The sequence below is a fragment of the Triturus cristatus genome, chromosome 2_2 (genome assembly GCF_964204655.1).
Source record: "Triturus cristatus chromosome 2_2, aTriCri1.1, whole genome shotgun sequence".
In the NCBI taxonomy this organism is placed as follows: domain Eukaryota; kingdom Metazoa; phylum Chordata; class Amphibia; order Caudata; family Salamandridae; genus Triturus; species Triturus cristatus.
The window spans coordinates 501,883,270-502,027,448 of NC_140582.1; positions in this window are offsets into that span (position 1 = coordinate 501,883,270).

Sequence of the window (144,179 nt, forward strand, 5' to 3'; positions counted from 1 at the left end):
GAGTACCCCCTCCTCCACCGTCTTTCTGCTTGTCTGTCGCCAAGTTTTAACTGTTGCAGTTCAGCATTGTACCAAGGAGCGGAGGGTTTGCCTACTTTTTTAACCTGCTTTCGTAGAACAAGCTGGTCAAGTTGATCATTAATATCTAGACAAAAGGTTGCATAATTATCCTCCACCTGTTTTCCATGGGTCAAAAAATTCTTCCAGATGGAATACTGGGGCAACACTAGCTTTCCTCAGGAGACCTTTCCAGTCTCTACTAAGAAGACATCTAGTTTCCTTCATAGCAGGGCTGTTCTGCCTAATGTTAAACATATCAAATTGAATTAAATGATGATCGCTCCAACCAACTAGCAAAACATTCACCACTTCCATAGAGTCTTTCCCAGCGAAAATAAGGTCCAGAATATGTCCCCCGTATGTGTAGGTTCTACCAGCCATTGAAGAAGATGCAAATCCATACAGGATTGTAGGAGATTATTATACCCGGGGTCCATGCTCCCATTGGCCCACAGGTTAAAATCCCCTAATATAAGTAGTCTGGTGTGTGAAAGAGCCATATTACTAAAGACATCAATCAAGTTTTTCTGTTGAAGGAGGCTGGCCGTCCCTGGGGGCCTATAGCAAATAATACCAGTCAACACTTCGTTCCCATGATCTTTTAGAGCAAAGCCCAATAACTCAACCCCTTCAACCTCATCAATATCTATAGGGGGAAGATTCCATGCCTCCTTAAATATAATCCCAACCCCTCCACCTCTACCGCTAGGGCGTGGCTTATGAAAGGCTTTATAGCCCAGAGGACACGCCAAACCCAGCTCCAAATCAGATCCGGGGTGAGTCTAAGTCTCAGTCATCACCAAGGCATCTAAATCGTGAAACTCTAACAGCAGCTACATCTCAAAATAATGTTCACAGAGGGCCCTAACATTAAGAAAACCACACCTAAGAGAGTCCCTTTTAATGAAGTCAGCCACTGCCCCAGCCATATCTCTCAGTTTAAATTCCCCATGGACACCACCCTGCCCACCTATTGCCCGTAGTAAAGCAATCGAATACCTATAGGTAGTATCAGCAGGTAGATTTCTCCCAAAATCAGCAGGGTAGCTGGCGCTGTGCGTAGCTGGTGCGAGAACGGGCGCAGACGGGCCTGCCTTTGGCACGCCAGCGGCGCACCCGCTGCTCGGTCGCTCCAGCGTGATGATTTATAGGCCGTGGCGAGAGGACTAGCAACTAGAAGGCTGACCCCGTTAGATACTGCGGGCCCGCTCTAACAGACGGACACCGCTGGGGCGGGGCAAAAATAAAACCAATGTACACCAAATTGTGGGCAGTTAAAAACAGTGATTATTTCAATTTTTAAAACTAATCGCATATAATATTGAAGAGCGCGATTTACAGCAGTTAAAAAACAGTGACTATTTCAATATTTCATTTTTTTAAAAGCAGTTCACATAAAGTGCTAACAAAACGTGATTGCAGCAGCATACGCCAGCACCCACACACAAGCAGGAGATACCACATCCCTAGCGTTTACACGCTGCACGGTCGCTCAAGCGAGATGATTTATAGGTCGTGGCACGAGGACTAGCAACTACAAGGCTGACCCCATAAGATACAGCGGGCCCGCTCTAACAGGTGGTCACCGCTGGGGCGGGGCGAAAATAAACCCAACGTACACCAAATTATGGGCAGTTAAATACAGTGACTATTTCAATTTTTAAAACCAATCGCATATAATGTTGAAGAGCACGATTTACAGCAGTTAAAAAACAGTGACTATTTCAATATTTCATTTTTTTAAAAGCAGTTCAAATATAGTGAAAACAAAACGCGATTGAAGCAGCATACGCCAGCACCCACACACAAGCAGGAGATACCACATCTCAAGTGTTTACACGGTGCGCGGCGGCTCCAGCGTGATGATTTATAGGCCATGGCGCGAGGACTAGCAACTAGAAGGCTGTCCCCGTAAGATACAGCGGGCTCGCTCTAACAGGAGGGACACCGCTGGGGCGGGTCAAAAATAAAACCAACGTACACCAAATTGCGGGCAGTTAAAAACAGTGACTATTCCAATTTTTAAAACCAATCGCATATAATGTTGAAGAGCGCGATTTACAGCAGTTAAAAAACAGTGACTATTTCAATATTTCATTTTTTTTAAAGCAGTTCACATATAGTGCTAACAAAACGCGATTGCAGCAGCATACGCCAGCACCCACACACAAGCAGGAGATACCACATCTCAAGCTTTTAAACGCTGCGCGGTCACTCCAGCGCGATGATTTATAGGCCGTGGTGCGAGGACTAGCAACTAGAAGGCTGACCCCGTAAGCTACAGCGGGCCCGCTCTAACAGGCGGACACCGCTGGGGCGGGGCAAAAATAAAACCAACGTACACCAAATTGCGGGCAGTTAAAAACAGTGACTATTTCAATTTTTAAAACCAATCGCATATAATGTTGAAGAGCGCGATTTACAGCAGTTAAAAAAGAGTGACTATTTCAATATTTCATTTTTTTAAAAGCAGTTCAAATATAGTGCTAACAAAACGCGATTGCAGCAGCATACGCCAGCATCCACACACAAGCAGGAGATACCATGTCTCAAGTGTTTACACGCTGCGCGGTCGCTCAAGCGCGATGATTTATAAGCCGTGGCGCAAGGACTAGCAACTAGAAGGCTGACCCCGTAAGATACAGTGGGCCCGCTCTAACAGGCAGACACCGCTGGGGCAGGGCGAAAATAAAACCAACGTACACCAAATTGCGGGCAGTTAAAAACAGTGACTATTTCAATTTTTAAAACCAATCGCATATAATGTTGAAGAGCGCGATTTACAGCAGTTAAAAAACAGTGACTATTTCAATATTTCATTTTTTTAACATATAGTGCTAACAAAACGCGATTGCAGCAGCATACGCTAGCGCCCACACACAGGCAGGAGATACCACGTCTCAAGCGTTTACACGCTATTTAATTGTCATGATAGAAAACGACAGGCAGAGGTCAGTAAAATACCAGAATTGCTTTCTGCTGAGAGAATTTCTTCTTTTTTAAAATTCTGGCAACTGCCTCTATTTAACTTTCTTGATAGAAAACGACCAGCAGAGGTCAGTAAAATACCAGCATCACTTCAGTATTCTCTAGATTCCAGTCCATAGAACTTGTCTTCTACGAGCACCCGTAGACAATAATATTTTTTTCAAATCTTGTATTTTCACTAATATGACTACCGAAGGCCCTGATTTTATAATAAAAACAGAGCTTTGGACTATACCATTTCCCACTGAAAGGCCATATTTCATTCCATGTCTTCCCATACCTGACGTGTCACGCATGATAAAGAACAGTAGATGCCTCAGCACCCAGGCTAATGTGCGGCATAGCTAAATACATATAAGGTCCCAAACGCGAGACCGATTGCATTGCAAATGCTTGTTTGGGCTTGTGATGCATCCCCTGGCACTCCGAAGAGGATGCAGAAAACTTTGCATTGTGAGGTATTTAAGTACGATGTCAGTTTGTTCGAGAAAGATACAGTGCCATAGGCCAGAGTTAGTATTAGGTTTGCCTTCCCAATGCAAATCATCAGGTTCAATGTCGAATTTTCTGTTAGCCGTAAGTTCACGAAAGGCAAAAAGAAGCAAGGCAAGCTTAGGCTTCAGGGTATTCAAATGCAAAAGATGGGAGGCGCGAACCTGAAGCTAGATGCCCAGATATTTATACGAAACTAGTCCTCTTTACTTGCAAGAAACCCCGGTGCTATGAGCCCTGTTTAACAAGTCGTTCCCAAAAATGAAAATAGATTTATGAGCAACAGCAGCATGTTTCGCTTTCAGTGATAGAACAAGCGCAGAGCAAGCAGCACTGACAGAACAGACTGCCCCACACCCAGGGACAAGAAGGGGAGCAGCACACACAAAGTCACATAGACACAAAAACGCATGAGTGAGTAAAAAGGTCAAACAAATTTGTTGCTTGGGGAATCAGTGGGTACTCCACATTATGTGTGGTGGTACTGTTGTTTATCTTGGTTATCTACTGGTATTTAAGGCCGAAACAACTATTGCACTCTAATTGAATAATTGGTTTACTTTCTTTGGGCAATTAACTCTCCAAGATTAGTAATATTAAGCAGTCAAGTATAGGTGTTTTACTGAATGAAAGACATAGTGCAGTTAACATAAGCATGCTGTCACATTTCTGAACAGAAACTTAAGTACAAGACTGAGGGCTGATTTAGATCTTGGTGGACCTGCGTGTATTTTTCTGCAGTCTTTCCACCCGCTTACTAGGTCATCCGCCCACTCTATTTAGATGCTGACACTTCGACGGAGTGCCACTGACTCCGCCAGGTATGTTACCCTGCGTCGCCAACGCAATAGGCAAAAGTAGCTGTCAGAAGAGCTACCGCCGGTCTGTCCGCCAGACCAATCATGATGTGCCTTCCCGCCAACATGACTCTGGCGGTAAAACCTCCACATCTGAGTTGGCGGTTTGGAAGGGATATTAGGCCCGATTTTCTAAGTCCTTCCACTGCTGCTGCTTGATGAGACAAAAAAATCAAGACCATCGTGGAAGCAGTCGACGTTTAGCTCCACTTTTACCTGTTACCTTTTGACTTGTCTGTTAACATCTGCACTGGGCTCGTGCATTTTTAAATCTCTCTTACAAGCAATAGCATTCCAATGTTCAATGCATATGTCTGTAATGTTGATGTTTAAGAAATTTAAAGAAACACACCTGTATTATCCCTTTGTCTGTATACATTTGGTGCAAGCTGCCTACAAAAAAATAAACACTTGCACAAGAAAGGATATCAAATCAAAAATCCAAAAGTCACCATACAGATGTATTGAAATACATTCTGAAAAGAGTCACATTAAAAAAAATGCAACACACATCATTTGGATAAGTGCAATGAAATTGCACTAGACAAGGTGTAATGTTTACCTTATTAATTACCAATTAAATCAAAGTTAGTCCCAATTTTGAAGTATTCAACATATACATCCATGTAATATTTCCCCTTGTCTAGTTTAAGTCCTGTACTGTATCCAATTTCAATAGTCACAATATTTTATAAGGTGTAATGCATATGTGTTCTTACTGATCAGTAACCAAGGTGAAACAAACAGACCTGTAGTAACACATCCCCAAAAATTAGTAAACATCAATTAGTTGGTGCAAGTTGCCATTACTATGATGAATGCCTGCACCTACATCCAAATGACCATCACATACTATGTTAACCAGTGAATGCACTTACCAAAGTAGACATTAAAAAAATAATTTGTTGTATCACCTGCCATCATGGTAAAGAAAAATTTTAGTCAAAACATTGCTAGGAATGGTCAAATCAACAATATGGTTTAATTCCAATAAATGAGTTACGTCTCTCACATACTTTAAAAGCCAAATCGCAGTCCATAAAGTTCAAGTCCTGAGCACTGTTGTGTGGTAGCACAAACTTTGCATACTAATTCACTGCCAAAGGGAACCTCCTCATGAAGGGGCTTCTAGTGGGCACAGCAGGCACCTCAAAGATCTTACTTGGGAGGGGGGCTTTGGGTTTATGAGGGGTGCTCTTGGGTTTGTAAGGGGTGTGAGTTTGTGAAGGGTGCACTTTGGTTTGGGAGGGGGCTGTGTGTGTCGGAGAGGTACTTTTGGTTTTAATAGGGGTGGTTTCGTTTTTTGGAGGGATGGGTTGGGGGTGTGGAAGGGGTAGATTTGCATTTTGGAGGGGTGGTTTGGGCTTCAGAAGGGGTTAAGGAAAGGACAAACAAATTCTCATGCCGAAAATGGTTAGGATGTTCGGCAGGTAGTTGGGTTTGGGAGGTAGAAGGAGTGGCTTGCTGATGGGCATGTATCTGTTGAGGGTGCAGGTGCCTGTGGATCTGATGTATGTCATGCATGTTTTAGTGCGTCTTGCTTCCCAGGTGTCTGTTGTTTGGGTGAGTGTGGCCTTTTGTGTTTTTTGAGTGTGGATTCTAATGGGTGTGTGTGTGGATTGTGTACTGTGGAGGTGCTGGGTCTGGTTGTCGTGCATGTGGATGTGGTGGTGCATGTGGTGCAGTGGTGGGGGTGGTGCAGGTGGGTGTGGTGGTATATGTGGGTGTGGTGTCTGTGGATGTGGTGAGGTGGTGCATGTGTGTGTGGTGGCGGCTGCTGTGTCTGTGGGTGTGCTGGTGGTGATGCATGTGGGTGTGATGTCTGTGGGTGTGGGGTTGGTACATGTGGGTGTGCTGGTGGGCACAGTACATGTGGGGGTGTACGTGGGTATGGTGTCTGTATATTTGGTTGTTTGTCTGTGTTTTGTGTGGTGTTTGTGTTTCTGTGTGGGTGTGCTGCTTGTGTCTGTTTCAGTGGGTGTGTGCAAAGGTGTCAGTGTGCTTGGGACTGGTCTGGGAATTGGGAATTGGGATGGGTAAGGGGCAGGAGGGGGGCACAAGATTGGAATGGTTGGGAGGCTGTGGTCATTGAGGAGGTTAGACCTTGAAAAGACCTCTGTCAGTCAGACAAGCACTGTGAATGCCTTCAACGTTTGCTACCATTTGTCCCATTTGGCAGCTAAGCCCCTGGATGGCATTTAGTGCAGTATGGCCCACAGAGAAGTTCCAAAGGGGGGTCAATAGCCTTGTAGCAGAGGCAGTGTGGAAGGCGATGGTGAGAAACCCGGTGGCACCAGCAGTACGCGTTTGAGTGTCTCAGCCATTCTGGGCAAGCCACATTTTCTGCGGCTACAGGCACATAGGCTGTTGACTGACCCAGAAGTAGATGAGAGAGGCTAGATCAATGGATCACCAATGCTGGAGGAGAGAGGCGAGATCACAGGATCACCAATGCTAAAGGAGAGAGGCGAGATCACTGGATCAGCGACCCTGGAGGAGAGAGGCGAGTAGGTCGAGCCAAAATCGGACGAGAGCAGCAGAGACACCTACCGAGGTTGTGGGCAAAGCAAGGAGACTAAGCCGGAGCAGTTTTTCAGTTTCCAGGCCCAGTATAGGAGAAGAGCAACACTGGATGCTCAGAGACCCCGAGGAAAGGCGAGGTGGGCAAGGCAGCTGTGACTCCATTATTGGGTCACGGTGTCAGGCATGTGGCAGGAGAGAGTGGGTGCTATGTGAGCGGCTGATTTCTTGCAAGCGCTTACTGAACAGACTTGTAGGGGCTGTGTCTGAAGACACTTTAAAGACCCTTGGAGTAGCGTCTTTTGTCTGGCACTTTTCATTGGTTAGCTTGTTGTGGCTTGCATGACGTGCACTCTAGAAAGAGGGTTCTAGAAGCAAGGTTATTTCACCTGAGTTAGGCTATAGGCATATACGTAGTGGTAATCTGGTGACAGACGTAGGAGACTAAATATACCTGGATATTGATAGCCCTATGCCTTTGTTTCCCCCAGGGTACTCTGCCACAGTGGATAAGTAAACAAAAGACCTGGAAGACAATCCCGAAATTGACGCAACTCGAAGGATAGAAAAGGAGGAAGAGACCGTAAAAGGAAGACCATATTGCTTGGGATTTGAAGAGAATCAGATTGGAAATCAAATGAAAATCCCCTTGAATGAAACAGAGCGTGGTCTGATCTCTGGTCCTGTATCAAGTGATGTCAGAAGTGGGATAAGGGTCCTCTACAGGACAAGACGATGACTCAACCAATAACCCTGAATGATATGATTAAACAGCTTTCTGAAGGCCAGTGCCATCTCCAACTAGTGGTAGAAGGACAAACCACAGAGGCCCAAAAAGTGCAGGAAAACCTACAGAAAGCCCTGCAAGCACAGGCCGGAGCCATAGCAAACAATCAGATAGTGCATGATAACGGAATACAAAGACTAATAGACACCACTTATAGTAGCAGGGTACATCCAAAAGTACCTAGTTCTGTATTGCAGAAATATCAAACAGGGGATGACCCTGATTTCTCCTTTACAAACTTTGAGAGAGTTGCCAGTACAGCGATGTGACCAGTAGAACGATGGGGTCAATACAGCACCCCTCTTTTGTCGGGTGAATTACAGACTGCGTATCAAGCAGCAAACCTTGCTGGGACCACGCCATACAGAGAGATAAAAAGTATCATCTTAGAACCCCTCGGCTATGATAATGAGTACTACCGTCTGAAATTCTGTAAGGAGAACTGGATGCTTCAGGACAATCCTAGAGCGCTGTTTTATAGAGTACAGGATCCAGGCACTCTTTGGCTACAACCAAACACATCAACAATGGAGGAAGTGATGGATAAGATATTTCTGGAACAGTTTCTTGATGGTCTCTCTAATCCTACCCGAGTCTGGGTAAAAGAGCACCCGAACCTAATTGTATCAAGTGGCAATGATTTAGCTTATGCCTACCATAGAGTTTCTGATTTCAGGATTTCTCAGCCAAGGACCCCTACTCCGTTGGCACTGCATTGGAAACTTTCAGCCCCTAATCCTATCCCACCTCCTTCTAGGTCATCCTTTTAGCCTAGACTCACCATACGGTCCTCTAATCGGGAGACAGGGTAAGGGCCAGAATGCTAATACTGTGCTGACTGGGACCATATCGCACGTAATTGTCCCCAGATGTCTACCACAAGTGAGCCAATGGAAGTGGGGTATACACAAAATCAGTTTTTGTGGGCCGGCGGTAGCCTAGATCCCTACCATATGACAATCCAAGTGAACAATGAGACCACAAAAGTACTAGTGGATTCAGGGTGCTGCCATTCCGTCATTAGTAGCGACAGGGTGAAAGAACACTAGTGGCGACCTAGGGAGACAATAAAGATAACTAGTGTCCATGATGATTGTAAAACATACCCCGTTGCTGTAGTTGACATCGAATTGAATACATCAGAGTAGGAGGACTTCCCCTGCTGATAGAATAAATTATTGTAGGAACAGACTATAAGGAATTCCCTATGCTGCTAGCTACAGCGGTTAACAGAAAAGAAAGCAAGCATGGCCGCAGGAAGCTCCGTTTCTAACTGAGAATGTGACAGGCAGTAGGTATAAAGAAAGGAAAATGAGCAGAGAGAAACATATCAATAACAAACAAGTTGTTTTAAATGGTTTTTCTAACACACCCTCTACTAACGATGGGGAACAGGGAGTGCAACACAATTTCAGGGCAGCTCAAAGAGACAACCCCCAACCTAGAGAATGCATGGGCTAAGGTAGTGTTGGATGAGGATGCTCAGGTAGGACCTAATTTCCACATATTGAAAGGCTACTGTATAGAAAGATACAAAAACCAACAGAGACTTTCTCCCAATTTTGGGTGCCATTCCCTTTCAGGGAACGGGTCTTACAAACGGCTCATGGACAGGCTGGGGAGGGCATTATAGAAGGGAGAAAACAGAGGAGTACCTCCTATGACGTTTTAATTGGCCTGGGGTTTTTTCAGACTTTAGTTGGTATTTAGCAGCCTGTGTGCATTGTCAGTCAGTGAACACCCCTCATGTGTCCAGCCCCCCCCCTTACAACCATTGCCTATCGTAGATGTTCCTTTCTTCCGAGTCGGTATGGATCTGGTGGGACCTTTGGTTGTATCAGCCCGTGGGTATCAGTACTTATTTTTACTGGTTGATTATGCTACTTGATACCCTGAGGCGATACCTCTCACTAGTATGACGACTACTGCCGTTGTCCAGTCCATGATCGTTTTCTTTAGTAGGGTAGGTTTCCCCAGGGAGATCTTGACCGATCATGGTACCCCTATTATGTCAAGATTAATGGCCCAGATGTGTAAGGTGCTCTGGGGCCAGCAGATCCGCACCTCAGTCTATCACCCACAAACGGATGGTCTTGTGGAACAGTACAACTGTACAATCAAAACCATCCTCCAGACTCCGACAGGTATTGGAATAAACAACTACCTTTAGCACTGTTTGCCATTCGTACACATACCCAATCCTCAACAGGATATAGTCCCTTTGAGTTGGTTTTAGGAAGGAAACCTAGGACCCTTTTCGATATGGCAGCTGAGAGAAGGGTGGACGAGGAAAATGAGGGGTTGGATTTACACGACTATGCAGCAAGCTTGAAGAGAAGAGTAACCACTCTATGAGATGATGTGCGGCAGAACCTGGAAAAAGCTCAGATGAGGCAAAAGGGTAGTTATGACTGGAACTCTATATTGAGGGCCTTTCAGGTTGGTGACAGGGTCCTTATACTCCTCCCGTCCTCATTTAACAAGTTATTGGGTAAGTGGCAAGGGCCTTATGTGGTGCCAGCTCAGGTGACTCCAGTTACATATTTGGTAGCCGTACCCCATGACGAATAACAGGACAGGTTTATCATGTTAATCTTCTGAAAAAGTCGGTGGAATTGGAGGACCCTGTAGATGCGGCCTCTTCCGATTTACTAGTGACAGATTCCCAACCCTTGGCAATATCCTTTCCCTTGAAGGCTACAACGGGTAGGGTTGGCATAGTTCCGATGGGCCCCTGTCTTTCCATGTCACAACAGGAGATCCTAACAGGAGTAGTGAGGAAATATCAAGATGTGTTCTCGAAACGACCAGGGAGAACCCCACTACTTCAGCATGATATATAAACAGAGGGGGTTAGGGCAATTAGACTCTGACCCTATCGGATTCCCGAAGCCAGACATAGGGCAGTGGAAGGCGAAGTGGAGAAGATGTTGAAGGAAGGTATTATCGAGCCATCTCACAATGCCTGGTTATCTCCAGTGGTGCTGGTCTCAAAGCCTAATGGCTCTATCCGATTCTGCATCGATTTTAGACAATTGAATGTGGTATCCCATTTTGACACCTATCCGATGGCCAGAGTCGATGAGATGATTGAGAACCTGGGTACCACCCTCGACTTAACCACCTTAGACTGAACCAAAGACTACTGGCAGATTCCCCTAACCCCTAGTGCCTGAGAAAAAACTGCCTTTTCCACTCCTTCAGGGTTTTATCAGTTTAGGGTCTTACCCTTTGGCCCACATGGAGACCCGGCCTCCTGTCAATGATTGATGGACTTGGTCTTGAGGGAACATTAGGGGTATGCTGCAGGCTGGGGTATATAGTCGAACCTGGAAACAACATGTTATTCAATTGAAAGCGGTTTTAGAGAGTCTGAGAAAGGCATGCGTAAATGGCTAATCCTGAGAAATGTACCCTTGCCACAAATGCGATCCGGTATTTGGGTTATCACATACAGGATGGATTGATCTGTGCTCAAGTTGATAAGGTGGTGGCCATTAGTGAACTAAGCCACCCCACCAACAAAAAGGAGATCAGGGCATTTGTAGGTATGGTGGGTTACTACCGCCACTTTGTTCCCCATTTTTCTGAGGTGGCTGCTCTTTTGATGGACCTACTCACTATATCACAACCTACCTCTTTCATGGAGTGGTCACCCTACATCAGAGGAGTTTTGAATTGTTGAAAGAACTGTTATGTGGTGAACCTGTGTTGGCCTGTCCGGACTTTGTGAGACAGTTCACTCTACAGACGGACACATTGGATAGGGGGTTAGGGGCTGTCTTGTCTCAACCTGGGGATTCCGGGTTTCTGCACCCCGTGGCTTTCCTTAGCAGGGAAGTATTGCCCCGTGAATCCCGCTATTCTACAATTGAAAAAGAGTGTTTGGCAAGTAAGTGGGCCGTGCAGGCCTTTAAATACTGTCCTTTGGGCCGCTCCATTTTGCTGATCATGATCCCTTGGTGTGGATTCCAACGCTCGTATTTTGAGGTGGTTTCTTGCTTTTCAACCTTTCTCCTTCCAGGTGCGACATCTGCCGGAGAAGATGCAGGGAAAAGTGGATTTTTTGTCTCGTTCGGCTGTGGCTTCATAGCCTGATCGGCCATGCCTGGAAGGGAGGTACTATAGCAGAGGCAGTGTGTAGGCCGATGGCGGGAACCCTAGGGGCACCGGGAGTATGTGTTCGAGTGTCTCAGCCATTCGGGACAAACCCCCTTTTCTGCGGCTACAGGCATATAGGCTGGTGACTGACCCGGAAGGAGGCGAGAGAGTCGAGATCACGCGATCACTGATGCTGGAGGAGAAAGGCAAGATCACGGGATCACCGATGCTGGAGGAGATAGGCAAGATCACTGGTTCACCGATGCTGAAGGAGACAGGTGAGATCACTGGATCACCGACTCCGAGGGAGAGAGGTGAGAAGGTCGAGCCAAAATCGGACGATAGCAGTGGAGAGCTCGATGGAGGTTGCGGGCAGAGCAAGGAGGCTGAGCCAGAGTGGTTGCTCCAGTTTCCACAGTTTCTAGGCGCAGTGGAGGAGAAGAGCTAGACTGGAGGTCCAGAGACCCCGAGGGAAGGCGAGGCGGGAGAGGCAGACGTGACTCCGTTATCGGGTCATGGCTTCAGGCAAGTGGCACGAGAGAGTGCGCGTCATGTGAGCAGCTAGTTTCTTGCACGTACTTACTTAACAGGCTAGTAGTGTCTACGTCTGAAGGCATGTTAAACACCCTTAGAGTAGGTTCTTCTGTCGGGCACTTTTCGTTGGTTTGTTTGTTTTGGCTTGCATGACGTGCACTCTACTAAGATGGTTCTAGACAGTAGCGACTCCTGGAGGGAATGCTGTGGGGCGGTGGGGCGGGGCAGGGGAGGGGCAGGGTGGGGGTAGTAAACTCTGGCATATGGCCGATCGGAGTTAGGTCAGTTAGTCAGGCCCCTCCCCTGTCCCACCCCACCACCCTGCAGCACTCCCTCCAGGAGCCGCTACTGGTTCTAGAAGCAAGGTGCAATACCTTCCCAACACGGTGTATCCCAAGAGGTTATTTCCCCTGAGTTAGTCTATAGGCATACACGTAGTGGTGATCTGGTGGTGGGCGTAATAAACCATATATACCCGGATGTTAATTGCCCTATGTCTTTGTTTCCAAGGAGGGTACTCTGCCACAGAAGATAAGAGGGCAAAAGACCTGGAAGACAATCCCGAAAGTAGCACAACTCGAAGGATAGAAAAGGAGGAAGAGACAGGAAAAAGGAAGACCATAGTGCTTGGGATTTGAAGAGAATCAGATTGGAAATCAAATTTTAAAAAGCTTGAATCGAACAGAGTACGGTCTGATCCCTTGTCCTGTAACAAGCCTCCTCACTCAGTGCAGCTAAGGGGCAGGGGGTACGGTGCCTGCAGCGAAGGAGATACCACCCCTTTTAGGGGGACAGGTTTGGCCCACTGGGGGAAGAAAGGGAGGGTGGAGATGGCACTCTGATTCGGGGGACAGGGATGCAGCTGGTAGAGATCCTGTTGGGTCTGCCACCACGAGGGAATGCTCACTCATGGAGACCTCCAAAGAGGGTGTTTTGGAGCTCGTGGCCTCAGTTGCACTCCAATCACCCTCTGTGCCACTGGGTCACTCGATGTCGGGGGTGTCACACCCAAACCACGATGGCCAGCTGCTTCCCTGCCTCCATTGCCAATGTCTCCTCCGACTGCTCCTGATTACGCTGAAATGAAAAATTCAATAGTTTCATTGAATTGTGTAAACATAGCTGATCATTAACTTTGATCACAAAACAGTTTCCAAGGTTTCATATTTCACCTGCTACAAGGCTCCCAAACTTTGGTACTACATTAGCATAAGCTCAAGCATGTACGCAACATTTTCAGAACCCATTTGGTCATGGTTTTGTCATTCCCCATGATAGCTTCAATATTATATATTATTTTGCCTCTTATACATTTTGATGTCCCTCCAGGAAGGGTTTAACACCTCTGAATGATTGGGCTTTGTTGTTTAGAACAGTGAACCTATGTCACCAAAAAGGATATCAACCAATAATGCCCTACTACATTATGTTCACAAGACCCAAAACATCTGCATTATTTTCATTCTCAAAAAGTGAAATATAACTCAAATGTGTGTCACCAAATACTGCAATGTTTTACCAATATTTGTACAAACTGAAAGCCTGTTTCCTTTGTTTGGGCGTTTCACAAAGGTAACACTTGCTTCAAGTAACAAGTATATGTAAAATGTAAAAAACATTAAATAAATTCTGTACTGAAGTAGCTTATCAATGTATCTCGCACTATGTAGATAGCTATGCTGTTGAAGACATTAAGAACAATATTTTTGGGTGGATTGATAAGTTACTTCTACAGCATAAGTAAATACATGGGCCCAGGAACATTTCTAATCCACCGGAGTAAAGAGCAAAAACATGAATATACTGGCGTTCACTTTAGGCAAAAAAATTGGCACAACATCACAGTAATTATTACAGTCACTGATTCATATATAATTTTTACTTCCAAGATTCAAATGTAAATCAGAATATGCAGCATATTACACCCTGATGCATTTCTACATTTGCCTAATGAGTCATGAGATGGGCCTGATTTGGAGTTTTCCTGATGTGATACTCCTATATATATATGTGATGGAACGTTCCAAAATCTCTTTCAGTGTTCTATTTTTCTCCATCATTCATTTATCATCTGGACATAACAAAGGACATGGAGACATGGTTTTGCGTATCCGTGACTCTGTCACCAATGTGTACACATTTCTGTCCGTGTTTCAACTAAAATTGTATGCCTAGCACAGATATTTGTCCCAAAACAGACTGGCTTACACACACAAATGTGAAGGATTAAGACATCATGCAAATCTGTCACTTTTAACCCTTTCACTGCTAGTCCTCCCTCGCACTGTGCTAAGCCATTGTTTGGCTATTTGGAGTAGTTTGCGCTTAGGCCCTCATAACGTTTTGTCCAAATAAGGTATCCTCCCCACTTGGCTTCCTTTTTTTCCAACATCCTGGGCATTCTAAAGATACCCAGGGTTTGTGGACTCCTCTGGAGGGGACTGTGAAATTTGCCAAAATACAGCAAAACTTTGGGTGTTTTGGGAAAAATGGGGAAAAAGTGCTGCAGAATAAAGCATCTGTTTTTCCCCCTGCAAATAGCATCAACAAACAGTTTGCAGTGCTAAATTCACCATCTTCCCAGCTTTCAGGTACAGACAGACCTAAAATAAGGAAACCAATTTTTTTCAACACAGTTTTTGCATTTTACTCGGACAAAGCCCATTTTTCTTATTTTTTGTGCTTACAATCTCCTTCCACTTTGTAGTAGAAATGGGTGTAAAACCAATAGTGGATCCTGAAAAGGTATGCATTTCTTTATGGAAGTAGACACATTATTTAATTCAGCATGGGGTCATTTGTGTAGATCCTTCAAGATTATCCTATAGAAAGTAACAGTTGAAATAAAAGAAATATTGAAATTGAGTTGAACAAAACAGCCATTTGTGTCTACGTTTGAATCTGTAACTTCTTCTAATTATTGCAGATTTTCAAAAGCAGTATCTCTTTACGTCCGCTGGATCCATCTAGTTGTGGGGATATATAGGGCTTGTAGGTTCACCAAGAACCCGAGGTACCTAGAGCCAAACTGCTGCACCCTGCAATGGTTTTTCTTAGTGTACTGGGTATACAGAAATTCATAGGGTAAAATATAAAGAGTGAAAAATAGGTATTGTATTTGCGAAATTGGCAAAAGATAGGGAGTTTAGAAGCAGTGGCTATTTGCAGATATTTATATTTGTGGGTACCCATACTAGCATGTGAATTACAGGGCATTTCTCAAAATGGCTTCTTTCTTACACAGTGTCCTACATTTGAAAGGCAAGAATGCACAGAAAGACAATTGGTAATAACACATGCTCTACTATTCTGTGCTCCTCTAAGTTTCCCGATAAGAATGGTACCTCACTTGTGTAGGTAGACCTAGTGCCCTCAACAGGAAACAGCCCGAAATGCAATGTGGATGCATCACATTTTTCCACTGAAAACAGACCCTTTTTTGCAATGTTCCTAGCTGTTGATTTTAGGCTCTAGGTACCTAGGAAAACATACAAAACATGTAAGGTTTTAAAAACTAGACACCAAGGGGAATCCAAGATGAAGTGACTTGTGTGGTTCTCACCAGGGTCTGTTATCCCGAATCCCTTGCACATCTCAACATTTGTCTAAATAAACACGATTTACGCACATTTTTGTGAGTGAAAGTTCTGGAATCTGCGGGTAGCCACAAACTTCCCTCCACCCAGCATTTCCCCAAGTCTTCCAATTAAACTGTTACCTCACTTGTATGGGTAGCCCTACTGCCGGGACAGGAAACAGCCCAAAACGCAACATGGACTCATCAAATTTTTCCACCAAAAACTGAGCCTTTTTTCCAATGTGTGTAGCTCTAGATTCTGGACCCAAGCTCAGCTGGAACCTATGGAAACCTAGGCAATGTGTAAATATTTTAAAACTAGACACCTAGGTGTATCCAGGGTGGGCTGACTTGCATGGCTCTCACCACGTGTTTTTACCCAGAAACCCTTGCAAAACTCAAACTTTGACAAAAAACACATTTTCCATACATTTCTGTGATGGAAAGTTCTAGAATCTGTGGGGAGCCGCACACATGCATCTACTCTGCATTTTCACAAGTCTCCCAATAAAAATAAATGTTACCTCACTTGTATAGGTAGGCATAATGGCCACGACAGGACACGGCCTAAAACGCAACATGGACTCCTCACATTTTTTAATCGAAAACTGAGCCTTTTTTTCCAATGCAGGTGTGAGAAAGTGGGCGTACGGACCGGACTCTTACCTGAGAACTTGGAGCCCCGATCCAAACGCGCTGGTTTGCTACAAGTCCGCTGCCCACAGTTTGTCAATACGAAGGTGGGAACAAGGCAACGAAACACACCCACCTCTTCTATGTCCTTACAGAGGGATTTAAACGCGAGACCGGAAGTAGGAGGAGATAACCCCGGAAGTGATCCTCAACGCCCAATGAAAGAGGAGCGGAACGAAGGAGGCTGGTTTTTCCCCGACATTGGACTGGTGAACAGGACAATACGGAACGAAGAGCATCAGAGGAGTGAAGACGGCGACCCCGGGGAAGAGAAGCGGCGGGACGAGGACGTTGGTCGAGACGAAGAGGAACCGGAGGAGCAGTGGTGCGAGGAGTGGTGGTATCCGCTGGAGGAGGCTGGAGAGCGTCTGCAACTCAGGAGAGTTGCTGCGGAGCCGGTGAGTGACTACGGCATCGGGGATTGCGAGGGAGTGTACGGGGGAGGCGGCTAGACTATCCAAAAAGGGGGGGGTACCTCTTGAGCCACTTCCCTGACACACCTCCTAGTAGTGCGAGCACCTAGAACACACACCGGATAGGCTCGGTTTTGCTTCGTAAACTACCACACCACCTTCCTTTTCAACCCCCTTCCCCAAGTTGGTTTGGAGTATTGTCCACATTTAGGAACCATAGACCTAAGAAACTTCGTAACCCACCGGGTGTGGGGACGGGTATAAAGCACACTTTTCCCTCCTCACAGCAGCGACTGACGGCTGTTTTCTCTCCTCTCTTATGAGCCTCTGGAGTGATACTGACAGAACAGACGGGCCAGAACCAGCCACCAACAACCTCCATCCTAGCTCATCAAGAACGGACCAACCCGAGGAAGCAGAAAAACCCAGTGTCGCAACACCTACCAGTTCTGACAATAAAAAGAGCACCTTTGGAAAATATATTCAGCCTCCTCGTCTGTTTATCCGACCCGCCCTCCCACAGGTGGTGTCAGAAGTGGGATTGACAGGAGACATGGAGGCTGCACTTGCAAAAATGGCGGAGAATCAAGAACCATCAATCAAGAGGGCCCACCACTCTTCCTTCCGTTGTCCTGCAGAGATACGTGAGTGGGGAAGATCTCGATTATTTCTTCAATAGCTTTGAGAGAATGGCCACTGCAGCATCCTGGCTCGCTGACAAATGGGGTCAATATTTGGGACCCCTTCTGTCCAGCGACGTACAGGCCGCCTATCAGGCCGCAACAGCTCAAGGGGTGGTTCCATATTCTGATATAAAACGCTGTATAATGGAGCGGTTGGGTGTGGACGATGAGACATACCGGATGAAGTTGCGACAAATGAAAGAGGGACCGCAAGAGACGCCACGAGCCCTGTACTTTCGGGTGAAAGACATGGCTGATCGTTGATTGAAGCCAGCCACTACAAAGAAAGATGGAATCATGGCCAAAATATATCTGGAACAATATCTCACCTCACTTCATCCGCCCATCCAGAGATGGGTGCGCCAACAAGCTCAACTTACATTGGAAACGGCGGTCGAGATAGCCAGTGCAAATTGCCGGGCTCAAGAGATCCAAAAGGGCCGAGAAGAGACAGCAGGGAGATCAGGGGGAACAGGGCTACAAAGGCCACCCCGTCTGCATGTGGTGAAGAAGCCAGAACACGTCACCGTCATACCCGGGACACCGATTTTCCGACCCCCTCCTGCGGGGCCCCAATGCTTTCAGTGCGGAGGAATGTGTCACATTGCTCGATTCTGTCCTCAAAAGGAGGAGCCAATGGAAATCGGGGTAGCCCACAATTATTATTGTTCTCCCTCTGGGAAAAGACCACCGCCTTATTGCTGCAGAGTGACAGTGAATGGACACCCAGTCACCGCTTTAGCCGATACCAGTTGCCTACAAAGTGTAGTCCGTCCACAAGATATAGGACCAGGACTAGGGCCGGTTGAGGGGACCGTTGCCAGACGCTGTGTCCATGGGGATACGAAACCGTATCCCACAGCCCTGGTACGCATACAACACCCAAGTGACCCTGGAACCACTCTGAAGGTTGGACTGATACCCCATTCACCAGAACAAGTAATACTAGGGAACGATTATCCAAACCTGTCACGCATGTTGAGGGAAACAAGCACGGATGAAGAAAAATGGTGGGCCATGGCGCCCTTTTCACAAGAGGAGGATCAAGACTGGCCGCCAGCCAAGAACCGGAAAAGCAGAAAGCAAAAGAGGACAGAAAAATTGAAAAATCTGATGGTTCTACCTGTCCTTCAGGATGAAAATCCCTGGGAAACAGACAGAAACTTTTATGCGGCACAAAGAGAAGACCCAGTGCTACAAGAAGCTTGAAACAGAGCCTTACTGGGTGAAGATCCCCTCCATGTAGGTCCCTATTTTTTTACCCACAATGGATTGTTATATAGGAAGGGGAGTCCGATTCAAAAAGCCCAACTGATAATCCCCGGACCCTTTAGAGAAAAGGTATTATATCTAGCTCACAGCCACCTCCTAGGGGGACACTTTGGTGCAGAAAAGACCGAAAAACAAATTACGGAGCGCTTTTACTGGCCAGGTATATACCAACAAGTGAAGAAATACTGCAGAGAATGCCCCGTTTGTCAGAAAAACACCAGGTATCATCCTCCCCGAGTACCCCTTCGCCCTCTCCCTATTATAAGTGAGCCCTTTAGCTGAATAGGGATGGATATTATAGGTCCGTTGCTACCGTCCAGAAGCGGGTGCCGTTATTTTCTTGTTATGGTAGACTATGCCACCCGTTTCCCGTAAGCCATACCCTTGCATCGTCCGGATGCTCCTAACCTTGCAAAAGCTATGATCACTGTCTTTGCTAGGGTAGGATTCCCAAAAGAGATCCTGACAGATCAAGGGACCCCATTCGTATCCCGACTAATGAAGCAAGTATGTGTGCAGTTGGGAGTCAAGCAAATAAGGACTGCGGCTTATCATCCCCAGATGGATGGCCTGGTGGAACGGTATAATGCTACCATAAAGGCCACTCTAAAGAAACTCCTGGCTCTTGAGTCTAGGAAATGGGAAGACATGTTGCCACTAGCACTGTTCGTCATCAGGTGCAAGGAGCAGAAAAGCACAGGTTATTCCCCCTTTGAATTGTTATATGGGCATAAACCCCGTACCTTTTCAGAGATGGCTCAGGAGAAATGGGAAGTCGAACCTGATGAGTCAAAGCTGTTGGTTGAATATGTCGCCCATTTACGAACCCACTTAGGGCAAATCAGGACGATAGTCAGGAACAACTTAGAGGAAGCACAAATATCACAAAAAGGTCAATATGATAAAAAAGCAAAAGAAAGGTCCTTTGACGTAGGTGATGCCATATTGCTAATGATGGCTACATCAGATCACAAATTACTGGGGCAATGGCAGGGTCCCTATATGGTAGTCGAGAAAGTAACCCCTGTGACCTATCGCATCGAAACGGACCCGGTTAGACACACCTCCCAAGTATATCACATTAATCTGTTAAAGCGATGGGTGGGACCTATGCCGGTGTTTTTGAGTGGAGAAGAAACACCGAATCCCTTGTTCAGCCAATGTATAGACATTGACCTTCCTTCTAAATTAAGGCAGGAACTCGTAGAGACATTAAAACCCCTTCAGGAAAACTTTTCCACTACCCCAGGCAGAACCACATTACTTGAGCACGCCATAAAAACCCCTCCGGGAAAACAGATGCGTCTTCGACCCTGCCGGATCCCTGAAGCCAGACGACAAACCATTAAAGAGGAGGTGCAACAAATGCTACGGATGGACATCATCGAACCCTCCGTAAGCGAATGGAACTCTCCCATTGTCCTTGTACCAAAACCGGACGCTCAGTCCGATTTTGTATAGATTTTAGAGAGGCCAACAAAATTTCGGAGTTCGACACATATCCCCTTCCTAGGGTAGATGAAATGGTCGAAAGAATAGAGAGGGCCAAATATATCAGTACCCTAGATTTTTGTAAAGGGTATTGGCAAATTCCCTTACGAAAACAAGATAGAGAAAAAACAGAATTTTCTATGCCAGATGGCTTATACCAAATTAAAGTATTGCCTTTTGGGTTACATGGGGCCCCGGCTATGTTTCAGAGAGCCATGAATGTGATACTACGCCCCCATGAGGAGTATGCAGGGGCTTACATAGATTATATTGTCATCTACAGTGACTCATGGGAACAACACCTACTCCATCTGTCGCAAGTGGTACAGACCTTAGGACAATATGGACTTAAAATCTATCCCTCTAAAAGCCATTTAGCAGCGCAGACGGTCCGTTACCTCAGATACCTGTTAGGGGAAGGGGTCATAAGACCTCAAGAATCTAAACTGATGGCCATATCCCAAATTCCCTTACTCCGGACAAAGAAAGACCTACGTGCTTTTCTGGGTTTGCTGGGATATTACCGCCGCTATATCCCCCGGTTCTCACAACTAGCAGCCCCCCTTACCAATCTACTCCAGAAAAACGTGAAGACCGAAGAGGTATTAAAACATCCTTCTACCGATATTGTGCAAGCCTTTGAGACCCTAAAAACATCCCTCACATCTGATACAGTCCTAGCAAGTCCAGACTACTCTCTTCCTTTCATTCTTCAAACTGATGCATCGGATCAGGGGTTAGGGGCCGTATTGTCCCAAGTCACAAACCAGGGGGAGAAACCCGTACTATACATTAGTCGGAAGTTATTTCCCAGGGAGAGGAATTATGCCACCATAGAAAAAGAAGCTTTGGCAATCAAGTGGGATATAGATACCTTGCGATACTATCTTGAGGGGCGAGAATTCACTTTATATACAGATCATGCTCCCCTAGAATGGCTAGCCCAGAATAAAGGGAACAACAAAAGAGTTCTTCGATGGTTCCTATCACTACAGCCCTATCGGTTCCACACGAAACATAGAAAAGGAACAGAACAAGGGAACGTGGATTACCTGTCTAGGTTTCCTCAGAACCAAAACCCTAGTAGTAAGACAGCAAGGGAAAGGGGATGTGAGAAAGTGGGCGTACGGACTGGACTCTTACCTGAGAACTTGGAGCCCCGATCCAAACGCGCGGTTTGCTACAAGTCCGCTGTCCACAGTTTGTGAATACCAAGGTGGGAACAAGGCAACGAAACACACCCACCTCTTCTATGTCCTTACAGAGGGATTCAAACGCGAGAATGGAAGTAGGAGGAGATAACCCCGGAAGTGATCCTCAACGCCCAATGAAAGAGGAGCGGAACGAAGGAGGCTTTTTTTTCCCCGACATCGGACTGGTGAACAGGACAACACGGAACGAAGAGCATCAGAGGAGTGAAGACGGCGACCCCGGGGAAGAGAAGCGGCGGGACGAGGACGTTGGTCGAGACGAAGAGAAACCGGAGGAGCAGTGGAGCGAGGAGTGGTAGTATCCGCCGGAGGAGGCTGGAGAGCGGCCGCAACTCAGGAGAGTTGCGGCGGAGCCAGTGAGTGACTACGGCATGGGGGTTTGCGAGGGAGGGTACGGGGGAAGCGGGTAGACTATCCAAAAAGGGGGGGGTACCTCTTGAGCTACTTCCCTGACACACCTCCTAGTAGTGCGAGCACCTAGAACACACACCGGATAGGCTCGGTTTTGCTTCGTAAACTACCACACCACCTTCCTTTTCAACCCCCTTCCCCAAGTTGGTTTGGAGTATTGTCCGCATTTAGGAACCATAGACCTAAGAAACTTTGTAACCCACCGGGTGTGGTGACAGGTATAAAGCGCACTTTTCCCTCCTCACAGCAGTGACTGACGGCTGTTTTCTCTCCTCTCTTATGAGCCTCCGGGGTGATACTGGCAGAACAGACGGGCCGGAACCAGCCACCAACAACCTCCATCCTAGCTCATCAAGAACGGACCAACCCGAGGAAGCAGAAAAACCCAGTGCCGCAACACCTACCAGTTCTGACAATAAAAAGAGCACCTTTGGAAAATAGATTCAGCCTCCTCGTCTGTTTATCCGACCTGCCCTCCCACAGCAGGTTACTCTAGATTTTGGGTCCTAGCGCAGCCTGCACCTATGGAAACCTATCCAACATGTATATGTTTGAAAACTAGACACCTAAGAATATCCAGGGTGGGCTGACTTGTGTGACTCTCACCAAATGTTTTATCCAGAATCCCTTGCAAACCTCAAACTCTGACTAAAGCACACATTTTCCTCACTTCTAGAATCTGCAGGGATCCACAAACTTCCATTCACCCCAAATTTCCCCAAGTCTCCCGGTACAAATGGCACCTCACTTGTAGGGGTAGCCCTAATGGCCGCGACAGGAAACGCCCCAAAACACAACATGAATGCATCGCATTTTTCCACCGAAAACAGAGCCTTTTTTTCCAATGTGGTTAGCTCAAGATGTTGGACCCTAGCTCAGCCGGCACCTATGGAAACCTATCAAACCTGTACATTTCATAAAACTAGACCCCTAGGGGTATCCTGGGTGGCCTGACTTGTGTGGCTTTCAGCCAGAATCACTTGCAAAAATCAATCCTTTGCTAAAAAGCCCCTTTTCCTCACTTTTCTGTGATTGAAAGTTCTGAAATCTGTGGGGAGCCACAAACTTGCATCCACCCTGCATTCCCCCAAGTCTCCCGATAAAAATGGTACCTAACTTGTAAGGATAGGTCTGGTGCTTGTGACAGAAAATGGCCCAAAACGCAAAATGGACGCATCACATTTTTCCACCGAAAACTGAGCCTGATTTTTCCAATGCGGATAACTTTAGATTTTGGACCCTAACCAACCTGTACATTTTTTTAAACTAGACACCTATGGGTATCCTGGGTGGGCTGACTTGTGTGGCTCTCACCATGTTTGTTTACCCAGAATCACTTGCAAACCTCAAACGTTGACTAAAAAAACACATTTTCTTCACTTTTCAGTGATGGAAAGTTCTGTAATCTGTGGGAGCCACAAACTTGCATCCACCCTGCATTTCCCTATGTCTCCTGATATAAATTGTACCTAACTTGTATGGGTAGGCCTAGTGCCCGTGTCAGCAAATGGCCCAAAGAGCAACATGGACCCTTCACACTTTTCTACCAAAAACTGAGCCTGATTTTTCCAATGTGGATAGCTCTAGATTTTGGACCCTAGCTCAGTCAGCACCTATGGAAACGTATCCAGCCTGTAGATTTTTACAAAACTAAACACCTAGGAATATCCAGAGTGGGCTGACTGGTGTAACTGTCACAGCGTTTCTTTACCCAGAATCCCTTGCAAACCTCAAACTTTGACTAAAAACACATTTTCCTCACATTTCTGTGATGAAAAGTTTAAGAATCTGCTAGAAACCACAAACTTTCATTCACCCCACATTTCCCAAAGTCTCTTGATAAAAATCATACCTCACTTGTGTGGGGAGGCCTAGTGGCCACAACAGGAAACAGCCCAAAAGGGAACATGAACGTATCACATATTTTCCACCGAAAACTGAGCTTTTTTTTCAAATCAGAGTAGCTCTAGATTTTGGACGCTAGCTCAGCCGGGACCTATGGAAACTTTACCAACATGTACATTTTTAAAAGCTATACACCTAGGGGTATCCAGGGTGGGCTGACTTACGTGTCTCTCACCACTTTTTTTCAACCCAGAATCCATTCCAAATATCTACCTTTGACTAAAAAACACATGTTCCTCACATTTCTGTGATGAAAATGTATGGAATGTGCGGGGAGCCACAGACTTTCATCCACCCGCATTCCTCCAAATCTCCTGATAAAATGGTATCTCACTTTTGTGGCCACGACAGGAAATGGCCCAAAACGCAACATGGACACATTGCATTTTTCCACCGAAAACTGCACCTTTTTTCTAATCTGGGTAGGTCGAGATTTTGGACCCTAGCTCAGCCGGCACCTATGGAAGCCTAGCCAACCTATATGTTTTTGAAAACTAAACAACTCGGGGTATCCAGGGTGGGCTTACTTGCATGGCTCTCACCACATTTATTTACCCAGAATCCCTTGCAAACCTCAAACTTTGACTAAAAAAACACATTTTCCTCACATTTCTGTGATAGGAAGTTCTGCAATATGAAGAGAGCCACAGACTTCCATCCACTCCACATTTCCCCAAGTCTCCCGATAAAAATGTTACCTCGTTTGTGTGGGTAGGCCTAATGCCCGCGACAGGAAACAGCCCAAAACGCAACGTCGAATCATCAAACTTTCCCACAGAAAAACCATTTGGGTTTTGCAATGTGGGTAGCTGTGGATCAAACCAGCATATTTTTGAAAATTAGACACCCGGGCGAGTCCAGGGTGTGGTGACTTTCTTCTTCTCACCAGGTTTCTTTTACCCAGAATCCCCTGCAATGATCAACATTGCCTAAAAACACATTTTCCTTGCATTTCTGTCAGGAAAAGTCCTGGAATCTGCAGTCAGCTACAAATTTCCAAACACCCAGCGTTCCCTCATGTCTCCCGATAAAAATGCTACTTCACTTGTGTGGATTGGCCAAGTGGCTGTGACAGGGAAGTGCCCAAAACGTATTTCGGACACATCAATATTATCTATCACAAAATAACCTGTTTTTGCAAGGGAGGCTTCTGTATTTTCGGACCCGGCTCAGCGGCCATTTAAGGAAACTCATCAAACCCAGACTTTTCTCAAAACTAGACACCTGGAGGAGTCCAGGGAAGTGTGGCTTTTGTGGATCTCTCATCGGTTTCTTACCCAGAATCCCCTACAAACCTCAAATTTGGCTAACAAATATAACATTTTCCTCACATTTTTTCAGCATGGGAGGAATGTGACCAGGAAAGTGGCGATCTTTCAATCTAGCCACATTCTCCACCACTCCAACTCTAGGAACACATTTCTGTTCCACTTCAACAAGGCTACCTATCACAGACTGCTGAAACTAAACAAATGTCATTGTTGACTCTGGAGAAGAATCCTTGACTACAACAAAGCATTGAAGGTTGCTAAATGGATATATCAAATGTAAGCCTTACAAACTGCAGTGTACTGATTCAGCCTTTGCTTTACTCTATCTACACCACCCATGTGCTTATTGTAGTCTAAAATGCACACAGGTTTGTACACTTCAGCAGTCTGACCCCAAACAGTCACAGGTGAAGTACTTTCATCATGAATGGTAGACAGCATGTACACATCTTTCTTGTCTGAAAATTTCACAGCTAGAAGTTCATAAAAATGCAAGGCCCTGCACTGTCCCCTCTGAAGTTTGTTTTACAATCATACTCTTTGGGTTAACCTTTATGGTTACAGCAGATTGTACCACAAGCAACAGTGTCCACTTTGAACAATTCCCTGCACAGTTGCACACCAGCGTAGAAGTTATCTACGTATAAATGGTGCTCTTTGTTAAAACATGCTCTCCCAAGTTCCGAAACAATTTTCTCATTAACCTGAAAGTGGGTGGACAACCAGGGGGGTCAATAGTGGAATCCCTACCTGTGTACACCCTGAAATTTGAAACATAGCCAGTAGTACTCTCAGACAGCATATACATCTTAACTCCATAATGTGGCCTCTTGCTAGGAATGTACTGTATGAAAACCACATGGTACTTGAACAGGACCAAAGACTCATCCAGAGCAATTTTTTTCCCTGTGGCACAGATGGCTGAAAATCGATCCACAAAGTGATCAAGGACAGGCCAAATCTTAAAAAGACGGTCACAATCCGGGTGATCTCATGTCAATGCTGAAGCATTGGCAATAAAATGCAGCATCTGAAGAGGAAGAAAATACCGATCACGACCCATGGTTGAAGGGAATTTAGCCGTTGCCATCAAGGGACTAGTAGACCAATGTTTTTTGCCCAGAATCCCTGCAAACATTAAACAGTAATGGCTTCCTTATCAAGCCCAATAAAAAAGTTAATCTCAGGAACTTCTTCCACTCATCCAGATCTGTAACTCTAGAGTGGGGCTTAAGTCTGGCACTGTAGTCTCTAAAATACTGTTTAGCATAGAAATTAGTCTGGTCAACAATCTCATTCAAAAATACATCGTCTATAAACAACTGAAAGAAATTATAGGCAAAAAGCTTTCATTATTCACTCTACACCCTGTGAAACCACTAAAGGCTGGCAACACCGGCTGCACCATGTTTGGGACAACCCAGTGTTCAGCTCTTCCAAAGGGAATCCTTTCAGCCCCAAACTGCAATCCAGATGCCTCCTGCTGCACTACAATCGCATCAGTGTCCTCCTCTAAAGGAGGCACTTCCTCACACTGACAGTGACTTCATCATCAGATGATTCCTCTCTGACAGAAAATTGGCTGACAGAATCATGGACTTCCTCTTCTGCCTCAGATGCAGAGTCAGTCTCATAATTATAGTCAGAGGAAGATTCGAAAAGCATACTAACAACATGCTGAGCAGTAATCCTGTAGTTAGCCATAATACTTACTAATAAAAGTAACTTGATAAATAAGTCAACAATAACCAACACTTTATAAAATAAGTAATCAGTGCTTAATTTGTGCTGGTGCTTTCCGGTGCTCAGCACCGGCACTTTTTTGTCAGGGCCGGGGCTATAAATTCTTTTCAGGAGGCAGTGGTGGAGGACGTAATTTTTCAAACAAAATGCAAAGTGAGACAGCTTTACTTTTCCCACTTCGTCTGTGCTGCTCAGCCGCTCACTCTCACCCATTCATCAACACATGCACTCCTGGCAGGCTGGTCACTGAATTTCAAGCTTTCAATAATAAAAAATAAAAAAGCAATCAGGCTCTCCAAGAGCTGGCTTTACTTCTGCGGTTCTCATGCCATGTAGCATGCCCTTCCCCCTCCCTCAGAGCAAGTTAGAGAGCCCCTGGGTGAGCAGAAGTAGGCTGGAATATTCACATCTGTTACCTCTCACGTAAGCCTTCAGCGGCAGCTTGCTATTGGTTACTGAAGGTCAAGGGAGTTGCTTAGCAGTAACGATTCTCTAATCAAACACGTTTTTTCTTTGATGGGGTATCCTACGGCCAAAATTAGTTCATTCTTACACGCAAGCTGCAACTTCAGGCCGAGGTGAGTCATGGGGGTTCTTCACAGCCCCTATTCCGTACCCAGAATTACTGGAAGTTGAATCAACGCTGAGGCTCGTTGTTAAATCCCATCTAGTGCAGTGCCTGTGATCAGTTTAGTAAAAGCGTCCTAATTTCAAACAAATATCTCTGCACAGCTACTCGGCATTGCACGGCTCAGGCACATAGGAGCTGGTTGAAGACCCACAATTTTGCATTCTGTAATAACGTTAACCAGACATGAAACCATCTCTCTCTTCAGATCGTGTCCAGTTACATTACCCACAGAAACATTCATTATTTTTGTTTGGTAGGCACGGGGAGATTAAGTGATTTGCCCAGAATCACCGGGTGTTGAAGCGAAGCTGAGGCTCGTTGTTAATTCCCATCTAGTTCCTGTGATCTGTTTATTGAAAGCGCGCTAAATTCAAATAAATTAATCTGTGCACAGCTCCTCGGCATTGCAGGGCTCAGGCACTTAGAAGCTGGCTAAGCACCCAAAATGTTGCGCTCTATAAATAATGTTAACCGTCTCTCTTTCAGATCGTGTGCTTTCAAGTACAGAGTGATTCTTATGCTTAGCGGGATTTTCTGACTTTTTTAATGTTCATCTGTTTAGTCCAACATTTAACGGCATGCTTTACATTTGTCAGGATGCGTGCAAGCTTTGTCAATAATTAGCTCCTCTGTTGGGTTGGGTCAATTGGCCTTTGAGGGAGGACAGACATTCCTTTCTTTAAATGCTTACAAACTTTTTTAGCCGTGGTCTGACCTGCCTGGAGCCCCTCCACTTGCTTATCCACATCCACATCCTTTAATGCGCTGCCCTAGTCTTCAAGGTTCTATATCTATCATGTCCACATCATTGTATCGCACAATTCCAATTCCCAATGCTCTGTTGACTTCAAGCCTCTGCCCATTTCTCTGTACCCAGCCCGATGCCTGGGTCGCCATTGTCACTGTTCCTTTCTATTTTGAAGAGCAACGCAGACAGAATGCACTTTGGCCACAGATGCTGTGGGTTGAATTAATTTTCTTAAGTGTAAGACAAATTTGTGTGTTTTTTTAATTCTATTTAAAATGTAAAGAAAAGACGAATACCAATATAAAGGCTCAGTGTGATTTTCCTATGTTTTCCAGTTGCAAGGTTATGGTTTGATTGTTACAAAATGTATTGATTCATTAAATGTTTTAAGTGTTAAAATGACAGAATGCAAAACGTGTTCTCAGATCCGGCAGAGCGTATTTGGCTGTTTCATGTGTCCTGTGCATTTGTAATATTGTGTGTAGTGAAGAAATATGTTCTATTCCATGAATTATTTTCAGCTTTGCCTTAAAGAAACAGTTACGTTACACAAGGACACATTCATTATTTGGTAGGCACGGGGAGATTAAGTGGTTTGCCCAGAATCAACCATGTGCTCGCTGCATCGTGGGCTTTGTAGTTTGGCCTTTTAACAGTTTCATCATGGGCTCAAAAATAAATTTGTCTTTCTTACGTTTCTTAGCACACAGGATAGTATGCTGCACAGCCAAAAACCTATAGGGTCCCAAAGGCGAGAACGATATGTGTGTGTGCAAGACATTACTGGCTGCAAGCATGGAAGTGGACGTTCTGCAAGATGTTTCTAGTGCAGCATGTTGCCAATTAGCTGTCAACTAGCACTTTAGTAGTGGCATTCAGTCAGAAGGGTTTGATGAAGTGTGACTGGGATCAGGCTGCACACATGCAGGTTTAAAGGCATGGCAGTTAGATTCCTGTTGGGAGAACTACATTACCAGAGGGCTGACTTTTGTGCTGTGGAGGGTTTAATGAAAACAGGATTGCTTTATGTGCGGAAGAGTTGTGTGTGTTTTTGTAGCCGTTTGGGTACATGTGCCATGCTTGTTTAATGGTCTTATGTGACAGTTTTGCGGTAGGTTCATGTGCCCATGAAAAATCTGCTGTGGCTGTATTGAATGCTTTTAGACTGGCAATCCGAATGATCATTGGCAATGTGTTGGCTGCATAAGAGTGCGGCATTGGTGTGTCTATGCATTCTGTTGGATAGATGAGTGGTGAGCCATTGGGCAAGTGAGTTTACATTCTGTCCATGATTATTGTTGCCAATGTTTGATGCAGATTTGCTATGGGTGTTGAAGCTTTTAGGGAGGATTGGAGCTTACACGAAAACGTTACTCCGCTCTATAACACTATACTCCACTCTACAACGCTCCACTCTACACCATTGCACCATATACAACTGCAATATACTTTACACCACTATACTCTATTCAACCGCACTCTATACTACTCTACCTCACTGCACAAAAACACCAATGCACTCTTCACCGCTTTTCTCAAAACAAATGCTCTCCACACCACTGTACTCTGTCAATATACTCTGCACCACTGTACTTTAAGCTACCTAACTCTAAGTCACACTACTACACTTTATACTACACTACACTGTACAACACTACACACTACAATACTAAGCTCTATAATACTATACTTCATTAGAATATACTCCAATAACACTCTAATCCACTATATACCAGTCCACCCCGCAGCATTATACTCCACTATCTGCCATTCTATAACACTATTCCACTCTAATCCACCATTTTCTTTTTCCAGAGTTTTATATAGCGGGAACTTGACCCGTAGGCATTAGAGCGCTTTACATGAGCACCAGTTGCGTTACAGATGGACATATTCCTTTTTGTGGGGCACGGGAGATTCCGTGATTTGCCCAGAATCTCAGGATGTTGAGTCCCTGCTAAGACTCAAACTCGTTTTCCCAGCTTCAGGGTCGACCGCACTAGCCATAAGGCCACATCCTCTCCCCCACTATACAACACACTACGCAACTCCATCTATACACTACATAGCACTTTACTCCACTATATTCTAATACACTATACTCCTGCACTATATAACCAGTGGCGGTTCCTCCATATGGGTGTTTGGGCGTCGCCCCACTGATTTATTTTGCCGTGTTTTAGTGTGCTTACTTTTACTCTTAAATAAAAATGTCATTTCAGCCCGCGGCAGCAGTCTGAGTCAGCTGTCTCAGCCGCGGGTCTTGATGGTGACGTCACTTCAGTCTACCTGCCTCCACGGCAAGCTTAGGGAGGTGGCAGGTGGGTGGGTGCAGCTAGGAGCAAGGAGTAGCAGCAATGCGCATGTCGGGTTGGCCGGGTGCCTTCCCCTGCCCAGCCCGACATGCGCAATGTTAACAGCCTCTGCTGTAAAATGAAGGAGCTTGGGGAATTGAAGCCGCAACCCCCCCCCCCGGTCTCCTAAGGAGCGGCGAGTTGCCCTACCCCAGGCCAATCCAAGCGCAGCCTGCTTTAGAAATGCCTGGATTGGATTGGCTGCTTCAGTTCAGTGTCTCTCAGCCATCTCTAGGCAGATAGCAGTTGCAGAGCCTGTGACTGTGGGGCACCATTTGCTACGGTCTGGAGCATGGTGGAGCATATTCACCAATCACTGCATGGCTTTATTGTAAAGCCCTGCAGCGATTGGTCATTTGATTTGCTCCCCTAGCTCAGCCTCTCTCTCCCCCCTCCCCTCTGCGTGCGCACGCCATTATTGCCTGATTCTTAATGCGCACACAAGGGAGAGGTCCGTGGAGAGAGAGAGAGAGAGTTATGACTCGAGAGCTCCGCTGCAGCTCTTGACCTGTTTGCCCCGGTAGGCCCGAGGCCTCGGCTTGAGCACACACATTCTACTTCAGAGTGAGCCTGCTGCCAGCCTGCCGCCTTGAACCCTATCTGGCTGAGCACTGCTGAGTCAGACCGGATGGAGGATTCCTCATAGTCGTCACAAAGTGAGTTTAGTTTATTATTTTGCAGGCACAGAGGCACAGAAACAACTACTAGTGGTCTCCATTCGACGATAAAATCTTGAGCCAGCCCAGAGCCATCGCTCAACATCCTGTGATACTGGGGACTGGGGAAAAGAACATCCTTAATCTCCCGTGCCTAACAAAAAAGAATGCAGTTCTTCTTTCCAGTCCTTGTGTAGTTCGTTCCATCATGGACTTTGGAAACTCACTATTAACACTGTTAGTGAGTTCACAAAGTCCATGATGGAACGAACTACACAGTACTGGAACACACTCTTTGAAGTGCTAAAAGTGTTAATGTTTTTTATATAGCGTGAAAGCGACCCGAAGGTATGTTTTGGCGCGGCTGGCTTTACATGAGCGCACCAGTCAGTGCTTGACTTTTTGTGAATGAGGACTGGAGGGAGGACACAGTGAGTGTGCAGATGTCACTGCACAGCGTAGGCTACTTCTAACTAGTCTCACTCTCCAATCAAAGTCGGTAGCGGAACTGTGCTCTGGCCATTACGGCCATGAGCCCTGCTGCTGCACAGCCTGTGACGTCGACGATAAAATATTGAGCCTCAGCCAGAGCCACCGACGCCGAGACTCACGCTGAGTCTCGGCGTTGATGGCTCTGGCTCAACATTTTATCGCTGACGTCACAAAGTGTGCAGCAGCAGGGTTCAACTCAGGCCTGGGCTGGTTAACAACAAGCCTTACCTGGCTGGCTGACTACAAAATCAAGGCACGCCCACGGGCTTCAAGGCGCTGAGCTGTGAACCATGGCCTTGACCATGAAGCACTCAGCGGGATGAAAACAAAGTAAAAAGGAATTAAGACACTGAATATGGAGCGCTCTGAAGAAAATGGATGATAATAGCATGACATGGAAATAAGGGTCACACCAACATGCATGTCCCTAAATATACAAAATGAAATGTACATTCATTTGAAATACTCAAATAAATTATACATATCTATAGCGACGCTGCGACAGAGGAAACCATTTTGAGCACAGTTAAACCAAAGCTGTTGACAACAACTTCATTTCTATACAGTGCTTCACGTGGCAGTTTTATATGTGCTGTAAATACTATTCTAATACTGAGTTGAACGGTCCTGAGAATCTAACTCTCCTCCTTCAATTCTTTGAGAGAAGTCGCAGTTAACGGTAATTTGATGTGTAATTTTACCAAAATCATGGGCTAACAACAGATTTTCAACATTTTTAGGACTGTGTGGTGTGTCGACCTGCATTTGTAAAGTGTGTTTTTAATGCGAACAAATAATTGCATCGTGTCTGTGCATGATTCAAAGGCATGACATGATTGCATATGGGTTTTGCAGCGACCTTTCAAATCTGTGAGGTTCTCAACATTGTATCTTGAAGTCTGTTATGAAGCTCTGTGGTTACACTAAATAAGCAGCTACCATGCTGTTGTTACATGACATCTCTTTAGTAATGTAATAACTGCACTTTCACAATTGCTTTATTAACCTTCTTGCTTCTGAAATTTTCTTGAAAATGCACCCACTCTTTTTTCAAAATATTCTCGGGGGTCAAGCCCTCCAAACCCCCCTTTAATTGTTCGGGCTAGCTTGCTGCGCTCACTCGCCAGGGTGCTCTCCCACAAACTTTACCACTTTCAAATGTCACCAGCCACCACTGCAATATACTGCACTCAACATCACTGTACTCTACAACACTCTACACAACAGCCTCTACACTACCACTTTGCACTGTGTACCACTACACAACACTATAAAAGACTCCACTCTACGACACTATGCTCAATTCTAATGCTATACTCCACTCTACAACACTATACTACCTACCACACTACTTTTCACTCCTATCCAAGCCACTAAACTCCACTATACGGCGAGACCTATTGGCATTGCCAACGCTTATTACTTTTACTTCACACAAATCATAATAGTTGGAATAGCCAGGAATACAAAAGGCTGGATTTTACTTTACTAATGACACTTAAGGAGCTGAAGCTCCCCTCCCTCACCCCCCACAAATACATGGAAGCTGATTTGGCCACTAAGAAGTTTTAGAACTCTGCTCTAACACAGCACTGTTCCTATCTATTTTGAAGAGCAATGCAGACAGAATGCACTTTGGGTTTCATTAATTTTCTTAAGTGTAAGAAAAATGTGTGTGTTTTTTTTAGTTCGATTTAAAATGTAAAAAAAAGACAAATACCAATATAAAGGCTTAGTTTGATTTTTCTATGTTTTTCAGTTGCAAGGTTATAGTTTGACTGTTACAAAATGTATTGATTCATTAAACGTTTTAAGTGTTGAAATGACAGAATGCAAAACGTGTTCTCATATCCGGAGGAGCGTATTTGGCTGTTTCAAGTGTCCTGTGCATTTGTAATATTGTGTGTAGTGCATTTTGTACAGTTGTGCTTATTAACCTTCAAATGTCGTGTTTGCTATACATGAAAACGAAACAGGGTGGTATCAACATTCAAATTATTTCGGGCCCTAGTCTCTTCTTCTATGCACACTTTAACTTCTTCTGTGCCCATGACGAGATAGTCTCGTCATGGAGCACGGTTGCGCTGTGCCCATGACGAGACTATCTCGTCATGAACCCCACCCACTAATACAACGCCCGGCACAGGAGGGGGAAAGGGCGTGGCACTGAAGGGGTTAAAACATAGACGTCTTTATAGTCTGTTGTCAATTGTATTCTGTGCTGGTTGGGGTTTGACAGCTTCATCATTGTGTATTACTTTCATGTTAGGGAGAAAAAGGCACTGTTGTATGTTGGGAACATTATTTTAAGGGCTGCCAATTGGGTAAGAAATGTTCGGTTTATGCCCATTTACAATGCACTTGTGAGAGTAAATCCGTTTCTAGAGACTTGTCCCTCCTCCATCTCTCCTTTTACCAACCCCAAGCCTCATCTTACCTGTGGAGGAGTGTGGCTCAATGGTTAGAGCGGCAGACCCTGAAGCAGAGTTCTGGCCAGGGACCAGGGTTCGATTCCCGCCTAGGCGGGGCTCGGGCTCAATTTCCTCGGACCTGTCTATTCTCGCTTCGGTGCCTATTCTAATCACGGGCCCCACGCTGCAACTCTGGGCAATAGCTTGCTTAGCCTCCACACCGGCCCCAACAGCGCTAAGGATGCCTGGCTTCACCCTGGGGGTGCCCAGGAGTGGACATTTCACAGGGAAAGCCAGGAGGGGTTCCACAGCGGTATGAGTATCAGCGCCAGGAAACCGCAAAGGCGACACCGCAAGGTGGCCGTCTGGTGACAGTGCGCTCTATAAGTACCTTGACATTTACATTTACTATGATCTCCCTAATAACCCTTTCTGGATTTTTCCCTCCTCTATCCCTCCCTCAACCCATCCCAAACCTCATTTTACTACGATTTCCTAATTAACACTTTCTAGACGCTTCCCTCTTCTATCCCTCCATTAACCCATTCAATGCAACTAACAGACTCACATGTCCATTGCTCAAATTAACATATATTTCTCTTTATTAACCTACCACTAATCCTTTTTGGGTTCCGGAGTAGCATGCTACTCACCGAATAGTGCTTTGATGCCTCGTCTGGGGTGGAAGCGCTATATAAATACAATTACAATATTGGGCATATTATACGACTGAATGATGTGCATAAATCAGTTACAGGTTGTGCATATGCCAGTGAGGTGCATATTGTGCCTCTTGCAGAGTCCAATATATTCCTCATGCGATAGATGCCTTCATAGTGGGCTTGTACCTCTGAGCTCTATGATGTCATATATCATACTGTCTTTTAGTAATAGACTGGTCTGTGGCAGTTTAGGGTCAAGCCTGGGGAGACTTAAAATACAATAGAAGTAGCTAGTCATATCAGAATTAGTTTGAAGTCAGACCTTTAATGGTCAAAAAAAGATCCTTATCTTTGGTTCCAAAAGTCATGACATCCAGTCTCTTTTGCGGCTTTGCCTTGATTTTTATTAAGATATACTTTCCAAGGAGCTTGAAAACCAACAAGTATCAAGTCAATCATCATATTACCAAGGTAGGAATTCAGATCGGGCGGGTATTACATGTGGCTTTCAGCTGTGCCAGTTGAGGATGTGGGTGGAGCCAATAGAGTAAGTGGGTGGAGTTAGTGAAGGAAGTGGGTGGAGCCAGTGGGTGTGGCCTCCTTCAAAAACTTGAGCACCTCGACTTCATATTTTACCAATTGAGCACTGTAAGTAATAAACAAAGTGTGGCTTTATCAAACAAAAGTAAAGCTACTGGTATATAGCAATTCCAAGGTAAAGTCAAACAATACAAAGTGCACAAGACCTATATAAAGTAAAATGACACCACTCACTTGCCAGAAAAATCTAGACTTACCAGCGCCTACTCTTCACTGGCACAGCAAGCACCAACGATATCCCTCTAGAAAGGAAAAACAAAAGCAAACTACACACAAGAAAACACAATACATATTGGTCACATATCCAAGGAGAATTTCACACACAATCAAACAGAAGCTAAATATGCTGCTATTATTACAGCATTGACAAAAAAATTGCATCCATGCAGGGCAATGACTCCCACTTGTAATAAACAGTACAAAACGCTTTTTCTTACCAAACCCATACAACTACACAAACTGCAGATCTCCCAGTGCCGAACCCGCAAGCAGGAGTAGCAGCAAAGGAAAGCAAAAGGTTTGCACTAGAATAAAAGGGAAAAATAAAACATTACGTTTACAACTGATGACAAGAAATAAAACTGTTAACATTATAAAACACTATGAAGTCTGCCCATCAGCCAAATGCCAGTTCATAATCACCGCCAGCCAAATACCAGCTCACAACCAATAACAGCCAAGCGCCAGTCCAAGCACTCTGCCAGACAAACACCAGTTCATGCACACTGACAGACAAGTGCCACTTCACATACACTGCCACCAAGCGCCACTTCATGCACACCACCAGGCACCCACGAGTCTACACATACTACCAGCCAGGCACTAGCCCACACACCATGCAGACCTTCAGCCGAACTCCAGTTCACACACAGACATACAGAAATTGTCCCTGGTGTCTAGTGCTTTTCCGCCCCCCAGGGAGGCAGATGGGCCTAAAAATATGGCCGATCTGCAATTAAGGGGGTAGAAATGGCCAAAATATATACCCCAAAAAAGGTGAGCGACCCTTGCAAAAGGGGCTGTTCCCCAAAACATAAATAAATAAAATTCCTGGTGACTAGTGGCTTTCTGGGGGCAGATGGGCATAAAAATATGGCTGATCAGTACCCAGGGTTTTTTTGAACCACTGCATACATGTACAGGAAGTGCGCGATCTTCATTTAAGACTAACAAAGCCATTAGACTTTGTACTTTGCTTTCACACACGTTAGCCCATGGCTGTGTCCGTCATGGAGTTAAACACCCACTACGCGGTCAGCTTCTGCCTCAGACGCCTATTTACCAATGTCCTAACGGCGAGGTCAGGCGCTCGCCATTTTAGGTCAAATAGTGTGTTTGTGATTGTTAACCACAACCTCAAGTGGAACCTCTCAAAAGTACACACACAGATTCAATTTCTAGTCTTGAGGAAGACCCCACACAGACGATTACATATTCGCAATATTTTTCAGGGGTCGAAACGTCGACGTATAATATTAAGTGTTAATGATCACCCGGAACAACTAAGAGAATTGGATGAATTTCTTGCTGAGCAGAATCATATCTAAAATACTTTGCACTGCTTCTAAATGTTTGTCGTAAAATGTATATGTTATGTACAGATTGTGGTGTGATATGTAAATAGTTTCTTGTAGGTCCACTTCACATCACTAGTCTACATGTAAATGTGTAGTCCATATCTGTGTGTGTGTATTTATATGTGTTATAATCAAATGTATATAAATACACGATTTAATTCAATACACTAAAAATCGTATACTGATTGATAAGTATATGAGTTCCTTTTTTGTTTGGACTTTCCTCTTTCATTTATGATTAGTCCCATCTGGACAGAGGGACTGATATATTTATAAATAAGTTCCTACGTTTCGAAAGCGATTAGATGGCAGAACCACTGTTCCCTTAATGTACTAATCCCCAGGTTCTGCATGTAACTGGGCTACCCCATTATCCTATACTGCCTCTTGTGACAGGGTCTCACTTTCTGTGTCTGAGGCAGATGTATTAGGGCTAGATGGAGTTGGGCCACAGAAAGGAGAAGATGGTGCAGGAAAAGCCCTGTGTAAATGTCTTGCAGCACCCCAGTCAGGGAACCCAAACTGGAGTTCAGATTTTCTATTTGTACATTGTGCTCCCTCTGCAACTGCTCCATGTCCTGGAGCTCTGGAAGGAGCTGGCCCAACACGTCTTGGGACTGATAGAGGGCTCCCAAGACTTGGTTGATAGTGGCCTGGGTGACAGTGACCCCAGTGGCTTCACTATGCTGGCTTACAGGATCCCTCCCAAAGCTCCTAATCACACTAACCTGCGACCTTGAACCAGTGCCCCCCATACCACTGGGTCCTGGCTGAACTGCAGGTGGTGGTGGGGTTTTCTCACCACCAGCCGGGACTTTGGGGCACAAGATGGGTGTTATGTAGTCTTGGACACGGTAAGTGAAGGTATTTGTCTGAGGAGGAGTTGCATCAGCTAGGGTGAGAGGTGTGGATGTGGGCTGAGAGAGACTCACTGGATCCATCTGCACAGACAACCAGATGGACCAGACGGCTCCTCTTCACCCAGACTTTCAGGAGTAAAGTCCTCCCTGGAGACTTGATTCTAGGCTGGGGTGGAGGTGTCCTGAGACCCAGATATTTGACCACATGTTCTGGCTGTTGTACCTATAATGAATGTAACAAAATAATATTTTGTAAAAGTGTGGATTACACATCCAATGAGTTTTAAACAAATATAATGTAGAAACCTACAAGGGAAAATGAATTGAATATCATGATTACCCCTTTCAGTGGAAATGTAATTGACTGCACAAACAATTTATGTTTCAAACAAAACTACTTTAAAGAAACAGGTAAGAAGGTGTTCTGAAATTAAAAAATATAAATTAGTAAGTATGCATGAAATGTACCAACCATTCAACACAACAGAGTAGAGAGGTGAAATGTGAAATTTACCATTCCAAGGCATAGCAGGTTAAAAACAGACATTTACAAAACGTAGAGAGATGTTTAGCATTAGTCATCATATAAACAATGATAGCATCCAGACCAAGTTTCTTATCAGCTATCGATGCAAAGCAGGGCATCTCAGAGGGACCTGACCCTTGAAGAACAGCCCAAATCTATAAACACACAAAAAACACCCATACACAGAACAGGTGCAATATAGGTGCTAGTCATGAAAGCCTCAAGCAGAACTGATAAAGCACAGACCCCCAAGCTTATTGCAATTTCCTAAATTGACAACATTTCAGCAAAATTATCTGAGCAACCTGGTGCCAGAGATAATCACAGGCTAGCTGTGAGAAAAGAAGAGACAACACCTCTGCAACATATCATATAATAATTATTATGCTTCTATGAAAAAAAACGCAGCCGAAGACTTACTGTGCTAAACTCTATTTCTTCATTTCAACTAAATTCAAATATGCAGCATCAGTATTCTGACACAATTATAGGCAAGATGTGGGTGTGGCTAGGCAAGCCAAAATTGTGATGCATAAGCAAGCCACTCCACTGCACTAGCCCATAATCCACTCACTAGTAGCACCATCCATTAATGAATTCTTCTCCCCTGCACAGCAAAATCTAGGGACATCACAGCAGACCCTTCTGAGCTCTAGGTGTGAGAGCATGAGGCCCCTGATTGAAGTGAATGGCAGCCTTCCCCAGGAGCACCAGAGTGGCTAGACCCACTCGCCAACTGAGCTGATGGCATGCTCTCTCTACATGTACACTGGTTGCCCTGCTGGAGCCATTAACAAGGGTCCCCACTGTCTATGTGTTTGCCAGAGATCTAAGTGAGAGGTCCAAGTAGCAGTCGTGCTGCCTGTATTGCCCCATTGGCAGTGCCCCTCAAACCCAGCTTAGAGTACGGAGGGCACCACCTGCTGCGAGGCCTGTGTGATACAAACAGTGGTCTGATCGGAGGAGAGCAAAAAGGGAGAGGAGAGCTGATTATATCATTATTGAAACCCCTCGAAATTAATCAACAAATGTGGGATCAGGCACATTTGTTTTCATTGGTACTGCAGCCTACTGATCACTGGAAATCGTGCTCACCATACTATGCGGAAGGTGCGATCTGGGCCAATGGGCCCCCACCTAAACAACCTTAGCAACACAGGAGCTCTCATCATGGGAGGTGAGCCTGAGCCCCTACCTACCACAGACACGCCTGCAAAATTAGACTCCATCTTGGCAGAATGCAAAGAATCAGATGTCTCATTGGAGGCAAAAACTGATACCATAATGCCTGAAATGGCCCTTATCCATGATGAGCATAGGAAACTCACCGACCAAGTGTTACAGGCGTCACGCATAATGCAGGAGCTCCATCTACAAACAGACAAGATGCAGAAATGCATATTGGACTTAACTGACCGAGTGCGTCACCTGGAGGAAAGGGTGGATGATGTGGAGGGCTGGACCTGTCGGAGAAACCACCGGATTGTTGGTCTGGTGAAGGTGTTGAAGGGAACTGACACGGTGTCCTACTTGGAAACCTGGATAAAATCCTTTATGCGAACAGATGCCTTGATCCCTGTCTTCTCAATACAGAGAGCACACAGAGTCCCGGATCTCCTTCCTCCGCCGGCATAGAGAGGACTGCTCTAGACTGGATTGTGTCCTACCTTCAAAACAGAACTAATGTCATCCATACCCCGCCTTTCTCGTCCAAACCATACTCCACAAAAGCAGGGCTCCCTCAAGGCTCTATCATCTTGCCCATGCTTTTTAACATCTACATGAAGTCATTACTGGTACTTATCAATCAATTTGACCTCACGCGCTATGACTATACAGATGACACACAAATACTCCTCAACTGGAATGCCCCAAAAACATTGAAAACTCTTCAATTTTCAGTTGTCTCAGAACCGTGGATCAATGGATGACATGGAGTCATCTCAAATTGAATGCTTCCAAAATGGAAATACTCACGTGTGGCGATTAGAAACATTATGACCCACTTGCTGCCAGCCTGATGAACTGGGATCACCATCTTCAATATCGAAAGAAGTAAGAAACGCTGCTATCAGGGTGCCTCCGCAGTTATCCTGTTAAATGGCATGTTAACAACAAGTTTCAATATAACAAGGGGAACAAGGCAGGGTTGTCCTATCTCGCCCTTATTGTTCAATATATATATAGAGCCTTTTGCTCAAGCTCTAAGACTGGATGAATTAATTACTCCTTTTAGCATCCATCAATATAGCAGTAAGTTAGCCCTATATGCGGATGACTTACTGCTGTATACTAACAACCCAGTGGAGGTACTCCCAAGGGTGGAAGTCCTCTTGGAGGAATTTGGTTTATATTCAGGTTATCTGGCCAATTCCTCTAAGACAGAGGTAATGTGCTGGAACATCAACAACTGGGCTGGCAGAATAAGTAAGGAATTTAGATACCTAGGGATAATCATAGCTAAAGATCTGGAAGATGTCCCTCAAATACCCTGAAGAAGGTATCTAAAGAAATAGACCACCTCTTTTTTAAGATGGAAGAATCTACCACTGTCCATTTACAGCTGGGTTAATCTGGTAAAGATGGGCATTTTCCCGAAATTGACATACTTGTTCAGCACCATCCCCCTTGATTTCCCCAGTAAGGCTTTGAGTAAAATCCAAGGCAAAATAGGCAGATTCATCTGGTCTGATAAAAGTGCCAGGCTATCCTGGAAGACGTAAGCTCCTAAAGGGTGGTCTTGCTCTCCCGGATTTGATTTGGTATTCTTTTGCTTTTCAGTTTAAAAATATACGGATGCTGCTCACTATTACTGGCAAAACTAATTGGGGGAAGATATTGAGAGAGATGGTCACGTTCGAAGGGGGGGCGAGGGTTTTTTATACAAGTTTGGGGCTACAAGGTTCTTTAAAAAGGTTTGTTTGAAAGTTTTAAAGAACAGCTCTTAAAGTGTGGTATAGGTTTAGAAGTAACTTGGGGATCGACTATTATTCTGAATTTGCTCCCATTTGGGATTCCCCTGGGTTACCCACATGTCTGGAGGATAGTCTTGCGTTGCCTATTAAAAAGGCTGGCATCGCAATTTGGTCTGATCTTATATCATCAGACTGAGTCCACCCATGGGAGGTATTAAGATCAAAAATAGGAAGCTCTTTTTAAAAATTTAAATATTTACAACTGTCCTCCTGGTATACAGCTGAGAAAGAGTCTATAGGTGGAAATTGGGAAATTGAGCTTCGTCTTCAAAATGCAAAACCCATAAAAAAGGAGGTTGGGTATTGGTATAAGAACCTATTGGATGCAGACGTCACAGATTTCCCTCCACAGTATTCTGTATGGAACCTGTCAGCCTTGGATATTATAGCTGTTGATTTGTATGGTCTATCTCTTCAAACACTATATAAGTATGTTAAACCGGCATCCCTTAAAAATAATCATTTTTATGTTATCAACAGACTATATTATACCCCCATGAAAATAGCAAGATTTGCCCCTCTCTCCTCCCCGAAGTGCCCAAGATGTGACTTCCCCGCGGCGTACGATATACATATATTTTTTGAGTGCGCTAACCTAAGTGGATTTTGGCAGAATGTGGAGCGTGCTCTTGGAGCAATTTTTAAAGTTAAGCTCAATCTGAATCTCTCTATAGTTATATTTGGTATTGATAGCGAACTGATGAATTTGTTGTTGGCAATTCAAAAAGGCCTGTTATTGTATTTGATCCTTATTGCCCGGAGGGAGATTTGTAAACTGTGGAAAGACCCAAGACCCCCACTATATGAGAACTGGCTGAGTGCTGCATTTGGTACGGCTCGTTTAGACCAGGGACACTTGAATGATAATAATTTTAACATCTGGTCATCACTATTAATATGGGGTAAAGAAATGAGACTGGTTCAATGCCCCTTGGTCCAATGATTACACCAAGCTCCATACAAAGAAGCTGGCCTGTTCAGGCCTAAAGCCAATGCAGTAGCAGAAGCCCGGGGTGCCCAGGATGGAAGGATGGTTTCTTGCTTGTTTTGCAGACGCTATATGGTGAGATGAGGACAAAAAAAAAAAATGAAAGAAGTTAGAAACCTTGGAATGACCATGGACTCCAAGCTATTGATGAATGCCCCAGTGGACAAACTAGCAAGATCAAGTTTTGACACTATAAAAACTCTGCAATGAATCTTCCCATATTTGGGATTTCTACACAAGGTCCAAGCTACCATCTCCCTTGTTCTGTCTAAACTCGATTACGCCAATAGCCTCTACCACGGATCACCTTTAACGACCATGAAAAGACTACAACGGATTCACAACTCGGCTGCCAGACTACTCTTGCATATCAAACCGTGAGACCACATCTCACCTTCCTTGAAAGCCCTGCATTGGTTAACAGGTGGCAGAAGATCCACGTTCAAGCTGCTTTGAATCCCCACAAAGCAATACGTGGAATGGGACCGCTCTTCATCAGGAATAAAATCACCAAACGCATCCAACAAAGGAACCTCCGCTCTAGAGTGGCACCTCGCCTCAAAATTCCAAGAAAAAAAACGTGGGTGGCACATCCTTCTCTGTTCAAGCAGCCAAACTATGGAACTCTTTACCCCTCAACATAAGATCCACAGACAACCACCTAACCTTCAGAAAACTACTCAAGAATTGTCTCTTCCCACATGAGCACCATACTCAAAAATAAATATACAACATATCCCTCTATATTGAAGCATTTATTTGTACTATAGATATGTACTTATCTTTGTGCATTGCTTTGCATAAACATGTAAAATAATTATGTTGTTAAAAAATAATAAAATGTATTTTAAAGTACAAAAACCCTTGAATACCAGAGTTTATCTAATGCATCTTTAATCTACATATACTTCCTTCCTTTATGCATCTATATACCTTCCATGTACTTGGATTTGTGTATTTATTACTTTTCTCCTAAAAAAGCATATTCAATGCACTACCCTATTTCTCATCCTATACCTCTATCAATAACTTTAATCTACACATACTTGCCTCCTTTATGCATCTATATACTTTCCATGTTCTTATGGATCTACATATTTATTACTTTTCTAATTCAGCATATCCAATTCACCACCCTGTTTCTCACCCTATACCTCTCTCAATATATCTTCTTCCCTAATTTTCTGACTCATCTAAAACTTCTTTCTACTATTCTTTCCAATGCACTACCCTATTTCTCACCCTATACCTCTCTCAATATATCTTCTACATCTACTCTCATTTATCCCAAACCCCATACCACTACTATGATCCCCAAAATTGCCCTTTCTAGACTCTCCCCTACTCTACCCCTCCTTACATCATCTGACACCTCTTTTACTATACTGAGCCCCCAAAACAAGTCTTTCTAAACTCTTCCCTCTGACTCTTCCCCTCCACATCCCATTTTACTCATCCCTAGCCTCCTCCTACTGTTATGACCTCCAAAACAAGCAAACAAGCAAAAATTATAAATCCTTCACTCATCCATCCCTCCAAATTTCATATTTCACTATACTAATTCATCACTAATCCTTTATGGGTTCCAGAGTATCGTGCTACCCACCAAAAAAGTGTGTTAACCCCCATCAGGGGAACAAAGAGCTATATAAATGCAAACCTTTTTTTCTCTTCTATCCCTCCCCTACCCTTCTCAATCCAAATAACTGACTAACATATCCACCACTCAAATTACTTTCATATTTCACTATACTAATACAACACTAATCCTTTGTGGGTTCCACAGTAGCGTGCTACTCACCAATAAAAGTGCTTCAACACCCCATCAGGGGTAGCAAGCGCTATATAAATGCAAACCTCTTTCCCTCTTCTGTCCTTCCACTAGCTTTCTGAATACAAATAACTGACTAACCTATCCACCACTCAAATTACTTTCATATTTCACTATACTAATTCAACACTAATCCTTTAAAGGGTTCCGGAGTAGCGTGCTACTAGCCGAAAAAGCACATTGACGCCTCATCAGGGGTAGTAAGCGCTATATAAATCCAATTGCAATACAATACAATAAATCTCTGGGCATATACAGTGTACACACATTGAGAGGCGGACAAGCCCAGCACCCTACAGGCCTGGCTGGTACAGCAGGAATAAACCCAACAGCCCATCCCTTCCATCAGAACAGGGCCAGAATCGCTTCTCACAAATCAAGACATACACTCAGCCCTCACAGAAACATTACCGAAGACTCTACGCATCAACCATATCTCCAATAATACATTCAGTCACCCGCTACATAGACACAATGCCCCTACCGCATATTACACTAGAACATCAACAGGCCCTAATTATACCTTTCACCATGGACAAGATCAAAGAAGTTATACACTCACTGGCCATATGCAAAACCCCTGGCCCCATATTAAACACAATAAGATATTAAGCCAGTGCCTGACAGATGGAATTGCCCCACTCTTGCCTCACTTGATCCACGCTGATCAAAACCATTTTGTACCATTGTGAATATACGCTATTTGTTTCGGATCTAGGAATTCACCACCTATATTCACCGCAGGGCATCATGCCTGGTACTAGGCCCGGAGAAAGCATTTGACTCGTTGGGCTAGATGTATCTCTTCGCTCTCCCCCACTGCATTGATTTTGGGAACCACCTGTTTTGGGTTGTGTGCCTACTTCACATGTGCCCAGTGCTTCTGGAAGGTCTCAAAGCCACAAACTATTGGCACCTGGAGACAGAGTCTTATTTCATGGGTGGAAGCAGATAGCGCCTTACTCCATCGAAAAAAAACTAGAGGACTCCGCAAATACCCATTGTCAATGAGATGGGATACCGTCCTGTAGGCAATTCGCAATCAACGCAATGATCAATGATGCACTCCCACCATAAACCACCACGCAGGTAGAACTGCCTAACATGGCAAAAACTACTGACATCTTCCGTAACTGGATCCTGTTTTCTTACTTTGCATTGAGGGAGATAATGAATTAAAAAGTGAATGTAATAAATAACAACTATATGTGCAATGATTAACATGCAATTAAAAATGAAATGATAAGCAGTTTAAATGTGCAGAAATGCACTAACCTGACATAGCTATTAGAACATGCCTCAGAAATGCATAAAAGCAAGGCTTCATTTCACTAGAAACAGAATCGAGATGCTGAAATGTGCACAATAGAATAAAAAGCTTGACCTTATTCTGACATGTTTAGAAATATTTGCCAAATCTGCAGTATGTTCCAAATAAAACAAAAATAGTGACTGCTTTGCTAAAGAAAGATTTAATTGTGATAACAAGACTTCCTATTTCTCATGCACCGCAAGTAATGCTCTGAAAAGAAGAGCTGTTCATATTAAAACATTATTTCTTGTTTGTATTAATGAAATGTATTGCTAAACAATATATTGCAAGCTAATGTTTCTTCTTTTACGTAGTTTATTGTTTACACAATGAAAGTTTAAATACATTAGAAGGCTAGAATGTGATCATTGCCTATGGGAAAGGAGGTTTATGAATCAAAGAACTCATATGTGGAACATCTGAAACAGCCTTCATGATAAAAATGAGCAAGCTTCATGTCATTTTGTGGCAAAGGAAGAGCTGAACGAACTCTCAGACGAATGCTGCTGACTGGTTCTGAAGAGGAGAAGCATCCTACATATTTGCACCTTTCTTTTTGCCTTTTTATATTAGGTCCTATCTGTTAGAACCGGAGTCTCTAGTTGGCAGAGGCATGCACCCTAGTCCAAGTAGGGACCACCGCATCCAACAGGGTAGCTTGGCGCAGAGCAGGAAGGCGTAACTTAAGAGGCGATGTGTAAAGTACTTGTGCAACATACAGCGGCAGTGACACAGTAAAACCACTCATAAAAGGACACCACACCAGATTTTATATGAAAGTAAGGAGAATGTCTTTATCCAAAAATTATGCAAGATCCAAAAAAGCGACAAGAACGTTCCACGTATGGTGAAAAGGTTGCCAATAAGTAATGACTTCGAGGAGATTACCACCACTACCTTGTAGTAGCTGTCTCTTAGGCGGGAAATTCTGGGACAAACAAGAACAGTTCCCAAATGCAGAAGATTATGCAATGTTCAGAGGAGTTATGAGCAAGAGACGCTTTATATTTAGGGTAGAACAGTTCCTCAAGTGGCATTGTTGAAACACGATCAGTCTCTATCACCCCGTGTCACTTTCACTCTGTTCGTATGGCTGGTGATACATTTTTAATCTATTTGGGGGAAGAGTATCAGGTTTAGAAGGACTCGACACAGCGCCTCTCTCCCATGCGGATGCAGGCCAGGACAATTACTGTGGAGAGAGGGAGGAGGGGGAAAAATGCCTGAGCAGTCCCCGGCAGCCCGCTCTTAAATAAAGGCACCCTCTGTACTCCACTCAGACTCCAGAGCTTAGGGAAACAATGCACCCAGGCCCCTGCAGTCCTGCTATTGGCCATGCTACCGATCCTCTCCCTGCACGCCCACACAGCTCCCGTATCCCACCCAGGACAGTAGCAGGCGTGGGAGGCTCTGTGCACACATGGGGCTTTACCTGGGAGACGGACGGGGCCGGTAGCAGTTCAGGTCTCCTCCAGTCTTCAGGGGTGCCTGCCTGGGACGGAAAAGTGGCCAGTCGTCACAGCGCTTCTCCTCGGCTCACTAGCGCTGCACAGTTGTGAGCGGGCAGCCTTTCCGCAATCCCGACACGGCCTCGCTTCGGGACGAGCTCCTCGTTGCTGGGCAACACTCCCGGAGCTGCACCAATCCCAACGCGACCCTGCCCTGACGTCAGTGGAGCAGCACACAGGTTTCCCGGGTCTCCCGGGTCTCCCGGGCCAACGGCAGTGATTCTTATGCCAATTTTGGGTGTGCCTGGACCCGGGCCTGCAGCGGTGATCTCTAGCCAGACAGCACTTCAGTTCACAGCGCTTTACCGTTCAGCAAAGGTCCTGGGCGGCGGTGGTGATTACGGGAGCAGTTTCCAAGTCCAGCTGGTGGCAGAGTACAGACATCTGAGCACAGCACTGCGGGGGCGATTCCGGTAGCGTGCTCCCCTCAGGGGATTACAGGCATGCCACACTCTCTGACCACAGCGCTCCTCTGCTACAGCACTTCCCAGCGCACAGCGATTTACAGTTCAGGTAGGGTCCTCAAACAGCGGCAGTGATTTAGGGGTGTAAGAAGTAGTCTCTCACACCCAGTGCTGCAGAGGCAGTTCAGGCAGTAAAGAAACTTGGTGATCCTTATGAATCCCCCACCAGGCAGGGGGATAGACAGCAGATTGTGGTGGAGACACTCTAGAGATGGTATTCCTGGTTCCCCTCTGGCAGGGCAAAATCAGCAGGCAGGCAGGGCAGCTCAGCTAACTTGGGGCAGCAGTTCCTAGGAGCAGTCAGCCTCAGTAGTGTAGCAGTCCTCTCAACACAGCAGTCTTCACTCCAGCAGAGAGTCTCCAGGTCCAGTAGTATAACAGGGATGTGTGGCCAGAACCCTCCCTAATATACCCTAATGTCAGGTGACCGGGAGGGGTGGCACCTTCTGGAAGAATCCAGGGATTGGAAGACACTGGAAAAATCCAGGAGGCTCTGGGGGTGTTCCCTTCCCTTCCTATCTGTCTGTCACTGGGGACAAAAGGCTACAGTAGCAAAAAGTCCCAGAACATGCAGACTACCCGTATGCAAATGAAGGGTAGGCCTCACTGCAGTAGCAGGGCCTGTAGCTGATACTCTAGGGTCATCATGATTTTAAAGGAGAGCACCTGCACCTCAGCACTGTTTAGCAGTGGTAAGGGGCCCAGAGTCCTAATGTCCAACAAAAATATGGGTCTAGTAGGAGACAAAGAGGGCACAAAATGTAGGGGAAGACCACCCGGATCCCTGTCCGATCTGGCATTTGCTGGCCTTGATGGTCAGGCCTACCTGCTGCAGAGCTTGAAGCACCTTCCAAAGGTGACACAAATGTTCTTCCCAGCTGCCACTGAAGACGGCTATGTCGTCCAGGTAGGCAGCAGAAAAGGCCTCTAGACCGGAGGGTACCCAGCTGCTGGAATGTGGCAGGAGCATTTTTGTGTCCAAAGGGCATCACCCGGAACTGGTAGTGGCCTTCCGGGGTGGAAAAAGCCGACTTCTCCTTGGCTCCATCCGTCAGGGCGATGTGCCAGTACCCTGACATAAGGTCAAAGGTACTCAAATATCTGGCAGCTCCCAGCCCGTCAAGGAGCTCGTCCGCCCTAGGGATGGGATGTGCATCCGTCTTGGTCACGGAATTTAGGCCTCTGTAGTCCACACAGAACCTAAATTCAGGTGTGATGCCCGGTGGGACCACCTTGGGCACCAGAACCACCGGACTGGACCAGGGGCTGTTGGAGGGCTCTATCACCCCCAACTCCCGCATCTTGGTGACCTCACTCCGGATGCTGGCCTTCACCTTATCCGACAGCCGGTAAGACTTGGTTTTGACAGGGGGCTGTCCCCTGTGTCCACATCATGGGTACACAGGTGGGTAATCCCAGGAATAAGGGAAAACAACGAGGAGTACTGCTCTAAGACTTGGCGGCAGTCCCTCTGTTGCTCCGGCATCAAGGATGGTGAGAGGACCACCCCCTCCACAGATCCGTCCTTCTCTTGGAAGGCAAAGAGGTCAGGAAGAGGCTTGCTTTCCTCTTCCTCTGCCCCATCAGTCACTTACCTTTCCTCTCAAGGACTTCGTAAGGGCCAGTCCAACTGTCCTTCAGGGCACTAAGCTCTCCGGGCTCCATGACCCACACCTTCTCTCCAGGTTCCAACTCCACAGGGTGGGAATTCTGGTCATACCATTCCTTCATGACCGCCTGGCTAGCCTCTCAATTGTCAGAGGCCTGTTTCCACAGCTTAGCCATCTGGCTGCGGAAAGCCAACATGTAGCTCACTACATCTTGGGGGAGCACTACATCGTGTACCTCCCTGTAGGAAAACAATAGGCAGGGCAAGAGGACATCCTACTTTTTCCTCAGGCCCTCAGGCAGACTCCTCATCATGCCTTTCAGGGTCTTGTTAAATCTTTCAACAAGCCCGTTGGTCTGGGGGTGGTAAGGGGTGGAGAACTTGTAAGTCACCCCACACTCCTTACACATGGCCTGCATATAGGCAGACATGAAGTTGGTGCCCCTGTCCGACACCACTTCCTTGGGGAAGCCCACACGGGTAATTATCCCCATCAGGGCCCGAGCCACCGCAGGTGCAGTGATGGTCCTCAGAGGGATACACTCTGGGTACCGGGTGGCCTGGTCCACCAGAACCAGGATAAACCGATGACCAGAAGAGGTCGGCGGATCCATCGGGCCGACAATGTCGATACCCACCCTTGCCAATGACTGGTAGTGGTTCCAGGGGAGCCTTCAATTTGGTCCCTGTTTTCCCACTAGCTTGGCAGGACACACAAGACTTGCAAAATGTATCAGAGGAAATCCTCATCCTGGGCCAATAGAAATGTGGGACTAGTCTCGCAAAAGTTTTGTCTTGGCCCAAGTGTCCTGCCAAGGGGATCTCATGAGTCAACTGCAACAGGAAGGCCCTGTAGCATTGGGTGACCACTAAGGCCGTAGATGACCCATGCACAGGAGCCTTGGGCTCACTGTAGAGGAGGCCATCCTCCCAGTAAATGTGGTAATTTCCAGAGACACTTCCTGCTGCCTGGGCTTCGGCCTGTCGCCGCATGCCCTCAAGAGTGGGGCACTCATTCTGTGCCCGAAAAAACTCCTCCCGGGTAGGCCCTCCTTCCACCTGCCACTCTGCAGTGGTTGGCAAGTCTCCCAAGGGAGCAACGTCACCCTCTGTGGACTCCGGTACGCCCTCCTCAGGTGCCCCATCCATCTCACGGGGTGACCACCCCGGGTCGGGCTTCCCACGCCTTCGGGCTCTTCCCTTTTCAGCAGCTGGCTGTGCCATTGTTCCAGGCTCCAGCCCTGGTTGACTCCATTCCCGGGCAGCCATGGACCGCGTGGTAGCACAGGTCCACTCTGGTAACCCCAGCATCTCTGCATGTGCTTTGAGCTCTACCTCCCTCCAGGCAGTATGCTCCAGATCATTCACCAGTAGACAGTCGACGGGCATGGCAGGGCTCACGGCAACTCTCAGAAGACCTGAAACCCCTCCCCACTCAAAGGGAACCTGAGCCACCGGATAGTGGCCCTCTCTGTTGTCAGCCATCACAACTGGGTGGAATGTATTGGGCACCACTTGCTCCGGGGACACCAGCTGACTCCTTACCATAGTTGTTAGAAATGAGGGGGCTCTGGTTGGCGCAGGTGTGTACCCACAACAAGCAGGGACCCTTTACTTCTTGTCAGGGCGAAGGATGACTCCCCAGAATAACCCCTGCTCACCCTCTAGGTGCGTGGCGCGAGCAGTCTAGGCTAAGTCTCAGGCGTACACGGTTAAGCAAATGCAATTACACATACAGTAAACCCCTTGCATGCACCACAAACGGACACCAATCAGGAAGTATATAAAAATAAGCTTTTATGTAGGTTCAGCAGATTCAAATACAAGGCCCAGTAACGTTAAACTGATGGGGCCACAACTCTTGGAAATACGGTAAAGTCTCTTTGTTGCGGAAAGTTCTTTATGCGGGCACAAGGTAACTGTGGGCCTCAGCGCACTTCGTGCTGAGGCGGCGCCCGGGGAGCACACGGCAGATGACAGGGAAATCAGAACGTTGCGGACCCTGGATCCGATGCGAGCTCGCGGTCGAGTTCGTAAGTACAGTACCTTGTTTCTTGACGCGAAGGCGGGTGCGGGATTTCAGCGGCTCTTCACCAGAAGGGCGAGGCGGCGTCCGGGGCTCCCACACTTCACGATGGGGGTCTGATCTTCAGGCTCACGACAAGATCGGGGTGTTGCAGGTGGCGGGTGAACAAAGCGGGGCAGCCGGGCACGCAGATTACGTCCGGGCCGTCCGAGGCTTGGAGATGCTCACACCGCCGATTCCGGCGGGAGGGTGAAGGTGCACAGTGAGCCTCCAGCGAGCGAGGTGACAGGGGCAGCCCAGCACAGCGTAGGGGGAGCGGCTCCGATCGAGCGAGGCACTTCCCAAGGCGGGGGCGGCTAAGCAGTCCTGGTCACGGCTCGGAGGGACTGGGGCACGAGGGTCACAGCTCCGGCGAGGGAAAGGACACCACAGTCCAGCGGCAGGCGAGTGAAGATCAGGTAGAGCCCAATGGTCCTGGGGCTCAGTTCAGGGGGCAAGCTCAGTTCCAAGCCCTTGGAGATCGTTTTGAAAAGCACAAGTCTTGAAAGTAAAAATAAAGCAAAGTCTTCAGCAACAGTTTCTCTTCTCCCCTTTGGCAGCAAGGTCACCACTGCAGGCCAATCCCCCAGGATAGGGACAGTCTTCCTCCTACAGCTTTCCCGGTGCCTCCTCCTCAGGCAGAGATTCTTCTTGGTCAAAAGCGGATCTAGTTTCTTAGGGGCAGGGCTCCTACATTTATACAGCAAATCTTTTGTTCTCCCAGGCCAGGGGGGCCCTGACCTAGTCCAGTCTGGTTTCTTGAGCACTTTGTTTACGCAATGCAGGCTTCTTCTTTCAGAGTGCAGGGCAGAGTCATCAGACGCTCCACAGGGGGCGGAGCCGGCATTGAGGTGGCAGAGCACTGTCCGATTCAGAGCCTAGGAGTACTCCTCCCCCCCATCTACCTGTCAATCGTCCTATTCACCACCAGGCTACCTAGCCCTGCCCATCTGGGTTCCCCCAGCCCTGTCACTCACACCAGCCAGACATCAGATACACATCACGCAGAGGCGGGCTGAAATGTTTAGGCAAGCAAAGGCCAGCTTTCTAAAAGCGGCATTTGCAAACGCGGAATATTAAAATAAACCTTGGAAAAAGATGTACCTTATTATTCCGAGTTCAGGCATACTAAACTCGATCTTCTACCATGTTCCCTGGGTCGGTTAGGATCATAGGATGTAACAATCCTAGCCGCCCATACTGGCCTATGAGAACAGGGTAGCCTTGCAGTAGTGAACAACAAGATGGCGGTAATTCACTACTAGGACAGGCCACGCATCTAGGCTTGTCCTACCTTATGCTTACAACGCTCCCTGCCCGTGGGCCTACCAGAGGGGTGACTAACATGAAGTTAAGGGAAGGTTTAGGGACCGGCAAGTGTGGGCACTTGCCAGTCAGCATGTCAGTACCAGACTGCACGCAGGTTCTGCGGTGGCAGACCTTAGACATATTTTACCGGCCACTTCTGTGGGTGGCACAACCAGTGCTGCAAGCCCACCAGCGGTGTTTGCATTTACATGCCCTGGCGCTCCTGGCGCACTTTACTGGGGTCTGACAGTAAACCAAACGATCCAATCATGGAATCCAACCAACATATACAATTTACAAGGGAGCACTCGCACCGCGGCACTGGTTGGCAGTGGCACAGCGCGCTGAGCGGCCAACACCATAAAAACACATGAGGCACAGCGACAAAAAGAGGAAGGGAGACTCACGCCAAGGTGCCAGGTCTAACACGTGTCCCCTCCAGCTGAATAGTGGGGAGAACTACCCTACCCCAGGGAGTTCCTCATCACTAAGGCGGAAAAATCTTGCCAGACCGTCAGCATTGGCGTGGTCTGTACCCTATAGGGAAATGGACCACCTCAACAGCTTCGGATTCTCACCCCTCATATGCATCAACCATCTGAGGGGCCTGTGGTCCGTTTGAACCCGGAAGTGAGACCCAAACAGGTAGGGTCTTAGCTTCTTATACAAGACGGTTAGACACCGGAGGGTCAGAGGGAGCAAGTTTAGAGACCACGCAGGATTGGTTCCCCCATCGAAGTACATATAACACAGAGAAATCCTGAGGTCTAATGGTAAAGAGAAAAGGTGGTATGTAAGGTGAGGAAGAGAGGCCTAATGTACGTAGTAGAAGGGAAAAACTCAAAAACTATGGTCATACAATCACCGTGGGTACCTAACCCCATCACATGGGATTTTCATCCCAAAGATAATCTCAGAATCTCAAGGGGCAGCAGGGCCCTTTGGCGAGAAGTGAGAGCTTTGTACTGTAGGTATTATGCACCAAAAAGGGAATGAATCCACAAATGGACATGAGGTGAGTGGGGGTTGCAGTGCTGGTATGATAGTAGTGAAAAAAAAGGGGAGTGTGTTAAAACTAGTGACGGGACGGCCAGGAGACTTCTGTTGAACAATGCCGTACCGATGCTAGATTAAAAGAAGTGGAGGCGACACTAGTCTGGTTTGATCAGTGAAGCAACATATGAGAAAGTGGTCGACATGTTTCAGCCGTGGCGCCTAACTAGGCTCGGCTTTCATCAGGACCTGAAAGCTACTGCAAAAAACAACGTGACAAAGGATATAGTGGGCACCCACAACTTGCTTGTAGGGTGCACGTCTCCTCAAAAATACACACACCACCCGTACAAACTGGGTGGAAAATGGACCTCCACCTGGCAACCGCTCAGGAAGGAACACCGCTCTGTCCGTCGGGGAACCAGGCTGGATTGAGCCTGCAGCCGGAGGGTCTTAGCTTCTTCAGCGCCCAGACCACAGCAAATGCCTCACGCTCAATAGCACTCCACCTCTGTTCCCGTGGAAGTAACCTCCTGCTAAGAAAGGCTACGGGTTGATCTAGGCCCTCCTCATTAATCTGTGAAAGAACAGCCCCCACACCATGCTCTGAAGCGTCTGTCTGAACGATAAACTCTTTGGAGAAGTTGGGAGCCAAGAGCACGGGCGCCGTGCACATAGCAGTTTTCAAGGCCTCAAAAGCTTTCTGACAGGTGTCAGTCCAAATCACTTTCCTGGGCTGCTTCTTCGAAGTCAGCGCTGTCAAGGGGGCAACCATGTTGCCCCCTTGACAAACCTCCTGTAGTACCCGGTGAGACCTAGGAAGGCTCTCACCTCTGTCTGGGTTTTGGGCGACTCCCAATTCAGGATGGTTTCTATCTTGGGCTGAAGGGGTGCCACCTGGCCACTCCCAACTTGGTGTCCCAAGTACACCACGGAACCCTGCCCGATCTGGCACTTACTCGCCTTGATCGTGAGGCCTGCCTTGCGCAGCACCATCAACACGTCCCAGAGGTGTCGCAGGTGTTCTTCCCAAGTGGAGCTGAACACCGCGATGTCATCCAGGTAGGCTGCACTGAACGAATCCAGCCCAGCTAACACCTGTTTGACCAATCTCTGGAAGGTGGCAGGGGCATTCTTCATCCCAAATGGCATAACCCGGAACTGGTAGTGCCCATCTGGGGTGGAAAATGCTGACCTCTCTTTGGCCCCCTCGGTCAAGGCGATCTGCCAATACCCGGACGTTTAATCAAACGTGCTGAGGTAGTTGGCAGCCCCTAGCCGATCGATGAGCTCATCAGCTCTGGGGATGGGGTGTGCGTCAGTCCTAGTGACTGAATTGAGTCCTCTGTAGTCCACACAGAACCGGAGTTCGGGTGTGGCTCCCGGCGCTGCAGCCTTTGGGACCAAGACCACGGGGCTGGCCCAAGGACTGCTAGAAGACTCAATTACCCCGAGTGCAAACATCTTGGAGACCTCCTCCTTGATGCATGTCCTCACCCTGTCAGTCACCCTGTAGGCCTTGTGCCGCACAGGTGTACTATCCCCAGTGTCCACATCATGGACGCACCAATCAGTGACACCAGGGACCAGGGAAAACAGATCAGAAAATTGTCCCAGCAACTGGCGACAATCATTCTGTTGCTCAGGGGTCAGGGTGGAAGAGAGGATGACACCATCCACTGACCCATCTTGCTCCTTGGCTGACAGGAGGTCAGGAAGAGGTTCTGTCTCCTCTTCCATCCCAGCATCTGTTGCCAAGAGCATGCCCACTTGTGACCTCTCCAAGTGGGGCTTGAGGCGGTTGACATGTAGGACCCTTAGGGGGTTCCTAGGAGACTTCAGGTCCACCACGTAGGTAACAGGGCTCTTGCGCTCCACCACCTCAAAGGGACCGGTCCACTTATCCTGGAGCGCACACGGCTCCACGGGGGCCAAGACCCATACCTTTTGTCCAGGCTGAAGCTCTACCAGATTGGCATTCTGGTCGTACCACCGCTTCATCTCCTCCTGGCTGGCTTCCAGATTTGCCTCAGCAAGTTGCCTGAATCGCCGAGTCTGATTCCTGAAGGCCAGCATGTAACTATATACATTCTGGGGAGATTTCCTGGGAGATTGCTCCCAGCTTTCCTTGACCAGACTTAGAGGTCCTCTGACTGGGTGACCATACAGAAGCTCAAAGGGACTGAACCCCAGAGACTTCTGTGGCACCTCACGGTAAGCGAAGAGAAGGCATGGTAAGAGGACGTCCCACTTACGCCTCATGGGTTCTTCTAGGCCCATTATCATGCCTTTGAGGGTTCGGTTGAATCTCTCAACCAACCCGTTTCCTTGGGGGTGGTAAGGTGTGGTGAACTTGTAGGTTACACCACACTCTTGCCAAAGAGATTTCATGTACTTGGACATGAAATTGGTACCTCGGTCAGACACCACCTCTAGAGGGAATCCCACTCGGGAGAAAATTCCCATCAGTGCACGTCCCACCACGGGGGCCGTCACTGTCCTCAGAGGAATGGCTTCCGGGTACCGGGTGGCATGGTCCACCAGGACCAGGATGAACCTATTGCCCATCGCTGTCCTGGGGTCTAGTGGCCCTACAATGTCAATCCCCACTCGCTGGAATGGGGTACCGACCACAGGGAATGGCTGTAGTGGAGCCTTCTGCTTCCTCCCATTCTTTCCACTTGCCTGGCAAGTCTGGCATGTCCTGCAGTGAGTATCTGAACTCCTGTGCATTTGAGGCCAATAAAAGTGGGTGACAAGCCTTTCAAAGGTCTTGTCCTGCCCCAAATGCCCTGCCAATGGCACATCGTGAGCCAGCCCCAGTAGGAAGGCTCTGAAGTCCTGGGGTACCACCAGCGCACGGGCTGACCCAGGCTCAGCAACCTTAGGCTCTGTGTATAGGAGGTCGTTCTCCCAGTAAACGAAATGTGATCCTGACTGATCACCTGCGGCCTGGTCTGCAGCCTGCTGCCGCATACCCACGAGAGAAGGGCACTCCTTCTGTGCCTTGCAAAAGTCCTCCCTGGTGGGACCTCCTTCCTGCTGCCAATGGGTCAGCTCCGGCAGGTCTCCCAGTTCAGCTATCTGCTCCCCTGTAGGCTCCAGGGCATCCCCCTCAAGGTCTGCTTCCTCCTGGACCGTGGAAACTTCAGGGGCCAGCTTCCCGTGCCCCTTGCTCCTTCTCTCTAAGGCCGGTTCCTGGGCCTCCCTCTCAGGCTCCAGGACCTCTTGAGTCCCTCTACTGGCTGCCATGGACCGTGTGGTGACACACGCCCAATCCGGCATACCCAACATCTCCAGGTGAGTACTCCGCTCCACCTTAGCCCAAGGTGAGCTCTCCAAATCATTCCCTAACAAACAGTCTACAGGCATGGCGGGCCTCACAGCTACCTGAAGAGTACCAGAGACCCCCCCACTCAAAGGGAACCTGAGCCACCTTGCAGTGCCTCTCTGTGTTGTCAGCGGCAACAACGGGATAGAATACATTGGGGACCACCTGCTCCTGAGACACCAGGTGACACCTGACAGCTGTCACACTGGCTCCTGTATCTCTAAGAGCCTCCACCCTATGGCCATTTATGGTCACCCACTGCCTGTACTTCTTAGTGTTCTCAGGCAGCTGGGTTGGAGGGACCACTTCACGGTCTCCTAGCGAGACAAGGGACATCTCTGCGGGACCCCACCCACCTTGGATATCCCTCTCCTCCCCCAAGGCTACACTAGTCACCTGCCGGGGTGGAGCACCAGTGGGTGCTGGTTTACCAAACAATGGACACTTACATCAGAGGCAAAATGCCCCAAATTGTTACACCTGTAACATCTGACGGGCCCCTTCTGAACAGGAGGACCTGTCGGGGCCCCGGTCGGTTTCTGGGGTGGGGGAGGCTGAGAACCCTTCCCTTGGTTCCCTTGGGGACTACTTTGGGGCCCTTTTTGGAACTGCTTCTGTTTACCCCTGTCCCCCCCACTCTTCTGCTGGGGACCCTGCCCACCTTTGGCGGAATCTCCCACGGGACCCTTGTGGACCCTGGTACTGACCCAGCGGTCCGCCTCCTCAGCAAGCTTCCTAGGGTTAGTCAGCCTACTATCTATCAGGTGCTGGCGTAGCTCAGGAAAACAATTACTGGACAAGTGCTCCCATGCCATTGAATCAAGAAGCCCTTGATAATCATTTACCTTACTACCCTTTACCCAACCATCCAGCGCTCTGCAAAAGAAAGTCACATACTCCACATACGTACTATTGGGAATCTTAGTGCAACTCGTGAACCTCTGTCTATATAACTCAGGGGTCAACCCATACCTAGTCATCAAGGCTTCCTTCACATGGGCGTAAGAATTATGAACATCAGCAGGTAAATCTAACAGTGTGTCCCGCCCTTCACTCAGGAACCGTCCCCACAACCCCGCTCCCCAATCTCTCTCAGGGACCCGGTGGGAAGACATGGCTACCTCGTAGGCTCTGAACCACTGCCCGATGTCGTCATTCTTGAAGAACTCCTTCACTACATCCTTGGGAATATAAACTCTTGGTTCTGCCGGTGCTGGCGGTGTGCTGCCACCAGAGGGATTAAGCTCCAAACTTTTGGCTTTCAGCTCCAGCTCCCTCAGCTTCATGTCATGCTCTAATTGTAGTTTATTTTCTTCCATGGCTAATCTTTGTTTTTCCATATCCATCTGCCCATGAAGTCTTGCCATCTCCACTTTGTGTGCCCGGGTTGCTGCCCTGTCTGCCAACTCTTCTGGCGACAGGCCTCTGCCAAACTCATGGACACTTTCTGGTGGAACCATTTCCACCTGATTCTCTGGTGCCTTTGACTCATACCAGGCCCTCAGCGCCTTCACGAGTTGGGCCTTGTTTTTCAATCCAGTTTGGGCAATCCTGAACTTGGAGCAAAAACCTTTCAATTCTTCATTGGTATGATTCTGAAGTGCGCCTTCTTCCCAATCTATGTCCTCAAATCCAGAGATTATAGAAGCTGCCCTTCCGGCGGGAAGTGAACCAGGCATGGCTCTAACAACGGAGATTCTGGGCAAAACAAAAACAATTGCTAGTCTTGTGGCTGTGTTACTGGTCTGCTCTCACTACATGGTGATCAGTGGTTCATTATACGCAAACCACAAATGCAAATCCGTAAATCCCACCGCTGCCACCAATGTTAGAAATGAGGGGGCTCTGGTTGGCGCAGGTGTGTACCCGCAACAAGCAGGGACCCTTTACTTCTTGTCAGGGCGAAGGATGACTCCCCAGAATAACCCCTGCTCACCCTCTAGGTGCGTGGCGCGAGCAGTCTAGGCTAAGTCTCAGGCGTACACGGTTAAGCAAATGCAATTACACATACAGTAAACCCCTTGCATGCACCACAAACGGACACCAATCAGGAAGTATATAAAAATAAGCTTTTATGTAGGTTCAGCAGATTCAAATACAAGGCCCAGTAACGTTAAACTGATGGGGCCACAACTCTTGGAAATACGGTAAAGTCTCTTTGTTGCGGAAAGTTCTTTAGGCGGGCACAAGGTAACTGTGGGCCTCAGCGCACTTCGTGCTGAGGCGGCGCCCGGGGAGCACACGGCAGATGACAGGGAAATCAGAACGTTGCGGACACTGGATCCGATGCGAGCTCGCGGTCGGGTTCGTAAGTACAGTACCTTGTTTCTTGACGCGAAGGCGGGTGCGGGATTTCAGCGGCTCTTCGACAGAAGGGCGAGGCGGCGTCCGGGGCTCCCACACTTCACGATGGGGGTCTGATCTTCAGGCTCACGACAAGAGTGGGGTGTTGCAGCTGGCGGGTGAACAAAGCGGGGCAGCCGGGCACGCAGATTACGTCCGGGCCGTCCGAGGCTTGGAGATGCTCACACCGCCGATTCCGGCGGGAGGGTGAAGGTGCACAGCGAGCCTCCAGCGAGCGAGGTGACAGGGGCAGCCCAGCACAGCGTAGGGGGAGCGGCTCCGATCGAGCGAGGCTCTTCCCAAGGCGGGGGCGGCTAAGCAGTCCTGGTCACGGCTCAGGGAGGGACTGGGGCACGAGGGTCACAGCTCCGGCGAGGGAAAGGACACCACAGTCCAGCGGCAGGCGAGTGAAGATCAGGTAGAGCCCAATGGTCCTGGGGCTCAGTTCAGGGGGCAAGCTCAGTTCCAAGCCCTTGGAGATCGTTTTGAAAAGCACAAGTCTTGAAAGTAAAAATAAAGCAAAGTCTTCAGCAACAGTTTCTCTTCTCCCCTTTGGCAGCAAGGTCACCACTGCAGGCCAATCCCCCAGGATAGGGACAGTCTTCCTCCTACAGCTTTCCCGGTGCCTCCTCCTCAGGCAGAGATTCTTCTTGGTCAAAAGCGGATCTAGTTTCTTAGGAGCAGGGCTCCTACATTTATACAGCAAATCTTTTGTTCTCCCAGGCCAGGGGGGCCCTGGCCTAGTCCAGTCCGGTTTCTTGAGCACTTTGTTTACGCAATGCAGGCTTCTTCTTTCAGAGTGCAGGGCAGAGTCATCAGACGCTCCACAGGGGGCGGAGCCGGAATTGAGGTGGCAGAGCACTGTCCCATTCAGAGCCTAGGAGTACTCCTCCCCCCCATCTACCTGTCGATCGTCCTATTCACCACCAGGCTACCTAGCACTGCCTATCTGGGTTCCCCCAGCCCTGTCACTCACACCAGCCAGACATCAGATACACATCACGCAGAGGCGGGCTGAAATATTTAGGCAAGCAAAGGCCAGCTTTCTAAAAGCGGCATTTGCAAACGCGGAATATTAAAATAAACCTTGGAAAAAGATGTACCTTATTATTCCGAGTTCAGGCATACTAAACTCGATCTTCTACCATGTTCCCTGGGTCGGTTAGGATCATAGGATGTAACAATCCTAGCCGCCCATACTGGCCTATGAGAACAGGGTAGCCTTGCAGTAGTGAACAACAATATGGCGTTAATTCACTACTAGGACATGCCACGCATCTAGGCTTGTCCTACCTTATGCTTACAACGCACCCTGCCCGTGGGCCTACCAGAGGGGTGACTAACATGAAGTTAAGGGAAGGTTTAGGGACCGGCAAGTGGGCACTTGCCAGTCAGCGTGTCAGTACCAGACTGCACGCAGGTTCTGCGGTGGCAGACCTTAGACATATTTTACCGGCCGCTTCTGTGGGTGGCACAACCAGTGCTGCAAGCCCACCAGCGGTGTTTGCATTTACATGCCCTGGCGCACTTTACTGGGGTCTGACAGTAAACCAAACGATCCAATCATGGAATCCAACCAACATATACAATTTACAAGGGAGCACTCGCACCGCGGCACTGGTTGGCAGTGGCACAGCGCGCTGAGCGGCCAACACCATAAAAACACATAAGGCACAGCGACAAAAAGAGGAAGGGAGACTCACGCCAAGGTGCCAGGTCTAACAATAGTCATGCTGGCACCTGTGTCCCTCAGAGCCTCCACCCCCTGACCATTGATGGTGACCCACTGCCTATACTTGGTGGTATTTGAAGGCACATGGGTCTTTGGGACCATCTAACTGTCTCCCAGGGATACTAACATCAACCCTGCACACTCACCCACATTATCTAGGTACAGCTCCTCCCCACAGCACTACACTAGCCACCCCGGGGTTCTTAACTTCAGTAGGGGCTGGGGTCCTTTTACGACACTGGGGATCCCCTTTGTAGTGTCCGATTTCCCCACATTCATAGCACCGGACCGTTTTGGGCTGCTGACCTTTGTCAGGATAAGTAGGCTTCTGGTGACCAGAATGTGGCTGAGATCCAAACCCTCTCCCTTGTGATCTGTTTTGGGGGCCTTTGGAGAACTCCTTCTTTTTCTCTTCCCCCTCTTTTTTCTGGTGAAAACCCTGTCCAATTTTTGGGGGTCCCCCCCAGATCCCTTGTTGGACACCCTGGTGCTGGCCCAAGTGTCCACCTCCTCCGCAAGCTCCCTAGGATCAGTTAACTTGTGGTCAACCAGGTGTTGGCGCAGCTCTGGAAAACATTTTGTTAGTAGGTGCTCTCTCAAGAACAGATTTTACAGCCCTTCATAATCGTTTACATCGCTGCCCCGCACCCAACCCTCCAATGCCTTACGAGCGTAATCCAGGAAATCTACCCAGTTCTGCGTGGGAAGTTTGTGGCTGTTCCTAAACTTCTGCCTATACTTTTCAGGGGTAAGACCAAACTTTTTGACTAACGCTTCCCTCATAACAGGATAGTTGGTTTGGTCGGCCTTATCTAACGGAACGAGTGTGTCCCTCCCCACCGGAGGCATGTACCTATATAGGCTAACCCCCCAGTAACTCTCGGGGACCCCATGGGCTCTTAAGGACACCTCGTAGGCTGCTAACCACTTGTCAATATCATCCCCCACATTAAAACTGGCCACAACATCTTTAGGCATGTAGAACCTGGACTCACGTGAAGCTTCAGGAGGTACATTGCCACCTTTTGTGTCGCTGATAGCCCCTATTTGCAGGGCTCTGATTTCCAGCTCCTTCAGGCTGAGCTCATGGGCCAGTTTCCTTTCCTCTATGGCCAGCCTCTTTTCTTCACGCTCCTTCTCTAACCTGGCAAGCTCTAACTTAATGTCTCTCCTCCTTCCTGTCTGCCAATTCCTCTGAGGACAGGATCCTTGCTGAGACACTACTGTCTGCTCTGGAGCGTCTTCCTGGCCCTGGCAATAAATTATCGGCATTATTGGTAGGCAGTAGGTCAAGATCTCCTGTGGCGTCATGCTCTGATCCCTGCCTTCCCCTTCTCCGTCTGGGTGGGCCGTTACCCATGCCCTCAAGGCTTTCTGAAGCTCTGAACCGCTTAGTGCTTCGCTTGAAGGGCACCCCTTTCTCCTCGCAGAATTCCTTGAGCTGCGCCGCCGTGTAAACTTCCAGGTTGGCCAGCTCAAATTCCATCTTGCTAGGTAGGACCTCAGACATTTGTAGAAAAAAACAATGGGACTTGGCAAAAAGGATTCTGAAAAAGAGCAGTCAGTCAAGGAGAATTTAAAAATAAAAATACCAATTGGAGAGAGTAGACGTGGAGCCAGGTGTAGGGTTGTGGTGTACACTGAGTCACTACGTGGTGCTACACAAGTACAAGTCCTAATCCCACTGCTGCCACCAATGTTAGAACCGGGGTCTCTAGTTGGCAGAGGTATGCACCCTAGTCCAAGTAGGGACCACCGCATCCGACAGGGTAGCTCGGCGCAGAGCAGGAAGGCGTAACTTAAGAGGCGATGTGTAAAGTACTTGTGCAACATACTCCGACAGTGACACAGTAAAACCACTCATAAAAGGACACCACACCAGTTTTTAAATGAAAGTAAAGACAATGTCTTTATCCAAACATTATGCAAGATCCAAAAATGCGACAAGAAAGTTCCATGTATGGTGAAAAGGTTGCCAATAAGTAATGACTTCGAGGAGATTATCACCACTACCTGGTAGTAGCTGTCTCTTTGGTGGGACAAGCAAGAACAGTTCCCAAATGCAAAAGATTATGCAATGTTCAGAGGAGTTATGAGCAAGGGGCGCTTTATATTTAGGGTAGAACAGTTCCTCAAGTGGCGTGGTTGAAACACGATCACAGTCTGTATTACCCCGTGTCACTTTCACTCTGTTCGTATGGCTGGTGATACGCTTTTAATCTATTTGGGGGAAAAGTATCAGGTTTAGAAGGACCCGACACCGGGGAGGGGGAAAAATGCCGGAGCAGTCCCCGGCAGCCCGCTCTTAAATAAAGGCAGCCTCTGTACTCCACTCAGACTCCGGAGCTTAGGGAAACAGTGCACCCAGGCCCCTGCAGTCCCGCTATCGGCCACGGTACCAAGCCTCTCCCTCCCGCCCACACAGTTCCCGTACCCCGCCTAGGACAGTAGCAGGCATGGGAGGCTCCGTGCACACATGGGGCTTTACCTGGGAGACGGACGTGCCGGTAGCAGTTCAGATCTCCAGTCTTCAGGGGTGCCTGCCTGGGACGGAAAAGCAGACAGCCCTCACAGCGCTTCTCCTCGGCTCACTAGCGCTGCATGGTTGTGAGCGGGCAGCCCTTCCGCAATCCCGACACGGCCTCGCTTCGGGACGAGCCCCTCGTTGCTGGACAACACTCCCGGAGCTGCACCAATCCCAACATGGCCCTGCCCTGACGTCAGCGGGGCTGCGCACGGGTTTCCCAGGTCTCCCAGGCCGGCGGCCGTGATTCTTATGGCGATTTTTGGTGTGCCTGGACCCGGGCCTGCAGCGGTGATCTCTAGCCAGACAGCGCTTCAGTTCACAGCACTTTACCGTTCAATAAAGGTCCCGGGCGGCAGTGATGATTATGGGAGCAGTTTCCAAGTCCAGCTGGTGGCAGAGTACAGACACCTGAGCACAGCACTGCGGGGGTGATTCTGGTAGCGTGCTCCCCTCAGGGGATTTCAGGCATGCCATACTCTCTGACCACAGCGCTCCTCCGCTACAGCACTTCCCAGCGCACAGCGATTTACAGTTCAGGTAGGGTCCTCAAACAGTGGCAGTGATTTAGGGGTGTAAGAAGTAGTCTCTCACACCCAGTGCTGCAGAGGCAGTTCAGGCAGTAAAGAAACTTGGTGATCCTTATGAATCCCCCACCAGGCAGGGGGATAGATAGCAGATTGTGGTGGAGACACTCTAGAGATGGTATTCCTGGTTCCCCTCTGGCAGGGCAAAATCAGCAGGCAGGCAGGGCAGCTCAGCTAACTTGGGGCAGCAGTTCCTAGGAGCAGTCAGCCTCAGTAGTGTAGCAGTCCTCTCAACACAGCAGTCTTCACTCCTTCGCACCTTCTGGAAGAATCCAGGGATTGGAAGACACTGGAAAATTCCAGGAGGCTCTGGGGGTGTTCCCTTCCCTTCCTATCTGTCTGTCACTGAGGACAAAAGGCTACTGTAGCAAAAAGTCCCAGAACATGCAGACTACCAGTATGTAAATGAAGGGTAGGCCTCACTGCAGTAGCAGGGCCTGTAGCTGATACTCTAGGGTCATCATGATTTTAAAGGAGAGCACCTGTACCTCAGCAATGTTTAGCAGTGGTAAGGGGCCCAGAGTCCTAATGTCCAACAAAAATATGGGTCCAGTAGGAGGCAAAGAGGACAAAAAATGTAGGGGAAGACGACCCCAGGGCTGACAGGTCTAACACTATCGTAGATACAATACTTTTTAGACACACTTTTAGCCAACACACAGCTTTTCCATGACACCTATTCACTTGACCTAGACTGCCAGCTCTGGATACCGTTGCTGCTGCTCAGCCTGAGATTTTACAATCGATGCTTGATTTAAAATAAAACTTGCTATTGCAATTGTGTCTTAATTTGCCTAATTGCTGAGACTCTTTTGAGTTTCATGAACTACTTTTTGTGGGAAGTTTCACTGCTTTAATTGAATTTTGAGCTTCATGATTTCTTTATCTCACTCTTTTCCTTTGATCTTAAACTCTTCATGAGTTCTACTGACTTCCATTCTGGTCCTGTTCTTTAGAGTAGGGTATTTTTTCTTTATGGAACGTGCTTGTTGCATTGTTTGCTCATTTGTTCTAACAATACTTTTTATGAGATTTCTTTAAACTCACTTAAACTGATAAACTAACTTGAATAAAAAGAATAAAAATAATTTTACTAATCTCTTAAAGAGAAATAAAGCTTTTAAAAACTAAGTCTTATCATTGACTGGATTTTGAATTATATTTGTGATTTAATTTATTATGATGCAATAGCTCCTACCTCAAAACACAGTGGTAAAGGTCCGTCCCCTGAAATTCAAAGCCAGCGTGGAACAGGGCTTAACCCTGTAAGTTATGGTAAGAAAAAGGTCGAACCATAATATTTAAATTTTGCCCCACCTTTGCGCTATCAGCTTGCCACAGTCTCAAATGCTGGCAAATGCTATGCCGCGCTATCACTGTGCGCAATGCTCTCGGCGATTGTCTTGATAACTTGGATTTTACTCCAACTTAACCAGTCGAAGAGTCCCTGACTGTTATAGTCCAAGTCCTATACCGCCACTGCTCTGACAAATCCCAGTACCTTGATTCTCTCACCTCCTGCCGTCCCCCACGCCTTTAACAAGTCATTGTTGTTTGTCTGTCTTGTGATGGCACCATCCTCCCTCCTATTTATCTCAGTTCTCATTGTTGAATGTTTACATCACATCTTCCTTGCCAAGATTTCGTCATATTATATGTATTCCGTGTTGAATGTACATTGTATTGTAATGCACATGGAAAATCAATAAAAACATATATTTTTTAAACCAATTATAAGTAAGACGTGTTGAAATACGTGATTGCTGTCACACTTTAGCTACAGAAAAATAAATGTAAAATAACTCTTACATCCCTGTGATAAGATGATGCCTCTTATGTTGTTTTACCTGCTATTGAAGTGTAAAGATAAAAATAAATGCACTTGTTTTCTTAATACTTTTATATAAAATGAAAATATATATAGCCCTATTAGGCCTGTCAAAACAAGACTATTGATGCAGCCAGGCAATTGCAAATCTTTTACACTACTCACTGCAAAGTTAAACTTAATTAGGCAGTCACAATAATGGGGCCAAAATCAATTTGCCATGAATCATAAATTTGATTAAATGCAAAAGCTGCGATTGAGACACAGTTGTTATGTTGTGTATCATTATGTTATTGCCATTGATATATCTCCATCTACCATTATTATGGCATAGTAGCACCATATTCAGAATAATGTTGCTGACATCCCCTTCTTGTCCCCCGTTCGTCACATGTCTTAACCTAGTAGTCAAAAGGATGAACAAAGGATGAGTATGAACTGGTGGAAAATGCCACGTAGTTAGATATTATTCTTCTGTGCACAATTATTTTTTATGTTTAAAAATCAAAAATACTTGTGAAGTGCTGGTACAAATACTGAAATATTTAAAGAATGTTTTGCCTTTACAAATCTCTAAACCATATGTTTTGATTTAAAAAATGGTATGCAACTGTGTTATGAATTGCTTCAATTAACGCCCTCATCTTATCTAGACTTTTAACATGTTAGTTTTGCATGGTGTGCTTACTCAGTGAGCCTGAGCACCTAATTAGAGGATGTCACAAAGTGAAAAAAAAATCTCAAACTATTTTCGCAGCTAGATAATAGCGATTGACTTTTGGCTGCCATTTCACTCTGTAGAGCATCCTGTCACATGCGGGAGTATCAGGGGTTCACACTTTCATACATAATTTTCATCCACTATGTTCAATGGGTGAGAAAGTTAACCAGATCCTATTGATTTAAATTTCTGCTATATGCTGATGACTCGCAGCTGCTACTGAGGTTTAATAATCAGTGATTGAAAAATATTGCGCACTTGTGGGAGTTTCTATAACCAACCATGACTGGATGGCCACCAACTTCCTTAAGTTGAATGGTTAAAAAACAGAGATCTTGATTGTTGCTAACAACACAGCTTGGGTCCCTGACTTTTGACTCGCCAATTTAACAATTCAATTTTAATTTATTTGATTTAATTCTCTACACATTGTCGAATAAAACATTTGTTATAAGACAATGTACAAAGAACTTTCAATACAAGTTTTAAAAAGTTTTTAAACATCTAAATAGGTTATGAAACACAAATTCATCTGGAGGAGATTCAAAAAGCAAGATCAAACTCTGCACAGATGCACAATTATATCTAAATTGAACTACTTTTAAATAGCGCCTTCTGGCCTCAACCAATATCGAATTCGGGCATACCAACAAAACATGCTTCAGATCTTGCACTCCTCCATTGCAAATATCGCATATACTGGTAACATTTTCTGTATGAGTCCATTTAAAAGTCAATGATTTAAAAGGGAGTGACCAGAACCATAATAAAGTTATACATCGCCGGACTCCTTGCCTTAAAGAAAAACGGGTATAATGTTGTACCTGTTTATATTCAATTGATTCTGCATAGGGTTCATTATGGTGCAGTTTGGAACAGTGTTTGATGTCCAGATCGAAACTAATCCTTGGCGTTAGATGTTTTAAAAAAAGCCTCAGTTGCAGATTTCAAAAGTGCAGTTGTACAGTTTGGTAATTTAAAAGCATATTCAGGTTTTGGCTAAAAATGTGCTTTGTTGATTCAAGCTCAAATGTCTCAGTTTTTAGTAAAGCTCTTAAGGTGCCTTGATCTGCATGTAAAAGGTTATCGGCCCATCTTATGATATTGGTAATAGATCTGGCAAATGAGCTGACTAGGGAAAATTCAAGACACAATGCTTGAGCAGGGACAGCTTGGTAGACCTTTGCCAATTTGCGAAGAATTTTCCCTTCTTTAATTTGGATTTGATGCCACTCGCTGATTGGAATATATTCCAGAGCATACAATAAGATAGGAGGAATCTTAGACCTATATACCTGTTATAATGAAAAGAAGTGCCTTTGCCCGGAAGAGGAATATAAACGTGGGAGCGCCCCCACGTGAACATCTACTTTACGATTCAGGTGCTGCAGGTGAGGGGAGTTTTGTAATGGCTGAGTAAATATTCACCCCAGATAGGTATATTCTTTTACCACTTCTAGCGATTCTCCCCCCAAAGTCCAATTAAATTTTGTATACTGATTTTTTTCCTCTGAACGGTACTACTTTCGTTTTTGTTGTATTTTGAACCAAGAAATTTTCTTTTGTATATCAAGTGAGCTCTTCTAGGTTCCTTTGTAGTCCAAATGGGGTAAGATCGAGTATTACCACATCATTGACATACATCATTATGTGTATTTTACACGATGATATCTTCGGAGGGAAGTTGACAACCTGCAAAAAACGAACCGGGAGGTCACTGAGGTATAATGAGAAGAGAAGGGGAGCCAAAAGGCAACCTTGCCTAAGGCCGTTTGATGTGGCTATTGGGCGAGTGAGTCCCTTTTCCTTTCCCATTTGTACTTGGCACCAAGTTTCTGAATGAAGTGAAATATTTAAATGAAGAAGAGTTTCCGGAATTCCCTGACATCTGAGCTTGTACCAAAGTTTGGGTCTGCCCACTCTGTCGAACGTCGTCGTAAAATCAACAAAGACAGCATAAATGACCTGCGATTTTAAAACTGCATATTTATCTATAACAGTCTGTAACGTCAGAGGGACTGGAATGTTTAAAAAGAGATACAAGAATTTTGCAAGCACGACCATCTTGGCGATGGCGATGCACCCGGCAAGTGAAAGCCGAAGTTTTTGCCACATGCGAGTTTTGGTTTCAAGCCAGTCCATTGCGCTGCCAAAATTGGATCCTCCATAATTCGTCCACTTCCCTGCTCAACCAGATGCCCAAATACCTTGTGGGGCCAGTTGCCTATATAAAAGGGCAATCTGCTGTGAACAGTGCAGTGGCATCAGTGAAGGGGAAAAGAACAGACTTGGTCCTGTTGACCTGGACTCCGGAGAGGCAGCCAAAGCGGACAATCTCCCTAGTCATGGGTGCAAGATTCTCCAGAGGCTCGCGGACGTAGATCGTGATGTCGTCGGCGTACATGGAAACCACCAATGCCCAGGCTGAGAAACCTATGCAATGGCGAATAACATAGGGGACAGGGAGCAACCCTGCCTGGTGCCCCTCGAGATGGTAATGGGGACAGTGATCTGCCCGTTTACCCTGATGTGGCACGTTGGGAGTGTGTACAGCAGCTGGATCTTATGCACAAAGCCTGGACTGAAGCCCAGCTGAGGGAAAAGGTAAAAAAGGAAGGGCCATTCCGAAGTGTCAAAAGTTTTTGTGGCATCCAGAATGGCGGCTACGGTGGGAAAAGCTGGGTTGATCTGATAAATAACTGAAAAGATGGTACGTAGGTTGTGTGACGTAGCGCGGCCTGGGATGAACCCTGACTGGTCAGGGTGATGGATCATCGGCATATGCGGGAGAAGGCGATTGCCCAGCAATTTGGCATACATTTTGTTGTCAGTGTTAATTAGCGATAGGGGGCGGTATGAGCCACAGCTCTCGGAGGGTTTATCCGGCTTTAGTAGGAGGGTGATCATGGCCTCTTGGAGAGAAGGGGGAAGTCGCCCTATTTCAAGGGATTCGTTATACATATCAACCAGGTGGGGGACAGGAGAGCCACGTATTGTTTGTAAAAAGCAGGAGTGAGCCCATCCGAACCGTGGGCTTTATCACCCGGGAGTCCAGCAAGGACTTTAGAGATCTCCTTGTGAGTAAACGGCTCATCCAGGTACTCCCTATGACCATTACCAAGCCCCAACAATTCAATGGAATCGAAGTGTTGGTCCATAATTTCTTTGGTGGGCGCCCCCCCCCAGCAGTACATAGCTGGGAGTAGAACTGGGAAATCCTATCAATGATATCAGAGGGAAAGGTGATCCTCCCCGCGACCTCGTCGCATAGGGCTGGGATGTAGGAAGAGGCACGTGGCTGTCTGAGGAGGTTTGCGAGGGACTTGCCTGGGTGATCACCCTCGCCATAGCGGCGGGCGCAAGAGACTCTACCGAGGAATGAGAGCTCCCTATCGGCCTCCTCGCAGAACTCCATGAGTTTGGCTCTGATGGTGGCGAGTGTATCAGGGCAAGGATCATGATATTGTTTGAGGTCTAGGGCTATGATATCTTTTTTCAAGGGTTCCCCAAATGGATTTGAGTACCCCCAATTGCTTGGCGATACACTCCCCCCAGACCATGACCTTGAAGGCATCCCACAAGGGTCGAGCACACGTTGTGCTCAGAGTAGGCAGTAATGGCCCCGCGGATGTCCTCACGAAAGGCAGTGTCATGGAGGGCATTGGGTGGCAGGCGCCATGCAAACATTCGACGGAGTGTGAGTGGGAGCTGCACGCATAGGCACATAGGGGTGTAGTCCGATAGGGTGCGAGCCATGTGATCCACAGAGGTGGTCCAGGAGGCAACGTCACAAGTGGTAATCCAAAGGTCAAGGCAGGACCAGGAGCCACGCAAGTGCCCTAGAGGTCAGTAGGGCGCGCATGCTGCCAGGCATCCAGTAGTGAGTTGTCGGCAATGATGGAGTGAAGGAGGGCTGTGGCCTGCGGGTGCTGAATGAGGTCGCCCGAGCTGTCCAGCATCTGTGAAGGTGCTATGTTAAAGTCGCCCCCCCATATCAATGAATGAGACCCCAGAGAACATATGAGCTCCCAGACTTGTGTGAAAAAGCCGGGATCATCAGTGTTGGGGCCGTATATCGCCGCTACTATCAGTGGTTGGTTGTATAGAGTTCCAGCGAGGATCACATAGCGACCCTCTGTATCAATGCGGGAGTGGGTGCCGTGCCAGGGAAGGCCCCTTCTAAAAAGAATGGAAACGCCACGTGAGTAATTTGAGTAATAGGCAGTGTAGGACTCTCCCCAGTGGCTGGACTGCAATCTAGATGAAGTGGTAGGAAGGAGGTGCATCTCTTGAATGAATCAAATGTCAGCCTGGCGTCTGATGAGCTGTGCATGTGTAAGACTTGCTTTACAATGGTCGTTCAGACCGCGAATGTTCCAAGTCCAGAAGACAGTGTCAGTCATTTGACAGCGATGAAGCAGTGAGTGATGCAGTGCCAACAGTGTGGGAGGAAGGCGTGTGGTGCTGGAGCGGTGTGGTACATAATATCCAGAAGTGCGTACATACAGTCACATGCCGAAACCAAAACAGCTGAAACAATATAACAGGCCTCCATTGGAAGGCGTCAATTACAGTGGCCCAAGAAAAAATCCCCATCCCACCCGCCTCCCACTCCAACCCTCCAATTAGGTTGAGAATCCAAACCGCCCCCTTCCGGCGATCCCAAACTTGGACATCTGAATATGGTACAGGGAATCATCCCGATGGAGTGCATGGGGATCGCCATCAACCCTTAGCCATGTAGGCAGGGTGGCCAGGCATAGTGAGGTGCAATGGAAGGCGGCTGAGGGGAAGAGCGCGCGGTCCCAGGAAAGTGGACGATTGTAGGCAAAACTGACAGGGTAATTGAGCTATCCCCTGGGCCCACGAAACCCCTATTCAACAAGTGTCCGTGCATCGCAAGCCAACATAGCATATAATGGTACAGGTTCCAATATATTATAGCGCGACATTCAACAGTGCATTAAACAAAGCGCCTGGAGGAAACAGCATGAAAAGTATGCAACAGTGAGGCCAGGCTAGACCTATAAGAGTTAGTCATTATCGCTTGTGTGGCAGTCTTCAGGCTCGGTGCGGCGGCTGCGTGGGGAGGGTTGCAGCTGCTTCGCAAAGTCGAAAGCGGCCTTGTGGTCAGTAAAGTTTTCGGGATTTTCCCCAAATTCGATGCAGAGTTTGGAGGGGTAGAGCATCGCATATGTGATGAGGAGCTGCTGCAGGATACGCTTGGCAGGAAGGAAGTCTCTGCAGGCCGCCTGGACAGACAGCGTGAAATCAGGATAAAAGGTTAACGTGTTGCCCTGATGACGGCCCTCTCCTAGCTCCCGGGCCCTGCATAGCATGGAGTCTCAGTCCCGATAGTTCAGCAGGCGGGCGATGATGTGGGTGGATAGGACTGGGCCAAAGGTGTCGAGGAGGAGAGTTTTGAGGTAATCTTCCATTCTCCCAGTCGTAGTGGACTCCGGCAGGCCAACGATCCGGTAGTTCCTCCGGGAGCACGCCTCCAAGTCTTCATTATTGGCATGAATAACTTCAAGGATTTTGTCCTTCTTGAGAAGCTTCTGCACCACGGAGGCTCCGGCATCCTCAGCGTCCTAAACCCTCATCTCAAGCTGATCAATACGTGCGTTGTGTGAGTCCACTCTTTGCTTCACCTGATCCAGGCGGGATGTTAAATGGTTTATTTTTGCATCAATGGATTGGAGACTGGATTGCACTTCTAGAAGGATGGTCCGGAGCCCATCGTCCTGTTCGCCAGGGATGTCGGTCTGGGTGGATTGATCACCAGCATCGGGGGGACCTCGCCACCCTTGCCCGCACCGCTCCCTGAAAAGGTGATTTTGGACTGCCTGGTGTCTGTCTTCCCCATGGCGGCCCACGGTGGAGCGACAGCAGAAAGAGTAGGCACCGCAGAGGAACTGCAGATGAGTGAGGGCTCTCCGGGTCAAGGGCCGAGTCAGCCAAGTGGGAAGGAAGGAGGATGCAATGAGGTGGCTCCAGGAGGGCCGTACAAGGCTACAGCAGACCGAGAGGCTGGGACTGGGACCCTGAAGCCAACCGCGTGGCAGGCCTCAGAGGTAGGGTCACAGGCGCGAGCCAATGTTGTCCCAGATGCCACCGGCAGTGATATGCAGCAGACCGCCATGTTGTAAATTGAAACAGAATGTGATTAAGCATTTACTAAAGACATTAATGCTTTCCCTTTAGATCATGTTTTCTTCGTTATGTTGACCGAAGTCCGGACTCCATTTTGTATTGACATGCTGCCATGTGTTCACCACGAGGAGAGTCCGACCTCTGTGTTAGTTGCTCTTGTAATCTGTCTAGCAACAGTTTATAAATAGCTCCCTCTTGTCCATCTGGCGCATGCCCAGACTTGACCACATCTGTTATAATTAGCTTTGCTTGACCATGTGTTTTCGCGGGCTCAAAGAGTGTGTTGGCTCCGCCCATGTATTGATTCAGTATTGAGAATGACCATAAATGGTAATGTTCTTCGGCCTCATGTTGTATCCACCCACTTATGAGCCCCTCTGTTGTGTATAAAAGGGGACTGTGTACGAATGTTCTGTGTGCTACTCCATGCAATACTGAAGAGTGTTGTGTGGATTGTAGGACCACCCTTAAGGGTTAATAAATGCTGTTTTTGTACTTTGCAGTTTCCGTGCCAACTTCCTTATAGATTCCGTTACAGGAGAGCGAACCCTTGTGTCCTGCGGGCCTAGCTGGGGCTCGAAGGACTGGTCGCGACGAAGGTGAGGAGTTTGGCCGGGGACGTGATCACTGCCAGCGGCGTCTTAGCCCTGGCATCCCGAGGTTTTTCTTCCTTCCCTTCCAAGCTGACCGTCTGGGTGGCGCCGGTCATCGACTGAGACCTCTTCTGTCGGTCCTGCCGTGAGAGCCGTTTGGGCGATTTTGGAGCTTGGCAGTTGGAATCTGGACTCTTGATTGGTAAGAACCGGTGTACGGTACTTGCTCCGAGTTTTTGAAGCCTGGGTTGGCTATTTGAGTTTGATTGATGATGACTAGTCATATTTTGAATTTGTCTTTGTGAAAATATATGCGTTGCAACACATATAGGCAGGTAATGTGGAGAGATTTCTCCGGAGCTGTGTAAACTTTGAACGGCGCAACGATTAAGTGCCATTTTTCCTTATAATATTGCATATTTTGCATTATTCCTAGCATGCCTGCTTTTAGCGCACTCCGTAAGTGGTGCTGCTGTTTTGGTAACCGGTTGGACCTCGAGGAATCTGCTCCAGCTCCCCCAGAGGGGACTCCTAATAGGGATATGTATGTGAAGCATGGTCTTTCTTCCATAATGTACAGCACACTATGGAGGAAATACACGAAGAAGGATCCTGAGTTGCGATGGCCTTTGTATGGATCGTTTGATATACGTAAGATTGAGTATGTGGAACAGTGTATGTGTAAGCGACGTGCTCGTCAGGATATGTTTGAATGTGTGCGGTTGTGGGTGAAGGAGGTGCGTGAGCGAGAGAAACGTGAGAAAGCGCTGTTTGATAAAGAGCAACGGAAGAATGATCATGTGCGAGCACAGGAAGCGAAGCGTCGGGAGGACAAAGAGCAAACGGACAGACAAGAGAAAGAGCGTAGGCTACAGGTCTCGGGTCAATATGTTGTTCGTCAGCCACTTTATCCTGTCCTTAATAATCCTGATGATGATTTTTATTTACTAGATCGCTCTCCGCCCCCTTATGTTGGCGCATCCGCTCCGCGGCCGCAAGATTCTGGCCCGGCTTCGGGTAAGGTAGACACACGGTCCATGTTATCGGCCGAGCATATGGCTGAGCTTCGGAAACTTTCCCTCCGTGCACTTAAGGGCAAGATGTCTAAGGAGGAGTTGTTTCATACTTTGGGGTCGTGGCAAGATAGGGAGAGGGTGTATTTTCTGTCTCATTTCGCGGATGAAGTAATTGCTGCTTTCCGAAAATATTCTAGTGTCCTTGAGCCTGACGAAGTGTCTTCGGATGCCGGAGCATTACGTAATGGTGTTTTTTCTCCCCCTAAGGCTCCTGAGGCGGCTCGGCGGCTGTTCGCTTTGCGGGACGAGGTGCTGGCCCTTAGAGAGAAAGCACGCCAACAAACGGAGGAGGAGAAGCAGTCGGATTCGTCTGCAGCAGGGGGCCACCCATCCGCCTCCCAGTCAGATAAGGATGACATAGTGCATGCTAAACCAATGTGAGAGGCGGCGCCTTTGTATGTTCCTCCTAAGGGAGCAGGGACTAGCTCGGATATTAACTCCGCCGATGCAAGGGGATATTTCGTATATAATTGGGTTTATACTCCATGGCATAGGGCCGATGTTATGGCGTTAAAGAATGCATTGCCTGACCCCCGCAAGAATCCAGCGGCCTTCTATGAAGAAGTCGAGGGGGCCTTGAATTCTTGCATTATGACCTTAGCGGATATAGACCTGTTCTTTGGCCTTATCCTACCGCCGGATACGTGGCGCTCTGTCCGAAAGGTAGATGATGCGGTTGCCTTCAAGGCCCGGTGGTCTGACCTTGAGGATGAGGATAGGGAACGGAAGCCTGCACAGAAACCACCCCAGAATATTTTAGATCTCCCCGCTGCTATTGTGACTAAGTTGAAGACGATTATCCCCCCTAAAAAGATTGACTGGAATATGTTAGCTGCATGTAAGCAGAAAGTTGACGAGTCAGTTGCGGACTTCTTTACGCGCTTTGAGGAGACGTTTCATGATTTTAGTGGCCAGTCGCTTACTGACGACATGGGCCGCCACCTTTTCGCGGACAAATATGTGGCTAATCTGCTACCAGCAGTTGCGGCCCGGTTAAAAGCGAGCGAGAGTTCCTGGTCCTCCGCGACGCCGACGGCCCTTCTGACTATCGCTCAGTATTATGAGCGTCAGGAGCACGAGGCGAAGGGCCAGGAAGAGAAGAAATCGAAAGACCTCAAGACTAAGGTGATGTTAGCACAAGTATATGGCCCGCCCCGAAGGGGTAATAATAGAGGAAGGGGCGGATCTTATGGTCCCCCTTCGGGCCGATCTGATTTGAATAGGAACCAGTGTGCGTATTGTAAGCAATTGGGCCATTGGGCCAGGGATTGCCCAGTGTTGCGTGCTTCACGTCAGGGGCATACTCCGGGTGGCCCGAGAGGTAGAGGGGGTTCCTCGAACTTTAGAGGGAATTCTAATGATAATGCCCATTTCGATACTGCTGGGCAGCACCGAGATAGCTCAAATGTGTTCGATCGCCAGCACCAGTATCATGTGTCGGACATCGATCGATCGGGATATCACGATTCGCAGCATGCATAGGAATGCGTTGGATGGGGGTCTGAATCAGTTGAGGTGCCGGTCGATCAGACGGGTCCTTATGTATCGGCTGAGGTTTTAGGTTCTACTGATCAGTTCCTAGTAGATACAGGAGCGACTCGTAGTGCATTGTCTAGGTACTTGGTTCCGGGGGCTCCCCCATCCGGCTCAGTGGTTACATCGGTAGGGTTTGACGGTACACTCTCCCGAAGCCCTCTTTCACAGCCCCTTACATTTAAGGTTGATTCTTTTTCTGCGCCCTGTCCGTTTCTGCTTGCTCCGTACACACCGGATAACATTATGGGCCTTGATATGTTAAAGTACTTTAGGGCTACAATCCGCTGCTCCCCTGAGGGTGTGAGGGTGATCTTAAATGACAACTACCCCCGGTCTGGGAGGATGTGTACGATATCAGAGGATGCGTTGTTGGCTACCCTCCCCCGAGCTTTATGGGCGACTTCGGACACAGATGTGGGACAAATGGTGATTCCTCCGGTCCACATTAGTGTCCAGGAGGGGGCGGTGTTACCACGCCTCCCGCAGTATCGTATTTCCCAGGAGGGCGAGGAGGCTCTCATACAGATTGTGCAAGACTTGATCGCAGCAGGGGTAGTGGAAGAAGTTCCCTATAATATCTGTAACAGTCCGATTCTCCCTATTCTGAAAAAGGACACGGATGCAAAAGTCTATCGGTTCATAATTGATTTGAGGGAGGTGAACAAGATCGTGATACCTCAGTACCCGGTGGTTTCTGATATCACGACGTTGCTTACCTTGGTCCCGCCTACGGCGACCATGTTTTCAGTGATTGATTTGAAGAATGCCTTCTTTTCCATTCCCATTCACCCTGATAGCCGATTTCTTTTTGGGTTCACATTAAATAATAGATCTTATCGTTTTTGTAGAATTCCCCAAGGCTACACAGAAAGCCCTAGTATTTACAGTCAGGCTTTGAAACGACAGTTGGATTCCTTTGTTTTACTCGAGGGGGTCGCCCTCATTCAATATGTCGATGACATCTTGTTGGCAGCTGACACCCTGGAGTTGTGTGAAAAAAGTACGTTATCCCTACTTTCCTTTTTAGCATCCCACAATCATAAGGTATCTAGGAAGAAATTGCAATTCTGTAGACCAAAGGTGACTTATTTAGGTCACCTTTTGTCTAAGGAGGGGCGTGCACTCACACCAGATCGTATCCAAGTAATTTTGGACACACCGAGACCATCCACGCAGAAGGATGTGCGTGCATTTTTGGGCCTTGTTTCTTTTTGTAGACAGTGGATATTGGGGTTTTCACACATAGCTAAGCCATTGTTAGCCCTTTTGACAAAGGATACGCCTATCCCAATCCCTTGGTCAGATGAGTGTGATGCTGCTTTTCAGCAACTGCGACAGGCCCTTTGTTCAGCACCAGTGTTAGGGACCCCTGATTATGCAAAACCCTTTTCGTTGTATGTGCATGAGAAAGATGGATGTGCATTATCAGTTTTAGTGCAGATGCACGGCGACAAGCAGCGCCCTTGTGCATACTTTTCGGCTGTGCTTGATCCTGTCGCCCGAGCATTACCAGGGTGTTTTCGCTCAGTAGCGGCGACAGCTGTGTCAATACGCCAAAGTGAAGGAATTGTGTTGTCCCATAAATTGTTGGTGTTAGTTCCCCATGCTGTGGATGCCCTGCTCAATCAAACAAAGACGCAGCATTTGACCAGTGCCCGCTTAACGGGATATGAGTTGACGCTTTTGGCTCCTCATATTACGTTGAAAAGGTGCGTAACGTTAAACCCGGCCACATTGTTGCCATACCCCGAGACCCAGCCTGAGGCGCAGAAAGCGCATGATTGTATTCTTGTGACTGAGGAACAAACAAAGGGTCGTATTGATCTCCAGGATACGCCCTTTTCAGATGTAGATGGAGAGTTGTGGGTAGACGGATCATGCCTGAAGCTACCAGATGGTACGACTTCAGCAGCGTATGCAATTACCACATTACACACGATAGTGGAGACAGCACGCATACCACAGAAATCAGCTCAAGCAGCGGAACTGATAGCATTAACACGAGCATGTGAGCTCAGTACAGGATTATGTGTGAATGTTTATACAGATAGCCGCTATGCCTTCGGAGTAGCGCATGACTTCGGCCTACTCTGGAAGGAGAGAGGGTTTTTAACGTCACATGGAGTACAGATAATGCATGGAGAGTTAGTTCATAATCTTTTAACTGCATTGACATACCCAAAGAAAATTGCTATCGTTAAGTGTAGTGCCCATAGGAAAGTGGTTGATAAAGTTGGAGAAGGGAATGCGTTAGCGGATCGAGTAGCACGGGAGACTGCGATGCAGCCCGGCGCTACTGCCATGTATGTAGTAAAATCACAGGTGGAGAGATGGCGTGATGCGAAGGAGGAAGTGCGAGAAATGCAAAGGACCGCTTCTGATAAAGAGCGGGAGAAATGGGCTAGCGAGGGAGAGTTGGATGATGAGGGTTGTTGGAGAAACAAACAGATGGATAGATGGAAGTTACCCACGGCTTTCGTACAACCTATGGTTCAGATGGCACATGGGCTAGCACATGTTGGAGCTTCCGCAATCGTGAAATTGCTTACCCAAGTCTGGGAGCATCCAGAGATTGCTAGCACGGCAAAGAGGGTGGTGCAGACCTGTATGATCTGTCTGAAGTATAACCCAGGGAAAGGCACTCGAACTCCAGCAGGAGGATTTGCGACACCCACTGCACCCTTTGAGGTTCTACAGATGGATTACATCCAGCTTGAGCGCTGTAACAATTTGAAGTATGTTCTAGTAGTGGTTTGCGCTTTCAGCAAATGGGTTGAGGCGTACCCTACGAAAGACAATACTGCAATGACCACGGCGAAGCTACTGCTAAAAGAGTTTTTCCCTCGATACGGCGTCTGTAGACTTCTGTGGAGTGATAATGGCCCTCACTTTGTAGCGGATGTTATAAAGTATGTCTTGAAGGGCCTAGGCATCACTCAGAAGTTTCATGCCGTGTTTCACCCCCAGTCTGCCGGACTAGTCGAGAAGTATAATGGTACACTGAAGCTTAAGATAGCCAAAATCCAAGCTTCAACGTCTTTGACTTGGCCAGACGCCCTGCCACTGGCGTTATTGTCAATTAGGTCAGTGCCACATTCTCGAACCGGCCTTACGCCGTACGAAATAGTATTCGGACGCCCAATGAACATTTGGGGTCTACCAAGGCCTAAGGCTGTGTATGATGTACCTTGTGTAATGATGAGCGATTATCTGGCACAGTTAACGGATAACTTGGTTTCTATTCATCAACAGGTTCGAGAGGCGCTCCCTGATCGGTCTACCGGCGAAGGACATGGTCTCCGGCCTGGAGATCATGTTATGGTGAAAGTCTTTGACAGAACGAACAGTTTGGAGCCGAGGTGGGTAGGACCTGAACAAGTCCTCCTTGCAACGAGGACGGCTGTGCGAGTCTCGAACCGAAAGAATTGGATCCATTCCTTGCACTGTCGAAAGGTACCGCCCGGATTGGTGGAGTCTGCCGTGCTGACCGATCAACGAGAAATCCTAGCAGCAGAGACAGGCCGTGCTGCTGAGCCACGAGACACTGAGGAGCTCTTTCCGGACCACACGACTTCTGGAGGAAGGCGATATCATCTTCGACCAAGGAAGTAAGGTTTCCAGTGCCGGGACATACTGTCAGAACGGCCCTTGGGTTAGTGAAACGGAGAGCCGATGAGGCAAGGGGGGGGGATCAGCCCTGCATTAGTGTAGTGACACCCGTCTTGGCCCGCTGGTGAAGAAATCAACCGCTGCCCAAGGGGAAGAGTTCTGACAGACCTTTTTAGGTTCAGGAAGATATCAGGGTATTGTTTCTTTTGACATGGAGAAGAAGAGAATCCTTTGTGCGTTGGGGTTCATGCTAACAGTAACTGTTGTTGGGATAACCACATGGTTTGTGGAGGAGGTAACTCCTGCTCGGAAAACACTTGTGTTGACAACTCCGTTGCCTGAGGAGCACTACTTTTATACATTACCGTATCAAGAGTTGAAGCATCGACAATCTTACTTGAACAACACTTTCATCCAGATGCTGCATCATACCCACGTTGCTACGAACGCTACGAACTGTTGGATATGTGGGATGATGCCAGCCCATCAGAAGAAAGGAGGTACGCCATTCATACCACTTCCTTTCTCTCATAATGGCTCTTGTAGAGCATGGTACACTTTGCTTTTTGCCACTCGGAAACCGACAGTGGGTCGATTGCTTTTTAGACTTAATAGAGAATGCCATCAAGACAAGAATGGGTATCCACAAGCGAATGGGACAATTTGGGAATGGGAAGAGTACCGGCCGGACAATGAATCCATTCCCTATATCTTCACGAACACCAGAGACACTGTGGGGAAGGACAAATTCGTAATCCAAGTAGCACAAGCTCAAGCGGACCTGTGTGTCCAGAGTGTGGGTTTTATCCCTGTTGGTGTCAGTGATTGCATAACCGTATTGAATATTGACGGGCTGAACAACAGTACCTTCCTAGCGTCCCATAATACTTACTTTGTATGTGGAAATAAAGGTTATTACCGTTTGCCGGCTGGGTGGTCTGGGGTATGCTATGTATCATTCCTATTACCTCCTGTATTTCTAGCACCCGCGTCATATCATAAGGATTTGAAATTGTTGAATAATGTGACTGTAAATAGGTATAAACGTACTCTATCAATTGATGATGTGGATCAAACCGATACTAGCTTGCAACAGTATATTGATTTTAACTTAGGACTGTTTTTCTTTGTTGGAGCCGCTTTGAATAGTAGGAAGATCCGAAGATTAACAAGAGTGGTAGAAGCTGTGACCAATCAGACTGCTGCTGCTCTTGGGAATCTTACGGAAGAGTTACAAATAACTAGGATTGTTGCATTACAGAATCGTATGGTATTAGATGTAATGCTAGCTGATCGAGGTGGAGCCTGTAAAATTATTGGAAGTAGCTGCTGTGTGTTCATCCCTGATCATACGCCATCCGTTTATAACGCCATTAACAAGCTGCATAAAATAGCAGCTGAAATCCACACAGAAAACGGCACTTGGTCCTTTTCTGGATGGTTTTGGGCGTTGGTTACTGCCTGGGGATGGAAGGTCTTAACTGGTTTCTGTATTATTATAGCAATTCTGTTCTTCTTCTGTACGTGTGTTCAATGTGGACCATTATTCTGTTCCGTATGCATTTCATTCTGCATTCCGGATAAGAAAGCTATTGCCGATGTTGCTCATCAGAAGCGTCTAGCTAAAGAGGTTAAAGGAATGATGATAATTGACATATATGATGATTTTTGGAAACCGGATGTCTTCAGTAAATGCTGAAAGGGTCGTCTGTTGTAAATTGAAACAGAATGTGATTAAGCATTTACTAAAGACATTAATGCTTTCCCTTTAGATCATGTTTTCTTCGTTATGTTGACCGAAGTCCGGACTCCATTTTGTATTGACATGTTGCCATGTGTTCACCACGAGGAGAGTCCGACCTCTGTGTTAGTTGCTCTTGTAATCTGTCTAGCAACAGTTTATAAATAGCTCCCTCTTGTCCATCTGGCGCATGCCCAGACTTGACCACATCTGTTATAATTAGCTTTGCTTGACCATGTGTTTTCGCGGGCTCAAAGAGTGTGTTGGCTCCGCCCATGTATTGATTCAGTATTGAGAATGACCATAAATGGTAATGTTCTTCGGCCTCATGTTGTATCCACCCACTTATGAGCCCCTCTGTTGTGTATAAAAGGGGACTGTGTACGAATGTTCTGTGTGCTACTCCATGCAATACTGAAGAGTGTTGTGTGGATTGTAGGACCACCCTTAAGGGTTAATAAATGCTGTTTTTGTACTTTGCAGTTTCCGTGCCAACTTCCTTATAGATTCCGTTACAGGAGAGCGAACCCTTGTGTCCTGCGGGCCTAGCTGGGGCCTGTATTCATCAGCCACCAGTGTCCCAGGTAAGGCCACAGCAGCCGGAGTGGGCACGGGGCTCCGGGATTCCCTGGCATCAGCACAGGTGCAAGGGACCGCAGACAGGAATGGGGAGAAGCCCCTGGCACAGAGTTCCTTCGCCCCAGCGGATGTGGGTGGTTTTCAGTGTTGGCCACGGGCGTGTGGCAGCACGTTCCCGGGGCCAGTAAGTAGAGAGTCCCCGAGCATATGCTGCGCTGTGTCAGGTCCCCAGGAGCCATCAGGAGCAGCAAGCCATCAAGACCAATGGTACCACTAGTGTGCAGGCCCCCCAAGGCTGAGTGGGGCCAAGGAGAGCCGGGCCACAGATCAGTTTCAGAGTGCGTGCAGCAGCCTTACTTGATCATGTGCTGGGTGCGTCAGCAAGGTCGTCGCTCTTTCCAGGCAGTTGAAAGGCAGGTAAGGCCCCAGGCCGCAACCTCCGGTCCCACATAGCGGGAGCGGGCTGGACCCCCAGAGGCAGGGCACCACAGCCCCGAGCACAGGGCAGCTGCAGCAGGGACCACTCAGGCCCGGACAGGAGGGTCACGTCAGCCGGGCAGCAACACCAGCCCACGCAGGAAGGGGCTCAGCAAGCGGGGTTGACCGGCGGAGGGCCACCGGCTCCACGAGGCAGGCGGGAAGTCGACCAGGCCCACAGTGCAGCTAAGGCTCCTAGCATTGTCCCTTGTGGCCTCCAGGCAATTTAGCAGGTGCGTGCGATGCAGGGGTGAGGTTTTGGCAACAGGATGCCCACCACTGCTGGCGGATTATGTCAGATGAGATTACGCGGCTGGCAGAGCTCGCTCAGTGCTCAGTCATCTTGCCGCTGGCGAGACCAGGCCCCCACTTAGACATGACCTTTGGCAGTGCTCTCACAATCACCAAACAAATCCAGAAAGTCTGGTCCTACTTCTTCCTTATGCTGCAAGTAGTTAAAATGATTCCCACTTCCTTTGCTAGGAAAAGATGTGTCACCTTAGAAAGGTGCCAATTTTGGCTTGCCTCAACTATTGCAATGTGGGCTTCAAAAGATGTCAGTGAGGGTAGCTTGTTGGCTCCAGCAAACCAACCATGTATCTGCTTCATATTTCTCCTTACAGTGGTTCCCAGAGAAAAGCGCATTCATTTTAAATCAATCATAATGCACTTATAGGGTACACGGCTGCTTTATAAGAGGTATCTCGGCGCAAGCAGGAAGAGAATCTGACCCAACGGTAAAAGTACAACTTGATCTTGGCCTAATCAAAAATAGGGCATCCTCTTGCTTTATATACAGGTAGTTCCAACCCCATGCAAAAATCAAGGCCCTTCTTCCATGTCATGTCTCAAATGGCGTTTATATATGTTGCCGCCAATGCCATCAGTGATGTAGAGCATGGCCAATCATGGTGGATAATGGATGTCCTACCCCAAAACCTCTGACATACATGTGATTACACCCCGCCAGAACCCAGAGAGTACTGTACACTGCCACACGGTATGTCTAAGGGTGCCATCTGTATCTCGGCATCGCAGGCAGGAAGGAGACTCAATTAACCCAGCGCGCCAGAGCCAATATCTTGTGTAGCAAGCCCTATGTAGGTATTTGAATTGTATGAATCATAATCGTGTGGCAATGGCCGCGCCATTCGGGGACTCCAGTGCTTTAGCCCAGTCCTCATCATCTAGGGGGCCCAAGTCTTCCTGCCAAGCCTCACGCGTTTTACTGAGTGTGGTGGGGCTATTTGTTATGAGTGTGCAATATATCTTGGTGCTCTTATGCTCTTCAAGTTCCCCTATAAGTACTTTAGCTTCAACAGGGTTAAAACCTGGTATAGCTTCTTGATATGTAAGATATGGGGAAAATGCATGGTGGAATTTATGATATTTCTAGACTTGTGATCGGGGATCTCATACTTGTAATTCTTGGAAGGACTTTAAAGCCTGACCATGGAGAACATCTCCCACTGTGGATATGCCTATAGCTTCCTGTTGGAAGTGGGGGGTCCTTATCGCTTACCGCCGCCACCAAATGCTGGAGGCGGGCGTCTCCGACCCCTCGCTTCAACGTTCGGGTAAGTAAGGACACCGTCTGAGATAGCCCTGCTCACCCCCTTAGTAGCTTGGCACTAGCAGCCAGGCTTATCTCCAAGGCACGAGTGTTCAGTATGTGCAACCATGCTCACAGTAACCCCATGATGTTACCACATATAGACTCCACACGAGTTTTGTTAAAATGAGCATCATCTTTATTTAACCAATTATACGATACAACCACACGATACAAAATCAACATTTAAGAATGGGTAGTATTCTTTTGGGTGGGTTGGTAGGTTCTAATCCCAACCACCGCTTCTAACCAACAGTTAGGCTCACTTCTAACTGTGTCCAAAAGTTTAGGCCAGTCGGATTGCTAGAATCACACATGTTGCAAAAGGAAACAAATACTGCAATGCGTAATGATATTCTCTTATACTGTGCAACGCAGAAACAATGCCATACATAGTGCCACAGTCATGTACTTTGCAATTTAGGGATTATGCAATGCGTATCACCACCAGCATGCCCTGTACCAGGAAGAAACAAAGCAATGTGTCACGGTACAATCCTGCACGGTGCAATGAAGAAATATACATGCTCCATGTTATACTCAGATACTGTGCACTGAAGAAATAATGCAATGCGCCACATTACAATCAGGTAATATGCAAGGGAAAAATAATGCAGTGCGTAGCGCACCCAGCATGTAGTTTGTCAGGCACAAATGAGGTCAGGCGTCATACGACAGTTCGATAGTTTGTTAGCAGCAATAATGCAAAGTGTAATACATCAGTTTTACGTTCTCCGTTAACAGTGCCCCCGTTCTGGATCAAATGATGACACAAAAGTACTGCTTCCCACTCCAGCCCCAGCACTGCCCCTCCATGCATCAGCACGGGCCGAGATCTGAGCCGAAGCAACGGCTCGCGCAGCTGACTTAAACGGGAGGCCGAGAGAGTGTCCCTCCAGGCCTGCACCCCACCTCAGGTTGTTGATCCACGTTACCTGGGGGGGGGGGGCGTGACCCCACTCTCCTCCCCGACGTCAGCGACTTGGGTCTTGATCCAGAACTCTGTCACGGGTTGCGGCGGACTCGGGCCAGCGGCTGAGCTCTTCCGTGGCTGCCGGTCCGGGCCGCTGCTCTTGCCTCCGAGGGCCCCATGACATGGCCCTCCTTCCGGCGGTCTCAGTCCACACCGAGATCCGGCCTCAGCACTGCGGAGACTTTACTTCCAACTTGGTGCCCCCCCTACTCAGGCACTCCTCACCAGGGCCTCAGGTTGCACTTCAACACGCACACTGCGCATCCTAGACTCGCCTCTTCTCTGGTGCTCACGACGATCCAGCGCTCTTCACCAACGCTTCGCTTGCACCTCAAAACGCACCCTGCGCGTTCGAATCTCTCCTCTTCTCCCGGTGCACATGATGTCCAGGCGCTCTTCACCAATGTCCTGGATGCACCACGACTCGCACTCCACACGTCCTAGTCTCACCTCTGCTTTTGGTGCACATGATGTCCAGGCGCTCCTCACCAATGCCCTGGCTGCACACCAACACGCACCCTGCGCGTCCGAGACTCACTTCTTCTTTTGGTGCCTACGAGGCCCAGGCGCTCCTCACCCGGGCTGCACCATGACACGCACACTGCACGTCCGAGACTCACTTCTTCCGTTAGTGCACACGATGTCCAGGCACTCCCCACCAATGCCCTGGCTACACCCCGACACACACCCAGCGCACCTGTGTCTCGCTTCTTCCTTTGGTGCACACACGGCCCTTTTGTGAGTTTCTCCAAGGGCTTGAGGTAGAGCTTGCCCCCCTGTTCAAGAAGTCTCAGGAAGAGCAAAGACTTCAAGTTCTTCTGCCCTCAGCACTGGGGACTGTGTGTTTCATGCTGCAACAGAAGAACAAGCAACTCGACGCCGTCTACAATGCCACTGCCAACTCCGTGTCCTGAAGGCACCGCAGTGGGCACCACCGCAGCACCGCGACCCTGGTCTCATCGATGACACCTGCTGATGCTGCCACCAAGCCGTTGCTCGCACCGTGACATGTGGGCACCGCACTCCGCACCGCCTTGCTTCACGACGACGCCTTGGCCTCCCCAACAACGCCACTCCACACTGAAATCGATGCCACTGCTTGCACCGTGGTTCAAGGGCAGCGCTCGTAAAGTTACACGACGCACCGCCCTCATCCCACACCGCAGCCTTGGCCTATCGACGCCAGTGCCATCGACTCCAGTTCATCAGCCGACAACAGCGCTTCAGCAACGGCGACGCCGCTGCTTGCACCGTGACTTGCCAGCACCGCGACGAGCCCCGCATCACTTCGCACCGAGACCCTGGTCTCACCAACGACACCATCTGACGCCATCAAGCCACTGCTCGCACCATGACCTGAGGGCATCACATGCCGCACTGCTGCACTTTACACCGCCAGATCCGAAGCCTGCCGACGCCAGCGCTCCTGACTTCAACAGAGAGGAGTTTGATCTCCAATGCGTGTGACTTTGAGGGCCCGACGACTCCTGTACCGACCTCCGGAACCGAAGCCTGTGGATGCCGTGCTTTCAGAAGCTTGATGAGAGTTTGCCGATGTCCTGCATTTCTACAGGTACTGTTTTGTGGGTCTTTCCGACACTGTAGCTGGCCTGCGATGTTACGGTCAGCCAGAACTGTTTGGACTTGTTTGTTCACGACGGCAGGATAGCCCCAGAAGGAGCTATCGACTTCAAGGAACTGTTTTCAAGGATTTTGATAGCTGAAGATTTTTAATTATTGTATTTTATCGTTTTTGGTCTTGTCTTAAGTATATAAAAATATTGAATATTTTTCTAAACTGGTGTGGTGTCCTTTTGTAGTGCTCACTGCTCACAATGTATTACTGTTGGTTATGTGCAATTGCTTTACACACTGCCTCTAGAATAAGCCTGACTGCTCGTGCCAAGCTACCAAGGGGGTGAGCATTGGTTATTTTAGGAGTGTAACTCCCTTATCCTGACTAGGAAGAAGGGTCCCTATTTGGACAAAGGTGCAAACCCTTGCCAACTAGAGACCCCCATTTCTAACAGTCAGTTTCTCACGGCCTTGCCTGCACTGTGCCATGCAGTATGCAATATCCACCCCGAAGTATTGGCTTCATAGCCCCCCATAGGGTCACTGATGACTCCACTGTTCCAGTATTGCGGGAAAAATATTCTGTGATGGCTGTATGCATGTGCATTCTGTACTATTCATCTTGTAAATGCCATGGTGATAGGCTCCATCGATTGGGGGGGGCGTTTGGAATCTAGTCGCAAGTCGAGCTGTACAGGGGAGTGGTCGAGGCCTCTGGGCAGTATCTCTGCCGCCCCAAGCCTATGTACCTGTGTAGTGGATATGAAAACATAATCTATGCGGGAGAAAGACCCGTGTGTGCTAGAGAAATATGTAAAGTCCAGGTCGGTTGGGTGCAATTGCCGCCAGGTATCCACTCAATCCATCCCCTGCACCAGGGACTGCAGTTTCGATTCACTTGTTTCTGTTGGTCTCTCTGTGCTACGCAGTCTATCTACTTGTGGACAGACAATATCATTCCAATCACCCCCAACTATTATTAAACCCAGGGGAATTTCTGCCCATAGTATCATCAGGCGTTCATTTAGGTTCCATGTTAATGGCGGAGGGGCTTATACACTGCCCAGAGTGATTGGTTCGCCATATAGTGTGCCTGTGATTATGATGTATCTACCTTGGGGATCAGACCATGTTTTATCATGAAGGAAGGGGACTCTGCGGTGAATCATTACAGCCACACCCCTAGAGCCCCTAGTGAACCCAGAGTGGAAGGTCTGTACGTACCCGAATCGTGTCAGGCACAGTGTCTTATTGCCCAATAGATGTGTTTTCTGCAAGTACAGGATGTCAGCTTCATATCTTTTAGCTAGGCGTAACACAGCCCCCCTCTTGACCTTGTCTAGAAGGCCTTGAACATTCCAGATGATAATGCAAAGCCGCCTATCATATAACTTGGACATGGCTAATGACATGGCTGGCGGTGTCGTATATGAGTTGGGATAACACATGGATGGCATTTTTGATTAGGACAATACATATATGGCGTGAAGATGAGACACTAAAAACAAGAACAAGAAGTTTGCCGGAACCCCAACCCTCCTCCCCATCACCCCATTACCGCATAAAATGTTGAAGTATCTGTCGCAGCATGATAGGTGTCCCAACTCCAACAGGAATCAGGGACTACCTTCTGCCAATGGATCCCAAAGGAGCTTCCCTTATATGTACAAGCATCTTCAGAGTCAAGGGAGAGCTCTAATTAAAGTAACCCATTTTACAGTGCCGTCAGCTTATATGAACAATGTTCTTGTAGTAAGAATTTACTAGGATGCTGACTGTCATGTGGTATCCTCTGTAGATCGAATGCAGCACTTGCAGCGGGTCTTAGAGCGTATCTTGGAGCGAGATCTGTGACGTTGTTTTCCATTAGCCTGGGAGGTCTTGAGGCTTGGGCCCCCTGACGAAGAATCCAAATCCACTCTAGGTGGAGTGTGTGGTTTGAGCTTAACCACTTCATCTGTCCAGTTGAACACCTCGTCAGGTGTTTCAAAGAAGTGAGTCCGCAATTTGTAGGACACCCGTAGCCTGGCCGGGAATAGCAAAGAATACTGGATTTTCAAGTTTCGCAGTCAAGCTTTGGCCTCTGTAAAGGATTGTCGGCGTTGTTGGACTAGCATCGTATAATCAGGAAATATCATTATAGGGTATGAGGTGAAGTTGGGGGTCTCGTTGAGCCTGGCTTGTTGCAATGTAACATCCCTATCTTTATAATTTAAAAACCTGGCAATGATAGGCCTGGGGCGGGCACCGGGTGCCGTATTTTGTAGCAGGGCTCTGTGTGCACGCTCAACCACAAAGCAGGAGGACAACACCCCAGTCCGTCAGCCATGTAAAGAGGAGGCCCTCCATATCGTTGCCTTTGCAGCCTTCTGGAAACCCCACAAAACAGAGGTTATTTATGCGTGCGCGCCCTTCGGCATCTTCGGCGCGGCCCTTTGCAATTGTCTCCAGGCTGGATACTTTCTTTTGAAGTGTAGCCACTGTATCTTCTACCACCGAAATGCTGGTTTCTACTTCGGTTATTCGTTGTACTGTGTTGCGGATGTCCTGCCTAAGTAGCATGACATCTGAGCCAACCGCTCCAATTTTGGCCTCCAGTGTATCTCTGGGCTGGGTTATGCTTGCTAATATAGCTGCATTATCAGGCATGGTTGGCATCTGATCCCCTGGCCCCGGGGCCACAGCTCCAGCATATTTATCTATTGTGCTTTGATGTGCTGTCGCGCTGGGAGTTATCTTTCGTCATGGTACAAATATGGAAAGGGGAAATGATCCCCACAGGTGTGCCTAATTGACGTCTATGTGCTTAGGCCGACCCACGATGGCGGTATGATCCTGTAGAACGTTTGGGGGTGTAGTTACTACCACCGCAGATCCCTCAGGGGCCACTGCGTCAAGTGAGTGAGGGGCCTTGTACGAACATAGGTGTAGATTTCAATGGCGAACTTTCGAGATCAGGCCTCCTCAGGTGCGATTGGGGTAGGATGCCAATATGGCATAGTGTTGGCACCATGGTTAACAGACTGAACCCCCCTGCACATCCAGCCGCAGGCCCGGGGTTATAGTACTGGGGATACTGGATATCCCTGTGGCTGCAGCTTATTTCAGCTATGGGGAGAGGCCTATGGAGACTCTCCCGCATCAGTATTGACCTCAGTTGGTCGTAGCACGAGAGGGCTGCTCACAAACATCTCCAGCCCTCTTATTCCAACTCGGCCCATAACCCCGCCACGAGTCGCACAGGTCGGGGGCACTTGAGGGTGCGGTCGCCAGGAGCTCGCTCCGGGCACCCACATGGAGGTAAGACGCACCTCGCGACCTGATTTGGCCGCTGATAAACATGCGGGGAAAGGCGTCTCATGCGAGGACGATCGCGTTTCTGTAGTGAGCGCCTGCTGCCTAGATGGAGCGTCAAGCCTTGCTTGTTGGCAAAGGGCCTTCACAAACAAACTCTCAGACTGGCCTCCCCCCACACCATGATGGATCGTGCAGATAGGCAGCAAGCGCGCCATGGCTCGATGTAGCCTCCGAGTCTTGGACTGGCCCCTCGCAGTGCACCCAGCGTCTCAGCTACCGGCTGCCTCACCTCAGTGATGACGTTGAGTGGTGCTGCGGCATCTACCTCACACCGGGTCTTTGCCGCCTCAGGCAGTCTTACACTCCACTGCCCCCTCACAGCCAATGCTTCAGATCCCTAATTGGCCCACCCCCAACACCACCGCAGGCCATGCACACTGAGAGCAAGCCATTGCGGTCCGATGCGGCTGTCGAATCCTGGACAGGCCCCTCACAGCGCTCCCTGCATCTCAATCGCCGTTCACCGCACCTCAGAAATGTCAAAAGCAGCACCTCGGCTCTCACGCCCCGCCTGGTCTTTGTCGCAGCAGAGCGTCGCAAACTCCTGCGCCGCCTCTTAGCCGAGAACAGGGATCGGTAGGCCTCGACCACGTCACCACTTCGGTATGCCGCACCAGCCTGGGGAGCAACTCCATCACAGCTTTAAACGATCCACAGAGTAAGACTGGTACCCTATATAGGGCACACGTACAAATTTAGGGACCGATGCAGCAGGATGATTGATGGATTTTATGGGGCTACGGGAGCTCCTTTACAGTTGGACCACTTGGCCACGCCCCCAAAAGATAGGTTTTTAACCTCTTTTTGAAGATGGGCTCAGAGATGAGCTCAGAGGGAGCCATATGAAGGCTGACGGGCAATGCATTCCACAGATTAGACGTCAGAAATATAAAAGAGCTTCCCCCTTCTCTGGCATAGCAGATTTTTGGCACCTGCAGAAGTCTGAGGTTGTTCAATGTTAGATATCTAAATTGCTGGTAAGGCCTAAGTCTTTTTCTTAAATACGGGGGTCCATGTGCTGAGGATGCTCTAAAAGCAATGGTAAGTGCTTTGAATTTGATTGGCTATTGACAGCTAGTGTAGGTGCTTCAAATGAGGCAAGATGGATTGCCTGTGAGAAATTCTCAGAATCAGTCTTGCTGCAGCATTTTGTACTATCTGGAGTCTTTGGTGATAGAAAGGGGAAGGCCCAGGTAGAGACTATTCACATAATCCGGTCTGGATGTTATTATGTGAACAATCGTTTTTCTCCAGAACCAGTTGTAGTTTCTTCTTCAAAGATTTAAATTTTGCAAAACAAACAGCAGACACATGTTGAATTTGGGATGAAAATGAAAGGTTCATTACAGTGTATTAATGTTTTACTCATCAAGCAATTTGGTACAGTGTTACTTGGTATTGGTTCAATTAGTTGGTGCCCCCATGTGACAGCTAGAAACATACATTCTGCAACTATTGGCCACCCATCTAAGGCCTCCTTCTACTTGTATTCCTCCCAATACAACTATGCCATCAGAAATTTTGACTTTTGAAAAAGTGCTGAATGAGATTAATGTACTTAAAACCACCAGCTCATTCATCCCCTTTAACATTTCTCTACAAGAAAGGAAGGCATTTAATCAATTGAGAAAAGAAGAGAACATCATTATCAAACCAGCCAATAAAGGTAGTGGGATTGTGATTTAAGATAGAGATAAGTATGATGCAGAAATACTGAGACAACTATCCAACAAAAAACACTATAACCTACTCACTTCCAACCCAATCCAATCGATCAAAGCAAGAATATTTGATTTGACTTTGTGAGCCCAAGATTCTGTTTTTTAACTAAACTATAGTTCGAATTTTTAAACAAAAAATGTCCTCAGACTCCTGTTCTATATACTCTTCCTAACATTCAGAAAAATGTGAAGGCACCACCTGGCAGGCCGATTTTATCCAGCTGCGATGCCATTTTGGAACCATTGGACGAGTATATAAATATCTTCATCAAAGATTTTGTGCCGATACTTGATACATATGTAAGAGACAGCACTTTTATGATTAACCTCATAGAAGTTTCTCCCTTAGACCCCTTCCAGGAAATCCTAGTGGCCCTGGACATTGAGTCCCTTTATACTAATATCCCACAACGATAGAGCATTGAGGTGATTAGGAACATACTCAATACATGTCCAGCTACTATGACAGTACCCATAGAGTTCATCGTAGAATTACTAGAGATAGTAATCACTACCAAATACTTTGTTTAATGGTAACTACTATCAAAAATTCGATGCAGCGCGCGCAAGAAAATTTGTTTTATTTATTTATTTGTATACTTACCTCCGTTGGGCCATAATCTGGAGTTTGCTACCCCCCACCTTGCCCCTCCCCTGCCCTGCGTCACCGCCCGGCAGCACTCCCTCCAGGAGCCGCTACTGACCGCATGTGAATTTACTTCCAACACAAAAACATTCACACATGAGGAAACACACGCGGGAACAACAACCACCTTACAACACCATACTAACTGTGCGTCCATCAATGTAGTTTACTGTACAGTGTGTTCCTGTGGTCTAATGTACGTTAGACAGACAACCCAACAAATCAGAACAAGGATTTCACAACATAGGAGCAGAAGTCATTGTGTGGTACTCACAGCACCATTGGTCATGCACTTTGTGCAGAAGAAACACACCCCAGATGACATCAAATGGCTGTGCCTGGAACAAGCAAAGTTGACATCAAGGGCAGACGGCATGAAGTATCTCCTCCAAAGACTTGAGTGCAAATGGATAGATACTTTTGATACAATAAGAAATGGACTTAATACCAAAATTCGGCTGCCAGGACCCCTCTCGGTCTCCCTAGAGCGTATTCTGTGGCAGATGCCATTCGCCGGCTTCACTGGTTGCTGGTGGCCAGGCGAATAGAGTTTAAAGCTCTCTGCATGGCCTTTAAGATTATGAAATCTGCCTCCCCAGGGATCTTGGCCAACCCGCATTTGCCCTGTGTACCCACCCGCCAACTCCGCTCTTTGGGGCAACACCTGGTGGTAGTCCCAAGGAGGATGGGTGCTGGGGGGTGCTCTTTTTGAACCATGGCGGCAAAACTCTGGAACTCTCTTCCTTTACATACCCGCAGCTTGAGCAACTACCTAGCATTCTAGAAGGCAATCAAAACACAACTCTTTCCTTTGCCATAGGCTCTAGTTCTCACCAGGGCCCCAGTTTTTCATTGCTGTCAGCGCCGGGACGCCTCTTCACTGGGGCAGCTGTGAGCTATATAAAATTTTATAACATAACATAACACTCCACACAGATATTGCTTCCACTTGCAGCTGCTCACACCTACCATTACCTCCGGTCTATGTGAGACGTGCCTCATCTATTCCACCCTTACTCAGAATGACCCACGTCACAATTGAAGCTGAAATAGCTCACGGTAGGCAGTTCACTATTCAACCCGCGCATTACTGTTGAGGCTTTTTCAGCTAATGATATCATGTTTTACCTCCGTGGGTTCAATCCCCGCCTCCCCATTCAATATTTTTTTTAGTTTTTTAAACAAATGAAAATATATTTTTTCAACTTCCTTTTTATGTGCAAAGCAGTTTTTACCACATTCTACCACAGTGACAGGTGCGCCTTGTTCACCTTAGGCTAATTACAATTGATTGGTTCCCCACGCTAACTGACACGCCCCTCCATGAGGATGCGACGCGGAGGCCTGCTTGAGTGCTTATCTTCGGCACTTGTCAGTAGCCGCTGACCTAGCGTCATGCAGGATCGGGCGTGCCAGTAAGAGCAATTTGGCTCTAAAAGGTAATGGTGTAGATCAAGCACCTCAGATCCTAGAGGTCTGTTCTAGGCCTCCTTCTTCTTATTATTAATTTTATTCTCGTTCGTTTTATGTCCCCTTGGTTGGCCTGCTGGGATTCAGTATTCACTGACCCCTTCTTCTGTCCCTATTGAAGCCCAGCAAGTATCCCTGCCAGTGGACTGAAGGTGAGTGGAGTTTTGATTATATCATTCACAACCACACTCAACATCAGCCCCTCATTGACCCCTTTCTCTCATTTTAGGAATTGTGGCCACCAGTGAAATTCATCAATCCATGAATACCATAGAGACTAGATTAATTTTCCTTGACTGTCCAACCATCAATGTTCAGTCCACAGACCAGCGGACTTTAGGTGAGTGTCAATTAGTGTATTTCCACTACTGACAATTGCCATCCCTCAGCTTCCCTTTTGATCAAAGCGTTTTCAGTTTAGGGATTGCTGCCTTCATTTGATGTCCCACAACCTCGAAATTACCAGAGACTAGACATAAATCTCATGGTTTCCATTCAAGCCAGTATGTACTTTCTAATTACCCACAGAGTATTACATTCAATAGATCTACACATTTTCTAATAATTAGACCTCTTTTTCCCTAGACCCTGTTATCTTCAGCCCTGATGAAACCCTATTATTCTGAAACCGTCGAAACGCCGTTGACACGAGTATAGAGACAGACAACTTTTCTTGCCTTTTGCACATACAATTATTGCATTGTTGTATCCATGACTGTTTGTTCCTCAAACTGCTGCCTCTCATTTGTATCTGCCAATCCCCTTTTTTTGTTTATTCCCATTTTCACTTCTTTCATTATTTCCTTGGTCTTGGTTTGACTACACACCTGGGGTCTGCTACAACTATTTTCTCATTTAACATTACCTAATTTATTTTCAGAATTTGTGTTTGTTTTGGAACAAACTCAGTTTGGCTGAACCATGTTACATACTGGTTGAGTTATTATTGCTCATTCTAAATGTTTGAAATTTTTCATTGATGTGTTTTGGATTTAGTCCGCACAGACATATCTGTGATATTCATACATTTATGTTTGAATGAGTTCCAAGTGTACATATTTCTCAAGGATGACTATCCAGAGCAGAGGCTGGGATCGCCAATTACTTATTTAGATTCCTTGCAGCCAACTCTCTGAGGTTGTTATCAGCTCGATGTTCCCTTGCAGTTTAGCGGAGACATATATGGACAAGCCTCCCTTAGATCTGCCGAACTTGTACTCTCTCTGGGCTGGCTTCCAATGCACAACAAAACCCAATATCGGGTTGTTCTACTCAGCCCATGTTTCCTGCAGGACTACTGTATCATGACCTTTTTAGAAATCTAATAGGTCAGAAGACTGTAATTTCTGCAGGAGGCCATTAATATGTCATGAACAGAGGAATAGCGGAAGTGGCTTGGAACGCGAAAATGTCACCCAATGGATTCAGTTGGAAATTCTTTGTGAGAGGACTGAGGGCAGCCAGTTCCAACTACTACCTGAGTGATCGATTACTGCTTCTCTGAATTCACTACTTGTTGTGACTGTGCGCCCTAGGGCATTTTTCAGAAGTACGGCTCTTTCCTGAGGGTATAAGTTGGCTGAGGTTTTCCCAGTACTGTTGGATAACCAATCTGTTTAAAGGGAATGATCTTGATGCCCCATTAATGGAATACTTCGGATCTGGAAAGAATTAACTGCACAGAGATTGGTGAGACAAAGGTTGCTAAAGTGGGTTCTAGTGTTTGGGAACCCCTAGGGGGAAGAATTTAATTGATGCTATGTCATGTGAGTTCAGGCCACGTAGCTCCGAAACAGCCTTCAATAACATTAGAATGTTCCCCCTGTTTAGGATATTGTGTGTGCCCTACAAGTCGTATTCTGGAATAAACAACAATTTGGCGTTTGAAGGTTCCAAGACTGCTAGTTTTAGAGAGAAAGATATCCTGGGGGATCATTGATTAACTGGGTAGACACAAAAGAATTGATCTAGGAGCCTGTGAGGAAGGAATCTCATGAGTGGGCTAGGTCTGAATGAGCACTCGGAGAATGTAGGAGCCTTTTAATCACCACACGGAGGGTGTCCTTCTTGGCCTGAGCATGGTCACGATTGACCAAGGCAGGGACTCTAGGTTGGACAGCAGGAGTTGCCATGATTTCTCAACAATCCCTACTCGGGAGAACGTGGCGGCAGGGTAGTCCTACCGTAAGCTTCTCTCGTACTCCTCCGGACTACATGCGGCGTTCTGTATATTGAGGCATCCCTGCGCCAGCTGATTGATCTTGCCTTCGATAGGGCTTTTTTCTCCTTCCTTATTTTTGTTCTTTTACCCTCCCGCTGTCTGCCGGGGCTTCCCAGCTTTTCCTTGACCTTTTCCCGACCATTTCAGTGCTGGACTTTCCGAGGGCTGAGGGGTTCAAGGCTTTCTCTTCTGTTCAGGTGGTGGCTATGGCCCGTGATTCCGGCGTCCTGTAGAGGCCCTGTGGAGATTTCTGGTAGGGATTTTTTTTCCCCGGTCTTAGTCAGACCGTGTGGAGACTTTGTTTGGGGGTACTGGTGTTTCACAGGGGGACCCTGGGCTGCCTCGTTTGCCTGCCCGCTTTCCGTGGCGCTCCCTCTGACTCTTCAGTGCTGTTCTCTGTTAGGATGCTGAGGGGGAAGGGCTTTCTCTCCGGGGGCCGACTGGATCAGGTGGAGGCTGTGTGCTGAGATGCCAGTGTCCTGTTGAGCTTCTGCTGAGGTCTCTGGTAAGGCGTTTGCCTTTTTGCTGTTATTCGACACAGACTTTGTTCATGTGTGTGGTGTCCTGCGAGGGGGTTCCCACGTTGCCCGCCTACCTGTGGTCAGTGCTGCTGCCTTCGCTTTTCCCGGTATCCCTGTGTCATATCTGGGGGAAGTTTGCTTGGGGGCTTTGGGGTTCTCTTGTGCTCCTCCGGATTGCGCATGGGATGTTTTGTGTTGAGGCACCCTTGCGAGGTGGTTATTTTTTTCTGCTGTTGTTTGCTGGGGTTTTGGTGACATCTCCTTGGCGTCTCTTTCGCCTTTCCCAGGGTCTGGTCGTTTGGTCTTCCTGCCTACTAGTTGCGCATGTTCTTATTTTGCTTTGTTGCCTTTGGAGTGGGTGGGGGCTCTGTCTGGGGTTGTCGGCACCCTGTGGGGTGGGCTCTGGTAAGATGTTCTACCTTTCTGCCTGGTTAGCGCTACCACTTTCGGTGTTTCCAGTGTTTCTGGTGCCTTTGTGCTGTGTCTGGGGGGTTTGCTTGGGGGTTCTGGGATTCGAGGGTTTAGGGGAGTTTGAGGCATTTCTCTTTGGTGGGCATTTTTCTGTGTTGCAGCCTGGCCTGTGGTTTGCAGGAGCCACCCCTGTGTTCTGCGGGGGGTCTGCTGTTCCAGGTGGCTGGTAATATAGCGGCTGAAAGAAGGGTGGCGGCCAGGATTACCTTTCAGGGCACTCAGGGTAGAGATTGCTGTTGTCAAGTGCCCCGACTAATCAATCTTCCTGGCTTGATGGTGGGCAGTTTTGAAAAGTCACTTCCCTACCATAATGTCCTTTTCTTTCCCCTACATAGATCCTTGAGGGACAATGTAACTGCTGACCTTACCAATCAACCTTTCTTCTTTGGCTACTGAATGTGTCTCTTTCCTTACCCCCTACATGAGCCCTAGACATATTAAAGGCGCACCCAACATTGAATTGACTCTATCCCAGCAGATCTCTCTAAAGACAGGAGAAGGACAGGACGATCCAGTGAGGCTGGAGGACTCTCATGTTATATCTGCAGTGGAAGCCATTGGCTACGGGAGCTGCTAGTATTGCAAATGTGAAAGGGGGCCAAGTCACTAGCAGATACGCATTAAGGAATAAAGTATTTGATTCCTCCAAGCCTATAAGCAGCACCATTCCTGTTCATTTAGCTTCGGGCTCAAGCAGAGTTGCACCTAAGAAATCCGGTAGGAAAGTTGTGACTGAAAAGATCTCTCCTAGCCCTGAAAATTCCCACCTCCTTCTACACGAAAGCCGAAAGAAGAATGTCAATTGAGAATAACTCCACCCATTAGATCATACTTTAAAGTACAGCAAAAAACTCATCAAAGGAGTACATCACGATCAAAGATGGCAGAGCCCTCCCCACATGCTGTGACTCTTATGGAAAAAATGTCTGAAACAAGGGTAGACCCTATATGTGACAATGTGCTGACTGAACAGGTGATACACCCTGTATTTTCATCCTCAAATAGTGTATCAAATCCTGGGAGACTATGACACTGACTCCGTTGGACCCCCTGATGAATCTCTGCGACAGCCTCTTAATGCTCCTATGGGTCCTAATAGCACTGACCATTCTGACCTGATTAGGATGTTAGAGGGACTATCCCTTGATATTAAGAGTAAGTTCGCCATATCAGAAAAGAACCAGGCTCGAATGCAAGACACTTGTGAAGCATTAGCGGTCAAAATCTCGGCTGTAACGGAAAGGATTTGTTTGATGGAAGCCTCCGTTGAGGCCTTGCATAAGGTCGTAGATTCCAACCGGGCAGAGATTCAAACATTAAAAGCTGGAGAGAAATCTATGTTGGACAAAATAGAAGCCCTTGAGAACAACAGCAGACTAATAATATTAAAGTCCTTAATGTGGCAGAAGGGGCGGAGGGTGAAAACATCAAGAGTTTTTTCTTAGATCTGTTGAAAGAGTTTATGCCGAGTATTTATTCATTGGATCTCGAAACCGACATTCAAAGAATTCACAGAGATCCTTTTTTCAAAAACACTAAATAGGAAAACTCCCAGAAGAATTTTGGTTAATTTTAAAACCTTTCTTTTGAAAGAACGTGTCTTATAGGCTGGTTCTTTTACTAGAGGAGATTGGTTGCTTAGGATCAGATCGGATCTCTCTAGAATAACACAAGATAGACAGTGGAACTGGGGACGTTTATTCCAACATTGAGATCCTTAGGTGCAACAGTGCAATTGAGGTTTCCTGCTCTCCTGAAAGTTATGTGGAAGAACAAAATGTTTATTTTCAGAGAGCCCAAAGAGGTGGGCCCTTTTATAGAGCAAATTAAGGCCCAGGGATAACCTAAAACTTATGGTTTTTCCTTTTCTTTTTTTATTTTTTATTTTTATTTTTTTTAATTTTATTGTGCAGAAAAAAAGGGTACAAGCACAGGCCTACAACCTCCTGGGCCGGCCGCTAGTATGCAGAAATGATCAAGCAGTTCAAAAACAATGACTGGCCCGCAGGGGCTCCGCTAAATGACAGGAGATCAAGCTGCACATAAAGAAAGTCAGGATACACCCTGTTTACATAACTATCAACCAAAGTAAAGAAAAACAAAACGCAAGGCGAAAAACATTGAAAGGGCGTCTAACCATAGCAGAGGAACTCCACATAGGACCACCCTAGGGTGGTCAATAAAAGGGGGGTCTGAGAGGGAGGGGGGGGCCACGGGAAAACCAAATCTATACTCAGATGAACAGAGTAAGCAAGGAACCCTCAAGGATGAGGGGGACAAGGCAACCTCAGACGTATCCACCAGGGGGGGAGAACAGATAGTCCCTCGATACACATTCCACTGACCCCAGATTCTACCCCACGCCCCCGGTTTACCACGAGCCACATACACCGTCTTCTCCCTGAACATGCACCAGTCCATGTTCTCCTTCCATACGGACATGGTGGGAGGCCGTTGGGAACCCCAAAGCTGCGCAATATCTCTCTTTGCGATCATGTTCCCAAGGGCCGCCCACCGAGCCTGGGCCGCATTATAGTCATTGGGCTCCCACACATTCAGAACACATCGGCGCACCTCCGGCAGCAGAGCGACCCCAGTAACTCGTTTCATAACATCATGCACCTGGCGCCAATATTCCGCCACCTCGCGGCACTCCCAGAGGATGTGGAGAAATGTGGCACTGAGCCCGCAGCCACGCTTACAGAGCCCGTCGTTAGAAAACCCCATCGAGACCAAACGGGGACCCATCACATAGACACGATTGAGAATCTTAAGCTGGACCAGACGGAGACGGGCCGGGATGGCAACCTCCTTAGGGGATGACAGCGCAGACTGCCAGTCCTCGTCGTCCAACTCCACCCCATCTCCCGTCCATGCCTCCCGAAGACGCACCAAGAGATCAGCCCGATTATTTATTAGTTTTTTTATAAATCAGGGAGATAGTACTGTCGGGGACGTGTCCGTCGAGTATACGGTCCTCGAGAGGCGAAGAAACAGGGACCGTGGTCCCCTCCCCAAAGACCGAGAGTAGGGCGTGCCGAACCTGGGCATAGCGGAAGAACTCCCTTTCACTAAGCTCGTACTCGCTCTGAAGCGCCGCGAAGGATTTAACCGCGCCTTTAACCCATAGGTCCCCCACTCTGCTAATGCCGATCGTATCCCAGTGCTCAAAGCCTTTCGTTGTCCAGAGGCTTCCCAAGCGCTCAGAGGCGAATAGAGGAGTAGCACACGTTAACCGCTCACTCCAGCCCACAGCTACATTCGCCGCCTTCCACACACGTACCGCAATCCTAGTAGGGCCCGTGAGGGTCCTTCCGGCAGATCGAGAGTAAAGCGCTCTGTTATAGTCACCGCCGGGAAGCAGGAATTGTTCCATCTCATATGCCGGGTTCGAGCCAGGAGCGTACGTAGCATGGTTAATGGCAGACAGCTGGGAGGCCCAATAGTACCTTCTAATGTCAGGAAGCGCGATGCCCCCGTCATACCAGGGAAGAGTCAGCTTTGCCAAAGCGATACGCGCACGACCGTCCCAAACCAGTTTCCTCTGCAAACTCTCCACTTCCCTAAAGTAGGCCGCCGGAATGATATCGAAGGAGTTCTGGAGAGCGTAAAGAAATCTGGGAAGGGACATCATTTTAAACAGTGCTGCCCGACCAAGTGGAGACAAGGGCAACTTACACCACCGAGCCGTGTCCGCCCTCAAACGCCGGAGGGGAGACAGGAGATTCTGCTCATAGCGGACCGCCGGATCCAACGAAACGTATACCCCCAAGTATTTAAAGCCGAATTGAGATGTTTGGATCGGAAGCCGAGGCGGCAAGAGAGGAAGGCCACCGGAGATAGGATACACGCAAGATTTGGACCAGTTAATTATCAAACCCGAATTTCTCCCGAAGGAAGTAAGGACATCAAAAAGCACATTGAGCGACTTCCGCGGCGAGGTGAGGTACAGAAGAATATCATCCGCGTACAACGAGACCCGATCCTCGAAGCCCGGGGCCCACCGGATCCCTCTGATCGAGGGCTCCCAGCGGAGCCAGACAGCGAGCGGTTCCAAGGCAAGAGCAAAGAGCAGAGGGGACAACGGGCACCCCTGCCTAGTACCCCTCCCGAGCGCGAAGGGCCGAGAAACCCGCCCATTGACAACCACCTGAGCCATTGGACCAGCATAGAGGAGCTTCACCCAACCAATAAATCCCTCCCCAAAGCCAAACTTCGCCAATACGGCCCAAAGGAATGGCCACTCGATGGTATCAAAGGCCATCGTGGCATCTAAGGAAACCAATATGGCCGGTTCAGAGAAGTACTCCGCCCTAGCGAGGACGCCATGTAGACGCCGCAAGTTGAGAGCGGTATTACGATGAGGGATAAAGCCGCATTGATCCGGATGTATCAAATCACAGATAACTCCCAGCAAGCGATTAGCGAGAACCTTGGCAAGGATTTTCGGTTCGGCATTTAGTAGGGAGATAGGCCTATATGAGGCACAGCGGTCTCGTGGCTTACCGTCCTTGGGAATAACAACTATAGTAGCCAGACGCTGGTCGTCGGGAAGGGAACCCCGCTCGAGCGACTCCAGAAACATACGACGGAGGAAGGGCGCGATTTTATCCGGGCGTAGTTTATACAGTTCAATCGGCAGTCAGTTGGGGCCTATAGCCTTGCCCGAGCGAAGGGAACGAATCGTGGTAGCAATCGCGGCGACAGACAGGGAGGCATCCATCTGCTCACGGTCCTCGACGGATAGGCCGGGCAAGGCAATATCCCGCAGCAAGAGACGAGAGTCATCCTCATCTCTATCAGACATCGGGGAGTACACCGCCCGGAGGTGGTCAGCAAAACACTCCACAATCTCACCAGGGTCAGTCACACACACTCCATCCGAAACCCGAAGCTCCGGGACCACACGATTCACTCTCTCCTTCTTATCCAACCAAGCAATCAGTTTACCCGCCTTGTCCCCGGCATCATACAACCTACCCTGTTGCTCCCTATACATGCTCTTGGCAGCGTCAGTGACAAGAGACTTATATTCAAACTGCTTCAAGCTGAGGGCATGAAGCCCATCCTGAGTGACACCCGTCTCCAAAGCCGCCTCCAGCCCCGATATTTCAGTCTCCAGCTTCACCACCGCCTCATTCTTAACCCTCTTAGCCTCCACTATCTGGGATAGGGCATGCCCGCGGAGCACTGTTTTGAAGGCTTCCCACAGGGACACTGAGGACAACACCGACCCCTCATTCTCGAGAAAATACTGATCAATCGACTTAACAAGGCTATCACGAATCTTGGGGTCTCGCAAGTACCAAGGGTTAATAGGGGCGATCCGCCCAGTGGACCGCATCCCGGTGTCGAAAAGCAACCACAGTGGGGAATGATCAGAGATACCCCGGGCCAAGTGCTTGACCTCTCGAATCCGGGCAGTCTGGGCCGCGGGCATAAGAAAATAATCCAATCTGGAGAGACTCCCATGGGCCCCAGAGTGAAATGTGTACTGACACTGTGTCGGATGCATTAACCTCCAACAATCCACCAGACCGAAGGTATCCAAGAGTCCGCCGAGCCACGCCTGGGCAGCAGGGAGGGCCCTGGGCGGGTGGCGATCCAAATCACCCGAAACAACCGAATTAAAATCCCCACCCATAAGCAAAAGACTGTCAGGAAGCTCAAGCAGCATACGACCCAAGTCTGAGAAAGTGGAGTTCTGGAGGCCCGGGGGAACATAAACCGAAACCAAGGAAAGGGACTGTCCCTCCCACCTCCCAATCAGAGCCACATAGCGCCCTCTATCGTCTAGGACAACCCTGGTGATCTCTAGCGGAAGTGAAGATCGTAGGAGAATGCCCACCCCTCTAGAGCCAGTGGTGAAACCGGAATGGGCCACGAGTCGGTATCCCCCCCTGTTCATGGCATGACAAACATTACCAACCAGATGCGTCTCCTGTAAGAATACCACATCAGGAGTCAAACGACGCAAATACTGCAGCACAACACCCCGTTTGATACGATCCCCCAATCCGTTGACGTTCCAAGACATCAGTCTCAACCCGTCCCCCCCATCCCCTCCAATAGATCAAAGGTCCCCCAGCAAATAGCGCGACACCTGAAACTGAAACAGAGCCAATACCTCGCCTTGAAAACAAAAAACACAAATCCAAACAACCCCTCCCACCCACCAACCCCCCCCCAAATTCAACTCCCCCCACCCTGCACCCCTGCGGTCCAAAAAACCACCCCAACTTGCAGTGTGCCTGTCGCCCTACAAACCCCATTCTACGAAAAGACCCCGGAGGAGGAAAGGGACCCGTCCCTGCCCGCCCCCAACATAGATCATAATTAAACAAAATGTACAAAAGAAGTAGAACCCAGCCGAACAAAACAAAATGTCAAAGTCAAGGACCAAAAGTCACTCCGAAGGAGGCCCGCCACCCTCGGCACCACCAGAAGGCCCAGGCCGGTCACCCCGGTCCGGCAGAGAATCCAGCCAGTCACTCACAGTCGCAGGACAGTCAAAAAAGGTAGCCCTGTCTTCGTATTCCACTCGGAGCTTAGCAGGAAAAAGCATCGAGTACTTAAGACCCCGGTCCCGGAGACGGCGCTTCACCCCCTGGAAACCCATCCGCTGTTTCTGGACCAGTTGGGTGAAGTCCGGGAAAAAGTTAACGGATGAGTTCTCATATCGGACCGGGCCATGTACCCGTGAGGCCTGCAGAATCGCATCTCGGTCTCTGTAGTGAAAAAGTTTTGCGACAATAGGCCTCGGGGGAGCTCCCTGTCGCGGCCGACCGCCTGGGACTCGATGGGCCCGCTCCACGGCAAAGAACTTACTCAGGCCAGCGGGGGCAAGCTGTTTGAGGATGAGTTCCTCAACCATAAGATCCACCGGGCGATTGTCGGAGGTCTCCGGAACACCTATGACGCGGATGTTATTGCGTCGAGCCCGTCCCTCGAAGTCCTCCAGCCGCCGGGCCATTAGGTCGTTGGTCGACTTGAGGTCGCCGAGAGCAGTCTGCAGGTCCGACACATCCGTACCAAGGGTGGACGTCCGCAAATCCAGCGACTGGACCCTCTCATTGGTCTTAGAGAGATCCGCCCGAATTAGCGTAACATCAATGGCCACCGTGTCGATTTTACGGGCCAAGGCCTCGTACTGCTGAGCGATGGTCTCCTTGATGCCATTAATGGCGCCCATGATGTCCTGCAGGGACAAATCCGGAGGGGCGGACGGAACACCCCCAGCGTCTTCCGGGAGAACACCGGCCGTCCCAGGGGACCCCTTACCCTGAGTGTAGCGGTCCATGTTGTTGGTCTGGACCGGTCCCCCACGTAGGGATGTCTTGGTCTTACGCCTCTCGGGATCCCCTCTGCCTCCCATGTGGAACCACGCTCGCCGAAGGGGACCACTGAGCAAGCGTCAAAGTGGCACGGGCGAAGCCGACACGAGCCGTACCAGGGACCGCAATGTGGCGGTGCGAGAGGATCAAAGTCAATGGGCACACTGGGTTCAGGCGGAGGCAAAGGCGCGAAGCGAAGGCCGAGTAAAAACCCAGCCGCACAAAGCAACTCCACTGTCCAGCCACTCAGAGATCCAAAAGTGAAACCGAAAGTGATAAGACGGCCGCCGGCACAGCCCCGATGCCGTTGTTGTTCAACTATGCCCCGGCTCCACAGTTCACCTTCGCACCGGGCACAGCCATCAGTTGGGCCTCAAAAGTTCAAACCACCATAGATCAGGTCTCCCAGGTCCGATTTGGTTTCTGAAAAGAGTTTAGGGTTCAGCCAACGTTCATCTTCCAGAATCCGTCAACCAAGTCAGGATAGAGTCAGGATAAGTTCCGAGGAGCAGCGAGGGTCCGGGGAGCCCTGTGCTCACGCGACCATCTTGGATGCGTGCTAGGCTCCTCCTCCGGTTTTTCCTTTTCTTAGTATGTAATTCCGGAGAGGGGGAGGGTAAGCTTTACTGGGTGATATTATCCGGCCCAGATTAGTTTATGGGAGTGTTCCCTTGGGGAAGGGGGCACAGTTAGAGGAAGGCTTTTTTTAATCTCACTGGGTGGGGAGCATAATAGGGAAAAAAGAAAAAAAAATCCTCATTGGTCCAATGTACAGAATATTATATAAACACAGAGTGGTTTTAGAGCAACGAATTTGCTGGATGTCTACAACTCTTTCTTTATGGTGGTTTACTGGATGTCTACAACTCTTTCTTTATGATGGTCTAGATTTAACTATAATCCCTTCTGTAGTTCCTGTTAAAATATTGACATGAAATGTAAACGGCCTTAGGGTTCTGAGTAGGCAGAGGGGAATACTTCAATATCTGAGTCAATCTCAGTATGACATAGTTATTCTCCAAGAAACACATTTAACATACAATGAACGGGAATTGATTTGGGTCAAGCAGAGAGGGATGGAATTTGCTATCAATACCCCACAAACGTGTTGTACTAAAGGGATGGCTTTGATTATCAAGTATTCAGCCAAAGTAACTTTAGGGGACATTAAGGCAGATCCCAAGGACCGGTGGATCATTGCTGACATTAAAATCCAAAATGAATGGTCTACTCTTGTAGGCTACTATGGTCCAAATATAGAGGAAGAGGGACCCCTGAACATCATATATAGCCATTTGATTCAATCCAACGTTCCCATTATTATGGGGGGCGATTTTAATATTCTCTTAAATACCGTCCTAGATAGATATAATGGGGGCAGGCTCATCCCTACAAAGATGGGTTCCTTTCTTAAGGTTCTAATGAAGGACTTGGGCCTGATAGATATCTGGAGGAAGATGTATAAGGGATTGGGTGGCCTTCTGGATTTTACGTTTCATAACAAAAAATATGGGCATTTCCCTCGGATTTATTTCTTCCTGGCAGATATAAGACTTCTGAACCGTACAATTTCTGTAACACATCTCCCGGAGCATCTCTCTGACCATTCGACTGTAGTATTAGAGTTACAAATGCCTAGAGGAGTGTCAACAAAAAGGTGGACATTTGATAGAACTCTACTTTTAGATCCCCTAATTATATCATGATTGAAGGAAGAAACAGTGTTCTTTTTTTAATCTAATAAAGATTCTGCTTCATTAGATGTAATTCGGGATGCCTACAAAGCTTTTATAAGAGGCTGTGTATTAAGCTTGGCAGCCAATAAATTCAAGGAGGGCAGAAGGAAAATTCAGAAATTGGAAGACGATATTTCTAGAGCAAGGAATGAAAGTAATACTCACATAGATATGAATCTAGGTAGTGGAGAAAGTAGGGAGGTTTTAGCTAAAAGACAACTGCTAATAGATCACCTAGATGACATCAGTAGAAAAAAGTGGGAATCGAGTAAACTGGCCAATTACTAGTGGGGTGAAGGATGTGGGAAACTCCTTGCCTGGAAGTCTCGGATTAACCAGACCAGGAATCTATTTAAAGAAGTAACCTTGCCTGATTCGGGCGTGGTCCTTCAGATAACTCTGTAATAGAACAGGCTTTTGAAGTTTTCTTTCAGGACTTATATACAGAGAACTTAGTAGTAACAGAATCTCAAATTAAACCATATATTGACGATATATCGTTACCATCTCTTACTGAGAATCAAACTAGTCTATTAAATCACAATATCTCTCTGACCGAACTTAAGTCGGTTATGAAACACTTAAAGAAGGGACGGGCAGCGGGTACTGATGGTATCCCTAACACATTCTATATAGCCCTGATAGAAGAGATTGCCCCTACACTTCTTATTCTACTTGATGAGATTTTCTCAGATAGCTTTGTGAACCCCAAGACCTGGGATGAGGCTGCTGTCTCTCTGATTTTAAAACCAAATAAAGACCCCAAAAAATGTGACTCATACAGGCCCATCTCCCTGCTGAATTGCGATTATAAAACCTTTGCGCAAATTCTAGCAGGGAGGTTGAATTCGTAATGGGCTTTCTGATTCACTAGGACCAGAAGGGTTTCATCAGGGGTCTTCAACTTCATGACTTGACTCATGAATTGATAGGTGCGACAGATATTGCCACCACAAATAATTTACCGTTTACGACCTTTGCTTTTGATGCCGTAAAGGCTTTTGATAGGGTGAATTGGCCTTTCTTAATCTATATGACTCGGAAGTTTGGATTAGGACACCATTTTGTTAAAGCTATCAGCAATATTTATAACACCCCCACAGCTCGACTCGTAGTTAAAAGCAATCTTTCAAAGTCAATTAGGTTGGAGAGGGGAACGAGACAGGGGTGTCCCCTCTCCCCCTATTGTATGACCTTTATATAGAGCCTTTGGCCTGTAGTATTAGAGACAGTCATACTTTTGCAGCCTTTGAGTGGGAAGGGTGGGAAAAGAAAGTCGCCTTATATGCGGACGACTTAATGGTGTTCTCCAGAGACTCCCTTGCTATTCTACCCTGTTTAGAGAACATTTTTATACATTTCGGGAGGGTCTCAGGTTACTTAATAAACGCCCAAAAAACAGATATTATGACCTGGAATACACCACCTAGCAATGTGACAACTATACAGCAAATTCGGTATTTAGGCATTCAAATATCACATAAGATCTCTGATTTAGCCCAAGTAAATCTTGATTACAAAAAAAAAGAGATGACTGTATTATTAAGATCTTGGGGTGGGCTTCCATTGACTATACTAGGCCATTCTAATTTGATCAAAATATCTATCCTGCCAAAATGTACTTTTATTTTTTATTCAATTCCTCTACATTTCAATCTTTCATCCCTGAAGGACCTCCAGGGCCTTATACATAGTTTCCTCTGGTCTAACACAGGGGTTAGGATAGCATGGAGGAAGCTGCGGTGTGCGAAGTTGGAGGGTGGCATTGCTGCTCCCGACCTTCGCTTTTATTGTCAAGATTCCCAATTAAAGAATATAAGGCTGCTCTTGTTTAATACCTCCTGTTTCTCCCCAATGTATCAAGCTATGGCCAAAAATACCCCCCAAGATGGAGACAGTTGTCATTTCAAGTTTGGACATCCCAAATACTTAAAAAAAAATTTAACTCAAGGTGTTAAGATCTGTCTGTGAAGTCTGGTATTATATAAGGAAGACTCTAAAAATCTCTTATTATAGTTCGGGGGCCCCCATCTGGAATTCCCCAGGGACTCCAACAGGTTTAAAAGATCGTCTATCAATTCCATTATTGGAAGAAGGTATCTTGAAGTGGGGCCAACTCCTACAGAGAATAAACTCCTTCCATGGGAAGTACTTTTTAACACTACCCATCTAAGACTCTCAAGATTTAAGTTCTACCAATTATCGAGCTGGCCTACCAAACTAAATAAAGAGGGGGAAATAAATGAAGATCATGAGAATATTTTACGAAGACCCGTCTCTCAGCGTAAAGAGGTATCCAAATGGTATTGGCTTTTGGTTAGGGAAGAGCCTCCGTTACTACTGATGGAAGATCCCTGGAGGAAAGACCTGCCTTTGACCAACGTAACATATCTATGGCAAGTATCGATGCGCACTTTATGGAATGTGGTCAAAGCTGCCCATCTTAAAAGAAACCATATGTTCACACTCCATAGGGCGTATTGGACCCCGAAGAGACTTTCAAAATTAGGAGGAGGTTGGCAGAAGTTCTTCCCGAAGTGCGCTTCTGATGATGTAGACGATTTACACCTGTTTTGGCAGTGTTCTTCTCTCCAGGGTTTCTGGTATAATCTCGGTAAGACCCTAACTGAGGTGATGGGGCGGGAAATTATGGTAAGCCTGATTTTGGTTATCTTTGGGGTTTTCCCAGGGGAAAGGCAGAGTTATAATTTTTCCAAATCACAATACTTTTATTTTTGTTAATTTTTCTTGCAAGGAGAGAAATCTATATAAATTGGATCTCCCCTCATTCTCCAATGATATTAGATTGGGTTTCCTCGGTGAAACACATTCATAGACTCGATCTTGCGAGTTCTTCGAGAAAGACAATTGGAATGTGGGGGATTTGGGATAAGTGGATGAATAATTTAATTTTAAAATTTGATCATAGAATATCCTGTAAATTGTTAAAATCTACAAGGTCCAATGATTATGCTATAAGTGAGACTTGGGAAGTTACATAGCATGGTGTCTTTTTCTTCCTATAGGACTATGGCAGCCGTTTTTTTCGGACCCCCCTGATCTAACAACTTGGTATCGCTATCCTACTTAGGGGTCCCGCGGATAAACCTAGGCCTTTGCCTATAAACCTCTCACCTATTGATAAATGAGGACAAACAACCCGCCAAAAAAAAAAGTCCTTACTCACTCGGCCCATACGGGGAGGCATTGTTGTGTCTGCTTCTGAGCTTGCATCAGGTCCAGGGACACTTACTAAGACTACATGAGGAATGGAGGGCACTTGGCCATCTGTAAGTGATGGGGACGGGTAGTGTGATAATGAGTGAGAGCCACTTTAAACTTCATTGGGCGACTGGACCCTTTTCTTGACTTTGCAAATAATGGAAACAGGTTGTGGGTGGCTGTGGGGATGCTGCTTGTCTTGTTTCATTTTTTGCAGTCTTTTCCTTTCCCTCATAGTGAGGGGACGTGGCTGCTGCGTTCCGTCTGGCCTGGTTTTTCCAAGGACAGTCTGAGCCTTTGAGCTTGAATTTATTGATTTCGGGTGTGTACTTGTGGGCGGGTCTACACATGCCAGGGTGTCAGTGATTTTGCTGATGACAGATGAACTCTGCGCCGGGCGGAGGTCTTCCGGCTGGAATGTATAGACACAATATTTGTGTCTGCAATATGAGTGTTACAGACTGCGTACGTTTGCATGGGACTTGCTCAGACTGTTTGATTGCATTGTCTGGGAACATCCATCAACTCCTTAATTTCTGACAAGATGGTGTTGAGAAAGGTCAATAGTGACTCCATGCTATATATATATTAGGAAAGCAATAACAAACCGACTGCATGAAGTTTGCAGTGGATTGTGCTCGGAAAATCAATCTGTTTAGGCTGTTGAGCTTGTTGTCAATCTCTGCTGTGAAGACAGCAAATTCAGGAGGCCAACTTGGAGATCCATATGGTCTGAGTGGTAGTTTAATACCGATACGGTGGATTGAAGTGTATGTAATAATAGAGTCCAAATTGCCATGGGGGAAGTTGTGTTAGTTTCTGGAGCAATTTTGCCTTGCAAAGGTGAACTACAAGTTGGGTCTGGAAGGTAGCAGGGCCCAAGTTTCCTGAGCACTCTGGGATGGTTGGTTTGGCAGCTGAAAGTGGAATTATATTCCTAGATGGTGCCCAGGTTCATTGGGCCGGGGGGCTACTAATGAGGCAGTCCACACATGTCTCTGAGATTTAGCCAGGTCAAGAATTAGTTACCAGCTGTGAGCAAACTCTAATTTGCCACACCCAGTTAGGAGAAGGTATAAGTCAATTGTGGGGAAACATGTGAAGATGAACCACTCAGGGGGACTCCAAGAGAGGAGCTCTTTATCTGGAAGCTTGCGGGGGACTGCAGGGTGGTGCTGCCAGCTGAGACGTTGATTGATGACAAGACCCCTGGCTGTAAGCCGTTAGGACTGAATTGGTATTGGGGTTCTCGGATGGTGCCATCTCAACTTCAGCCTCCTCAGCTACCAAGCTAGAGACTACGTCGCTGTCCTGGGTAGGTCCTGTTGACAGGGTGGGTTGCAGTAAAGCCTGAAATTTTTGTTGCATCTACCTTCCCATCATCTGTGCTGGACTGGGCTAGATGTCGCGGGGATCTTTTAAAAAAAAGTCCGGTAGGGTAGTGACACGGGCTAGTGTGCCCAACAGTTCTTCTCATGTCCAGTGAGGCAGCCATAGAAGGATCAAGAACAGTCAGTGGTTTGGGGTGCTTACAGACCTCAGTGGTAGAACCAAGTGCGGGAGCCTGGGGCGATTCTAGTGAAGGTGCGAGTTGTTGGCTGGGCTCCAGGACTAGAGATGAACACTCCCCATTCACCTGGGGAGAACTTGCCATGCTCACCTTGTTTTTACTGTGCCTTGAAGCTGTTGTTGGCTCCTTTCGCATCTTACCGAATCTCATCTAAATTCCACCAAGACTAACACAGGAAGGCGCCTCAAGGGAGAGCCTCTACTAGCACTACCTCCCCTCCCCTTGCTGCTGTTGGTGCTGCACTTTACCTGGGCGCAGGGGACGGACACAAGCATGCAGTGTTGATGGCCCCAGGGTATTAAATGTAACTGGTCCAATAGAGGCCAGTAAAAGGGAGGTTAAGTGGCAGATCGTGCTGTGCTTTAACAGTACTTTGAAAGAGCTTTAAAGACTCTAAAATAAAACCTCTGGTCCGAAAATTGACACAAATTAAAGTAATTCAGCTACTTGTTTTCTTGCCTTGGAGCAGGTGGATGCGTACATTGGAGGACACAGGACTTTGCTCCTGCTGACTCTTCGTGAGATTGTCTTCGTGAGAAGCAAACCTTGCAATCATGTGGCCTCCGCACTGATGTCATTATGACAATGTTACTCTTAACGGGGGCCACAGAAACACTGCAGGACTGTTGGGAGGCAGTGATTATAGCTGATGGGAGGCCCGAGGGTGCACAGGCTAGGGGTTGCCAGCTGATGGTTCAGATTGGTGAGACGTGGGAACAAAGCACACACTGGTCACAAGCAGCACTGATCCTGGTTGGGCTGCTTCCGCGGACCAGGGGCTCAAGCCACCTGTAGCAGGACCTAAACCTGCTACTCCGCAGTGCCTACTCCCTGCTGACTCCACCAGCTTGCCCTTGCCCACTGCCCTCGCCTCTTGCCAAGACATAAGGGCACAATGACACCCCCCTTGATATGCCTACCGGTTTCTGGGTGCCGGGATCCTCTTTGTCTTCTTAATTGGTGTCCCCAGAAGGTGTATGTGAAGGCCTCAGGCTGTACGCTAAAGGGCCTCAGGGCCACAACACGGTCAATATCAACGGCTTGAAGCGTGTTGGGCTATATCCAAGGGTGAGGGGGAGTTGTTTACCGAAGGCTGGACACCCTCCTGTACAAACACAGCTCCCGCCCACTCATGGCTCCACTCCAGCTCCAGCAGCAACATGCTGGCCTGTGCACCACTCCTCTCCTCACGTCACGGCAGATCCACTTGATCCAGCACAAAACACCTTGTAGTTGTTTAGCATTGGACACCACAAAGGACAACTCAAAGGACTGAAGGCCCAGCTTTTGAGTTTGCTGTACCCTAGAAAGGGGCCTGATATATTCCCTTCCATTAAGTAAAACACCAAAGTGTTGCCAATATCAAGTGTTTTTATTATCCCAAATAAGTCATCAAGAAATCACTTGCTGCCTCAATATCGTAGTTGGACATGCTTCCCACAGTCTCTTTACAAGCCAAACAAAATAATTCTCTCATTCTATTGCAGTTTCTTTCATTCCTCGAGGGAAGATGGGTGATACAATAGTACCTTATTCTTTTGGGAGGACACAGCTACTGGACCAGTCTTCCTGTATGGAGAGATCAGAGTCCATAATCATCATTCCCGTACTGAACCAACTCCCACACCCCTTTCTTGGTTGAGAATCCCCTCTCTCTTTTTAGGTCAAGCATTCGAGACCTCTTGTATATCCTTTAGTATATACTTACGTTGTGGTTTGTATTGTGCTCACCCCCACGTGTTAGTAGAAGGTAGAGATACAATAGGGACACCTGGACACAAATGCCTTTGTTGCCTTTGCTACCCAGATTGACCGTGGATTCCCTGTATTGTGACTAACGCTTGGCTGAACCCGTTGCACAGGTCCCGCTTCACAGAGGGGTGCTCTTCTTTGTGGGCTGCTAGTTGCAGCTGGGGGAATATAGGGGCTGAGGGCTGCGAGCAAGAGGGCTGGGACTACATTTCTTAGAAGTCCCAGTAACCCCGCCTGTTTCATCTGGCCCGCTCTCCCTCCCCGCCCCCAACAACCGGGTAGCCTCTGCCAGAGTCATAAATTAATGCGTGAATACGCTGCGCGGGAGCGCGACGGAGTTTGCCGGGGGCTGCAGGGGCCTGACAAGTATTCTACAGTTTCCTTTCTAGAAAGTGAATTTCTTTGTATCCTGTATTGGCGTGAAGTAGGGCAATGTCTGCCATAACAAGTACCACCAGCGCCCGTTCAACTACCCCACCGACTGAGATTGGTCCACTGGCTATTGGCCCTTTAGATAAATTCTTTTTTAACCGTTCATCTTTAATTGATAAAGAGTTAACCTTGGCCGAGAGGCGCGCAGAGCGCAGACAATCAATTGAATTGCTTAAAAATTCTACGGACAAGTATTTAACTCAAACATATCCCACTCTGGTGACTCCATTATCTTCAGTAAACTTTCCAGTTGCCAATGAACAATCTGAAGGACAGACACAAATAATAAATGAGGAAACTGTTACAGATTTGAATAGTTCCAGTGGGAGTCACAACCGTCTCATATTGCTTCCTGATCCAGGTGCTCAGGTTATCCCGACTCGACCTAAGCTTGGGTCCAAGAGAAAAAGAACAGCCCCACAAAGAAAATGTAAAAATGTGGCCAAACCTCCTTTAAAGCAAAGGAAGCTACACAAAACTGTGGGTACAAGAGAGGCTGTTATTGAAGAAAATCATAGTATAGGAAGTGTTCAGAACTCAAATCATGTTCCCTTGGGTACCCTAGACTCACAAGAGAAAATTTGCCTTGAGTCTACTTTATCAACTAACGATAAATTGCTCCCACCTGCAAACCTGCTCCCTGAGCTAGAAAGATTACTCAGATCAATACTTATCCCGATAGAGAATAGAATTGCCAAGCTCTCTGATAGGTTAAACCACTTTGAGCAGGCAACACTAGATAATTTTTATTCTACAAAATCATTGATTAAATCTAATGCAAGGGTGGATTTAAGTATAAAGCCCCATGATAATACTAACCTTGTCACTCAAGATAAGGGTAGAAGGTCTCATAACAACTCTCCCTCACCCCCGAAGACAAGTAACACCATTGTCAAAACAACTACCAAATCTACTGACTTGGTATATTTAGGCCCTGTCCAACTTCAGCCTAATACCACTAATACCACAAATCCACCCCAGTCGATGGTATCTCAGCCACAAAATACATCACCCGTGGCTGGTTTAGGGGTTACTGTATGTTCCCTAGTGGGTAACGCTTCAGTTCCCACAAAAGTAACCAACAAGCAGTTAGTTCGAAACAATCCTGCGGTCGGGACAGGGGACAATGTATGTCTTCCAGCAGGTAAAGTTTTAGTTCCAACCCAACCAACTAATATTCAGTTGGTGTTGAAACCTGCACCCTGTCCTGGTCCTATAGTTTCCAAATCAATCCCACCTCCCGTGATAAAGCCACACCACAGAAAACCCCCAGTAAACCTTACTCCGGATTCCTTCCCCTATGTAGTAGTTCTTACAAACGTCCCACCACTCCCCATAGGGCAGAGAGAAACCTTCCAGATGCTTAAAAATAAGACCATGCACTGGTTAAGGGAGAATAGACCTCTCCCAGGAGATCTTGATGGGTTAATCATAGGGGTAAGGAGAATAGATTGGATAGGGTATACACCAAAAAGTTTGGGTGGGGACTGTGTTGTGGTCAACTTTCAAGATCCAAGGGTGGCGGGATGGATAACTAGGCAGGGATGGGGTGAAAACAAGGGAGATATTAGAATTGTAGATCTTACCTTTTTTTACCCCCGCCCAACCAGTGTACTGACTAGCCTGCATAACGAACCCCTGAACCCTTCTGCTGTATCATGGCCAATTACTTCCATACCAGCTTCATTATTTGGTCAGAACTATACCGCATGTACTAATTATAATTCTCAAGCTGGACGGCTGGACTCAGGGTGGGGATATTGACAAATTACTAGAGAGTGGAGCAGTAGTACTGGAGGGATTAATAATGAGTCCAAGGGGGCCTGTGAAGATCATGTTAGTTCTATTGACACAATCTTAACTGCTGGTTATACAGAGAAGGGGAGTTTTGTTGTAGAGGGAGGTACCGGGATGGAAAATATAAATGTTAGTACTGTGAAACTTGCTGACCCCATTGATGATCTGGGGAAGGTAGTTACTAACATCAAAAGCCCAATGATTTCCCGAGTGTCTTCTTATACTAACAATCATGATGGGTCTGAGTTTAGCTTTGGTACGCTTTTATCCTGGAATGTGGCAGGGTTGAGTAGCAAGTTAGACTCCCAACTCTGGGCAGAATATATCTGCGGGTTCGATGTATGTTGCTTCCAAGAAACCTGGGCTTGTGAACCCCTGTTTTGTTGTGGCTATTTAAACTTTTCGATACCAGCATTGAAAGGTGGTAGGGGTCGGCCCATGGGAGGTCTTACTGTATGGGTAAAACAAGATTTGGATATTACCATCAAAATTTTGGACCTGGGAAGTAGCGACTTACAACTGTTAAGAATCTCAGCAGATAAGGGTCCGTCATTGGACCTGTATAATGTTTATATAAGAGGCAGTAACACAACCAATTCCTCGACCTTAGAACTGTTGTCTGCCTGCTTAGAGACAAAGTCCCAAGATAGCAGGGTAATTATAGCCGGGGATCTTAATAGGACTTTTGAACCTTTAGATTCTACAAATGATCCCCTAGGGAAGGATGAGGACAACCTCTGGGGAGTACCATCTTTATGTTTAAACCCCGTCCCAAGGTGGACAAAAGACATCCTATTACTAAATGCTATTTGTATGGAACATGGTCTAAGAGCACTGAATGGGAGAACTACAGGGGATAAGGAGGGTAGTTGTACCTTCGATAATGGTAATAGCAGGAGCAGAATCGATTATATAATATGTAGTCTACAGTTGTGGCAGGGGGTTATTGATATGACCATTAGGCCTAGAGTAGAAAGTGATCATAACCCCCTTTGTGTGACCCATAGGTGGTGGAATCCAGCAGTGGGAAATTTGTATCTAAAGAACGATCAGATTCCGGTCATGAGCAACGACGAACGTAGGCTGAAATGGCCAAGGGTATTGGCTAACGAGGAAACCATGACCTATATCAACAATGAGGTTGATAGCGCAATTACTGCAATGGAGGCGGCTGATCCAATAGTTCCCGGGGTTAGGGATATCACCGATATCCACAATAAGTTATTTTCCCTCCTCAAACCATGTTTTTTGACCAAGAGTAAGAAAGGGAGGAAAACCCAGGATGTTGGAAGGTGGTTCAATCGCCAATGTAGATCTGCACGTCTAGTACTGGGACAAGCTATTAGGAGCAGGGACCGCGTCGCAATAAAAGAGGCAAGGAAACTGTACAAACTGGCCATTTTCCAAGCAAAAAAGAAATGGGATGAAGACCACTGGGCAGAGTTGAAAGAGGCCTCTAACAAGAAGGACTCTAGGTCCTTTTGGAAAATTATTAAGTGGGGTAGAGGAGGTGGCCCTGCAAAGCCAGATAATAATGTAGCTGAAGAAGCCTGGGTTGACTACTTCAGACCACAATATGCTGAAGTCATGCACCCCGGGGTAGGTGAAGGCATAGCGCCAGTCTATGCTATTGACAACATGTTCTCCCCCAAAGAAGTAGAAATCGCGATTAGATCTGTGAAAAGTGGGAGAGCGCCAGGGTTAGATGGGATACCCCCGGATATTTTTAAGTATGATATGACGAGATGGGTGAGGTATATTTTTTTAGTAGCAAATGCCCTAGCCAAGGGGGGGGTGGTCCCCGACCTTTGGAAAGGTGCAATTATTATTCCCATCCATAAGAAGGGAGATCGCTCATCGCCTGCCAATTATAGGCCCATAAGCCTAATAGCAACCATGCAAAAAGTAGTGGGAAGAATGGTTGCAAATCAGCTTATGGACTGGGTTGATGCCAACAATGCCCTTTCCATATACCAAGCTGGATTTAGGCGAGCTACCAGTACCATTGATCAGGTCTTCCGCTTTACCATACTGCGGTGGAAGACGGTTTTACTGGGAAGAGGCTGCCTATATGTCGCGTTTGTCGACCTGCGGGCGGCATTTGATTTAGTCCCCAGGTTTAAGCTATGGTTGGTCTTGCGAAAAATGGGAATTCCTATTGATTTGCTTACATTAATTATGCGCCTTCACGAATCCAATTTCGCAAGAATACAGTGGGGTGGGAATGGCGAATTTACTTCGGACTTTCCCGTGGAAAGGGGTGTCCGACAAGGCTGCTCCATGGCTCCCTTACTCTTCTCATTATTTATTAATGGGATTGTTAGGCGAATGTTGGAAGCAAGCGTAGACGCACCTTCGTTAGCGGACGCCAGGGTTCCGATCCTGATGTTCGCTGACGATACTCTTATCTTGTCGAAAACCCCTGCAGGGCTGCAACGTGCATTAAATATTTTTGATACCTTTTGCACAGAGCACGGGCTTGAAGTAAACGTGGGGAAAACAAAATTAATGGCCTTCACCCCAAACCGTAGAATCTATCCCAAGGTAACCCTAAATAATTGTAAGTTAGACACTGTTAAGGAGTTTACATATTTAGGGGTACAGATAGCAGAGAGCGCTGGCTGGTTGCACCATTTGGAAAAAGTGGTCATAAAACATCAACAAGTTTCAGGTGCCTTGAGGGGTGAACACCGTAAATCTAAAACAAAGCCGATCAAACCCGCACTTATAGTATACGATGCCAAGGTTTTAGGTGCCACTTTATATGGAGCGGAGTTATGGGCCTGGGACAATCTTGCGGCCCTACAGATATCTGAGAACAAGTTCCTTAGAGGAATTACAGGACTTCCTCAGAGCACCCCCCTAATACCATTGTTCCTGGAGTTGGGTAAACGCACAATTACTGACAGAGCGCGATTGCGCCCTGTTCTCTACTGGAGGCGTCTTTGGACAACTCCAGAGATTAGACAATATGCAGAGGGTTTTCTCTGGATAATTAAGGAAGACATCTTTCACAAGATAACATGGCTTAAAAATCTAAGGGCAATGCTAATTGATTTGGGGTTTTCCAATCTTTGGAATAACCCAGCGGAAGAAGAGTTCCCAAGCAAAGAAGACCTCAAATTACGTTATTGGGATTGGGTGGGTGGCAATCTGCTGAAAGACGTTAGGTCTGACTCTATGGCTGGTCGTTTCTTGGAGACAAAAAATTTTCCTATCCTAGAAAACTATTGGGATACTATTACGGTACCAATGGATAGGAAGCTAGTCTTCCAGCTAAGATCCGGATCCATTCCCTTAAAAAAACTAACGTCACGTTGGCATAAGTCGACTAACAGGTTATGTCCAGCCTGTGGTAATGCAGAGGAGAGTGTAGGTCACTTCCTATTTGTATGCAAAGCCTACTCATTACCCAGGAGACTATGGCTCACCCCTGTATGTAAAAACCTGGGGACACGTGACAGTACAGTGGCTTTAAGAATTGTGTGTACAACAACCCATGAATCGATAGTAATTGGGGTAGCCAAATACTTGGGTTGGGCCTGGGCCATCAGGCAACGTTTAATGGGGGGGACCAGTTAATCAGGTTTTCCTTTTATTTTGATTGGCTAATAATGTAAAATTACTTGCCAAATGTAAACTTTTTTATGCTAATACTGTATGAGCTGCACAGAACGCTTGTATGAATTTATATTTGTAAATATCCTGTAAATATCTTGTTTTTTAATCTCTAATGTTTTTTAATCTCTAATGTTTTTATGCTGTGCTTTTATGAGAAATATCTCGAATAAAGCTTGTACAACTTATATGTGTATGTACTTTGTGGGCTTTGGAGATCAGCCCTAGGACTTTTCTGCTTCCGCTTAGGGACTTTTTTCTGTTCAACTGCCTCTATTTAAGTGTCTTAATAGAAAATGACCAGAAGAGGTCAGTAATATACCAGAATTGCTTTCTGCTTGTTTAACTGCCTCTATTTAACTGTCTTGATAGAAAACGAACAGTAGATGTCAGTAAAATACCAGAATTGCTCTCTGCTCAGGGACTTAAATTTTTCTGGCAACTGCCTCTATTTAACTTTCTTGATAGAAAACGACCAGCAGAGGCCAGTAAAATACCAGAATCACTTTAGCATTCTCTAGATTCCAGTCCACAGAAATTGTCTTCCACAAGCACCCGTAGACAATAATATTTTTTTCAAATCTTGTATTTTCAGTGATATGACCACCGAAGGCCTTGATTTTATATTAAAAACAGAGCTTTGGACTATACCATTTCCCGCTGAAAGGCAATATTTCTCTCCATGTGTTCCCATACCTGGTGTGTCACACAGTTTGGTGCTTACTTTCCCTCCATGTTAAAGAACAGTAGATGTTTCAGCACCCAGGCTAATGTGCTGCATAGCTAAATACATATAAGTTCCCAAAGGCGAGACTGATTACATTGCAAATGCTTGTTTAGGTTGAGCATTCAAGATCTCTTGTATGTACTTTAGTATATACTTATATGTGTATGTATTTTGTGGGCTATGGAGCTCGGCCCTAGGACTTGTCTGCTTCCGCTTAGGCACTTTTTTCTGTTCAACTGCCTCTATTTAACTGTCTTGATAGAAAACAACCAGTAGAGGTCAGTAAAATACCAGAATTGCTTTCTGCTTGTTCAACTGCCTCTATTTAACTGTCTTGATAGAAAACGACCAGTAGAGGTCATTAAAATAATAGAATTGCTTTCTGCTGAGGGGCTTTCTTTTTTTAATTTTTCTGGCAACTGCCTCTATTTAACTTTCTTAAGAGAAAACGACCAGCGGTCAGTAAAATACTAGAATCACTTAGCATCCTCCAGATTCCAGTCCATAGAAATTGTCTTCCACAAGCACCTGTAGACAATATTGTTTTCAAATTATGTTCAATCTAGATGTTTCAGCACCCAGACTAATGTGCTGCAAAGCTAAATACATATTTCAATCTTTCACTTGTCTGTATGGAGAAAGTAGAGTCCATTATAAACCTTCCAGCCCAGAACACCACCACAACTGACTGGAGAGTATTTTTATATGACTTCTCACTACCATTGATATCCTCTTTTCCCAACCTTCTCACCCTTACTGCCCTACTGCAAAACAGACTCGTCTCTTGCTCCTGCAGGTGCATCGGGATAGGGAAGAATGTGCTTTAGCCAGCCTATAGCTATCCCCCTTTTTAAGACCCGACTCCTTACTCTTTGCTTCTCTTTGTAGTAACGGTGTCTCAAGAAACTGCATGATCAGGGAACATACCTCCGCTAAGTCATTGAGGGAACCCTGACTTCATACCCAACCGATTCACAACAGATCTACCCTGCCTGACCAGCCGCAGGAGCAGGCTGAGCACTTGTGCTACTACAAAGCAAGGTATTGCAGTGCATTCAATTGCACTGTAATGGAAGATGCAGCATAAACGCAGCCATGTTTTTTCCCCTATTTTCAGTCTGATTACTACCACTGACCTGTGACAGTGCCCCACAAAAATTCTCAAAGCAAAACAGCCACCCACGGCAAAGAATCTAACCCAAAAACATACATTGGTGCAGCCTCTAATATCTGTCCTTAATGTTAGCTGCTAACAGTGGTCCAGTCACTCATGTCTGGTTATGGTACAGTTCCAAGTCACTGGAGTCGCACAACCAGTTATGGACCCTTCTGACTGTGATTTCATTGGTATTATTGACAGTGGCAATTGGAACCCATTTTGAGGCTGCTAGGCTCAGCAAGATTGCATGGGAGGGTCAATTGCTTTTAGAAAGCCCCCAATCCTCAACTTTCTGCAAAATGAAAACTGGTTGTTCCCCAGATCTGCAGCAGCTTCATCTTTCAGTTCCAATATTAATTACTTCTGGTAAGGCTCCTTGAAGTCAAGAAATTCAGGGAGTAACTGTATTCCCTTTTCTAATAGCATGGCAGCAGATGCAGAATGTTTTGCCAGACCTGTGGAACTTGCCAACTGATGAGTGAATATAGAAAACTAGTGATTTCCTTGTCTCATTGCCAGTGGTTTGTGTTCCCTTTTAGATGTTAGGGATTGATGTTGATGGCTCCTTGAATCATCCCATGACATCAGACAATAAGTATATTCTTGTTATCATGGCCATGCCATGAAGAAGCACTCTGGCATCTGCAGTGTGGGGCACACATTGAAATCCTCTCTTGAGTTCGTTTCCTAAAGATGGTAACCTATACCCAATGTTAAACGGTGTGTCACTCTACATGAAGGCCATGTGGTGTGGACTGCAAATTTCCACCTGAGACCACTCTCAATCGAGTGGGTTGGCAAAGCACTGAAAAGTATAATGGGTGTCTTACAGAAGCATTTGAGGAGGAATCTGGAGCTCCTGCTGCCATGCTTGTTTGCATATAAGAAGATTCTAGTAACAGGAGTGGGTGCAGCCCATTTTAGGTTCTATTTGGACACCAGATCAAAGGCATACCCCACCCTGAGGGAGTTTTGTAAAGGACATTTGGTGTCCCCCACACAAGCAATAGCAGAGTTTATGCAGGGCCTTTGGAATTTTGTGATTCTGCTGCATTGTCTGAATAATTATGGATTTACTGCACTTGTCGCATAATCCACAATCTGCAGAATAATTAGCATATTTCATCCAAAAACTTGATTCCTAGCTGAAATGGACCAAAAGTTACTAATCAAAAGTGCCACACATTCTGCGCAATGGAAAAATGTCTGCTAAGGTTAACTGGGCACCTTTCAGTTACTTTTTGCTGTGTTCAGATATAAAACAGATCCTAATGAGGTGAAACATTTTCACTGGCAATATTAATATATGCTAAAATGACAAAGCAGCAAACCAAACCAGCCACAGACTGTGGTACATTAACCCACATAATCTGTCTTTTTTGCCACATGATTTATTCAACACTGCCGCATAATTTGATACCCTATTGCAGCATAATTCTAGTGGCCCTGACCACATGCTAGGCAGAAATGGATAACCTTTGGGGCAGTCAAGCACTGCTGAAGAGGTGATATGGTTGGAAAGGTTCAGGACATTCTGCTCTGCTGAACAATCATGTGCTTTAGAAGATAAATGGCATGACCAATGCCAGGTCACATTATTTAGCACAGAATTTAGCTACTTTTCTGGGTGCACCCACACTGGTTGCAAACACTTTTCTTCTTGTGAGTAAATCAAAAACACTGTGAACTACATCTACTAGAATGCAAAGTGAGAAAAGTGGCATTCATTGTTAGGCTCTTATGGGAGCCATTTGATTGATTAGTCATAGATGCACCTGCATGTTTTCAATGGGTGCTTTACCCGACAAACTGCAAACAACATTGACCAACTAATGAAGCAGGCACTGTGCATTTTACCTGGAGGGAAAGCACTTGACAATGGTTATGACAAGGGAATTGAGCCATGCTGACCCAAATGAATGAGAAGAGAAGGAAGCATCCAGTTACCTTCCTCATTCAGAGGTTGTTACCTAGAGAGTGGAGCTGGGATCTGATTGGAAAGGAGTGCTTTCAATTGCCTGGGCTTTCAATTCCATTAGATCTGCTTGTTTGGGACAATGTTCTCACCAGTAACTGAAACTATCACTCGTGTGCTCCAGTTCCGATTGGCCACAGGCCAACCTGCTATAGAGGGGCAAAACGTCCTGGATGGCTCTGAATTCATGAAGTACTAACACATATATTTTAAAACCATAAGGAAGATCCCATACTACTAGATCTTGATATAATACTTTGTCTAAAACACATTTTATGGTTGTGCCGTGCTGTGGCATTTTGCTTGTTTAACTTCATAATCAAGTTTTAATTTTCTTATTTATTTGCTGTTGTGTGCCTTTCCTTGCACTAACAAAGTGTTAGCACAATCGTGTTGAGAGTTGCCATTGTCATGGTTGATTAGAATTGTCAGTAGTAACTACCATTCGTTCAGCGCACAGTCTACCATTACTGTATCGTAGTAGCACCTTTTGGTAGTTTGTGGTTTGAATTTCCAAATATTCTCTAGTCTGCTTTGGTTTGTGTGGTGAGTGTGAAAACATCGATGATTTTCTGGAACTATCTGAAATTCAACTTTGTTATCAACACTGAACAGTTTTTCAAATGGGCGTTTACTTAAATCTTAAGAGGAAACAGCTTCTTAAGCAAAGCTAAATCAATTTTGATACCATTAACAGGTCTGAGCACAGTGATTGCTTATCCTGCTTGCTACTTCTAATAAAAGGATTTTATTAAAAATTGTTGGAACACCAGGGCAAGGATTCAAGGAAAGTGTCCGGTGCTTCTTGTTCAGATGTTCCAGTTACTCTGAATGTGGTTGAAAAGAAAAGAAAAATGAATCTCAAAAACTACACACAGTATTTTATATGTAGACATCAACATCACATTCTCTGCACCTTGTTCAACATTGTTCCTGAAACTATAACTTTTCACTTGTGGAGTTCTAACATGCACAATCTATGTTTCAATTTGCTATGCAATAGATCATTTAGCTTTTCTACCACCACGTCTTCTTAAAGCTGATCTTTATAATAAACATTTTGCATGTTTTTTAATTTGAACACACCTTCTTTATCCGTGACCTAGTTATGTTTGTGGAAACTTACAGCTGTGTTTATAGCTCAACAGTTTGATGATCATTGTAGTCACAGGCCAAATTTCCAGTCTAGTCTATAAAATAAATATTTCTGCTTGTGTAAAAACTTTTTCGTATAGTGCCTCTGTGTCACACATCATAGACAGCATATAGGAAAGTATAGAGCCATTCTTTGTTTAATACAAAGATCTTCATGGACCGTGCTTGCTACAGGTTACAACCCTCATTGGGTAAACTAGCCTTTCATCCTTTTGAAGTCAATCAAATGCGTATTCTTGGGTACCAACTGCTAATATTAGTATCAAGAGACAATTCAGTATATGTCACGTACATGGCAGGGTTTCAAACACAGGTTACGGAGACCTGGATCATGCCAATTTTGATGACATCATTATCAAATAAATTTACATTAAACTAAATGAAATGTATACTTATGAGGTATCCTGAAAACTGGCATGGGTTCAACAGCCCTTCACTTCTTTTAGATAGCCCTGTCCTATATATAATCAACTAATCATAATTACTAGCACTTATAGGTTAGGCATGTGCTAGGCAAATCAGTGATTAAACATGCTCTTCCCCATATAGGTACACAGGTTTCCTGTGTGTGCAGCTAGTTGAGATGGAAGAAGGAGGGTAAAGTAGTTGATACTGTGTGCAAAAATGGAATATCTCAATTTCTGGGTGCTCAAAATCAACAAAGGTGGAGCAAAAGGTTTTCTGGATTCCACTCCCATTCCACTTTCATTTCATTAACCAAAGACCACAAAGAGGGAATACACTTAAATCGATTATTGGTTATCTCTCTATCCCTCGTAAGGGGAAGGGGGCATTTTTGTTTGTTTAAAAAGATTCTCACCCACATGCTTCATCATTAAATCTGGACCCAGATACAAGGTGTATCTGGGTGGGCTCAACCTTGAACCTCAAGGTCACGCTTTTATAATTTTTTGTAGATCTTGTATTTCAAATTGCCTACAGGTGTCCAAATGATTGATTGAAAATGGTGTTTATGGAAGGAGGAGCCTAGCGCGCAACCAAGATGGCCGCGTAGGTGCGAGGCTCCCGAGGACCTCCGCGACCTCCTACATATATCCTGACAATATCCTGTCCTAGATGAGGGGACTGTGTTGGTGAGCCCGAGCTGAGGTGGCACCCGCTTTCCGCTTCCAAATTGGACCTCGGACTCCGGCGGTAGCACCGATTGAGATTTCCGGCCTTCTCCACGCCGGACCCCGGATTGGAGTTGTGGGGTGATCCGGAGGCAAAGTCAACAACAGCGGCGGGCTGGGCGCGGCGGCTCGCGTACCCCGCACTTTCACTTTCGCTTTTGCACCCTCCTTGCTGTTTCGGCGAGGTTGGGTCGCGGGGCACTGTGAGGTAGTGTGGCCCCGTTGGGGTGCCCTGCCGACCCGCCGGCTGTGACTTGCCCCGTGGCCCTGTGGTGACCCCCCCCGGATCCCGTGAACCGGCTTGCCCGCCCTTTACGACGTGCCTGGCACGGCCGTGGGACTGGAACCATGTCCACAAAGCAAGATGGAGATCGAGCAAAGGTGAAATCGACCCGACGTGGCCAGTCCCCCAGTCTAACAGCATGGACCGCTACACCCTCCAGAAGGGATCTCCCGAGGTGCCGCGTAGGTCCCCTGAGGGCCCGACTGATGCTCCTGCTCTGCCCGCGGACCTGATCCTGCGAGACGTGATGGGCGCCATCGCTGAGATGAAGGCCTCGGTGGACCAGCGCTTTGATACACTGGCGCAGAAAATCGACTCGGTCCTTGTGGATGTTGGCCTGGTAAGGGCCGATTTATCCAAGACTAATGACCGGGTTGATTCGTTGGCCCACACCACATCGGGCCTCACGACGGATGTGGCAGCCCTCCAAAAGGAGGTGCGCCGGCTTGGCCAGGCGAGCGCGCTGATGGATCGTCGCCTGGAGGATTCTGAGGGTCGGGCCCGGAGGAACAATGTCCGTATTCTCGGGGTGCCTGAGGGACGGGAGGAGGCGGCGGCAGATCTATTCGTGGAGGACTTGATTCTCACCCACCTCCAGCCCCGGGGACTGAGTAAATTCTTCGCGGTGGAGCGGGCCACAGGGTTCCCGGGGGAAGGCCCAAGGCCGGAGCCCCCCCGAGGCCTCTCATCGCCCGGATTTTCAACTTCCGAGACAGAGACGCTATCCTGCAATCCTCCAGACTACAGGGGCCGGTCAGACTCGACAATATGGATATAAATTTTTATCCTGACTTCACCCCAGCGGTCCAAAAGCAGAGACTAAGCTTTCTCGGAGTCAAACGTCGTCTACGGGACCTAAATCTCAAGTACGCTATGCTTTTCCCGGCTAAGCTGCGGGCGGAGTTGGATGGCCGTACGCACTTCTTTGATCGTCCCGAAGCAGCCGGGGACTGGTTAGATACTTTGCCTGGGGATCGGGATCGGGGGGGTGGGGGGGAGCGGTGGGGGGAGAGGGCCCGCCGGATCAGGACTGAGGGACTAATATTATGCCTCGCTCTGGACAAAATTGATGTCACTTTTGACTGTTCGCCTGTTCGAGTAAGTCTCCTCCTGTGGAGGTCGTGTGGGGTCTCTTGGGGGTTCTCCCTCCTCCTCTGGGGGTTTAGTTAGTTTCACCATCTATGGGGCGACAGGCACACTGCACTTTGGGGGGGCTGTTTGGGCTCATGCAGGGGTGCAGGGAGGGGGGAGTTCTGTTGGGGGGGGGAGTTGGGGTGGGGTGTTGTTGTTCGTTTTTACCACAAGGCAAACCCTTTTCTGTATTGTTTTTAAGGTGCTCTCCGGGGGACGATTGATGGCTCCTGTGTGTTATGGGGGGTAGGGAGTTGACTTTGTTGTCTTGGAACGTTAATGGACTGGGGGATAGGATCAAGCGAGGTGTGGTCCTGCAGTATTTGAAACGAATCTCACCCGATGTAGTCTTCCTGCAGGAGACACACCTTATTGGAAACTCTTTTTGTGCCATGAATCGGCGTGGCTATCGTTTGGTGGCCCATTCGGGCTTCACGTCGGGCTCACGGGGTGTGGGCATTATGGTGAAGAACTCGCTCCCGTTGGAAATTGATGAGGTGCGCCAGGATGATAGGGGGCGCTATGCTGTTTTAGTGGGGAGAATGGAAGGCAAAGTGGTGGTTTTTGTATCGGTATACGTCCCACCGGGGTTGCAGGCGACCACTTTTGCAGACCTGGGGCGCCTCCTCCTGGGCCTTCCGGGGGGACTCCTAGTGGTTGGGGGGGACTTCAATGCGGTGGTTTCTGGGACTCTGGATCATCACCCCCCTAGGGACCTCCCCCGGGCCCAGGCGTGGCTATCTGGCCTCTTGGACACACTGGGATTGGTGGACTGCTGGCGCTTAAAACATCCCACACAGCAGCAGTACACTTTCCACTCGGGGGCACATGGTAGCCTCTCACGGCTTGATCATGTCCTTGTCCCGGCGGCCTATGCTGGGAGTGTGGGGGAGGTGCGCCATCTGGCGCGGGGTATTTCAGATCACTCCCCGCTCCTGTTCCATTTTGATGTCCTTCCGAGGGGTGAGGGCAGGGTAGTTCCCATCAATGCCTGGTACCTGCGCGACCCCACCATTCGCGCTGCTGTGATTAAATCCCTGCAGCGATACTTTGATGAGAATGTGGGGTCCGTCCCTTCGGCTATCTCCTTGTGGGAAGCCTTCAAGACAGTTCTCAGAGGAGAGGCCCTGTCCCTCATTTCCCATGCCCGGAGGCGCGAGCGGGAGGAGGTTACCCGGGTGGAGGCCGAAATTGCTGAATTGGAGGGTGATTTAGAGGGCGGAGTGACGGATGCTGCACTGCATGTCCTACAACTTAAGCAGGCGGCCTACAGGGCCCTCGTTACGGAGGCGGCCAGGGGCCTCAGTAGGGAGCAGCAGGGGCGACTGTATGATGTGGGTGATAAGGCGGGCAAACTGATAGCGTGGTTGGATAAAAAGGAGAGAGTGAATCGTGTGGTCCCGCTGATTGAGAGGACGGATGGTGTGAGTGTCACCGAGCCAGAAGAAATTGTCTCCTGTTTCGCGGATTATTTCCACGAGGTGTATTCTCCGGTCTCTCCTTGCTCGGAGGAGGACTCCCATTCCCTGCTTAGGGATATCGCGCTGCCTTCCCTCTCGGAGGAAGACAGGGTGTCGCTGGATGCCGCTCCTACATCCGACGAAATTGCCCTCGCCATACGTTCGGTTGCCTCTGGCAAGGCCATGGGCCCAAATGGCATCCCTATCGAGTTATATAAGTTGCGACCGGATGTATTGGCGCCCCACCTCCGCGCGATGTTCCTGGCGGCCCACTCGCTGGGCTCCCTCCCACCGGACCAGCGTCTGGCTACTATCGTGGTGATCCACAAGGAGGGGAGGCCTCGGGACCGGGTCACATCCTATCGGCCTATCTCGCTTTTGAATGCGGAGCCCAAAATTCTCGCCAAGGTGCTGGCCAATCGGCTGGTCGGCGTGGTGGGCGACCTGGTTCACCAAGACCAGTCCGGCTTTATCCCCCATCGCAATACAGCCCTTAATCTGCGGCGCTTGCACGGGGTGCTCGCACGTGTCCCATTCGTGCTGGAGCCGGCCATTTTGGCGTCCTTAGACGCCACTATGGCGTTTGACACGCTTGAGTGGCCATACATTTGGGCGATGCTGGCGAAGTTTGGATTCGGCCCGGGCTTCATCAGTTGGGTCAAATTGTTGTATTCGGGCCCATTGGCGCAGGTGGTGGTGAATGGAAGAGTTTCGGCCCCATTCGAGCTGGGCCGGGGCACGCGACAGGGCTGCCCCTTGTCGCCGCTCCTGTTTGCGCTGGCCTTGGAGCCCCTGGCGGAGTGGCTGCGGTGGCACCCCTCCATCCGTGGACTCCGTTGGACCCCCGAATATGAGGACCGTGTGTCCCTATACGCTGACGACATCCTTTTGTACCTAGCCTCCCCACGTAAGTCACTCATAGTCCTGGTTGATGTTTTACGTTCATTCGGCCGGAACTCAGGCCTTGTCATCAACTGGGCTAAATCATGCGTGTATGTGCTCTCTGGGGAGGCTCCTGTCCTTCCGCGGGGTTGTCCGATTCAGATTGCCTCTCAGGGGTTTCGATACCTGGGTGTCTACATTACTCTGGACCCAGAGGCTCGCTACGAGCGGAACTTGCTTCCCCCTCTCCAGCGCTTGAAGGAGGACGTCGTGCGCTGGCGGCGCCTGCCGCTTTCGCCGCTCGGCCGGGCGGCGTTGTTTAAGATGATGTCGTTGCCACGTTTCTTATACGCTCTCCAGAACACTATGGACCCAGTCCCGGCGCGCTACTTCCGTGAGGTGGAGAGTTTACAGCGCCGCCTGTTCTGGGACGGGAGGCCGCGCATTGCCCTGGCGAAGTTGACGCTCCCATGGTATGACGGGGGGATTGCCCTCCCGGACATTAAACGGTATTACTGGGCCTCCCAGCTAGCTGCAATTAACCATGGCCTCTATGGGCCCACCTTGAACCCGGCGTTTGAGATGGACAAGATGCTACTGCCCGGTGGCGACTACAATCGAGCGCTCTACTCTGGCGCGCCCGACGCTCGCTTGACGGGACCTACGCGTGTCATGGTCAGAGTATGGCATGCGGCTAATGCAGCTATGGGGTGGAAGGACCGTTTGACCCGGGCGTCACCGCTGTATGCGTCTGAGAAGTTGGGCTCTCTCTGGACCTCGAAGGGCTTCGCGAAATGGGACATGATAGGCATCAGTAAAGTGGGGGATCTCTGGTCGAGGGGAGGATTTAAAACATTCGAGATGCTGCAGACGGAGTTTCAGTTGCAGGGTAGTGAATACTTTCGATACCTGCAGATCCGTCATGCACTGGGCTCCGTCTTCCCAGACGTCGCCTCCATCCCGGAGTCTTCCCCCCTGGAGGATAGAGTGCTAGATGGCCACGTCCCAGACAGTACGATCTCCCTTATTTATAAAAAACTGATTAATGATCGATCGGGCTTGCTGATTGGCCTTCGCGAGGCTTGGGTTGCCGACGGTCTGGAATTGGACGATGAGGACTGGACCTCCGCGGTGGCCTCTCCGAAGGAGGTGGCTATACCGGCTCGCCTTCGCTTCGTCCAGCTCAAAATACTCCACCGGGTCTACATGACGGGGCCAAGGCTTCAGCTCATGGGCTACACTGTGGATGGTTTGTGTAAGCGTGGTTGTGGTGCCGTGGCGACCTTCCTGCATATTTTATGGGAATGCCCGAAGGTGGAGCGACTCTGGCGCGGTGTGCACGAGGTCCTGCGAGTGGTTACGCGTGTTGCGCTGCTGCCGGAAGCGAGGAGATGCCTGTTGAATGTGTGGGAACCAACTGACTACTCGGCTCCGCAAACGTGGTGGGTGACTCTGGGATATATGATTGCTAAGCGTGACATTGCGCAACTGTGGGGATCCCAGAACCCCCCGACGGTGTCGGCCTGGAAAGAGCACATGGACTGGTGCATGTTTCGAGAAAAGGTGGTGTATGTGGCGAGGGGTAAGCCTGCGACATGGGTGAAAGTGTGGGGCCCCTGGAACGCCTACCGTGGGAGTATTTGCGCACCACCATTGCTGCCTGCTGCCTCACCAGCCCCGTCCCCTTAGCTGACCCCTTCCCCTAGCCCCGGGCACAGGGTTCCCCCAGTCCTCGCTCTGTTTCCCTTCCCCTCTTTGGACTCCTCTAATAGTTGGGGTTCCCCATTGGGGAGCACGTGCTGCTACTTTCGACTGTAGGGTAGCCTTGTGGGTGTTGTTTTTTTTGTTGTTTGTATAAAATGAAACCGCACTGTGACGTATTATGGCTGTGGCCCATGATGTTGATGACTCCTGCTTATGCTCCTTTGTAATGCCAAGGGTTCTATGAACGTATGCCATATGTTTCTGCCATTCCTAGCGGCCGGCCGGAAGGTTGTGGGCCCATATTTGTATATTCTTGAGATTTGTAATAAACGGTTTCAAAAAAAAGAAAATGGTGTTTATTCCAAGATCCCTTTGGCAAGGTAAAAAACAAAGGCGTTGTTATTGGAGTCATTATTCGGACTCCCAAATCTATGGTTCTACTTGTTACAGCCAGTCAATGGGGAGTCATGGTCAGTTTTCTTTCATCAGGATCAAACCCTAGTTATCTACACAGTTTGTATTCCATGCTTTGTGGCGCACAGTGAACAAAGCTAGCTAAGTTGTTCTAGTCTTAGCTTTGTTATAGTGGCATACTGATGCGCATGCACAGTTTACAATCTTTGAGACCCATTTATCCTCTTAGAAAATTGTTTGTTAATTAAAAACAATAATGTACATTTTTTTTAAACTTCCCACCCTAATAATCTAATCTCCCTAAAAATCCAACAACCTGGTCAAGGGGGCCCATGGGTCGGTTGTGGTGGGGGTTCCATGAATGGATTGAGAGGGGAGGGTGGCAGGGGCACGGTGGGGGAATAATATGTAGCACATGTACAAACAGCTTAAAGACCTATGTAAGATTTTTTGTCTTATTATTTTGTCTTTTTTTCTGTTATCAGGTAGTGTTTATTGTGCAAAAAAAATGGTTAGTAAAATGCTTCAGGTAGTGTCTTGCAATGTCAATGGTTTCAATAATAGAGTTAAGAGAAGATCTATGATGGCTTGGTTTAGATCTTTTCAAGCTGATTTAGTACTTTTACAAGAGACCCACTATGAGGAGGGCTCCCCTGTAGATAAAGCCCATGGCTATATTCAACACGAAGTTTACGCCTCCTCTAACGCAGCTGTTAGAGGGGTTGCTATTTTAGTAGCTAAGAAACTCCAGTGTGAGATCTTGATGGTTCATAAAGATCATAGTGCCAGGTGGCTTTGGGTACAGATGAAGATTTCAGACCAACTTTTTAACTTTGTGAGTTATTATGGCCCTTTCTATGTTTACCCAAACTTAAAAAAAATAAACACGGTATGAAACCCCAGGGGTGATTACTCAGCTTTTCCAGAAAATATGGGGAATTTATGATATTCCGTGGCTCCACCCCCAGATGAAATTAAAGGAATATATTCCTTTGGGGCTACAGTGGTCATGTCGAAATTGTGATCAGTTGGCAAAATTGTTTTTTTTCACTCTTCGTGATTTTTATAGAAACAAAGGGTTTCTTTCCTGGCAACAGGTATGCAATAGTAAGACCAATATAAACAGTCACCTGATATTTAGCTATGTACAAGTTAAGCAGTTCTGCGCAGGCCAAACTTTCCAAAAAGATTGTCCAGGCGCTCTCTTGGGGAAGGCATATTTTATATCTAAAATTAAAGGTATTGGCAACTGGTTTAAATTACTCAAATCAGTGGAGAATAAACAGTTGATCTTGGATCACCTGAAGACGATCAACTTGACTACTGGTTGCACTTTTACCCTGCAACTATGGCAGAACTGTAATAAAATGAGCTATAAAACAGTCAGGGCTGCTAATCTGAGAAGGATGGCGTGGTTCAGCAAATGGATGACCTACTACACTCCAGATCAGCTCCATAAAATGTTCCCCTCTGTTGATCCCAGGTGTTTTAGATGTAGGCTGGTAGTGGGGGACTGGCTCCATGTCGTGTTTACATGCTGCCACCTGAGACATTTTTGGCAGGATATTTTCTCTGAAATTAGTAAGAAACTGCAAACTATTCTTCCTCCCAGCCATCTTACTGCCCTTTTTGGCAGAGTAGAGACGAGTGAAGACTTGACTATAGGTCAACTTCAATTTATCTTTATTGCAACTTTTTTTTTTTAAATTTGTTTATTCAGGTCAGCCAATAAACTGCATTACAGGTATGTACATACAGAGCCTCAAGGCAGGCAGGTAATGACTAAACCAAGCTGTCACTGTAAAGCATCATAAAAAGAATTATCATTTTACATTTTCCCCCAAATACACTGTAACTGAACCTTAACAAAACCAACTAAGGTACGTACGGAAAGCAGCAGAAATCAAACATAGCACATGAGCAAATGAGGGGCGAAACCTGCAAAGGAAGCAACCCATAGGAAGGGGCACACAGAAACAACAATCATGTTGGTATGGCTGACCATGACATAGCTCACTAAAAGCGGGCTGCCGCCCAAGTGTGTCCAGGCTCAAGGACTAACCATTTGCGACATGCCTCCCTCCCATAAGACGGGGCCTAGCCCCAGTGTCACCACCCACGGCTGGTCTCAACCACTTGCAGAATCGTTTAGAGTGCAGCAGCATAGGTGAGCGCTCCACCTCCCACACCAGCGTCAACCCATATCATCAGAAGGCACTCCAGACAAAGAACGTGGAGAGCAGGGGGAAGCAGCCCTGTCTTGGGACCACTGCAGAAAGGGCTCCCAGATGTCCCTGGGCCGGGCAGCAGCCGGCATCGTCTCCCAATAGCATGTAAGTTGTGTGTTCCCATAGGTTACATCCTTCACCCATTCAGTAAATTTAGGCAGGGACCTCCGACCCCACCGCACAGCTACTTGTCTCTTAGCATACAGGAGTAGGAGCGCATGCAACTTTCTAGCCTGTGGTGGGGTATCTTTAACATAGCCCAGGAGCCCCAAGTTCGGAGACGGCACATCAGTTCTAAGTAGAATTTGGTTAATGGCATTAAAAATGTCCAACCAGTACTCCTCTAGCCTCGGGCAACTCCACGCCACGTGCATAAAAGTAGCATTGTCGGCCCCACACTTCCAGCAGGCATCATCCTCCCGGAGCCCCATTTGGTGCAGTGATCGTGGTGTACGATAGTACCTGTGTAAGAATTTGAAATGCACCAGGCGCAACCTATAATTCGGCGATAGTTCCCGCAGTTGCCCACAGCAGAAGGACCACTGTTCCTCAGACAGGGGGGCCACCAGCTCCGCATTCCATGCATGCAGGGAAGAAGGTATAACAACAGGGGATTGCTCCTGCATACAGTTGTATAGCCGGGACACAAGTTTTTTGGGGGACGCTTTCGAGAGTAAGTTTTGTAGTGCCTGGAGTCGTGGGGGCTCATCCGGGAAATGAGGCCACAGCGCTTTGCAGGATTCTTTAAGCTGATGGAGAGTAAAAAGGTCGGCGAAGGTGGCCGGAGGGTCTTCCCCGCCTTCCACGGGAACCCCGAAGGTACCCTCCGGGTAAATGTCTGCGAAAGTACGCAGGATCTTACCTCGAATCACAACGTCCCTCCCACTATCCTGTAAGCAGGGAATCAAGGGATTACCCCGTAGGGGAACAGCCGGCGCATACAAGAGAGGGAGGTTCGCTCTTTTCTGCAGCTCCCGCCATGTCCAACGGAGCAGGGCTACCGTGTCCACATCCCTAGAGGGGCGAGGCGACCTCCCGTACACCGCCACTCCGAGGGGCAAGGGGGCCGCAGCCGCCCTCTCCACCGCGACATGCGGCTGGTAGGGAGTGGGAAAAACCCAGAAGTGCAGAAATTGTGCTTGCGCACACAGTGAGTAGAGTGCCATGTCTGGGGCCCCCAGCCCCCCCTGCCTCAGCGGGAGGGTAAGCAATGCCCAGGATGTTCTCGCCTGACCCCCAGCCCAAACCAGCGTCAACAGCAGTGACCGCACCCTAGCATGAAAATGCGCAGTCAGGGGCAGCGGTAGATTTACAAAGAGATATAAAAATTTCGGAAGGACCACCATTTTTGCCAGGGCTATCCTTGCAACCAATGACAGGGGGAGTTTGTTCCAAATTTCAATTTTCCCCTCCAGCCAATCCACCGCCCTACCATAGTTCAGTGTCCACAAGTCGCTCAGGTTACGGCTAATCCAGACTCCCAGGTATTTGACTGAGTCAGTTTCCCAGCGCAATGGGTAGTCCGATTCCACCTCAGATGTGGCCTCTGTCAAAGGGAAAGCAACAGACTTGGACCAGTTAATGGATACCCCTGCCAGCCCCTCAAAGCGGACGAACTCCCTCAACAGTGGGTTCAGGTTCTCGGCGGGGTTAGTGACATAGAGAGTAACATCATCAGCGTATAAGGAAATCAGCAAGCTGCGAGAGCTGAAGCCGATGCCCCGGGCTGTGTGGTGCTGTCGGACCCGAGCCGCCAGGGGCTCCATTGCAATAGCAAATAGCAACGGGGACAAAGGGCACCCCTGTCTGGTCCCTCGGGAGATGTCAAACGGCTGGGAAATCAGTCCATTCACCCGTACGCGGGCTCTGGGAGCGGCGTATAGTAGCCGTATCAAGTTTATAAAGAGGGGGCTAAATCCCATCCTGCCAAGAATCCTAAAAAGGTAGGGCCATTCCAGCGAGTCAAACGCTTTCGTGGCGTCAAGGAAAATGACCGCCGCCTGAATGGAAGGGTGTAAATAGTGCAAAACTGAAAATATCGTTCGAAGGTTGTGCGACGTGGCGCGGCCCGGGATGAACCCCGACTGATCGGGTAGCGCCACCATCGGCAGCAAGGGCTGAAGTCTATCCGCTATCAGTTTGGCATAAATCTTGACGTCTACGTTAATGAGGGATAACGGACGATACGAGTCCAGTAGCTGGCAATCTTTGTCAGGCTTTAATAACGTGAGTATCAGCGCCTCACGCATCGAGTCCGGCAGGGAGCCAGTCTCCAGAGCCTCAGCGAAGACCGAGTGGAGTCTAGGGGCCAACTCATGGACGTAGGTCTTGTAAAAGCTAGTGGGCAGCCCATCCGGGCCAGGGGCCTTAAGCGCGGGCATGCCGTTTATCACCTGCGCGATATCCCGGGCGGTGATTGGGACGTCCATATACTTACGGTGATGGTCATTAAACCAGACAATGGCAATTGAATCTAAGAAGGCATCAAGGGATGACGGCGCTGTAGGTTGTTTGGAGGTGTAAAGAGTTGAGTAAAATCGTGCAAAAGCAGTCAGGACTGCCTCGTGACCCAGCCGAAGCTCCCCCTCCTTATCTATTATGGATGGAATAAAATTTGACTGCGCGCGTGGTGAAATAAGCCGCGCCAGAGTTCTGCTAGGTCTATCCCCTTCTCCATATCTACGGGCCTCAGCTTGCCTGCCCAGGAATTTCACCTCACGCTGCGCCTCAACTTCAAACTCCAGCAACTTAGCCTTCATCTGTACCGCCAGTTCGGGTGAAGGGTCAGCGCAGAATCTCACATCCAACTCCTTTAACTCCCCCTCCAGACGGCCAAGAGTGCCACGAAGCGCCTTAAGGACCCCCGCCTGTCTAGAGATACACTGGCCACGAATCACCGACTTAAACGAGTCCCAAAGGGTTGCCTCAGTAGTCACCGAGCCAGTGTTGGTTTCGAAATATTTCACTATATCCGCTCGAATCTCCTCAGTGAAAACAGGGTCGGTGAGCGCATGTGGGGGCAGCCGCCAGGAGAATGCACGAGAGGGGGCCCCAGGCATCTCTGCTACCAACAGGCAAGGGGCGTGATCAGAGAGGGACCTGGCTTGAATATCCACCTCAACCACCCAGGACGCCACATCTGGCGAGACCAACCAGTAGTCTAGTCGGGACCACGCCGCGTGCTGACTCGTTATGCACGTCCCCACAATGTCAGTAGGGTGTCTGGCTCTCCACACATCCGACAATTCTCCCTCTGCCATGATATCTAAGAGGGCCTGCCTCGCCCTGGTGTGTGTGGACCCACCTACACCCCTGCGGTCCATCGCATCCTCCAGCACCACATTAAAGTCCCCACCAATGATAATCGTGGAACAGTTTCTTAGCGTAATCTGTGCCCACAACTCTCTAAAAAAATCAGGGTCATCCACATTAGGCCCGTACACTGCCGCCAGCACCAGCTCCCGCCCCTGAAGAACACCATGAGTAATCACGTACCTGCCTTCTTTGTCTAATAGGGTGTGATGTTCCTTCCAGTCCAGCCCATTACGTATGAGGATCGCCACTCCTCTGGCATAATTAGAATAAATGGCAGAGTGCACCCGCGCCCAGCGCGAGTGCTTCAGTCTGAGGGAAGGAGTGGAGTTCAAGTGTGTCTCCTGCAGGAAGCAGATATCCACTTGATGTCGAGCGTGGTACCCCTGCATGAGCCGAGCCTTTTTGTAGTCCCCGAGTCCCCTAATGTTCCATGTCACTAACCTAACTCCTGCCATCCCAATATATGTCCTGTGTATCATCTGCTCTGCCACTGAGTGTATAATGCGTCTCCTTCCTAGCATACCCCTCGTGCCATGAATTGAGTAATATTATGGTATATTGCGAGCGAAAATATCCATCGTACCAAACTTTACACAACATACCCCAACATAACTCCCCCCCCCCTCCCACCGCCCTCTCCAACCCCCCAATCAGGTTGTGACAAAACCCTCCAATAAACACGCAAGGCGTGTTGGCAACTTGAACTTAAAAACAATGGGAGACACCCCATGGGGCGTGGTGCTCCAAGCGTACACCCCTGTTTGCACAGGGTGGCTGCACTATAGCGGTCCCCACAGCACATCTGCATCGCTCTATACAATCCGGCCTCAGCCCGGACCCTGGAGGGCCGTGCGCTAGAAGTTCATCCCAGCGCCCTAGTACGAAAGTCAGAAGTAGGACCCACACTACACCTCAGAAGCAGATCACTGGGCCCCAAGGGCAACTACGGGTGGGCCGAAGTTGGCCTGTCCCTCACAAGCACCATTGTTCCTTGCGGATAGAGCATGCAGCTCACACCCACCTTGGTCAGTCATTATCACTCAAATGGCCATCTACTACCTCCGCGCGCGGAGAGGATCGTCTCGCCACCGCTCCTCCAAGTTGTTTAGCAAACTTCAACGCCGCTTTGGCCTCAGTGAAGAAGTGCGTGCTGCCCTCGTGTGTCACCTTCAGCTTAGCAGGGTACAACAGTGCATATTGCACGTTAGCCTGGAGGAGCAATTTTTTAGCAGGTAAGAATTCCTTCCGGGCCGCTTGCACAGAGGGAGTGAAATCGGGGTAAAAGGAGATGTTGTTTCCTCTATGGGTGATTTTGCCTCGTTCACGAGCAAGGCGTAAGATGAGGTCCCTGTCCTGAAAATTAAGAATCTTAGCTAGGATAGGGCGCGGCGGCGCCCCCACCGGCGGCTTTTTCCCCAATGACCTGTGCGCCCTCTCGACCGTGAACACCGGGGACAACTCCGGATCGAAGAGTTCGTGCAGCAGCTCTGACACGTATAGTTCCATACGGCCAATGTTCGTCGTCTCCGGGATGCCCGTTATGCGGACGTTGGACCTCCGTGACCTCGCCTCTAAATCATCTGTTTTGGCCCGGAGGAGTTCCAATTCTTTTTCCACGGACGTGATGTGTTTCTTGGTTTCGTGCCGGAACTCGCAGCATTCGGCACGCTCGGCTTCTAGACTGTCCAGTCTGGTGTCATGTGAATCCACTTGCTGCTTAACAGACTCAAGCTGGGAGGCCATGTTATCGAGCTTAGCGTCAATGCTCTTTAGGCTTGATCTGACCTCTAACATCAACGTACGGTAGTCACCATCAGTCCCCGACTCTTGTGAGGTAGACTCCGCCGCATCTTGATCCACCGCTTGCTGTTTAGTCTGGCGCTTTTGATCAAAGGTGAGCCTAGATTGTTTCGCTTCGTTTTTCCCCCCCATGTTGAGATATCAGCCCCGATCACGTACACCAGAGTCTTAGGGGTCCAGACAACACTACTTCCGATTACACTGAGTAGGCACTAGTCCAGTGGGGGCAAAGCGGGAAGCCACAGGGGCCGCCAGTCCCGGCTAGAATGGTGGCTGCACAACGTCGGTCAGACCGAAGTAGGCTCACTGGTCAGCTGGGCCGCAGCGGAAGGTTCACCGCGGAGACCGCGCAGCCACTCCCCCACGACTCGCACTCCTGTAACAGTACGAGCAGTCGGGTCTTTTCCAATCGGCGCACCCAGGGGAATCGCCGTAATCGTCCAGACGTGCACCGGTTCCGCCGCTCGCACCAACGCACTGTTGACAAAAGCTGGGAGATGCAATCCACGCGGCCCCACCGTCACCGCCCGGGCACACAGCCTCTCAGCACCCGTCCGCTGTCCCTCTCAGTATGGCTTCAGCAGCATCTTCCTCTCAGTAATCCACAAAGCAACAGCCGCCCTCGTAGGTTCCCGGTCAGCATATATGAATAACTGCCACAGCAGGGACGAGTAGGCTTGGACTCACCTCGAGTAGAGCTCGGCAAGGCTTCAGCCGCAGGCAGCCACAGCTCCGACACTCGCAATGTCCGTAAAATGGCGGCCGCGTCGGCCGAGATTCACCCAGCCGCAGCAAGAAACCAGCAAGTAGGTTGTTTCTCAGGCCAGCGGGCAATCATCGACGTCTAGGATCCAGAGCTAATCCATCGCAGCGGCCCAGCCACTCACACAGCACGGAGACCGTAGCGTCCCAAGGCACGTCAGGCCCGCACAGCCCCGGGCTCTCGCAATCCGGCCCGTCCGTCTCCAACCGCAGCAGAGGCGGGCGGTCCCTGAAGGATCAGCGCGGCAGGGCGTCCAGAGGCACACCACGATCACCCGGCCCCCGGCAGCCGCCTGGCTCAGTCCAACAATGCTCAGAGTGTCGCTCTACTCTCCGGTGCAGGAATCAGAGCTCAGAGTGTGTGCAGGGAAGGATTTTGGAAAGGATTATTGGGTGCAGCCGGCGGAGCTCACTCACAGAGCGGCCATTTCGCTGCCCGGTTGGCCACGCCCCCCCATCTTTATTGCAACTTTAATTGCCATATCAGCTATCTTAGCAAACTGGAAGTCTAAGGTGGTCCAGACGATCTCTCAATGGATTTCAAAAATGCAGGGAACCTTTAATCGAGAATCTATTTATGCTAAAAGGGCAGGTTCGTTTACCAAACTGGTAAGAATCTGGCGGTTTTGGAATTGAATTTTTTTTCTATCTAATATTTTATCAAGTACTTTTCAATTATAATTCATGAGTTTTAGTATACTTAGTAGGTCTTGAGCTTTTTGGTATATTTTGAGTTTTCTTTTTTGGTGCACCCACAGCGCTGAAACCAAAATACATCTGATCTTTTTTCTTTTTATCTTTCTTTCCATCATGTTTTGCCTTGTGCAATAATTATTTATGAAATGTCTGGATGATGGTTTTTCTGTCTTAAAATGGATTATGAACTATAAATACTGTATATGCGCAACTGGAGCTATGCAGGTTGCTTCTTTGTATTTTGTATTTTTGTACTGTGTAAAATGTTATACTTGTGCTACAATAAAATAAAAAAACAACAAAAAAAAATCCAACAACCTGCTACTAAATTAATAATTTCTATTCAAATTAATAACAAAAAAATAATATGAAAACATACACACTGTACTAAAATAAATTAAACAAAAATGTTATAATACCAATAACATAATACTAAATAACTGCTATTTATCAAACTAATTATTAAATAATGTTATATACAACTAATTTAAATATGACAATATTATGGGCAGGTACATTTAAAAAACCTATATTAAATAATTACAAAAACAATATTCTAAACTTTTATATTCTGTCCCAAAATATATTATACAGCTCAATATTTTTGATGCAATATTTGTGAACTTCAATAGTTTTATACGATATTTTGTTGGCATACAGAAGGCCATGCAAGTTATTAGCCAAGTACACGTTTTACTGATGAAAATACACTTTTGGTGCCAAAGAAAACCATTTCTAAATCAATATGTGCTTGTATTTTTATTTCTCTTTCTGCTGTACGAGATCTCTTAAGGATCAGCTCAGCTGAAGGGCAGAGATTTCCCACAACACCAATATTTATATTTCAAACCGTCAAGTATTATTATCATCTGATTGGCCCTGTGGAAGGTACTCCTTGCCCATGTCATATAAAGTTTTTGAACACTTATATATAAAGGTTTACTTCTAAGTCTGGAGTTCACTTCCCAGTTTTCTGGCTTTAACAAAGGCTTTCAAAAGTGCAAATGGGAAGCTGCAGCTGTCGCAGTTTTTTTCACAAGTACTCCTGGAATTCTTTTGCGAATTCCAATTGCCGAGATAATATACTCTCTACTTGCTAACGTTTTTTCTTCCTATACATCTCCATCAATATTGAGAGTGGCCCCCTCCCCATTTTCACTTAGATACATGTTTACGTCTGCCTTTAACATGAATGAATCTCCCGTCATATCCAGGATGGAAATGTGCTTCTTGATAGTTTGTGAAATCTACCACATCACAAGCAAGCATGTGTTCACCTATTTTGCAAGGCAGACCTTCTGTGGAACTTCCACACCGCCTCCTGGGAGTATATTTGCTCCCACTTTGATTTACAAGAGAAAAAATTATGTTCTGTGAATTTCAAACATGAATTTGCAGTTGCAAATCATGCAATTTTCACACCTAAGTTGAATTTAGGTGAGCCAGTAGTGGATTTGTGATTTGGGACCTACTTTTTCAGATGCACCGAGAGCGTATTACGCTTTGTTCTAATTAAAGTGTCTTTCTCAACAGGGCTGTGGAGGCGAACTGCACTCCATCAAATACACCTAGTGAACAGTTACGTTTTTCTAAATGTACAATTTGGTGCCGATTACGATCCTGTAAAAAAATTCCCCATACGACTCGTATCCGGTCTTTTTACCGTACAAATCGTACAAGTGCCGTACAAACTGCCAAGTACGATTCGCATGGGAAAAAGTCCATACGAATCGCATTGGGAATAATTCCCCACACGTCCTCGGGTCGGACAATGTGTCCGACACGTCCTCGGACGATTTACTGTACAAATGTGAAAAGTGAAGTCCGACCGCGCTAGTACGATCCATCCCGTGCGTCCGATGTTACAACCGGATGGAAAAAACACCGTCCGCACCGAACTCCCATAGCAACCATGGAGACATGTGCCCGCATACGCGCCCAACACTCCCCCAGCCCTCCTATGTATGAGTCGAATCCCCACCCATGTATGTACACCCGTGTATGTACGAGACGTACCCCCACCCCTGAATGTACACCCGTGTATGTACACCCATGTATGTACACCCCTGTACGTATGGCCCGTACCCCCACCCGCGTATGTATGGAGCGTACCCCCACCCCAACCGTGTATGTACGGCCCGTACCCACACCCCAACTGTGTATGTACGACCCGTACCCTCACCCGCGTATGCATGGAGCGTACCCCCACCCCAACCGTGTATGTACGACCCGTACCCCCACCCCAACCATGTATGTACGACCCGTACCCTCACCCGCGTACGTATGGAGTGTACCCCCACCCCAACCGTGTATGTACGGCCCGTACCCACACCCGCGTATGTATGGAGCGTACCCCCACCCCAACCTTGTATGTATGACCCGTACCCTCACCCGCGCATGTATGGAGCGTACCCCCACCCCAACCGTGTATGTACGACCCGTACCCCCACCCCAACCGTGTATGTACGACCCGTACCCTCACCCACGTATGCATGGAACGTACCCCCACCCCAACTGTGTATGTACGACCCATACCCCCACCCCAACCGTGTATGTACGACCCGTACCCTCACCCGCGTATGCATGGAGCGTACCCCCACCACAACCGTGTATGTACGGCCCGTACCCACACCCGCGTATGTATGGAGCGTACCCCCACCCCAACCTTGTATGTACGACCCGTACCCTCACCCGCGCATGTATGGAGCATACCCCCACCCCAACCGTGTATGTACGACCCGTACCCCCACCCCAACCCTGTATGTACGACCCGTACCCTCACCCACGTATGCATGGAACGTACCCCCACCCCAACCGTGTATGTACGACCCATACCCCCACCCCAACCGTGCATGTACGACCCGTACCCTCACCCGCGTATGCATGGAGCGTACCCCCACCCCAACCGTGTATGTACGACCCGTACCCCCACCCCAACCGTGTATGTACGACCCGTACCCTCAACCGCATATGTATGGAGCGTACCCCCACCCCAACCGTGTATGTACGACCCGTACCCTCACCCACGTATGTATGGAGCGTACCCCCACCCCAACCGTGTATGTACGGACCGTACCCCCACCCCAACCGTGTATGTACGACCCGTACCCTCACCCGCGTATGTATGGAGCATACCCCCACCCCAACATTCTAAGTACGGAGCGCACCCCAGGCCCCAACACTAGCACCTTTACACAACATCGCGCATGTACGAGTCGTACCAAGCCAGACACAAGGACAGCACTGTACAACAAAATTGCCGAAGTACACACCGTACACACACTAAAAATGCACGCACACAACCAGGACAAAGCACAACAACACAAGAATACATTATTCGAATGGCACAAAGCCACAAAACATGTCCAACAAGCACAAATACAACACATTCACTGACCTGCAACTGCCAAAATCCCAAACAGAGGCCCAAAACACAACCACTCCTTATAACACACCCACCCAAAGTTCAAACACAGCCACACCCACCAATGGACCAATAAAAAGGGCCCACAGACACAAACCATGAGCCTTTGCAACAGACTCACTGCTGCCAGACCCCACAGACAACCTACAGCACCATACTTGAACCTTTACTACACCTTACACTTGCACACCTTCACACACCCACCTTCACAAACACCCCCTCATCACATTCACACACACACCTGCACAACCACACCCACATACCCACAACCATCCACACCCACACCCCCCACAACCATCCACACCCACACCCCTCACCATGCCCACTAACAAGAATCCAAAGTTCACTAGCCAAGAGTTGGAGGTCCTTGTCGACGAAATCCTCAGAGTCGAGCCACACCTCTTTGGAACATTGGTCAGACAGACCACCATTTCCGAAAAAACAGCCATGTGGCAGAGGATTGTCGATGCTGTGAATGCTGTTGCGTCCACCAGAAGGACCAAGCATGAATGCAAAGCCAGGTGGTACGATCTGCGGAGGAGGGTCCGAGCCAAAATGACCGACGACCACAACCAGGCCAACATCACTGGAGGAGGGCCGCCCCGCAGACCCGTACAATACCATCCCTGGGAGGAGAGGGTGATGGCCATACTGCCGGTGGTGGCAGTAGACGGATTAGAAGGACTCCGAGACCCGGGTGAGTACACAAACAACTCACCTCACATGGAGGGAACGTCATCCACAACCAAACTCACAATCAGTCACGCAACCACCCCAAGCTATCGCATGACTCAATCACACTCCATGAACACGCACATGCCACTAGCGCCACCATGCCCCATGCACCCAGCTGGACAATGCCAAGTCACAGGCCACAGAAAACACCAACACAAGACACGGTAATCCGGATGGCGGGAGTGTGGGCCCTAAAAATCACATAGTGCAACTCAGAAGCAGACAACAATGCCCTCTGCCCATATGGCCTAGGTCACAGCCAGACAAACAGTGTGTCCCCACACATGAAAGACTTGCCAGCAAATGGCGGACGCCTTGCATGAAGACATGGGGTTGAAGGCACGTTTTTGCACATGACAGCAGCTAATGAACAGCCAACACTGTGAAAGAGTGGCAGCACACACCACCACAGCAGCAGCGCAGACACAGACACTACACCCAATGGGTGCCTGGAGATCAGAAACAAACTCACATCAACAAGCCAAGGGCCATTCAAAGATCTGCAAAAAGTGTGTGCCTAGGAAGCTGGGCTGAGGTGACAGAGGGTGACATACAGAGGGAGGGAGAGGGGGAGAGAGAGGGAGGGAGACACAGGGAGACGGACAGAGGGAGGAGGCTGACACAGAGAGGGAGGGAGAGGGGGACAGAGAGGGAGTGAGAAAGGGACACACAGGGAGACCAATTCAGCCTTGTGGGGTGTGGGAATGTCTGCTCGTCAGCAGGTGGACTGCGTGCATGTAGACAAGGGTGGCCAGTGCC